This window comes from Schistocerca americana, chromosome 7 (assembly GCF_021461395.2).
Source record: "Schistocerca americana isolate TAMUIC-IGC-003095 chromosome 7, iqSchAmer2.1, whole genome shotgun sequence".
In the NCBI taxonomy this organism is placed as follows: Eukaryota; Metazoa; Arthropoda; class Insecta; order Orthoptera; family Acrididae; genus Schistocerca; species Schistocerca americana.
The window spans coordinates 491,303,292-491,447,470 of NC_060125.1; the positions used below are offsets into that span (position 1 = coordinate 491,303,292).

Genomic DNA, 144,179 nt, shown 5'->3' on the forward strand with positions numbered 1-144,179 from the left:
AATACCGCTTCAAGCGCACGCGAGCTGTGTGCTGGACATCCATTATATTGGAAGTACATCGTCATTCAGTCATGCAGTGAAACATCTTGTGGTAACATCGGTAGAATATTATGTAGGGAATAAGCATAGATTGCCATCGATAAAATGGGGGCTAATTATCCTTCCTCCCATAATGCCGCAGCATACATTAACCCGCCAAGGTCGCTGATATTTCACTTGTCGCAGCCATCGTGGATTTTCCGTTGCCCAATAGCGCATATTATGCTGGTTTACGTTACCGCTGTTAGTGACTGACGCTTCGTCGCTAAATAGAACGCGTGCAAAAAAACTGTCATCGTCCCGTAATTTCTCTTGTACCCAGTGGCAGAACGTTTTTGAGAATCCAGATTCTCGCGCAATTTGTCTGCTACTGATGGGCGGATTAGCCGCGACAGCTGCTAAAACACCTACTTGGGCATCATCATGTGTTACAGGTCGTGGTTGACGTTTCACGTGTGGCTGAACACTTCCTGTTTCCTTAAATAACGTAGCTATCCGGCCAACGGTCCAGACACTTGGATGATGTCGTCCAGGACACCGAGCAGCATACATAGAACACGCCCGTTGGGCATTTCGATCACAATAGCCATACATCAACACGATATCGACATTTTCCGCAATTGGTAAACGGTCCATTTTAACACGGGTAATGTATCACGAAGCAAATACCGTCCGCACTGGCAGAATGTTACGTGATACGACGTACTTATACGTTTGTGACTATTACAACTACATCTATCACAAAGCAAAAACAGTGGTCTAACTATAACATTCATATTTATTTACGTACTAGACGAATATGTAATAAAAATGGGGCTTCCTATTTTAAAAAAACGCAGTTGATATCCGTTTGACCTATGGCAGCGGCATCTAGCGGGCCAACCATAGCGCCATCTGGTTTACCCCTTAAAGCTAGACGAGTTTCGTTCTTTGTAGTTTTTTCGTTTGATTCTTGTTTCGTGAGATATTTGGATCAATGGACCACCCTGTATAAATTAGTTCTTTCTTGACACAGGTTTCAGGTTGACATCAAAGGAATGGAACTGAAAATTGTTTTGGATCGATTCTGGCTTTACTGTCGATGCGCCAGTATACAGGGTGTTACAAAAAGGTACGGCCAAACTTTCAGGAAACATTCCTCACACACACATAAAGAAAAGATGTTATGTGGACATGTGTCCAGAAACGCTTAATTTCCATGTTAGAGCTCATTTTAGTATCGTCAGTATGTACTGTACTTCCTCGATTCACCGCCATGATTTCATACGGGATACTCTACCTGTGCTGCTAGAACATGTGGCGTTACAAGTACGACACAACATGTGGTTCATGCACGATGGAGCTCCTGCACATTTCAGTCGAAGTGTTCGTACGCTTCTCAACAACAGATTCGGTGACTGATGGATTGGTAGAGGCGGACCAATTCCATGGCCTCCACGCTCTCCTGACCTCAACCCTCTTGACTTTCATTTATGGGGACATTTGAAAGCTCTTGTCTACGCAACCCCGGTACCAAATGTGGAGACTCTTCGTGCTCGTATTGTGGACGGTTGTGATACAATACGCCATTCTCCAGGGCTGCATCAGCGCATCAGGGATTCCACGCGACGGAGGGTGGATGCATGTATCCTCACTAACGGAGGACATTTTGAACATTTCCTGTAAGAAAGTGTTTGAAGTCACGCTGGTACGTTCTGTTGCTGTGTGTTTCTATTCCATGATTAATGTGATTTGAAGAGAAGTAATAAAATGAGCTCTAACGTGGAAAGTAAGCGTTTCTGGACACATGTCCACGTAACATATTTCCTTTCTTTGTGTGTGAGAAATGTTTCCTGAAAGTTTGGCCGTACCTTTTTGTAACACCCTGTATGTGTCTGTGAAAGAAATTATTTCAAGTCATTCCATGAACAAAATGTGTACTATTGTTTACAACAATACGATTTAAAGCTAGTACTGTGACCTCAATCATTACGTGATTTAATCTGATGTAAAATCAGAACAGCAATAGATAAAAAATAAGACGAATTGAAATGACGGGGAGTGGTAAACTGTTGTTATTGAATGTGTGTGCCGAGCATTTCATGACATTTGTATAACAAAAACTAATAGGTAACCGACGAATTCGTGGTTTTCAGTTTGACTACTATGTACAGATTGACCGTAAAAACAATTTTTGACGAATAAAATGGAGCATGTATCAGTCGAAGCAACAGAGTGATCGAAAAACCGTGTCACCTACCAGAATACTGAACAGCGTGAAATGTGGTTGTTGGTATAACCGGCAACACATTCAGTGTGCTGGGGATCCTTGTGTGTGTAATATTAATAACTATGGCACCTAAGACAGTGTAAAGATGGTACTGGAGAAAGGAATTTTACCAGAACCTCTTAACATTATGTAGACTATAAAAATTACACTGCAAGACCTCTTTGTGAAAAATTCACGTAGCCTACATAGTTCCTGGTATTCTGTTTTGCAAGGTTCTAGCGTTGTGAAGTTCACTTCCTGTATCTTGGACCCTCATTGCAAGCAATGACAGGATATATGTGCATGGAAAGAAAAGGAAAGAAAAAGTGTCTGTCATACTGAAAACATTAGTCCTTAACGAGAGTCCTGTTTCGATAATATGTAAAAGCAGAATTTCAAAGCTGTATAATTACTAACATTTTGTGAATCACATTCTCAACCCTGATGGGTTTTCTCCGTTTTGGAACGTGTGAAACGTGGTTTTAAGGAAGATATATCAATTACTGTTTAAAATGCACTAGTCGGATGGTCGATATCGTAGCAAGAAAGAGGCCGTGGTCTGCTCGGAAACGAACCTGGCATTCGGTTGGAGTGTCTTATGATAAGTCAAGGTGGGGGTTTTAACCGTTGTCTTCTGGAAATCGAGCCCAAACCATAAATGGATCACTTCTGCTCTATGTCATGTAATTTTGTGCGCTCAACTTTGTAACAACCAAACCTATACAGAGTACTTTCCATCGTTAAGTAGTGGTCGTGTTGCTCCCGTGTTGAGTTACTGTAATTATCTGTATACTGACAAGTGCTTATGCTGTAACCTACTGTCAGTTCCACTGTGATTATGGCATCAGCTGCCAGGGGACACCACACCGCTTCTTTGCGGTAATATACAATGCGCTAGCCAACATAATTTTGGTAACGCTGAAAAGACGATTCATCCCAGTAATCCAGACAACGTCCCGAGAAGATGTTACAAAATTTAAAAACCTGCCCTCATTATTTTTTACTGTAGAATGTATCCAGATTAAATTACTTACCTATCACTAACATATGTTTCTAATTTGCTTGTCGCCAAATATATTCATCTCATTGTTTTAGGCATCTTCAATGGCATAAAACAGATATTGTATTATTGCTGTCATCATCTGCTCCTCACTTTACGCAGATAAACACGCTCTTCACATAAAAGAATCGTAAATATGTATTTAGAATGATGTTATTATTATAATATGCACTTGGTGTTAATCAAATCAATTCCATGATACAGAAGAATGCTAATAATTATGACTATGTACATGAAGAATCTGAATTGACCCACCAGGGTATCCGAGAGCATTAATGCGCTGCTTCCTGGACTCGGAAGTCCCATAGTGCTCAGAGTCATTTGAACCTGGAATCGGGTAGCGCGCTGCCCCAGATCGAATGCGCTCGACGGATTAGCGACGAGGGCCGGTATGCTGGCCAGCCTGGATGTGGTTTTTAGGCGGTTTTCCACATCCTGATAGGTGAATACCGGGCTGGTCCCCACGTTCCGCCTCAGTCACACAACCCACAGATATGTGCAAACATTCTCAGTATTTCATAGCTTACACTAGACGCAGACAGCTGGGGGTACACTACTTATGTCTCATGGGGTTCAGGGTGGCGGCAGGAATGGCACCCGGCCACCCTCTGCCAGTAACACTGCCAAATCCGTCCTAACACGGCTGACCCCGCATTGAAGCGGGACAGGGGCCGAAAGAAAGAAAAAATATATGAAGGATCTGAATTCTGCTATTGTTGTGGCAATGTTTATATGTACACCACTGAAGACGGCTAAAATCATAGTTGAAGCAGCTGTAACTAAAAAAAATCTTTATCATATACATGTAGAACAATTACATTTACAAGGAAAATTCCCGGGTTCGATTCCCGGCGGGGTCAGGGATTTTCTCTGCCTCGTGATGGCTGGGTGTTGTGTTCTGTCCTTAGGTTAGTTAGGTTTAAGTAGTTCTAAGTTCTAGGGGACTGATGACCGTAGCAGTTAAGTCCCATAGTGCTCAGAGCCATTACAAGGAAAAAAGTTATTTGGGGAATCTCTCTCTTTCTCCCCCTTCTCTCTTTCTCTCTGTCCCCATCTCTTTTATTTTGTTTTCAGTGAAAAGTGAGGAAGGTCGCAATATTCAGGCAAAGAATAATAAACAATAACTAGACCACCAAGACAACATACAGATACTATTTTATGAGAAGATATAAAAATTGAAATTGGTCATTTATATCTACCTGGGTTGTACACTGCCAGCATACAGTGAAAAGTGAACATTATGTAGCCATGTGCAGTACATCATTGTCTGAAAACGTTGTTTTATACTAACGAAAACTTTATGATTGTTTTTATTATGTGCGTTCGCAATAATACTCAGCACAGTCACCCCATAATCACAAGGATCAGACAAAGACGACACGTCTCTCCATCAGTCTTAATTCGCAGTGTCCCTGCTGTACTGAGGCACAGATCTTTCCTGCTTTAATGGCACTGAAAAGGGAAACCTTTTGTAGGTGCATGTGCCAGACGTCAGCGAGCTCCCTGGCCGGACAGGAAGTCCCTGATGAGCCTGTTGACTTCCTCTGGGTTTTCCTGCTGCACGAAGTGTCCAGCCTCCTTGACGATGGCGGTGGGGACTCCTATCTGGTCCCTGGCGTGAGACAGGAAGTCGAAGGAGAGCGCGAACTCCTTCTCGCCGAAAAGGAAGAGTCCAGGGGGCAGCGGCTTTCCTCTCGGCGGTGACGGCTGGTGCCATGGCGCCTCCATAAGGGCCCGGTAGTAGTTGATGGGCGGCGTCAGCGCTCCTGAAAGTCACAGACAGTAACAGCACAGTACTGCACACAGCGTCACCGATAGGCGACGGCACGAGGATGACGTGTGTGTTCGAAGATAACTGGCCGAATCAAAAGCGATCCATACGTTCAGTGCATCCGTTAAGTAGTGGAAGATCTCATTAAAGTTCCTGATTCAACGGTCGTACTAATGCAAAAATGGCTGATATCCATGTGCCGGGGACGGAGAGGGGAGAGGGATATGAGAAACCAAATAAGAAATTCAGCACTGAGCAAGCGACTAATCTTAGGAGACAGACTGTAGAAAGGCAAATCTACTTTGTACGAGGTTCGCCCAGAAAGTAATGCACCACACTTTTTTTCTTCAACAGTTCGTTATCGAACATAGTGAGAATTACACACACGAAAGAATGCTGTTTTATCTACACGACCTATTTTTAAATGTAGTCTCCATGCCGGCCGCTGTGACCGAGCGGTTCTAGGCGCTACAGTACGGAACCGCGCTGCTGCTGCGGTCGCAGGTTCGAATCCTGCCTCGGGCATGGATGTGTGTGATGCCCTTAGGTTAGTTAGGTTTGCGTAGTTCTAAATCTAGGGGACTGATGACCTCAGATGTTAAGTCCCATAGTGCTTAGAGCCATTTGAACCATTTTTGTGATCTCCATCCCGTTCTACGGCCTTCCTCCAGCTCAAAACAAGGGCGTGTATGCCCTGTCAGTGCCAATTTTCGTCCTGGTGGCGGAGCCAGGGCTTCACTGTGTAAATCACCTCCTCATCGTTCTCAAAATGTCTTCCAGGAATGGAAAGCTTTGAAAATAGCTGCTAAGGTTGAGTGACCGTGTCAGAATTATATTAGAACAAATAAGCCCTCAGTCACAAATATTAAGTCAAATGTGACCAGTTTTCGACGCTACTATGAGCGTCGTCTTCAGAATTAAACTAACTGTTCTAAAACATATTAGGTATATAATACATTAATAAAATTAAAGTTTGTACTGACTGGAAAGAGATGCAGTACTTACAAGTCACATTTTAAAGAATCTAAGCCGGAAAGGCGACTTGTTCACTCAAGTACGAGCAGCCCTTAGCGGCTCGCCATCTTATTTACAACTATTCATGAAGTCACCTTTCCGGCTTAGATTTTTTAAAATGTGACTTGTAAGTACTGTATCTCTTTCCAGTCAGTACAAACTTTAATTTTATTAATGTATTATATACCTAATAATGTTTCAGAACAGTTAGTTTAATTCTGAAGACGACGCTCATAGTTGCATCGAAACCTGGTCAATTTTGACTTAATATTTGTGACCGAGGGCTTATTTGTTCTAATATAATTCCAGGAATGGTATCCTTCAATGGTCCAAGCAGTGCAAGTCCGAAGGCGCTAGGTCAGGGCTGTAGGGTGGACGAGGTAACGGTGTCCAACCCTGTTTCGCTACGTGTTCAGCAGTCCTCAGACTTGTATGGGGACGAGCGTTATCGTGTTGCAGCAAAACACCTCCCCGGTTACTGTGGCGCCGAAGTCGCCAGAATTGCGTATTGAGTTTTGTTAATGTGTTGGCATTTGCTTCTGAATTAATGATGCCGCCTTTTTCCATCACATCAATGAGAATCACACCTTCACAGCCCCAGAACAAGGTGATCATGACCTTACCGGTGGAAGCAATTGCTTTGAATTGTTTCTTCTGTGGGGTCGACTATCGTTTTGTTTCGGGCTCAAAATGGTAAACCCACGTTTATCACCTGTCACAATCCTGGACAAGAAGGCCTTGCTCTCAGCTTCAAAACGTTGCAAAAAATCAAGACAAATGTTTTTTCTGTGCGATATGTGAGCCACGGTTAGACACCGCGGGACCAATCTTGCACACCCTTTTGAATATCCAAGAGTGCGGATAATTGTATCCACATTTCCTTCGCTGACTGACAGATGCAGCGTCAACCGCCGAGTCGTACTGTGTCTGTCCCCGCGAATGACATCAGCTCGCTGCAACATGTCAGCTGTGGTCTCCCCGAACGCTGCAAATCGTGGCACGCCGAACCGCCTTCTGATGAAGCACCCACTGTAGGAGCATGGTCATAATGCACTCAAAACTGCACAAAACACCGTTATGACCACGTCGGAGACTTGCAGCGTATCGAGGGCATTTCGCAGGTGCCCAGCGAGTGACTGTACTTCTGTCGACAGCCGATAGTCCATAGACTTTGCACAAGCGTTTGTGAATATTTCCCAAAGTTTCATTCTCTGCGGTGAGAAATTCTATGACGACGCGTTGCTTGTAACGCACATCACCTGCAGACGCCATTTTGAAACTGTCCTGCAGCTACGCTATCTGTCGGAAGTGACGGAAACTTGGCGCGCTCACTCAGGAGACTTCAGATAATACAGGGTTATTACAAATGATTGAAGCGATTTCATAAATTCACTGTAGCTCCATTCATTGACATATGGTCACGATACACTACAGATACGTAGAAACACTCATAAAGTTTTGTTCGGCTGAAGCCGCACTTCAGGTTTCTACCGCCAGAGCGCTCGAGAGCGCAGTGAGACAAAATGGCGACAGGAGCCGAGAAAGCGTATGTCGTGCTTGAAATGCACTCGCATCAGTTATAACAGTGCAACGACACTTCAGGACGAAGTTCAACAAAGATCCACCAACTGCTAACTCCATTCGGCGATGGTATGCGCAGTTTAAAGCTTCTGGATGCCCGTGTGAGGGGAAATCAACGGGTCGGCCTGCAGTGAGCGAAGAAACGGTTGAACCCGTGCGGGCAAGTTTCATGCGTAGCCCGCGGAAGTCGACGGATAAAGCAAGCAGGGAGATAAACGTACCACAGCCGACGGTTTGGAAAATCTTACGGAAAAGGCTAAAGCAGAAGCATTTCTTAAACAGGAGATTGGAAAACCGATGGATCGGTCGTGGTGGAGATCATGATCAACAATTCATGTCATGGCCTCCACGCTCTCCCGACTTAACCCCATGCGATTTCTTTCTGTGGGGTTATGTGAAAGATTCAGTGTTTAAACCTCCTCTACCAAGAAACGTGCCAGAACTGCGAGCTCGCATCAACGATGCTTTCGAACTCATTGATTGGGACATGCTGCGCCGAGTGTGGGAGGAACTTTATTATCGGCTTGATGTCTGCCGAATCACTAAAGGGGCACATATCGAACATTTGTGAATGCCTGAAAACACTTTTTGAATTTTTGTATGTGTGTGCAAAGCATTGTGAAAATATCTCAAATAATAAAGTTATTGTAGAGCTGTGAAATCGCTTCAATCATTTGTAATAACCCTGTACATACGTAGCGTTTCGCATTCGTAGCATTGTTTACGGCTGAGGAAAAAAATGCTGTGCGTTACTTTCAGGGCAACCTTCGTAGTACATGTAGATAGATTTTGACAACGTTGACTGGAATACACTCTTTGAAATTATGAAGGTAGCATAGATAAAATACAAAGAGCAAAAAGTTATCTACAACTTTTACAGACATTTATTTATTTCTCAAGTCAAGCCCTGCTGCCTGTTATTATAGAACAGGTCGCAAATTATACAGACACCAGGTTACTGTTACATGGTTGATTTCACAGCAGCACCGTAAAGTTCGTGAGACGCCATGAGCAGAGGTTGTCCGGTAACATCGGCCGACAGTTTGGTCACAGTGTGCTCGATCTCCTTCATCAGTTTTTGGCGGGATCAAGTAGGTTAAGTTAGGATGGAATCTGTTCTATGTATGAAGTAGGTTAGGTTTCAACTGACAAAGGGTGGGAGGGCTATGAGGACGCCTCTACGCTTAGGGAAGAGTACTGCAATGCTGTTTGCTATTAAAAAGACGCTGTATGCATTTGAATGAGCTATGTATGTCTCAAAAAGAACATGGCGAGTACTTTACACAGTCCTCGGTTACTGGAATTAGCAGGCAAGATTTACAAATATACGAGAGGAAGAGAGAAAAGTTGTATGTTGTATTATACGCTCGATGTGATTCGTGGTGACCTTGAAAAACAAGATTACAAACACTTCATGTAATAGAATCACTGCCCTACTGGCATACAAGCCCAGTAAGTAGTAATAATAATTTGTAAACAATGCCCACATACCATAACCCCAAAAGATTCACTACAGTAACTTTAAGCAAAAGATACTCTAGAATTCTCATTTTAGCTAACTATTTTTTGAGGCTATAATTTATTGCGGCTTGCAATAATCCTACAATTCAGTCCATAGACTACGAACTGTATCTCTGTTATGATATTTTTGATTCTTTGGATGCCACAAACTCTTCTGTAACTTCGATTGTCAGTTTCTCACAGAGCATATTTCGTATCGTGTCAGCCGATATGACCAAAGGAAACAAACTGATGTGAATTTCAGCGATTGTCGTCCGAAGTCTGGTGCAAAGAGATTTAATAATGTTGAATTCCGAGACTAACTGTCATACCTCTGATTTTCCATATAATTATCTGGTTTACGGTATCAATTACGTCCAGTTGAAAACAAAAATGAAACATCCAATGCAGTTATATGGGAAATGGGACCTGAAAAAATTCTTTTCTAAAGATTATGTATATTTTGTTGCACTGAATACAATTTTTGCTTTCAACGATTGTACGTATCACTTAAAAGGAAGAGATGTATGTGGTAGAAGGTTTTTTTGGTGCACTGAAATACGACAAAACCTTGATGTTATGCGAATAAGAAATTGTGAGTAAAAGTGTATGGAGGTTCTCAGAAAAAATGAAAGGGCAGAGAAAGCCGGGAAAGAAACCAGACTGGCAAGAAAAATAATCTGGGCCAAATAATTATGGGTAGGGCATGTTTTATAGCGTGTATTTCAATATAATGTTATTTCGTAAATTTTTCTTTAAATGCTTTTGTGCGCGACCAGATTTACCGTGCCTTTTCTCATGTTTTACTTATCAGAATTATATAAAATTTTCAGATTAGCTCATGTTGCTGCCATATGTCATGTAGCGAACGAGTTTTGTGAGATTTGACAGCGCTAAGAGAAAAAAAAAATTGAAGGTGAGCAATATCTATTAAAAACGTGTTTCTAAAATCATAAAATCAGAATAACTTAAAGAATATTGGTAACAATTTTGTTTAATTGCGCTATGTCTACGAATTTTTCTGACTAAATCTTAAGGGCCACCGTTCTCTTGTTAATTCCTTTTAACAAAAGGTACATACAGCAATTCAAATTTCAGAAGCTTAATATTTTGCACTGAATTATTATTGTTAATTAAGTTCTTATCTTTGTAATATTTGAATGAAGTTCTACAAAAAGTTGTAAGAAAATTTGTGAGATAATTAATCCTAAATGTATTGGAACAGTCATGTTCAGAACTAGATTAATGCCCCATTAAGTGATACATTCATCACAGTATATTTTTAGCTTGTATTTCTACACACTCTTGCTAAATATATTTTGTTCCAAACTACCTATATATTTCATACGGCTTTAATTAACGTTTCTAGCGTTTTTTTCGATGTTCGTTTGTTTGTAATTTGCAAATGGATGCATGTGACAACATAATGAAATGCTTGCATACGTATATCAGGTTTTTGTTTTATTCAATCTCCTTCTCGGATTTTACTGACAAAGCGGGGCCACGCCGTTTGTATCACAGATTTACTTCAAACTTTGTACACCTTTAGTAGTCCTTTAAAACATCATAATGTGCAAGTAGTAAGGTGTACTACTCGGGCAATTCCGAGAAAATCGCAAGAGAAGTTTTACGTGTATATTGTGTAATGAATGTATCTGTGCCTAGGTGCCCGATGTCAGAGTTCATTGTGGGCAAGTGGTTAGCGTTCAAGCAACGTTAAGACGACCGTGTATGAGGCGACGATTCGTTCCCCGCTATACATTTTTGCATCACTGGTCTTATTATTTAGTTTATGTGACAATTGATAGATTATATAATTAAAGAAAACCACGTGTATTTCCCTGAAGTCTTAGGGAATTTCATGTTATTTAACTACTATTTTAATTAAATTTAATTATTACAACAAACATACACTGTTGTTGTTGTTGTTGTTGTTGTGGTCTTCAGTCCTGAGACTGGTTTGATGCAACTCTCCATGCTACTCTATCCTGTGCAAGCTTCTTCATCTCCCAGTACCTACTGCAGCCTACATCCTTCTGAATCTGCTTAGTGTATTCATCTCTTGGTCTCCCTCTACGATTTTTACCCTCCACGCTGCCCTCCAGTACTAAATTGGTGATCCCTTGATGCCGCAGAACATGGCCTACCAACCGATCCCTTCATCTAGTCAAGTTGTGCCACAAACTCCTCTTCCCCACAATTCTGTTCAATACCTCCTCATTAGTTATGTGATCTACCCATCTAATCTTCAGCATTCTTCTGTAGCACCACATTTCGAACGCTTCTATTCTCTTCTGGTCTAGACTATTTATCGTCAATGTTTCACCCCCATACAAATACTTTCAGAAACGACTTCCTGACTTAAATCCATATTCGATGTTAACAAATTTCTCTTCTTCAGAAACGCTTTCCATGCCATTGCCAGTCTACATTTTATATCCTCTCTACTTCGACCATCATCAGTTATTTTGCTCTCCAAATAGCAAAACTCCTTTACTACTTTAAGTGTCTCATTTCCTAATTTAATTCCCGCAGCATCACCCGACTTAATTCGACTGCATTCCATTATCCTCGTTTTGCTTTTGTTGATGTTCTTCTTATATCCTCCTTTCAAGACAGTGTCCATTCCGTTCAACTGCTCTTCCAAGTCCTTTTCTGTCTCTGACAGAATTACAATGTCATCGGCGAACCTCAAAGTTTTTATTCCTTCTCCTTCGATTTGTATTCCCACTCCGAATTTTTCTTTTGTTTCCTTCACTGCTTGCTCAATATACAGATTGAATAACATTGGGGATAGACTACAACCCTGTCTCACTCCCTTCCCAACCACTGCTTCCCTTTCATGCCCCTCGACTCTTATAACTGACATCTGGTTTCTGTACAAATTGTAAATAGCCTTTCGCTCCCTATATTTTACACCTGCCACCTTCAGAATTTGAAAGAGAGTATTACAGTCAACATTGTCAAAAGCTTTCTCTAAGTCTGCAAATGCTAGAAACGTAGGTTTGCCTTTCCTTAATCTTTCTTCTAAGATAAGTAGTAGGGTCAGTATTGCCTCACGTGTTCCAACATTTCTACGGAATCCAAACTGATCTTCCCCGAGGTCGGCTTCTACCAGTTTTTCCATTCGTCTTTAAAGAATTTGCGTTAGTATTTTGCAGCTGTGACTTATTAAACTGATAGTTCGGTAATTTTCACATCCGTCAACACCTGCTTTCTTTATGATTTGAATTATTATATTCTTCTTGAGAATTTCGCCTGTCTCATACATGTTGCTCACCAGATGGTAGAGTTTTGTCAGGACTGGCTCTCCCAAGGCTGTCAGTAGTTCTAATGGAAAGTTGTCTACTCCCGGGGCCTTGTTTCGACTTAGGTCTTTCAGTGCTCTGTCAAACTCTTCACGCAGTATCATATCTCCCATTTCATCTTCATCTACCTTCTCTTCCATTTCCATAATATTGTCCTCTAGAACATCGCCCCTGTATAGACTCTCTATATACTCCTTCCACCTTTCTGCTTTCCCTTCTTTGCTTAGAACTAGGTTTTCATCTTAGATCTTGATATTCATGCAAGTGGTACTCTTTTCTCGAAAGCTCCCCTATAATTTTCCCGGTTGGTCATGGTTTATGTTCTTCTGGATTATTTTGTTTGTCTATTATTTATGAACGTTTAGATAGACGAAGAATATTAAGGCAGTATCTATCTTACCGCTCATGAGATAAGTCTCTACATCCTTATATTTGTCCTCTAGCCATCGCTGCTTAGCCATTTTGCACTTCCTGTCGATCTCATTTTTGAGACGTTTGTATTCCTTTTTGCCTGCTTCACTTGTTGCATTTTTGTATTTTCTCCTTTCATCAATTAAATTCGGTATCTCTTCTGTTACCCAAGGATTTCTACTAGCCCTCGTCTTTTTACCTACTTGATCATCTGCTGCCTTCACTATTTCATTCCTCAAAGCTATCCATTCTTCTTCTACTGTATTTGTTTCCCCCATTCCAGTCAATTGTTCCCTTATGCTCTCACTGAAACTCTGTACAGCCTCTGGTTCTTTCAGTTTGTCCAGATCCCATCTCCTTAAATTTCTACCTTGTTGCAGTTTCTTCAGTTTTAATCTACAGTTAATAACCAATAGATTGTGGTCAGAATCCACATCTGCCCTGGAAATGTCTTACAATTTAAAATCTGGTTCCTAAATCTCTGTCTTACCATTATATAATCTGTCTGATACCTTTTAGTATCTCCAGGGTTCTTGCATGTATACAACCTTCTTTCATGATTCTTGAACCAAGTGTTAGCTATGATGAAGTCACGAAGCTCTCCTGTTCTGCCCATTCTGCTATTACTGTTTGTCGATCCACAGCACAAAACTCCCCGCCTCTTATATACTACTGACCATTAAAATTGCTACACCACGAAGATGACGTGCTACAGACGCGAAATTTAACCGACAGGAAGAAAATGCTGTGATATGCATATGATTAGCTTTTCAGAACATTCACACAAGGTTGGCGCCGGTGGCGACATCTACAACGTGCTGACATGAGGATAGTTTCCAACCGATTTCTCATACACAAACAGCGGTAGACCGGCGTTGCCTGGTGAAACGTTGCTGTGGTGCCACGTGTAAGGAGGAGAAATGCGTACCATCACGTTTCCGACTTTGATAAAGGTCGGATTGTGGCCTATCGCGATTGCGGTTTATCGTATAGCGACATTGCCGCTCGCGTTGGTCGACATTCAATGACTGTGGCAGAATATGGAATCCATGGGTTCAGGAGGGTAATACGGAACGCCGTGCTGGATCCCAATGGCCTAGTATCACTATCAGTCGAGGTGACAGGCATCTTATCGGCATGGCTGTAACGGATCGTGCAGGCACGTCTCGACCCCTGAGTCAACAGATGGGGACGTTTGCAAGACGACAACCATCTGCACGAACAGTTCGACGACGTTTGCAGTAGCAGGGACTATCAGCTCGGAGACCATGGCTGCGGTTACCCTTGACGCTGCATCACAGACAGGAGCGCCTGCGATTGTGTACTCAATGGCGAACCTGGGTGCAGGAATGGCAAAACGTAATTTTTTCGGATGAATCCAGGTTCTATTTACAGCATAATGATGGTCGCATCCGTGTTTGGCGACATCACAGTGAACGCACATTGGAAGCGTGTATTCGTCATCGCCATACTGGCGTATCACCCGGCGTGATGGTATGGGGTGCCATTGGTTACATGTCTCGGTCACCTCTTGTTCGCACTGACGGCACTTTGAACAGTGGACGTTACATTTCAGATGTGTTACGACCCGTGGCTCTTCCCTTCATTCGATTCCTGCGAAACTCTACATTTCAGCAGGATAATGCACGACCGCACGTTGCAGGTCCTGTACGGGCATTTCTGGATACAGAAAATGTTCGACTGCTGCCCTGGCCAGCACATTCTCCAGATCTCTCACAAATTGAAAACGTTTGGTCAATGGTGACCACGCAACTAGCTTGTCACAATACGCCAGCAGTCACTACTCTTGATGAACTGTGGTATCGTGTTAAAGCTGCATGGGCAGCTGCACCTGTACCAGCTACCCAAGCTCTGTTTGACTCAATGCCCATGCGTGTCAAGGCCGTTATTACGGCCAGAGGTGGTTGTTCTGTGTACTGATTTCTCAGGACCTATGCACCCAAATTGCGTGAAAATGTAATCACATGTCAATTCTAGTATAACATATTTGTCCAATGAATGCCCGTTTATCATCTGCATTTCTTCTTGGTGTAGCAATTTTAATGGCCAGTAGTGTATTTATAACTATCGAGAACTAAATGAAGAAACGCACAGAATTTTCCTGGATATGTATGCCTGACGTGATTTGCGAAATCCCTTATACATGCCACCTGGTAGGATAGTCGGAACTACTTTGCACCACGACTCTGCGAGCTGCGGACAGGGAGGCAGGCCTCATTTGGCAGCGTAGCGCTGAGATGCTGCTAATTTGCCAAGAACGAATGGTCTAGTTGCAAATTTTTTGATTATCAATGACTTTACACTTGTACTACATAAATGAAGGTTTGAGCGAGAATCGAACCGCCGCCTCATACACGTTCGTCTGAAGAGACTCGAACGCTATCCACCTGCCCTGCATGAATTCTAACGTCTGGCACCTACGCCCAGATACATCCGTTACATAACGAATCGTAAAACTTCTCTTGCGATTTTCTCGGAATTTCCAGAGTAGTGCACCTTACTACTTCCACGTTATGTTGTTTTAATGGCCTACTAAAGGTGTACAAAGTTTTAAGTCAGTTGTGCTCCCAAAGTTGTGGCCTTCCCTTGAGAGACAATTATGTTGCTGGGCCATTGCTCTACGGACCTGATGATCATAGTTTGACTTCTTGCATACCCCAAGAAACCCGAAAACCCAAATAAGAATCTCATGATAATTTAAAGTAGGGAACAGTGTTATCCTGACTGGTACAACAACTTTGACAATAATAGAACACCATCAAGTTTTGATGAACACCAATTTCAATCATTACTGAGTATGTCATGATATAAAGGTAGAAAGAAAGAAAGGTTATTTTTAATTAGCTATCAAACATTTCAGTAATAACTGAAAATCAGTACCACGTAAGTTAAGTCCAAAGTAATATGTCGGTCAGAGATATCATTTATTGTGAAAGAGAGTTGTAAACGCTGCGAAAAGGAAATTCAATGCGTCTACAATGCTCGATCATGGAAGTGTTAGTCGCTTGCTAACTTGCTTACTATCGCCGGCCTGGGTGGCCGAGCTGTTCTAGGCGCTGCAGTCTGGAACCGCGCGACCGCTACAATCGCAGGTTCGAATCCTGCCTCGGGCATGGATGTGTGTGATGTCCTTAGGTTAGTTTAAGTAGTTCTAAGTTCTAGGGGACTGATGACCTTAGAAGATAAGTCCCATAGTGCTCAGAGCCATTTGAACCATTTGCTTGCTATCAAGTCGAGAGAAAGCACCGTTTGTTGCACTACTACAAATGGAACGCTACGAGATTGTTTCTGTTTATTAAAAAAAAGTAATATTGTGTGATAGAGATGCGCGGACTTTGTTCTCAGTTATTCTGACTTGAGAACTTGAACTGAAGTGATCTTCTGATAGTGTACGATGAGTCAATCGAAGGGTTCAATACTTGATTAGCCTGGAGTAGGAAACATTAATACGAACACACGAAGATAATACAATTACGCTGATTGTAAAAGTTGTCGTAATTGTCACGATCACCGAATTGAAAAGAATCGTAATTGATCTGATCCATCGGTGTGCGTGTGGTGTGATGATTATAAACTAATTGCTATGAAGGAACAATAAAATTGTTCGGCAGTAATGGAAATCTCAAGTGTTGGCTCCATCAGTAATTGAACTGTGTGATAGTTGATGGTCAAAATTAATTAGCTGTACACATTTTAAATGAAAGAATGACTTGATGAACATTGAGTACTGAAAGGAGTGTTTTGCCGAAATAATATCACGATGCACGAAAGCAAGATAGCATTATAGATTATCTCTGGATTTGCGTCGTGCCTTAGTAAACAATTCTGCCTAGCAACGTAACAACTACTACTGATACTGAACCGCATATGGATTTTTCCTCGCTTCAGTGGTGAGAAACGACGCCGGTGATGAACGATTAACTCAATACTGCAATAACTAACTAACCGGGCATCGCAAATCATCATAAAACCATAACAGACAATTAAAATCAGCAGTTCCCATCGCTGAGAAGACTGTGCGGACTCACAAACGGACTTTCATACATTACGCGAGGAATAGTTTTCTTTAGAGATTTTCAGGTGCTGTTCCACGTTATCCGACGGGTACAACCATCACTGCGAGTCGCGTCTCCATTCCACCTACCGAGCTGTAGCAGTAGCGGGTCAACATCAACAGCGACAACAAAAGGGGAGAGGGGACGTCACAGTTCCAATGAGCATTAAGGGGGAAAATGTATCAAGCATTAGAAATAAAATTCTCTGTTACGCACGGTGTGGAAATAATTCTGAGTGAGCTCTTTTTTCGACATGAGTGTTTTACACGTATTGAGAACTGGCCATAACAGTGACATTCAGTTAAACTACGAGAAATTAGCCCGTCCAAAACCATGATCTGAATCCAGCCCTGTATCTTTAGGAAGAGCCTCAACGATGTTCCTCGGCAGTATTAGATTACTTCGACCTTTTCGTCTCTGAGTGGCTGTTGCACCCTATGTCCATAATTATTTGCAGGATGTGCTACAGATGTTACTCTCTACAGCTACAAACCGTTTGTAGAAAAGCTGCAAATACGGCTGAAGGTAGCACCAAATACAAGTGTGTCGAAACTAAGTGGATAATCATCAAAGAAAGAACACACTTTGATAGCGCCGGCAGTGAAACAAAAATTGCTAGGGCCGTGTGGTGGTTAGTCGATACACAGGGTGTTTCAGATAAAGTGTTTTTCTCTGTAAACTGCAATGTATAAAGTGAAAGCAATATTTATTTAAATATGTAAAAGTTAGAAATGTTACTTTTTCTGCAGAGGTATGAACACGGTTATTTAATTACTTTCGAGAGAGATACAGCACGACTTATAATATTTTTTAAACAGAACATATTTTTTTCAATCATGTAACTGATGTGTTCAAGCCAACTACGTAAAAATCAGTTTTAGTTTGAGAGCTAGAGACATTTAAACGTCGCAACAAAGATGTTTGTCGCTTCGGGACAACTTCACAACTCGCCCGTAGGTTGCTTAGGAGGTACACTAAATTGTGCATACACGAAAATGGGCAGTGGTTTGAACACCAAACTTAAATGAACAAACCGCCACAATATCCACCTGATCAGCGCCAGTTAGAGCGTTTAGAGCGTGTTGCATGTGCCCCTGTAACTTTCAACGTTTCTAGCTGCGTAACTAAAAAAGATAAAATTTTGAAATAAATTGATTTGTACATATTTGTTTTAAATACATGGGCTATGTGATAGAAAAAACATTTTATATAAAAAATTATTGCTCGTTGCTGTAACTCTTAGGAAAATAACCAAGTAAACTATGTTCTAACTTCAGCGAAATTTTTTTAAGTTTACCTATCTAAAAATACATTCATTTCCCCCATTATTTTGTTAGTCAGAGAGAAAAACCCCTTACCAGAAACTCCCTGTATATTGGGTGCCGTTTACGTAAAGCACACCATTATTCTGCAACAATTCCAATAAACATTGGAAATTTCAACAGAGAGCTGAGCTAAGAAGTAAATAAAAGTTAAATCCAACTTGTTCACTTATTACTACAATCTGATTACTTTTAAAGTGCTTGGTCATGAACCAGTGTACTGAAGTGACGTTTATAATCAACTAAAACTAATAAGTACGTAACGTAAAAAACAATTGTCTTCAGCCTACAAAATTCCAAGTAATTTTAGAAGCAAAGTGACAAAAATGTCAAGTTACCTGGCTTTCCAAAAGTATATTTATATGCTTCAATTTCTTCTTTTTTTATTGGAACCTTGGCATACATGCGAAAAAGCGTATCAAAGATGCCGAAGTCATCCAGGCGTAGAGCGAATTCAGGAAGAAACGGCAGTTGATAGAAAAACACATACCTGTAACGAAATAAGTCTTTGCTGTAGTAAAATTTTTTAATGTCATTTAATGATATTTCTGATGTTTTACATTAAATTAAACCATTAAGACTGACACCTACCAAGATTTTAAGAACTGATCCTTGTCTGAAAATACCATATTCGACCAAGCATCTGGGAAAGGAGCGTCGAGGATGATGTAGTTGTTCAGCATATGGTAGTATTTAAACACAAAAGCCCAGCCAACCACGCCTCCCCAGTCGTGTGCGACGAGGGTGAACTTTTCTCGGCCTGAAACAAAACCACAATTACATCAGTCCTGGCCGAAGTACCTTTGCCTACGAACGTGGTACATCCCACTGTGAGCTTCACGCTGCACGCGACTAGCTAGCAGAAAACTAACTGGCATCTTACCTTGCTGACGCACAGTTTGTGCTGAAACCGACCATCTGCATGACGCAGAAACCGCGTGAGGTGTCCCAGGCCTTAGCAATCTCAACACGCATGGCAGACGAGTGGGCGTCAACTCACCATCAGGTCATAAACATTCAGATTTCCCCGAGTCGACTAAGGCGAAAGTCGGAATGTTTCTCTTGATGGTGAGGGCATGACTGATATCCTGTTTTTCTGTCATCATTGTTCTGACTGGTTTGAATCGGCTCCCCAACAGTTCCTCTTGTGTCACTGGTCAATCCGAGATAGAGCTCGTTTTATAACAACCCAGTCGTCTATGAGACATTGCTCCATTATCTTCCTTGTTTCTTGCCTGGACCCAGGAATCTCTCTCTGGACGTGATACTACGACTATTACGTAACTTACATAAAGTAGAAACTATATTTTGAAATATTTTCCATTTATCTTCGGAACTTCTCTTACACTGAAGCAGGGTTATTCACATAGAGTACTTACACACCACGGTTACTAAAGAAATGACAGTAATGTTAATGAATAGCAGTAAAATGAAATTAACAGAACAAAAGTGACTGCAGTACAAGCAGAAAAAAACCACATTCGTCACGTCTGTCTTTAGCTCAGAAAGGGGCGAATAGTGCTGCTCCCAATAACGTTCGTCATTTACTCGATGGTATTGAATGGTTAACTGATGGCAAAGCTAAATTTAAAAGCAATTCCTTCTAGACAATTCCTATTCCACTGGAGAATTTTTGTACAGAACTTGTTTCCAGAGCCTTTCTTGACTCTGCAGCAGGGAGTGCGTTGCCTTGAACGCTAGAATTGTGTGCCGGATTGGGACTCGATCCCGGAACCTTTGTTTTCGCGGGCAAATTCTATACCTGCTGAGGTACTATTCACGAAGTTTACAAAGTAGAGGGTCTCGCGGAAGTAAGGCTATGGAGGCGGGTTGTGCCTGGATAGCTCATCCCCAGTAACTCCGCATCCTCCCCTCCCCTCCCCTGAAAAAAGTGTTACGGGCAGAATTAATACTAAAGAGGTAATAAATTAAAACCTCACGCCTAATACTACACGAACAGCGAAAATATAAGCGTTAAACCTTGTTTTCCTTTCGTCATTTTGCTGAGGCACATACTTGGTGGTTTACACTAGCACTACGTATACAAAGCGCAAACAGGTTGCTTGTCGTAATATACACTTGATTACAAAGCTCTGATCGTGAATGACAAAATTCGATCTTGCCGCCAGAATGAAATTGCCGGTACTTGTATTATTTGTCAAAATACATAGGATTTCGAGTACAAAACACGCTTGGGACTATCGTCATAGCTTAATGGTTCTGTAGCAATAAAAAGATATTCGCTGATTATGGGTACTACTGATAATCAAAGTACGTATATGATTTTTCTACAACATTACAAAACAAACAAGGTGCTACTGTGGATCCAGCTTACAGATTAAAGTGCACTTGACGATTTGAATAGTTCGTTTCTGTCATTTTCTCCTGATAGTGCTGCGTCTACGCTGACTGTATTATTTGCCAAAAAATTTGGCTGATTCTGAGATTAAGGTCATCTGTACATATAACGACCCTCCATGCTAGAGAATAAAATTTATTTTACAGTACAAAACATATGATGTCTTCTGCTGATAATGCTATGTCTGAATCGTTCATATCATTTGTCAACAAACTGGTCTTAGCTTGGCTAAAAAACAGATATTAAAGCCATCCATACATTATAACAGGTGCAGCAAGTCGCTCCATGCATCGCTATGCTACAGAAAAGTGTCACAAACTACTCAACAATTCACATTCAAGTGCTTGGTTTAGGGTTCACAGATGTCTCTCGACGATTCCACTCTTGAACAGCATGTGGGGAGGAAATGAACAAGTTAATCTCCGTGTGATGGCTGGTTCAAATGGCTCTGAGCACTATGCGACTTAGCTTCTGAGGTCATCAGTCGCCTAGAACTTAGAACTAATTAAACCTAACTAACCTAAGGACATCACACACATCCATGCCCGAGGCAGGATTCGAACCTGCGACCGTAGCGGTCACGCGGTTCCAGACTGAAGCGCCTTTAACCGCACGGCCACACCGGCCGGCTCACCGTGTGAGATGCTATGTCTGAATCGTTCATATCATTTGTCAACAAACTGGTCTTAGCTTGGCTAAAAAACAGATATTAAAGCCATCCATACATTATAACAGGTGCAGCAAGTCGCTCCATGCATCGCTATGTTACAGAAAAGTGTCACAAACTACTCAACAATTCACATTCAAGTGCTTGGTATAGGGTTCACAGATGTCTCTCTTATTCTATTCTCTTATTCTATTAAGGTGGCCATTTCTCCGAGTGTATGAGAGAGTAAAATATTTCTATACACAGCCGTAAGTCTGATGGTAAGCTGTAATCACGTATGCACACTAAGACCAAAGAACACATAATAATAACTGAATCTGATCTTTTTTTATTCCAACATCTCGACATAAATTAGGCAAGTTATTGGCACGAATCACTTAGAACTGAAGTGATAATTTACAGTTAATACTGATGGCACTAGCATTTAAGAGAATGGATCACTTCTATTTTTAAACACATTGCATTATATTTATTTAAGTTCAGGGTCATCTGAAAGTCCTTCATCGTCTGGTGTAATCTTCCAGTGTTATTTACTACAGACAGTAACAACGCTATAACAACCCTTTGACACAAAACTGGGGCTACGTCTACCGATTTCATCCAGTTTTATTTCGCTATGATGTATAGGGAGCTCAAGCATGAATTAGACATGTACACTTGCAGTTTTAAACAAGACAAAAGCTCGTCTTAATTGGACTAAAACTGACATCATCATTACAGAACCCCCAACACTAGGATAAAAAAAAGTGTATATCTTGCAGTACAAAACTTTGTCGTCTTCTACTAACAATGCTACGTCGAATTTGTCTGCATTTTTTGTCAAACAGCCGTTTTAGCTCGCCTACAAACCGAAAGGTAAGTGTACAAATGTAATTTAGATGTACTGCACATGAAATATGTCGAAATCCGTAGGTTATTAATAAAATTACACAAGAAAATTGTTAAAACCAATTCATCAAGTCATCCTACTGCATTTCTGTTTTGCTTGCCTTAGATACGTGCTTATACACAATAAGACAAATTACAACTGTCTACAGCAGAAGAGAAAATGGTAGATAAAGTAACTAGTTTTAGCGTATTGTTCAGCCAGAGTAAAAATGAGTGTATTAAAGAGCAAAATCCTTCTCTGCCATCCCTGATTGCTTCTAAAGTAGCTCTGCACTGTGCTGTCACCTTACAAGAAATTGTACTAATTAGTACTGGTCCGTGAATGTGACACTAATTGTAAGCAATGTATAATTATTACTATACAGTCGACAATTGACGTGAGGAATGTAGTCTTAATGGGCCTAATTAAATCTGTGCTACACGTCTAAGCCTAATGGAATTGTTTTAAGTGACAACTCTGCAGCTCAGGATTGTTTACTGACGTGATGTTCTGTAGTACCTAATTGTTTAATATTAGGTGTGTTGAAGAAAGATGAATTTTAAGAGAATTTCGCTTGACTGTAATCAAAGCCATAGTCTTCCTGTTTGCATGCAGTGCGCGACGACGATGCCGTCAGTAACAAGAGCGTTAGTTGTTCGTCGTTTCGTTGTGATACCGCATGTGCTGGCTGTCAGAATGCTGCACAATGAAGCGTCTCCGCCATCTAGAGTTACGCCGGGCGTTGTCAGACGATGTGCAGCAGTAGCGCCTGGCACAGGAGACTGCAGCGCAGTGTAAAGAAAGGTGCAGCCATCGCAGCTGCAGGCATGATGCATGCTGCAGCATCTAACACCCTCCCTACTACCCCTGGCAGTGTAGAACTTCATTCCATTCATTCCAGAAGCCAAATTATGCACACTCTTCAGTTATGTGAGACAGCATTTCCAACATCTGCTGGTTTTGGTATACAAACGGATGTCATCATTCTTGCACATGGAGAAAAATGTACAGTACTATCCTTCTTGTATGTGGCACTGTTATGATCAACTGGGAGTGTGGAGAGAAGGTCAGAAGTCATTCCTTGTACTCCCTACGCATCTAGGCAGAAGATTGGCGGGCGTCTCGATGTGGAGTCAGGTCTGGTAGCATATGGCAGACTGTTACTGCAAAAGTCTGGGGAAAACTGTCACAGCAGACATGTTTGCATGGGGTCAGGGCTGGCAGACATATGGGGAGATTATAGCAGTAACTGTCTGAGGGAGAACGTCGTGGATAAGGAGGCTGGCGGCAGATCGCAGTTGGGTTCTAAGCTCGTAAGACATGGACACAACATCTGCAATCTACAGCAGTTGGTGCGGTCTCACAAGATCATTGTAATAAAGTAATTGTAAGAACTCTTTTCATGTCTTGTGCGACCTGGAGCATATTTGTAACTTCCTGAAAGGTGTTATTTGTTAGATTGCATTAAAATGTTCTTAAATGCTTGAATTATTATACCAAGCAACATGCTACTGTTCAAAACACGTCAAAGGAGCTATCTCACAATTTTAAGCTCGGATTTTTCGAAAAATTTGCCGGTATTTTTACACTGGACTATCTCCACTGATAAATTATACAGTGCTGGGTTGGTGGATCTATACATAAACCATGGAGGTAGCCATCTTGGATTGTGAAGTCATAAAGTTCGCCATCTTGGGTTTCATCTTTCTGATCCTCTGAACTTCTACCATCCTTGGATTTATATCTTGGGACAATCTGGCAACCATGCAGCCAAGCCTCGTATCCACAACCTACAGGATCTTTTTTTTTTCTTTTTAGCAATCACACTTCTTACTCATCTGATGCGGACCATCACGAATTCTTCTCGTGTACCAATCGCTATGCCTCAGTGTAGCGCCGTGCCGAGTCGATGTGTGGTTTGAGGCGCCATGTGACGGATTGCGCGGCCCCTCCCGACGGAGGTTCGAGTCCTCCCTGGGGCATGGGGTGGGTGTCGTTCTTATCATATGTCAGTTTAAGTTAGTTTAAGTAGTGTGTAAGTCTAGGAACTGATGACCTCAACAGTTTGGTCTCTTAGGAATTCATACATTTGAACATTCAGTGTAGCACTTGCAACCTAAGTCCTCAATTATTTGATGGATGCATTCCAATTTCTGTCCCCCTCTACAGTTTTATGGTTCAAATGGCTCTGAGCACTGGTCATCAGTCCCCTAGAACTTAGAACTACTTAAACCTAACTAACCTAAGGACATCACACACATCCATGCCCGAGGCAGGATTCGAACCTGCAACCGTAACGGTCGCGCGGTTGCAGACTAAAGCGCCTAGAACCGCTCGGCCACACCGGCAGAACTACCGTTTTTATGCTCTACAACTCTCTAGTACAATGGAATAATTAACAGATGTCTTATCATATGTCCCTTCTTCTTGTCAGTGTTTTCCAAAACACTAATTTACTCCCCGATTCTGTGGAGAACATCCTTATTCCTTCCCCTTTCAGTCTACCTAATTTTAAACATTCGTCTGTAGCACCATATCTCAAATGCTTTGATCCTCTAGTGTTCCGGTTTTCCTACAGTCCATGTTGTACTACTATACAATACTGTGTTGCAAACATACATTCCCAGAAATTTTTTTCTCAAATTAAGGTCTATGTTTGATGCTAGTAGACTTCTCTAGTTCAGGAATGCCCTTTTGCCAGTGCTAATCTAAATTTCACGTCCTCCTTTCTGCGTCCATCATCGGTTATTTTACTGCCTAGGTGGCAGAATTGCTTAACTTTGTCTAATTCAAGATCCCAAATACTGGTATCAAATTTTGCACTGTTAAGGTCGCTGCTATTTCTCATTACTTTTGTATTTCTTCGATTTACTCCCGATCCATATTCTGTACACATTAGACTGTTCGTTCCAGTCGACTGTGGATAGCAATGTCATCAGTGAATCTATTCATTGATATCATCTTGAATTTTAATCGCACTCTTGAATCTTTCTTTTCTTCCCATATTTCTTTCATCGATGTATGAGTGTACGGTGAAAGCGAAAGAATACATCCCTGTCTTACACCCTTTTTAATCCGAGCACTTGCTCTTCCACTCTTACTTTTCCCTTTTGGTTCTTGTATGTGCAGTATATTATTCGCCTTTCCCTATAGCTTACCCCCCCCCCCCCCCTCCTTCTCTCAAAATTTCGATCATCTTGCATAATTTTACATTTTCGAACGAGTTTTCCAGGTCGACAATTCTTAAGAACGTGCCTGATTTTTCCTTTGTGTTCTTCGATTATCAACCACAACATCAGCTAAAGCTAAACTAATCGTCATCTAACAGATTCTCAGTTTTCTGTTCGATTCTCTTGTATGTTATTCGTGTCAGCAACTTGGATGCATGAGATGTTAAGCTGATTGTGGGATAATACTCGCACTTGTCGGTTCTTGCTATCTTCGGAATTGTGTAGATGATCTTTTAAACAACAGCCTACTCTTTATTATTACTGGATTGTGATATGAGTCTATATCTGCTACCATGTAATCTTAAAATACAAAATATGAATTCGGAATCACTGTATGATCATAACGTAATCTAACTGGATGAAACCTAACGGGTACTCCGTCCCGTATCTCCCGACCTTTTCCAAGTATATCTCATCCTCTTGTGATTCTTGACCAGAGTATTCGCTGTTATTACTTGAAATTTGTCGTAGAACTCATTTGGTCTTTCTTCTCTCTCATTTCTACCACCAAGCCCACATTCTTCCGTAGCCCTTTGTTCTTCTCCTTCCCTAACAACCGCATTCCAATTCCCCATGACTACTAGATTTTCATCTGCTTTTACGTACTGCATTACTCGTCAGTATATCCCTATACTTTTTCTCTCTCTTCTTCTTCTGCTTGCGACGCTGGCACTTATACATGTATACCTGAACTATTGTTGTCGGTGTTGGTTTTCTGTCGATTCTGATGAGAAATGCCTTATAGTATGCTGTGTATCCTTGTTTTGTGCTGGGCGATTAATGTGATAAACATTTCTGTAGACCCTTAAGATATATTGTTGTATCAATGTTATAATGAAATACGTTGAGATTTTTACTCTGCAGAGGAATGTGCGCTGATATGAAACTTCCTGGCAGATTAAAATTGTATGCCGGACCGAGACTCGAACTCGGAATCTTTGCCCGCGAAAGGCAAAGGTTCCGAATTCGAGCCTCGGTCCGGCACACAGTTTTAATCTGCCAGGAAGTTTAATTAAATACGTTGTTTGAAGCATTGTTTGGTGGTATCCTGGTAAGGCAAAGAATGAAAGACTTTTCTTACAACTAAAGACACAAGACGATGCAAAAGTAACAGAGGCAATTTGTGACGGCACAGCTTTGGAATAAAAAGCACTCCCATAGCTTACCTAGAGCTTGCACGAGGTTCCTTATATCCTCGACAAGCAGGTCGATCTTATAGTTCTGTTTACCCTCTGGCTTGTCGGAGTCTCCAAACCCTCTCATATCCATTGCAACTGTCCTGTTAGAGAAGAATACGGGGAGATTAGTCAAGAAGAAAACAACCAAAATCAAAGTTGTAGAGTAAAATTACAAAACAAAATTGATTTGGCCATTAGTTAAGTATTTCACAAAGAAAATTATATTTCTTGAGACTGTCGTATTTATATCTATTTACAACTAAATATACACACCCAAGGCCACAGTACAGTGCATAGTGGTAGATAAATAGCACTGATATTATCGACTTTCTTTTCTATTCGCATACTCTATGTGTCCTCACGTGTTTCATATTATTCTCATGATTGCTAGCCAGGTATACGACAGTGGCAGCACAATTGTCGCACAGTCTTCTTCAAACACAGGTTCACAAAATTTAGCCAGCGGGTCTTCCGGAGGACTGCGTCGTCTTTCTTTCAAGCATTTCCTCTTCGCTAATACTGATTTTACGTTATCGTCCCATTTTATATAACTTAACAGTATCACGTCTAAATACTTATACCATGTGAAGTGCTCGAGACGTTCACCACTAATCTTGTAATCAGATACAGTCGGATTCTTCCTCTTTGTTGTAGGCACTACCTTAACGGTGTCCAAATCTGATGAGAACTGCCACTGATAACTGTCGAAATTTTGTCCGAGTCTGTCTTCAGTTCCTTGCAATCGTCCAACGACTGCTTTCCTGTATGTAACACCTTCGCCAGGGAACATTTAATAGTGCCGCTGATCCTCTCTGACAAATCGTTTGTGTAATTTAAAAATTTAGAGGTCCTATTCCGTTTCCTTGAGGCGCACCCAATGCTACTTTCGTTTCCGAGGAACATTCGCTGTCCAGTGTAACGTACTGGGTTTCATTACGTAAATGTTCCTCGATCAAATGACACATTTACGAAGATATCCCATACGAGCGTATATTGGTTGGTAACGTATAGGTGTGATAAAGTGTCGAAGGCCTTCCGGAAATGTAAGAAGCCGGAATCCATCTGTTCACCTATGTCTCTCGTTTGGAAGGTGTTGTTTACCAATACAAGAAACAGTGTTACGCAAGAGTGGTTTTATCTGAACCCTTGCTGATTGCTTGAGGGTTGCCGGTTTACCTTCCAGGATTCTATAACAGACTGAAGTCTGCGATACTGTGTAATTCTGTGCGCCGATTTTTCACCCTTTTTGTAAACAGGGTGTGACTTGTCCTCTTTTCCAGTCGCAAAGAGCCGCAGAAAATTCTCAGTGATCTGGGAAGAGAGCTGTTTCTGCGACGTATTCAACGTAAAATTTTACTGGAATTCCGTCGGGGCCTTGTGCATTGTTCGCTTTAAGTGGTCTGAATGACTTTTCAATACGATTCAAATTCAGTGGAATATCTGATGCAATACGTATTAATGAGGAAATCGATAATAATGTTTGCATTTCTTACTGTCTAATCAGTCGAAACGAAGGAATTTTAGCAACAGTTATTTAGAGGTAACTTTGTGTCACGGTTAGAGTAGAGTGTCTGGCGATAAGCGCAATGGCTATTTGGGATATTTCTGTTCTGTATCATAGATAAAGACACGTGCAGCTGATCTTAAGATAATCGTGAAGTATCTCCCCACTATAGTCAGGTACGATGTACTACTGATACTATCACACACTTTTCTAAAATGGCTCTGAGCACTATGGGACTTAACAGCTATGGTCATCAGTCCCCTAGAACTTAGAACTACTTAAACCTAACTAACCTAAGGACATCACACAACACCCAGTCATCACGAGGCAGAGAAAATCCCTGACCCCGCCGGGAATCGAACCCGGGAACCCGGGCGCGGGAAGCGAGAACGCTACCGCACGACCACGAGCTGCGGACCACACTTTTCTACACTTTTGTTGTATTGAGAATAAATATTAGGGTTATTTTTAAAGGAAACTTTTACAGTAACAAGAAAATTCAATTCCTGCCCGTGCCTATAAAACCTTCTTTGATCTTGAACTGATAATACTGATAAACGTTTCCGAAATTCAAAAAGTTTTTCGTAAACGTCTCAGGAACAACTCTGCAAAAAAAATTCACCTATGGTGTCATAGTGATATTTTCACCTTACCAGTAGTCTCCCGAGAATTCCTTGATCTGATGTCTCCATGAGTACCAAAACTCTGGGTAGCCATGGACGAATAACATCAGCGGGTGCGATTTATCTCCTTTCTCGACGTAATGTATTTTCAAGTCCTGCAAAAGAAGATATTTATCAGCATAAGAGAGCATCACGGAATAAAGTAGAATTATTAAGAGTTTTACATGTCTCGATCTGGGACGCAAGTCAAAGGTATTCATAGTGGATTGTGTATTAAGTTTAGGTGGGAAACGTTTATACCAACTTGTAAGAAAGAATAGAATGCTCAATATTTGTAGCATATATGTGACACCGTCGATCACGTAATATTCATGAAGGGCGTCATTGAATCGTAATTGTCGTTGTGGATCCAGGATGATGTATTTATGTTGAATCATTTGAAGACAATGGAACCCTATTTCTAAGTACCAATATTCTTGTTACCGTAAACCGGATATACTTCGATAGATTTTCAGATTCAACTGTGATTATCGTGACTGTTTTTTTAACTTCTGTGATAGTTATGTTAGTGAACATTGGGGCTTGTGTGAAAGGATTACATACTAATTAATACAACATATTTTCTAAAATTCAGAGAAAGTAATAAAAAAATTATGGGTGGTCAAAGTTACCATAGATTTGGGGACACATTGACTGGCCTATACTTTCACCACAAGTGTCAACTACTATTCCATTTGTGATAAATATTTCAAAAAACGAATATAGTGATCTAAAAATTTGTTAAGTGCTCTATTGAGCCTCATAAAAGCTTTCACCACAATTGTCAACTATGATTCCAATTGCTGCGAATATTTCAAAAACACAATGAAACTTTGAGGACCCAGAAATAAATACATTGATTTAAAATTTTCTTAAGTTCTCTATTAAGCCCCATAAATGAAAAAAACCTAGTACAGTACATAAATCAAAGAGTATGATCCATTATCAGAATTATAAGGATAATGAAAGATACTAGTATGGAGTACCACAGACATAGCTCCAATTTTAGTTGAGCATAATACCTTCAGTTTCTTCCATCTTAAACCTAAATCCTCGTTTCAAAACATACGGTGAAATTAGAACTAAGGTTAACCATGTTGTACTTAATGAATCAACATCTGGTTCTTGTGGGCCAAACAAACTTCATCACTTGTTTCTGGAGATATTTGACATTATATGTTATATTTGAATCACAACAGCTTGCAGTTTGAGCAATATATGACTGACATTTGTTTTGCTTAGTTGTAGGCACGTTAACGCTTACAAATGAGTCTTCGTCGGTACACCGACGGTTAATGTTTGTATTCCTTAATTCCACACTCATTAGCATCAACACTATTTAATAAGCTGAGTATCTGTAATCCTGGGTAACAATGGCCAGTGGTCAAAGTAAGGTCAAAGTAACCCCAAAACAGAAAAATCACTCACATCACCACATAAATTGTAATACAGTGGCAGATATATGCATGCGAACAAATAACTAATCAGTGGTCTATTTTCAAAATTAATCTAGTAACATACGTGATATAGTTGAAAACACCGAAGGCTTTGCAGTTAAATGATATCGGTGCATTTTGCACACCCAGGTTTTAATAGACTGTTTCGTGTACAATTTTAAGTCTTAACAGGTTCGCCAACTTCAGTGCTAGAAAATCGGCACTACATGGAGCCGTGTAGCGTATACTGATGGAACTTTATCACAAATTAAACACCCAACTGAGAGTCACCAGATAGCTGTAAAACCTCTGGTGTATAAGTGGTCAAAGTGACCACGGTGGACAAAGTACACCCGGCTTACGGTACTCTTCTTTACAAATGAAAATAATTGAAATCTGCTTTCGCAGGACGGAGAGGATCAGGTTATGGTTGTGGAAAAGGACCAAAATCAGTTACTGTTAGTTGGACAAAACACACAAACTTTATTTTCCTAAAAACACTTAATCACACATGCCCTTAAAAGGATTCAAAACAATATGGCTGAAATCCCGAACACAAGCTATTAAAATTGCTTTAAGGAATACATGCGGCTGAGGCCTTTCCTAAAACAAAAAACAGTTACGTAAATACTCGGCTGATGGCCGCACACTGGATATAGAGCAAAAATTTCTTAAAAAATTAGTTTAAACAAAGAATCTTTAGAATGTGGCTGAAGGCCTTATCTAAAAAAAAATATTTCACGTAAAAGCTCGGCTGAAGGCCATATACTGAACACCGGACAACTCAAGGCTTAAGGCCTGGATAACAAAGATTTCAAATGGAACGAAATCTCCTTTTTAAAATTACTTTTAAACAAATCAATCTTGAAAGCTTAGTTTAAGTCGGCTGAAGGCCTTATTTTAAAATTAAACCAACTGAATTGATAGCCAGCTGAAGGCCTCGCACAGTACTTGAGACAAAAAAATCACCATCTAAAAACAACAGAACAGTGGTATTCAGAAGTGTTCCAAGGGTCGGCCTGAGGAGGCAGCTCTAACATAAGTTTAGGTGAGACAGGCAGCCAAGAATAAGATTAAGTAATCAGATGGCAACCCGATCCAGGGACGACTGGAGGACCGAACAACAACCTAATAAATTCGCTTCCGCCGACCAACGGCACGAAAACAGAAAATATCAGTCGAGGACGAAGATATTGGCAACACTACGTCTTCAAAATTGGCGTCTAAAAACAGCCAAGACACAATAACCATTCAAAAATATGAACAACACTAAAGGCTGTCGAACTACTCGCATCAACACGGCGAGGAAAAACACACTGCGGAACACTACGCTAATGACCTCGCTGTGGAGACATCTTCGCTGCTCTGTCCCAACCTACCGACTGTCTACCCCAGTACGCAGACAGCATTAACATAATTGCTCGGTCGAAATTACACAAGCTAGACACAGTTCCACGAGAACACTTCCACAAGAACTCGAACAATCGTAAAAGCAATCACTGTGTAACAACAAGGGCGAATGACAAGTCGACACACACAGAGAAGCCGAAGCGGTCGGCGACTGAATATACGTCGTCTGATGCGACGACCGACCGAACGATCGAGCAAGGTCGTCGCCACTCAAGTCATGTCTGGCATCAACGGTCGGGCGAGTTTTGGGCCGTCCGGACCTCACTGCAGCTCCATCCCGACTCAACTCCATGTCTGTTCGGAACTCGGAGACACGGCGACTCGGGCACACTGGCTCGGACCCAACCATGCAGAGGGAACAATTGCCTGTTGGCCATCCGTCATCTCTGCACAAGGAAGGAACCGACCCACGTCCGGCAAGACGACCAACTGACGAGGCCCAGAAACGGTAAGAAGACCAAATACACGTCGACCGATGAGACAACCGACCGAACGACCAACCAACGGTCGTTCCCGCTTCAGTCTCCTTCCGTCGGACAGTACATGTGTGTCGCCAGCGGTCGGCGAGTACCGGCTTTCCGCACCGCACTGGCGCTTCGTCCCGACTCGCCTCCCGACACACGACGGGCCGGAAATACTAGCGGCCCCTTCAAAGATAATCCGACAGTGCTCTTATCGATACGCGCTGCTCCTGCCACTCAAGGGCAGGCAAGCCAGAAAATTAGTGACGCCAGTAAATCGAATAAGAAACGAGGCGACAGTTCCGTAAAGACAAGCTGTCAAGCAAGAAACGGCATGAACACGAGCCGCGCACGGCTCGATAACTGCATCTACTGTTCTTATTCTAGGAATCCTCACAGGACTTTCGCGACGTGTACTGCAGCCTACCTAGTACAGACGTTCTTCACTTGGAAAAGGCATGACAAAGTTTCTCACTGATATTTTGAGGTTTATTTCTGCCCTTCTCCATTCTTCCTTTGTCGCATTTATGAAAAAGAGTATATTTTCAATGATGCTTTTTTTCTGAATGTGCGGTTCTGGCTTAATAAATTTACTTTGCTCCGAACCACGGAATGTGGCCTTGGTGGTCTAGTGGGTAGCGCACTAGACTCCAGTCCTGGAGGTCCCCAGTTCAATGTCGGGTCGGCGGCGGGCATTTTCCCTCGTTCCACTCCCTGCAGTACGGCCTCAGGTCCATTCAGCCTGCTATGAAAATGAATGTGGGGGATGTTTTCCTGGGGAAAACAGAGCCGGGAGAGGCACCCGCCACTGCTCCGCCTCCTAGTGCCACGGCGGATATAAGGGCTGCAGTCTGGCTGATACTCTGCTATCACACTTGCGCCACAGACCTTGCCTTTACCTTTCGGGCGACGGCACTACAGGGTGTTTCTCAAATACATGTAAAACATGAGAAGGTCGTAACAGGCAACTATCACATAGCAACCCACGCCCGCAATCTTTAACATGCGGCGTTAGGCGTCATTTAACAGCGTCGCACGCTGCCGGGAAGATAGGCAAACAAGTTGCCATCCCAGTTGACATGGTATGAAGTCTAAAGGGCACCTTCTTCAATTTCTTTGTGACATAAAGATAAATAGTGAGGTGGGGTTGATGCTTCGTAATATTTATTTGCAAACAAGAAAACTGCTCGAAATTACGCCTTCCTGCTTCAACGCACGCCGTGCATTGCCACCTGAGTGATTGTTATACTCTTTCAAACATCTGTGATGAAGTGGGGATTGCATCAGAGGCTACCATAATTCGCGCTGTCAGCTCTTCATCCGCCTCAATAGGTGTTTAATAAACAAAAGACTTCAGGTGTTCCCAGACGAAAAAATCAAGGGGCGTCAAGTCGGGGGAACGTGCAGCCTATGCCACCATATCACCGCTCCCTATCCAGTTTTCACCAAAGATCTAATCCAAATGATTTCGCATCGCATGTGTGAAGAGCGCATATGCAGCAGCATCTTGGTACCATATGCACTGTCACACATTGAGTGGAATGTGTTCCAGTAATCCTGGCAGTGTTTCCGTTAAGAAGAATAATTTTCTGTTTGGGTTCAGTCGTTCGGGGAGTATCTACGGACCAGTCAGATTACTGCCTACCAAACCAAGCCCTGGCGTTGACTGCGAGGTGTGGATTTTCCGTTGCTCGCGTTTGTTGACTGTAGCTGTTGAACATACCTACCATTGTAAAGGATATGTCATCCGTTAAAGAGGACGACGGTTCAATCCTGCGTCCGGCCATCCTGATTTAGGTTTTCCGTGATTTCCCTAAATCGCTCCAGGCAAATGCCGCGGTGGTTCCTTTGAATGGGCACGGCCGACTTCCTTCCCTAATCCGATGAGACCGATGACCTTGCTGTTTGGTCTCTTCCCCCCAAACAATCCAATCATCCGTTGAAAGTACAAAGTGCAGGAGTGGAATGGCAATGGTACAAAACCCGTCGGCAGAAGTCAATGCGACGTGGAAAATCTTCTGAGTTCAGGCTGAAGGTGATAAGCGTGCAAATCATCTTCATTTGAATGGCTCACAGCCATTGCTTCAGCAACACTCCGCGAGCTTGTTGAGGGCGCGTTTTGCAGCAGTGCCAACTCGTCCTCTTCAAACTCTGGCGTACGTACTGCACGTGGACGACCATGTCCGTCCGGTTTTCATAATTATATCACGAAAAAAATGCATCGGTTTTCGACTTAGGCCTTACATGCACATATGCCATTACGATACCTTGTCAATGGACAACTCACGCCAACTACACCTGTCTCTCTTATGGATCTGTGGATGGCAGTAAACTTGTATGGATCTGGATCTCGACAATTCGGAAAGCGCTGAACGTACAACCGTTGAGCAGCGAGGGCATTTCCATTCCGCCGCTCCGTCAGCACAGTACATGTCTGACCTTTCCTCCCAAGAAAAGTGCTCCATTTCCCGTACGCTCCGCACAGTACCAAACAAGTGTGTCTGCGTTTGTTGATACGACTGACGCAGAGCGGACCAGACTCTGCAGTGTGCACAGGTGCCGCCCTCTCTCCGACATCGTATCAAAGAGGTATTTGCACTGCCGAACATGTTCGAGTCCCAACAAATGCCGACAGAAACTCCGTGGTGTTCTCCCGCCCGCAATACCTACTACCATTTCAAGTCGGTTGGCACCACGGCCTACCTTCCCGGCGGGGCCGTGACGCTGTTAAATGACGCCTAGTGCCGAATGCTTAGGGATGCGAATATTGGTTTTATATTAATTTTAGGAACATTTTCAAGAATTAATACAGCTGCATCTTATACCATCTGCAAGAAACGATATCAGATTTTATGATGCTGTAACCAAGAGCAACTGTTTTAGCGGTACCAGTACTCTTAGCAGTGGTACTGTAAGTGTGAAGACCAATGTCTGTACAGTGGTTATAGTAACGCTGCGATTAGTATTTGAGTGAGCTGAAAAATGGTGAAATGAAATAACTGTATCGCGTCAGTTTTCGGATCCCAGCTTCTCCTTGGGCTGTCATTCAAAACATAGCTCCTCTACCGTGCTCGGTGTAATCCTGTGGTAAATGTCTGCAAAACAGCTTGTACAGATAAATTACTCACTCCCTTGAGACGCCTGGATGATAACGTGTATCCTTCGTAAGGCTTCAGTTCAGTGAGTAAGCGAGTCTACATTCACGCCATATCCAACTGAAGCCACCATTGATCATTACACACAGTAGACGTTCAAACTGGGGGAACGTTGATTGATAAACTTCACCTCATGTTCCAAATAGTCCCATTTTCTATGGGTAGGGCACGAAAACCTTGGGAAAACGATGACGAGAAAAATAAAGCGAAATTGGCAGTTTTGAACGAAATAGCGAGAAATCGTCAATTTTTGCGATATATGAAGAAATCGGCGTTTATTACGATATATCTCGGAATTTGTCAATTCCTGTGTAAAAACAGTTGTAAATCTGAGGACACTACTTTACGAATATTCGTAAATAATAGTTATTGACGGAAAAATAAACACCGAATTTGGGAAGAAAAGAACAACGACTTTGGCAAAAAGAAACACAAAATTTGGCTAAAAATACCGAATTTTAAAAAAAGGCAATACCGAATTTGGCAAAAAACAATAACAACATGGAATTAAAAAGCAGTACAGCATTTGAAAAAAAAGAACATCGAATTTGGAAAAAAAACAGCACGGAATTTGGCACAAAACAACACTGAATCTAGGAAAAGGAACACCAAATTTGACAAAAACAACACCGATTTTTGTAAAAACAAAGCCGAATTTGTGAAGAAACAGTAACTCAGAATTCGGCCAAAAATTGCAAATCAGTATCTGGCAAAAACATAGTAACTCTGCACTTGGCAAAAATAAAGGCACTCCGAATTTGGCAATAAGACTAACTGCGAATTTTGGTAAAAAAAAAAAAAAAAAAAAAAACAGTAGCTTCGATTTTGGCAGAAATCTGAACTCCGAATCTGGCAAAAAGAGCAACTCAGAAATTGTAGTAAATTCAAATTCGGCAAAAACAGTTATCTGAATTCAGCAAAAACAGTAATTCCAAACGCGGCAGAAACAGTAGCACCGAAATTGGTAAAGATATTATAACCGAATTTTGCAATGATATTAACACCAATTTTGGCAAAATTACAAGGCGTACTAGTTTGCTTCCGCCGTTTGCCGTTAGGTGGCGACAACGGTAAGTAGCGGTCGAAAGATCGCAGACGTCAGGCAATTAGCTTGGACCTCGGTCAACATAACCTCATTAAAACATTAGTCGACCTGCGTCTGCATCATAAAGTTGTTCTTGATTGAAAATGTGAGTTTACGAGCCTAATTCTTGTCATTTGCAGGAGGTGTTACTGTTTTGTTTACATATGAAAAAAACAGCGGCTGAGTCTCATAGAATGGTCTCACGAACGTATGGTAAGGACGCTATTAGTGAAAGAACGTGTCGTAAGTGGTTTCAACGCTTCATGAACAGTGATTTTAACGTCGTAGACCGGCATAGTGGTGGAAGAGAGAATGTTTTCGAAGATGCAGAATTGGAGACATTGCTGAGTGGAGACTCGCGTTAAACTCACGAAGAACTGTCACGATTAGTGGGAGTGACACAGCAAGCCTTTTCAAAACGTCTCAAGGCTGTGACCGTGATTCAGAACGAAGGAACTTCGGTCCCGTGTGAGCTGAAACCAAAGACGTTGAACGGCCTTTGTGTGTTTGTGAACAATTGCTTCAGAGGCAAAAACAGAAGGGATTTCCGCATCGCATTGTGACCGGGGACGAAAAATGAGTTCATTACGATAACCCTAAACGCAAAAAATCATGTGGATATCCCGGCCATGCTTCAACGTCGACGGCCAAACCGAATATTCACGCCTCCAAGATCATGCTCTGCATTTGGTGGTACCAGCTCGGCGTCTTCTACTAAGAGGTGTTAAAACCAAGTGAAACAATCACAGCTGCTCGTTATCGAACGCAACTAATGCGTTTGAGCAGAGCATTAAAAGACAAACGGCCGCGATACAGCGAGAGTCACGATAAAGTGATTTTGCAGCACGACAACGCTCGACCCCACGTTGCAAAAAAGGTCAAAACGTACATGGAAACGTTCAAATGGGAAGTCCTACCCCACCCGTCGTATTCTCCAGACATTGCTCCCTCTGACTATCACCTGTTTAGATCAATGGCTGACCAATACTTCCGATCTCATGAAGATGTCACAAATTGGATCGATTCGGATCGCTTCACAAGATGAACAATTTTTTCGATGCGGGATTCGTACACTGCCCAAAAGATGGGAGGAAGCAGTGGCCAGTGATGGAAAATACACTACTGGCCATTAAAATTGCTTCACCAAGAGGAAATGCAGATGATAAACGGGTATTCATTGGACAAATATATTATACTAGAACTGACATGTGTTTGCATTTACACCCAATTTGGGTGCATAGAGCCTGAGAAATCAGTACCCACATCAACCACCGCTAGCCGTAATAACGGCCTTGGTACGCCTGGGCTTTGCGTCAAACAGAGCTTGGATGGCGTGTACAAGTACAGCTGCCCATGCAGCTACAACACGATACCACATTTCATCAAGAGTAGTGACTGGCGTATTGTGACGAGCCAGTTGCTCGGCCACCATTGACCAGACGCTTTCAATTGGTGAGATATGTGGAGAATGTGCTGGCCAGGACAGCAGTCGAACATTTTCTGTATCCAGAAATGCCCGTACAGGAACTGCAAAATGCGGTCGTGCATTATCCTGCTGAAATGTAGTGTTTCGCAGAGATCGAATGAAGGATAGAGCCACGGGTCGTAACACATCTGAAATGTAACGTCCACTGTTCAAAGTGCCGTCAGTGCGAACAAGAGGTGACCGAGGCTTGTAACCAATGGCACCCCATAGCATCACGCCGGGTGATACGCCAGTTTGGCGATGACGAATACACGCTTCCAATTTACGTTCACCGATGTCGCCAAACACGAATGCGACCATCATGATGCTGTAAACAGAACCTGGATTCATACGAAAAAATGACGTTTTGCCATTCGTGAACCCAGGTTCGTCGTTGAGTACACCATCGCAGGCGCTCCTGTCTGTGATGCAGCGTCAAGGGTAACCGCAGCCACGGTCTCCGAGCTGATAGTCGATGCTGCTGCAAACGTCGTGGAACTGTTCGTGCAGATGGTTGAAGTATTGCAAACATCCCCATCTGTTAACTCGGGGATCGAGACGTGGCTGCACGATCCGTTACAGCCATGGGGATAAGATGCCTGTCACCTCGACTGATAGTGATACGAGGCCGTTGGGATCCAGCACGTCGTTCCGTATTACCCTGCTGAATCCACCGATTCCATATTCTGCTTACAGTCATTGGATCTTGACCAACGCGAGCAGCAATGTCGCGATAAGATAAACCGCAATCGCGATAGGCTACAATCCGACCGCTATCAAAGTCGGAAACGTGATGGTACGCATTTCTCCTCCTTACACGAGGCATCGCAACATCGTTTCACCAGGCAACGCCGGTCAACTGCTGTTTGTGTATGAAAAATCGGTTGCAAACTTTCCTCATGTCTGCGCCAACCTTGTGTGAATGCTCTGAAAAGCTTATCAATTGCATATCACAGCATCTTCTTCCTGCCGGTTAAATTTCGCGTCTGTAGCACGTCATCTTCGTGCTGTAGCAATTTTAATGGCCAGTAGTGTACTTTGAATTATACATGTGTAACCAATTTGTTTCATTGAAGCCTCAAATGTTGGGGAAGAAACGGCGGAAGCAAAATTGTACAGTTTGTATTAACACTTAGTTTGTCATTAAGCCTAACACCCCGACTTTGGGGATAAATTAAAATTGAATTTTGCAAGACGAAACATCAAATTTAGCAAAAAATATCACCGAATTCGGCAAAAAATATCACCAAAAGTGGCCGTAAAATAAAACTATTGTTTCCCATCCCTGTCTATGGGATTAGGGTGAGGTGATTTCGCGCGCCAGTCGAGGTGCGGTGCGATGCAACCCTGGAACCACGGCGTTCGGCCTCTTGGGAGACCAGTGTGCCCAAAGCGTTCTCATCATGAAGACATAAAATAAAGGGCATCACTTAGTCACCGAGAACGTCTAAATAAATATTCTGGTTCGTATTCGCGATACCCTGAATGAGTGTGTCCATGGTACGCAAAAGATACATCACAGTACTACCTGCGGCCTGAAGTATATGCTCTGTATACTGCGGGATAAATGATTCCCGTCACCTACTGACCAGTGCCCTTTGAAGACGTGCAGCTTTATGTACCGCCATTAGCAATATCCTTCTGCGAGGCACTCGATTCCAAAAATCCACTGCATGCAGTTCTGTTCGCGAAGTTAACTTGGAAACTGCGTGAGGCAGACATGCAACAATGACAGCAGCAGTTATTGTCGAGTTTGAAATCGATTGTCATTGATAAGGCGTGGCATTAGCTTACAGTCTCTGCCACCTACGATTTTTTTGCGACGGCTTTTTCTGTTACCCCGTGTTGGGTGGCTGTGGGTGACACGCTATTCCTTGTATGCACGTTGCAGAATCAGCGTGGATAAACCCACAAATCGTGCAACTTCATTCTCGATGTGTTCGTGAGTACGCCAATACACGGTAGCTCGTGTCAATCATTATGTCACGCTCCCATGTCGACCCATCGTAGTGTGCTGATTCAATTCAGACGACTGGCACAAACAAATCAATTTACTGCCATGACTTGTGAGCGGTGGAGAACCTCATGTCCGCCTGGTAGCAGTTCTACACTATCTGCTGCGTTCTAAAGCGACCCGTTTGTTCTTTAACCCTATGACTATCATCGGAACATATGGGCACCACGATATGTTATCAGAGTTCAGAGAACCAGTGGCGATTTGCTGCATGTTATTCCTATGTACCTGTGTGACCTCGTAACTGGAAGCCTGTTAATGGTTTGCAGAATTCTTATAATTACAGATTACGCCTGTAGTTTGTGCCGTCCTCAAGTTTCAGTTACCCATCGACTCCGTATTGTCGCATAAAATTAGTTCGCACCTATAGATAGCCAACCCAATTACTGTCAATGAACTGTAAGCACTCACTGACCTTTGCCACACTACAAAAAAATTGGTTCAAATGGATCTGAGCACTATGGGACTTAACATCTGAGGTTATCAGTCCCCTAGACTTAGAACTACTTTAACCTAACTAACCTAAGGACAACACACACATCCATGTCCGAGGCAAGATTCGAACCTGTGAGCGTAGCAGCCGCGTGGTTCCAGACAAGCGCCTAGAACCGCAAGGCCACAGCGGCCGGCTTCCACATTAGAAATGGAGCACATGTAAAGCAATATGAGTTACAGACTCGGACACATGCTCTGTCCACTGACGTATGTCTGTTTTCTTTATGTCCAGTAGTTTTAGCGCGGTCCATCTTCTGAAACCCTGGAGGTACTTACGAAGAATCCTGTATGTCCTATTCCTCCCTGTTTTGCAAAGTGGAACAGTGGGAAATATTCGTTTCGTATTGTTACTTCAGGCTGCGACACGATTAAAATAACCGTACATAACATCTTCAGGTTCGAATCCTGCCTCGGGCATGGATGTGTGTGATGTCCTTAGGTTAGTTAGGTTTAAGTAGTTCTAAGTTCTAGGGGACTGATGACCTCAGATGTTAAGTCCTATAGTGCTCAGAGACATTTGAACCAACCATTTTCCTTCTCACAATGTCTGTTGTCTGTCAAAAATTTACTCTGAATCAGCCTCTTCTATGATGGTACTTGTAACTGTGTAATACAACATTAGTACTTGAAACAAAATTCCAGTAAATATAGTGTAGAGATGCAGGGCATTTTCGAAGAAGAAATTTCAATTTAATATCAAGTTTTAACCAGTTCCGTTTACTTCAATGTTTGCGTTCTTAACGGACGGTGGACGTAAGGAACAAGGTGTTACAATCTCCAAAATTAATGTTGTCTTATTGTGAAAATATGGAGCTGCAGGGCTTTTGTTGTGTGCTATGTGTACCATCGAAAATTTATTAAATCTTTTCTTACCCTGCGAAACGTTGAAGGTCATGACGGTATTTAAGTGCTTATGTTAGCTAAAACTAAAAGTCGTTTCGCTAGGCTTGCCAACAAAAGTTTACAAGCGGGAAGCCATAATGGAGTCAGCATTGGCTTACTTACTTTGTGCACAAATATGTGATTGTTGCAAATTCGTTCACTTTGTCTTTTCGAATAATTACAGGTTACACGTGACCGCTTACTCTCCACGGCACAAGACCTGCTTTGCACGCTGTTTTTGTGTAACTGACAACCTACCTTTGTGGACACAATGACGCATTGTTAAGAAACAGTGAGTGAACTTCATTTCTACAGTAACTATCGAATATAGTTCACTCTATAAGACGAACTTTCTTGTTGCCACAAAGCTTTGTGCTAAAATTGGTGTATCAACACAACAATCGGTGAATATTTTCTTTCATTTCTATAAATACTATGTTTCTGCTTCGTTTCTCGTCTTATAGCTCAGCGCCATGTCATGGATCGCGCGGCCCCTCCCGCCGTAGGTTCGAATCCTCCCTCGGGCATGGGTGTGTGTGCTGTTCTTAGCATAAGTTAGTTTAGCTAGTGTGTAAGTCTAGTGACCGATGCCTCAGCAGTTTAGTCCCTTCGGAATTCACACACATTTTTATAGCTCAGCACAAAATATAAGACTATTGTTGGATTAATCTACGGGTAATGGTGGTTTAGTTATTCCTAAGGCTTTTCTTTTTTGTGGTTTTCATTCAGAGAAAGTGTATGAATTTCTGGATGCTTGGTCCCTTGGGGGCTTTATGTACTTTCTCGATGAAATTTCCTCTGTTATAATAACTGGTTGGGCTCCTGACAGTCATTTTCCTTTCTCGCGTATTTAGAGATTGTGAAAGTCAACAATGCTTTTAGAGACTAATATTGTTGTAGGGTACTACTAATGTACTTCGCGGAAATGAAACAGAAGCAAGTAGATTTCAATGTCCCTAGCTAGGATACAAGAGGATACAAGATGACTTGGACAGGATTTGTGATTGGTGTAAAGAATGGCAGCTAACTCTAAATATAGATAAATGTAAATTAATGAATAGGAAAAAGATCTTGTAATGTTTGAATACTCCATTAGCAGTGTAGCGCTTGACACAGTCACGTCGATTAAATATTTGGGCGTAACACTGCAGAGCGATATGAAGTGGGACAAGCATGTAATGGCAGTTGTGGGGAAGGCGGATAGTCGTCTTCGGTTCATTGGTAGAATTTTGGGAAGATGTGGTTCATCTGTAAAGGAGACCGCTTATAAAACACTAATACGACCTATCCTTGAGTAGTGCTCGAGCTTTTGGGATCCCTATTAGGTCGGGTTGAGGGAGAACATAGAAGCAATTCAGAGGCGGGCTGCTAGATTTGTTACTGGTAGGTTTGATCATCACGCGAGTGTTACGGAAATGCTTCAGGAACTCGGGTGGGAGTCTCTAGAGGAAAGGAGGCGCTCTTTTCGTGAATCGCTACTGAGGAAATTTAGAGAACCAGCATTTGAGGCTGACTGCAGTACAATTTTACTGCCGCCAACGTACATTTCGTGGAAAGACCACAATGATAAGAGAGATTAGGGCTCGTACAGAGGCATATAGGCAGTCATTTTTCCCTCGTTCTGTTTGGGAGTGGAACAGGGAGAGAAGATGCTAGTTGAGGTACGAGGTACCCTCCGCCACGCACCGTATAGTGGATTGCGGAGTATGTTTGTAGATGTAGATGTAGATGTAGATGTACCACTATTTTTATGACAAGACTCTGTCTGCGAAACACTGGTTGGTGAAAAACCATATCCATTTCTTCACTTTCATTTGTCATTAGTAATGTGTGTCTATAGCACAGATCAATAATCATTACTACCAGTAAAACTAATGTCTGCACTAATGCTAAACCGTGATAAACTCTCTGTTTAACTGGTAATGTTTTGTATTTAAAATTTACACCATTGTCCTTTCAAGCTTCTTAAATGACTACCATTCCAATTGTATACATATTTTATGGCAAATAGTTGTGAGACATAGTAAGTAAATTTTCACACTGTTCATATGTGGTCTTTAGTAGCTGAAAAATTACCTTCATCTGTTCCTCAAATTAAATTTTTTTCATTTTAGTTGATTTACAGATGATCAGCTGATACCTATACAAACTGTACTCGAAACGAGCTATGTTGGGAGAATATTTCTACAGCCGCGTAATTCCTGATATCTGTATCAGTTGACACAGATAAATGTGAGATAGCGACTCATACTTTGATATCAACTAGAGGACGTCGTCGAACTCGAGAATTCTTACATACTTAGTCACAAATGTGTGAAGTCCACCAGCGCAGAGGCTCACCTCTACTCACGCAATGCTCACACATGATGTCTGTATTGAAGCAAGAATATACCTGACTTATAGCTGGTGTTTCGCTTAGATAAATACAGATAAAAGAAAATTTAAAATATCTGATGTATCTCCTTTGTTATTAATCAGTTCCTATTGTCAGAGACCGAAAATCTAATTTCACTGTGGAATCTCGAGGTACTGACTCCGAATGAAATTTTGACGGGTATTAGCAACGTGGTCTTTGAGTATGATGTTGATTTTGTCATTCTAAATGAAAGAAAACCGGTTGACAACTTTCTTTCTAGAGACTGACTTTTTTCATTCTCTTGTTTCCATGGAAACAGGAGGAAGCCCTGTCGTCATCCGTATGGAAACCTACTTGCTTTTTCCGTTACGTGGACGACACGTTCGTCATCTGGCCACATGGTATGGATAAACTCCTTGACTTCCTCACACATCTAAACTCCATACACCCCAACATCAAATTCACTATGGAGACTGAAACGGAGGGTAAATTACCTTTCCTCGACGTCTTGGTCAAGAGAAGGGCTGACGGCACCCTAGGTCATGGGGTGTATCGGAAAACTACGCACACTGATCTGTATTTGCACGCAGACAGCTGCCACCACCCTTCACAGAGGAATGGGGTACTTAAAACTCTAGTACATAGGGCGCGCACTATCTCTGACGCAGAGAGTCTACCCCAGGAATTGGAACATCTGAGAACTGTATTTCGGAAAAATGGGTACTCAGAGTGGCAGATTCAACGTGCTCTCCGCCCAACCACTGCGGCACAACCTCTTGAGATGGATGAAGTCACGAGGGAGGAGGTAGGCACTGCATTTATTCCATACACAGGCGCACTCTCGGGGAAAATCGCTCGCATTCTGAAGAAACACCGGGTCGGAACTGTGTTTTGTCCTCCAAATAAAACTCGTGCACTGGTGGGGAGCGCCAAAGATGACCTCGGTTTGAGGAAGGCCGGCGTGTACCAGATTCCGTGTCAATGTGGCAAGTCGTATATTGGTCAGACGATGCGTACCGTCGAGGATCGATGCCGTGAACACCAGAGGCACACTCGCCTGATGTATCCGAGCAAGTCGGCGGTCGCTGAACATTGTTTGTCGGAAAATCACGCCATGGAATATGACCGCACGAGGATTCTGGTACAGACGTCGATATACTGGGACAGCGTTGTTAGAGAGGCCATCGAAATTCGCACCAATGACGACCTCATAAACCGTGACTGTGGCTATAATCTTAGCAAGGCTTGGGAACCAGCGATCGGGTTAATCAAGAGTAAATCGAGCAAACGTATAGTTGTGACGACCACGGCGGACAGAGCCATCACTCCGACGTCATCTCAGACGCCGTCGCAATCTGTTCCACCGCGCGACCGTGGCGCGGGGCGCGGACGGCGGAGGGAGCGCGCCGCGGGCGGAGGGTATTTAAATCGGCCGCCGCCGCGACCGAACCCAGTTCCCTCTGAGCAGCCATAGCGTACGGATCTCCGTGCCGGCACGTTCACAGGAGCTCAGTCCGTCAGTTCACCTGATGATGGCGACATGTATGATCGCCGAAATATTGTGCCCGTTGGACACTATAGACCGGCAGCACACCCGTGGATATTTTGACTATCAAATACGCCGGGAGAAACGCAAGAATCACAGTTCTTAAAACAATTGTCACACTCATTCTAGTCACTCTGAGATGCGATGAACCTATCTACGGAAGGGAATATGAATGGATCAGAAAATGGACAACGTGACCTATGAAAGCATACGTCTTGTGCGGTGCTTGTTTGCACTGCTACCAGCTGGTAATTATTCTGACTAGTTGTGTGACAACTGGCAAGTATTGTAACTCGAATATTTGAATGAATATCACAGCGAATTTTTCCATTCCTAATAACAACTGACGTGTAGTGGGCTAGGTTACGAAATAGCATTTCCGATAACACGAATTTCAGTCTCTTAACAGCGGATGGAAACTACAGAGCCTGGGAATGAAATGAGGCAAAATGATGACTACTAGAAAGTTTGCACTATTTATTTTCGGATCACTGTTCTCTGGCATCTAGTAAGACACTTTTCGTAATTTGAAGTGACCAGTGAATGTGCAGTGCAAATTTTAGAATTTATCCTATGCTGAGAGCGAAAAGACCGTCTGTCATCAGGAAATATGAAAGAATACGACAAGCACTGTGAATAACTTTCAACGAATATCACATTCGGGAGCAAGTTTCTTTAACCGTCAAGCAATCGAATGATCAAAAACAGCAATGTATTTGAAATATTTACAATAAAACAGTGCACTTTCTCGATAATACATAACACTTATGGTAAATTTCTTTTCTACAAGTTACAGCACACTTAGGGCGAAAGAAAGAAAAATAGTGATTCTTATAGGTACTTCTCTGGAAAATGGCCACCAAAAGAGGATATTAAAGCAAATTGTTTCAGTAGACTGATACTTAGATTTTGGGTACTGCTCTGTCGGAGTTGTTGCCCAGGCAGAAAGAAGAAAAGCACTGGAAATAAAGTTATTGTGTCTGTGGCTCAAGGCTTCTATCGCCCAATTTCACTTCTGAGAGTTTCTTGCCAATATCGCAGATTATTTATTCAAGCGGCTCCATATCTGACCACGCGGGACTGTGAGTACTCACTTCCAGAAATATCTGAAGGAATCAGCGGCAGCAGAGCCCGAAGCTCTGCACGAGAAGTAAAGGGACGCTGACTGCTATACGAAGTAACTATCGGCTGCTGCTGGAACAGTGTGTGACTTCAGCGTTCTTCAACCTTTATACAAGCGTTGTCAGCAACCGTATCTATTGCGATTATTTTCTGTTTACTTGCGTCCATAGTTGTGCAATATTTTAGAAAAGACAGAATTTACCGCCAGCACCTACATCTGTACTCTTCAAACCGCTGTAAAGTGTTATTACAGTTTCTTCCCCTTCCATTCACGTATGGAGCGCCGGAAGAATGATCCCTTAAATACCTCTGTCCTCACGATCCCTATCTGAGCCATATATCGGGGTTTGTTGGATATTCCTAGAGTCATCAATTATAGGTGGTTCTAGAAACTTTGTAAGTAGGTTTTTTCGGGATAGTTTAGGTCTGAGTCAAGAGTCTGCCTGTTCAGTTCTTTCAGGATATCTGTGACTCTCTCCCACGGGTCAAACACACCTGTGACTGTTCACTGTATACGTTCGCTATCCACTATTAGTCCTATTTGGTACGGGTCGCATACAGTTGAGCAATATTCTAGAATGTATTGCACGAATGATTTGTAGGCAGTCCCTTTCGTAGACAGATTGCATTTCCCCAGTATTCCACCAATAAACGGAAGTATACCATCTGTTTTACCTGCACTGTTATTTCAGCCTATTATGCCATTATCACGTGACAAATTACTATGAAGTGCGTCAATGTCAATGCATATGGTTCCTTTTAAGAGGACGCTTAGCTTGTGTCAGACACACTTATACACTGCATGTTTGTAAAGAAAGGCTTCTTCTTCGTTTATATAACGTAAGTAAAAAGAGATGTGGGGTGAGATATGTACAGAAAGGGATGCTAATGTTAAATTCAGTATAGCCTACAGTAAATTTGTGTCGATATTTGAGATTAGCTTTATAAAATGTTATCCAGAACGTCGATTAAAATAGGCAAGCAATGGATAACGAAAACAATTGAAATTCCATGTAAGAGGGAGAGGGAAATTTAAATAAAGGCCAGAATAAGCCAAGGTCCAACGTTACTGGCTTTCTGCAAAAAAATAATGTAATGTTTTAAGGAAATTGATTCAAATGTCCAAAATACGCACGTCCTGACGAAAAATGAATAACTGCTTCATGTGTGGATCCACAGTCCGACGCAGTTTGTAAATGATGAATTCATTAAAAAAAAACAGTAGGCTGTCAAATTCTGTTATGCAAGATGATCTATTTTGCACCGTTTATATATTATAGGACATTGCTGGACGGTTTCCGCCTGTGGCCGTTTTCAAATATATTTGTGTGGGAGCGTCAGCGATGTTTGCGTCATATTTAAAACCTGTCTAGTGCTACATGCGAACAAACACTTGTTCCCTTCCCCGCACATACGTGGAAACTCTATATATATATATGGCCTTGCTCGTCGACTGCTTATAAGCACTCACTTTATAACCCACAAATAAACAAAATACTCTTAAGAAAAATGGTTCAAATGGCTCTGAGCACTATGGGACTCAACTTCTGAGGTCATTAGTCCCCAAGAACTTAGAACTAGTTAAACCTAACTAACCTAAGGACATCACAAGCATCCATGCCCGAGGCAGGATTTGAACCTGCGACCGTAGCAGTCTTGCGGTTCCAGACTGCAGCGCCTTTAACCGCACGGCCACTTCGGCCGGCATACTCTTAAGAAGCGACTGCCAAGTTGTTGTCAAATGCATATGTTGTGTATCACAGTGTGGTTTACCGTTGAAATTCAGAGAGCGTACGTGTCTGGAAGGGTCAGTTAATCTTCTCTACACATATCTCGCCAAAAGATCTTGAAATTAAAATTTGAGCGACTCAGTTTCTCTCGGTGGCTTACTGACACTCGTTCTTCGCATGCAGCATTCGGGACTGGGACAGATAATGGTGGAAGTGACAGTGGTATGCAAAGTACCCTCCGCCATACATCATAAGGTGGCTTGCAGAGGATAAACGTAGATGGTAGAGACGTCCGAACAACGAGCATTGGTTCCCTTAGAGGAGACATCCACACGACATTGTCTTTTACCAAACCCTATCGATTCCTTCAGGGAACATGCAGTATTCGTTCTGAGTATGCTGGACAAGGAAGGCGTGGTGGGAGAACATCAGGTTTTGGGGATGCTGTGATAGAGTGATGCGCCTTCAACCAGTGTGTGTTGTGCGGTATGAGCTAAGGGCACACGCAGCATATCCGTTTGTTAGATATTTCAGCAATAAATTCTATACGTGTACCACTTTAGGTCTGAGCACTAGGACAACCCAATTTTGCGTCAAGCATGGAGTCAATGTCGCGACTTCTGGAGTGAAATTCTGCCAATGGCGTCTTTTAGGTAAGTGTGTTATTCATAGACGATGGTTATTTTAACAGAACTCAGTCACCTGGCAGGGCTGAGAGGACTCACTGAGATTGCTGTTAGATCTCTTCAGTAATGATTTTCGATGAACATTTGGGTGGGAAAAGTTGGTATTCATTTTACAGGACATGTACTTTTGACAGCACGGTTAAATTAAGTGATCATCAGTTTCCAAATGGGGCACTTATGAAGCTTCCAGGTCCCACTAGGGGAACCACGGATATCATCGGACGCCTAAGCTTTTTAGAATTTATTATATTTTTTTGAAAACTATATTGTAAAATTCTTTAAAATAAACAATACTATGAAAAAGTTGCGCAATAAACTTACAAAACTCAAGGTCATATGCATATACATTCATTAATTTTGTATATTTTTCTAATCTTTGCATTCTGGTCGTTTAAATTTGTGGAGTGTTATATCGAACACGAAACTGCAATGTATAAAAGGTTTTCGTTTCAAACTGTTTTAATTGGGTCGCAAATGGTTGTGTAGTTGAACTTGTCCGTCAGCTCACCTAGTTTGTCAAAGAAGCTGTCAACTTGTTCCTTGCTGAAACTTGCTCCTCACAGCAGACTTTTGGGTTCGGCTGTCTCCAGCCTGAAGTCTTCATATTTTTTCATAAAGTCATAATAAGTCTTTTACCTACTTTCATTTTTGTTTTATTGAACCAATGTTTTATTTCCAGTTGCTCAGTAAATTAGGTTTCAGAACTCGTAAGTTACTCAAAGGTACATACTGGCTGTCTAATTTTTAACGTGGTCATATGCTTGTTCATCACTGAATCTGCTCGGAAAAAACTTATTTCCTAAAACAGATTTGATGACAATTTCTTTATTTTCCAGTAAATCTTTAAAGTCTATTACAGCTGTTGCTTCGATATGAATATTTCTCACTCGCTTCCTTGATTCTCATTTCAAAAAGTCTGACTTTTTTTTTAGGGATTCCTTCATATTTATTTCATTCCATTTATGCCCTGTCTTTTCCAACTTCACCTTCTAAAGAAAAAAAAGTAAAAAAGGTGCTATCTTTTTTTTTTCGGTACAACCCAAAATTGCTTTGTTCGATATAATTCGAACGAACTCCTGTACTAGTGTAACATACTCTTTGTTATCAGTTCGGTTAGACGTTGTCACAGCCTACTGTATGGAGAATAATATCAGTTAATCGAAATTTATTTATTTACCCGTGTCAGTAGCTTCAACACCATAATAACAACAAAGGATGGATAAAATTTACAAATGGTAACATCTTGAAACTACAAACTATTTATGAATAAACATGTAGTATGTAATATTATAGACTTAACACTTTAGACCAAAAGGTGACAATGTGCAGCGCATTTAGGGTTGCCTTCATTAGCTCCTCAACAATGCAGGTGTTTGGGTATAGTTCGCATTTCATAAAGAGGGTCGTAGTCTGTTCTCATACAGCACCGTTTGGTCTTATAAACCGCATATATTCGTGTTGCTTCTGGCTCTTTCAACTCCGGAACATACTCTGGTCAAGGTCTCCATATGTTCCACTCCTCTGTGTGTCCTAGGGGAAGTTCTTCCCTTCTAGTCTCGGAGATGGGTTTTTTCTTGCCTCCTTTCTACTCTTGTTTGTTGCGATGATTAGTGAGATTTTCTTTTGTATGTGGGAAACTCCACATCGTTTTAAATTTGCGGCGGGCTGGTTGGCATCCAGAAAGGTGGTGTGCGATGTGCGTTCCATTTCGCTTCATATGTAAAGGGGAGCCATACAGCATGGGTAGTGTAGCTTATCAGTTAGTGTTGATCTCAAACAGCCTGTCGTGATACGGCATGTTTCATCGAGTGGTATGTCCACTTGTTTGGCATGGCTAAAGTTACACCACTCAGGACATGCATACTCCGCAGCCGAGTAGCACAAAACTTGGAGTTCTTACTGTCTTGGGTTGCGCTTGCTAGTTTGTACACATTGTTGCCTTTATAGATGCTAATGTGACACCGAAGTATTTTGGGGTTGCTGTATCGCTACGTGTAGTGTCTTTGACACCTGGTTGTTCTTCAGGTAAAAAGCACAGGTGTGAGTATTCGAGGCATTATGTTTGTGTTGGTTTTCCTTGTAGTAGACAACCAGCTGGTTCATGAGCTTCTGATTTTCGATGATATCAGAGTTAAGTGCTTGAGCTGTGAATTAAAGTCTTCTGCGTATATAAAACTTAAAATGCCTTGTGAGAGTGGCTGGTCATGGATGTAGATACTGAAAAAGAACGGAGACAGCACGCTACCCTGCGAGAGGCGCCTCTTTTGTGTTCTCCACCGACTTCATTGCCCTTGAAAATTGACAAAGAATCTTCTGTTTTAGAGGAGATCTCCAATCATTTGAGCCATGCAATAATCTTAGTGTGTACGCTTTTAAGAATAGCAGTCCTACGTTGACTGTGTCGTAAGAATTTAATAAGTCTGTAAAAACAGTCCCGGTGACATCTCTTTCCTCGATGTGTTGCGTTAATTGCAGTACATGCAATGAGCAACATATGGCTGTTCTGAAACCAGCTTGTTGTGGGATCAAATGAGACTGCCTACTTCTGACTGAGTACCAGTCTTTCGAAAATTTTATAAATATGGCTTAGTAATGAAATGTTAATTACATGTGAACAAAATAAAACACTCGAAAGTTAACTTTGTGCACGGTAAAACTCACAAGGAACTGATACATTGTTGTCTCTTCGAAGCAAAACGGTGTGCGTGGTCCTCTTCCTCCGTAGTTCACAGTACAGTGGTGTTACAGGTGCTGTCACTAGTGGTAGATTTTTGATACACTTCTTACCCGAAACCATCCGCTGTTCAGTACTACCTGACTTTTCCCTAACACTTGCTGTGTGAAAGAAGAACATGACATTTTAGTGCTGATGCAGCACAACTTTGAGGAACACTGGATAGGTGTGGCAGTGTCTGCTGCATGACCATCGCGGTCGCCTGTTTTTGTTTCTTTGATGATTGCTTTGGGAGCATTTCGAGAGTGTAGCGTGCATTTCTCCAATTCTCACTAGAGCTGTGTTGATTGTCCCAATCAGTGGTGCGTTTCGTGACGTCAAACAGGATCCTTGCGTGCTCGACACAGTTTGACACTCGTTGTTTTCGAAAGTATCCAGTATGTCTTATTTATGCACTATTCAGTCACTTCTTGGTAGAACAATTCCATATTTAAGGCTGGATAACAAGCAAACTGGTTTTGTTCCACTGATTTTTGTTTATTTCTAACTAGTTTTCAGACGCAAAGATACAATTCGCTTTCACAGAATGATGTGCACTGAATTTGTTTTTTAACTCTGTAAATTACACTTTACACGCAACGGTCAACATTAAGCACAGTGCATCGTGTATTTTAATCGTGTACTGTGTCCGCCCCGATAGCTGCGTGGTCAGCGTAACGGATTGCCGTCCTACGGGACCAGGTTCGAGTTCCGGCTGGATCAGGGATTTTCTCCTCTCAGGGACTGGGTGTTGTGCTGTCTACATCATTTCATCCCCATACGGTGCGCAGGTCGCCCAATGTGGCGTACAATGTAATAAGACCTGCACCAAGGGAGGGCCGGACCTGCCCCGCAAGGGGCCTCCCGACCAATGGAGCCAAACGCTCATTTCATTTCATCGTATACTGTGGTTAATATTGTCCTTTGCGTAAGCTGTAATTGACAATGTAAAACAAGTTTGCTGCACAACTTAAATGACTGGTGCCCAATTGGACAGTTCTCAACCAATGTCACGATCTCACAAACTATAACACATCGCCAAATAACCTGTAATATTGTGTAGTTTTTTATCTATTGCGTTTAATATTGTTATTGCGCAAAGTGCAATTTACAACGTTAAAAAACAAGTTTGGTGTACATCATTCTGTAGAAGTGGATTGTATTTTTGCTTATAATGTTTGGTTATGGGTACCTAAGACCTAGAGCCCTTTGCGGAGGATAGTCAGATGTTTCCTGAGGATGGTCCAGAAAACCGAAAACCAGTTAGAAATAAACAAAAATTAGTAAACGAAAAATAGTTCACTTGTTATTCAACCTTAAGCATCCAATATGTAACAAGACTTAGAACAGACATTTTAACACCTATTGTAAATTTTTTGGAGCATCGCTTTAAAATGTAGTTTTCTATATAAGTGTTGCTACCCAGTCTAAGGGTTGTCTCATATACGCAATGCATAAAGGACGAAAAGAGGATGTAGTCACTGAAAAAAGAAAAACTGATTCTCTGCGCTTGACCTGCAGTCCCAAAAGCCTGAGATGCTCAATTATTAAATTGTATTGATTGGCGACTCCATGGCGTGTTGTGTGCACCACGACAAAATAGTGGATAGAAATGGAAGGAAAAGCAGTATTGGCCGCATTTTGTTGTTTTATTGTCAGCAACATCGATTTTCGGTCACTTAGTGACCATCCTCAGTGCTGTAATATACAGTTAAAATTGGTAGGCACTGGTATCAAGCTATAACCACAAGCATAAAGCGATCACAAAACACAAGTCATCGCACATAAACATAAGTTTATGTGATCGCTCTAAGCTTGTGGTTATAGCTTGATACCAGTACCTACCAATTTTAATTGTATATTACAGCACTGAAGATGGTCACTAAGCAACCGACAATCGATTTTGCTGACAATAAAACAACAAAATACGACCAATGCTGACTTTCCTTCCAATTCTATGAATTATCAAATATTCCAGATTCGTAAATGGATTACTCTTGACATTAGCCAATAATTTTAAAAAGGTGGAAATAATAAACATGATTATTTACGCCCTCAGACTAACGAAAATTCTGTTTAAACTCGGGAGAAGTATTGCACAACATTCATGTACATGTATAACAGTCTAATCTGAAGAGCAGATTTTAAAAGACAGTGAGGGTAGGAAAATAAAGTACAGGGTTTTTAAAAATAGGTGTCACATATTCCTACAAGAGGTAATCAAAACTAGAAGTAAAGTTCCTATAATGATAATCCGAAAATCAGTAAGTAAACTGTTGAGATATGAGCCAATCTGTCCTCTCATTGCCATCTGTCTGCTACGTAGACGTATACAACATGTTACGAATTATTACATATGCGTTCCTCGAATCCTGACGAATTCTTCAGAATTTCTTCGCAGTGTATCACACACTTTTTCAAATTCACCTGGCTCAAAGTCGGATTGCGCTACATATGTTGGTCACACGCTACTGTAACGTTTCATATTGTCGGTGGGTTGGGCGTACGCCAATGTCTTTAAATGCTCCCATAGCGAGAAATCAACGGATTCGTGTCCTGTGAACGGCGAGGCCATTCTACCGGGCCTCCTCGATCAATCTGTTGCACAGGAAACGTTGCGGTGAGGTAGTGTCGCAAGATCCGTAGAAAAAAAGAGTGGTATCCTGTGGTGCATAAGCCACAGTCCTTGTCTTCCTGCAAGAGGAACGTTCTCCAGAAGCGCTGGCAATTCATCGCACAGTAACCGGCGATACACAGCACCCCTTAATCTTTTTGCTAAAGTACATGGCCCTGTGAGTCTATCGCCGGTAATTCCTGTCCATGCATTGATACTGAAGTGATCGTTATGACTCACCTACACGACTGCTCCAAGATTTGCACCTGCCCGTATTGTGGTAACTGACTATGCCATCTATTATGACGGCTTACACTACCGAATACTACACATTACTCGTCATATGTAAAACAGTCCACATCTCAACAGGTACAATTTTAGGAACTTTTCGAGCGGTCAAAGGCGCTGCAGTCATGGACTGTGCGGCTGGTCCCGGCGGAGGTTCGAGTCCTCCCTCGGGCATGGTTGTGTGTGTTTGTCCTTAGGATAATTTAGGCTAAGTAGTGTGTAAGCTTAGTGACTGATGACCCTAGCAGTTAAGTCCCATAAGATTTCACACACATTTCTAAAAAGAAAGAAAGAAAAGAAAAAGAAACTTTTCTCCTAGTTTTGACTAAATATTACCTCCTCTAGGAATATGTGGCACTCCTTTTTAACATGCATGTGTTCCACTGCAGAGCATGGAAGACAGGATGACTTGCCTGTAAGGCTTACGGACATGACTGAAGTTTATGCAGTTTCTGTGGCATCCATTCTGTGCATACCGTGACATATGACAGAAAGCTGCCTTTTAAAGCGTACTTCAACCTCATTTCCTCGAAGGGCCGCTACCGATAACGTAGGAACTGAATCTATTAACAGCGAACTTTGGACTGCTTATCGTTACGGGTAACTCACTGCTCACCAAAGTGCTCTTCAGACCTAGTTCAGAAGCCCAGTTCTGTAAGCTTTTCTTTATGATGACATTTGCTTGAATAACACCTTTGGACTCTGGTTTAGCAGGTACAGCATATCCTGCCAAGACTTATAAAACTTTTTCACTCTGCAGCGGTGTGTGCTCTGATACGAAACTTCCTGGCAGATTGAAACTGTGTGCCGGACCAGGACTCGAAGCCGGGAGCTTTACTTTTCGCTAACAGTTACTCTACCAATATGAAAAAAGAAAGTGGATTTGTCAGACAGTTTACTGTCATGAAAAAGAGACAAAAAAGTTAAATCTATGTAAGTTCTTATAACACTGCTTACCATATGATGCTGTATGTACAAAAGTCAGATGACTTAGAGAGAACGGATGATGAAAAAGATTTTTTCATAGTTTTATAAGTAAAGTAGGCCAACATCCGATGTAAAAGAATATATTAAATAATGAACAAAGAAAAAAAGTAAACGTTAGAAATAAGGAACTTCATTTGTGTTTAATGAATATCACAGGAGTCATGTTTCGGTCCTAAATATTTTTTGTTTCTCTAAAAAAGTTCTACTGCTGCCTTAATAAAATCTATGCGAGAAGCATACACCATCTACGACCGTCATAACTTAGCGAAAGTTCTTTCCGAAAAACCGAGAAAATTGTGGCTATATTTGTTTATTTGCTATTTTCTTTTAGTCTGTTATCTAGATACAAGAACAGACAAAATGTTGCACATGAATTGGCGTGAATATAGCACATAATATTTTAACGTAACTTCAAATGTGTTAGTGTACCTAAGCGTTATGTTATTATGTTTAAGGGAAAAATCTACATAAAATACCTACATAAAAACAGAAAAAAATCCCTAAGCGGGTCTAAGGCTTCCATGCAGTCATTTTCTGACCAGTCTGGTGTTGGAATAGCTAAAGGAAAGCCGAAGTTTTAAATTTCGCGTTTACGAAATCGTTAACGCAAGAGAATCACACAAACACACCGTCGTTTGGCCGTCGCACAGACTCCCATGTGGAGGTTATAGTAAAAAGCATCGCTGGCATAAAGAAACAACTCAAAGAGTTGAAAGCAAATAAGTCGCCTGGTCCTGATGGACTCCCAATTCGGTTTTGCAAAGAATGCAGTACGGTACTATCACCCTACTTGGCTTTCATTTATCGCGAATCTCTCGCCAATCGCGAAGTCCAGAGTTCTGGAAAAAGTGCAGGTGACTCCTGTACGAAAGAAAGGTAAAAGAACGTAGCAGCAAAATTACAGACAAATATCCTTAACATCGATTTGCTACACAATTCTTGAATATAGTTTCAGTTGGAATGTAATAAATTTCCTTGAGGCGAAAAGTTTCTGGCTGCGAGTCAGCGCGTTTTAGAAAGCATCACTCGTGCGAAACTCAACGTGCCCTTTTCTCACATGATGTCCTGCGAGCCATGGATGAAGGGCAGCAGGCAAATTCCATATTCTTAGACTTCCGAAAAGCACTTGACACTGTTCCCCACATGCCTGCAGCTCGTGGTCGTGCGGTAGCGTTCTCGCTTCCCACGCCCGGGTTCCCGGGTTCGATTCCCGGCGGGGTCAGGGATTTTCTCTGCCTCGTGATGGCTGGGTGTTGTGTGATGTCCTTAGGTTAGTTAGGTTTAAGTAGTTCTAAGTTCTAGGGGACTGATGACCATAGATGTTAAGTCTCATAGTGCTCAGAACCATTTGAACCACTGTTCCCCACTGCATACTGCTAACGAAGGTACGGGCAAAAGGAATAGGTTGCCAGATATGTGCGTGGCTCGAAGACTTCTTAAGTAACTGAACCCAGTACGTTGTCTTCGATTGCGAGTGTTCATCAGAGGCAAGGGTAACGTCAGGAGTGCTGCAGGGAAGTCTGATAGGACCGGTGTTACATTCTACAAACATAAATGATCTGGCGGATGATGATGATGCTGTGGTGTACGGGTAGGTGTCGAAGTTAACTGGCTGTAGGAAGATACAAGATGACTCAGCAAAATTTCTAGTTGGCGTGATGAATGGCAGTGTGGATGTGTTGTGTTGTAGTGCAAAGTGACTTAGCGAAAGATGGCACGTAATTTGTCTCTGTCGGATCCATGATGGGAGCGAAAGTGTCTTCATATGATATACTGCTTCACACCCTAACTAGAAATTCTTCTTTCTAATGGAGATATCAAACTGATATAAATAAAAAAAAGTTACGTGTTTTCCTGTGCAGCGCACAGATTTTCATGTTCTGTAATAATTTACGTAGGTATTGGGTGTGATGAAAAAGCACAAGTGGTGCAGTGCTTTATTACTTAAATCATTATCGATACGTTTTCTTGCTTTCAAAAACATCATGTCTGATGGATGAAATTAAGACAGCAAACTGTTTGAGACAGTTAAACAGTTTTGCTGAACCTAGCGTTAATTTGGTTCTACATATATTGAAGAAGAGGTAAATCTCCATTTAAAGCATTAAATTTTGTAGATCCACGGAAAGATTTTGACGGTAGGAGGAATAAAAGGAGTGGAAGGTTATATGAAACCTGAACGCTTACAGCAGCAATAGGAGTCGAAGTACATGAAAGCGAAGCAGTAGATGAAAGAGGATGGAGGCAGGTTTGGTATCCTCAGTGTTATTCAGGCTGTGCATTAATCAAGCAGAAAAACAAACCAAGGAGAAATGTAAAAAGGGAGTTAAATGTAGCGGAGAATACATTAAAAGTTTGGGGTTTGCCAATGACAATGTAATTTTGTCAGAGACGGCAAAGGACTTGCAAGGACAGTTGAACGGAATGGATGATAACCAGGGAAGAGATGATATGATAAACTTTAACAAAAGTAAAATAAGAATGATGGATGTAGTCGAATTAAATCAGGCGATGCTGAAGGAATTAGATTAGGAAATATGACACTAAAAGTAGTAGATGAGTTTTGCTATTTGAGCAGCAAGATAACTGATGATGCTAGAAGTAGAGGGGGTATAAAGTGCAGACCGGCAGTAACAAGAAAGGCATTTTTGAAAAGAAAAAGGTAAATTTATTAATATCGAAGATAAATGTAAGTGTAAGGAAATATTTTCTCTAGCTACTAATCTGGAACGTACGGAAGTGAAACGTGGACAATAAACACTACAGACACGAAGAGAACAGAAGCTTTTGAAAAGTAGTGATACACAAGAATGTTGCTGATTGGATGAGTGATGAAATAACTTATGAGAGGGTACTGAATGGCATGGGAGAAAGAAAGAAAAAATTATGGCAGAACTTGGATAAAAGAAAGGATCAGTTGATAGGACACGTCCTGAAGCATCAAGGACTGTCGGTTTCGTAATAGAGGGTGTAAGGTGCCAGGACATGGGCACTTACACGTTAGCTTACCAATATTAGTATTAATAATAAAGGGACTGGTAAGGGCATCAGATCATGACTCTATTGAATTATGATAAATATGTGGCACTCTCGAGCAGTACTTCCTGCATGTCTGCAGGATTGAGCCACTAACTTAAAGCGTTGGTGAAAAGTGTCGGAAGTTGAGAACTGTGGAATGTAAAGTCTGCAGATGGCCGTAGCTCGCCGGGCCGCCGTGGGCGGCAGGTAGCGTTCACCGGAAACGTGGGACAATACGGCGCTTTTGGGAGTAGCCCGGCATCCGGAGCCACCTGTGCTGGGCAACACGTGGCGAAGACGGGAATTTCGTTTGCCTAGAGCGTTATGACCTACTCGATCGTTGGGTAGGTCTCAGTGGAGAGATTTCGGCGATGATAGAGCGTTCGACATTGGCCGAAACTGAGTATCTTCCGCCGGCCGCGGTGGCCGTGCGGTTCTGGCGCTGCAGTCCGGAACCGCGGGACTGCTACGGTCGCAGGTTCGAATCCTGCCTCGTACATGGGTGTGTGTGATGTCCTTAGGTTAGTTAGGTTTAAGTAGTTCTAAGTTCTAGGGGACTTACGACCTAAGATGTTGAGTCCCATAGTGCTCAGAGCCATTTGAACCATTTTTGAGTATCTTCCGCCGCGTTTTCGTACGCGTGGGAGGCGAGAGAATTGTGGAAGGACTTCGCCTTCAGCCATCGAGCAGTACGGACTTGGAGATGGCGTCTTGGCCATCGTCTTCGAAGGGAGATATACGGTCTGTATCGCAGCATTGCACCAACGCGTGTTCCGTGCAGAGTTCTGCGGTTAGAACTCTTTGTATGCTCAGAAGCGAGATTTTCACCAACGCCTAACCACTTCCAACAACTTGCCCAATGTTCTCGATCTAGAAGTTATCCTTGCTAGGTGCCGAGTATTTATCAACGCAGCTTCCGGTAATAGGGGCGCGTAATTGCAAATTGTTAATATACAATTCTCAGGAGTGTGTGGGTGGGCAAAGAGATTCACACTTTTTTTTGTAAATTTTGTCAGTTGTGGGGAATATCAAATTAAAATGCCAATATTACGATCGAATTATCGACTTCATTGTAGCTAGTATTTACCCTGTCCCAGTAAGCTTTAAATGTACTCTAGTCACTGCGCAGCTTACCTGGACGCGAAGGAAAGAAGGTTTGCAGTCTTCTACGTCAGCGACGGACAGATAAGCTTACAAGGGAAGCATATGGGCGGACGGGGGCGGGGGGAGGGGAGGGGGGAGCTGAAGTTGTAGAGGGAGACAAAGGCTTGAATACAGCAAGCAGGTTCAAATGAGTGTAGGTTGTAGCAGTTATGGAGAGATGAAGAAGGAAGGGAGATTGCGATTTAGTCCCGTCGAAAACAAGGTTATTAGAGACGAGGCACAAGCTTGGATTGTTTTGTTAGAGAGCAGGAAATTAGCTGTGTGCTTTCAAAGGCATACCAGCTTTTCCCTGAAAGTGATTTGGGGAATTCACGGAAATCCTAAATCTGGACTACCAGATGTGGATTTGAACCGTCGTCCTCCCGAACGTCGTGGTGAATAGGCTTACACAGGGTACATTAGAGTGGAGAGCTGCATCAAACCAGTCTTCGGACGGAAGACAACGTTCCACAGATGGTGCATGAATTAAATCACAGCCAGTGTGTTTAGTTTTACGCTACAGTCTTATGCAATGCTTATGCAACAGTGATTATGTTCTCTGGAATTTCTTACTACTATGATTACAAATAGTCTCCCGTGATAAAGTTTTGAGAAACCTTGCGACGGTCTTGTAATGCACGGCTCTTAATTGAATTGACTCTCTTCAGATTAGACTTAGATCTACACTCAACACTTCATTGACGAAAAGAATTATAAGCAACGCATTGTATGCACTTGTTGCAATCTCTCTATGAGGATTTGAACCCTGTAAGTTTTCTCCGTTTCAAAATATATTCGTTACCGGATGAGCTACTAGCATACCTACAGGTTGGTCAGAAACAGACTGAAAAGATTATAAGGGTGCTACAGGGTAGATAGTGCTGAGAAATCATTGTTAAGAAAACTATTCGATACGTTGCGCCGCTTCCGAGTTAATTAGCCCTGACATTAGTCGATCAGGACGTTACACGCGCAAATTCAAGCAGCTCGCCATTGTCGGTGACGCCAAAGGTGTTGTTCGTTTGGTTTTCTAAAACCGAACAGCAGAGCGATACAAAAATTAGACATAGGACGGTAGTAAGGCTCGAATCGAAGCCAAAGGCTGAGCAGTCTCGTACTATGAGAACAACTGACCCTTGCTACCTGTATCTCCGGCGGTCCGCTTGAATTTGCGAGCGCATCGGCCTGATTGGCTATCTTTACTACTAATTAATTCGGAAACGGTACAATGTATCGAATTTATTTCTTAACAACTGTCTCTCAGCACAACGTACCCTGCAGCAGCCTTACGAGCTTTTCACATTGTTTCTGTTTATACAGTGTGTCCCAGGAGGAACGGTCTGTATTCACGGATATGACAGGAACGATCATTCGAAGCAAAAAATGTTTAGAAAACATTGGCTCTAAAATGCATACCTTAAGAGCTATGAACACTTCTCTATCTTCGCTACTGTGAAACACGTCTCTTATACAGAAAAAGTTCTAGGAGCTCTTAACGTATGCATTTTTGAGACCGTGTTTAGTATACTTTTTTGCTCCGTATGAGCATTCTTGTTATATAGCTGAATATGGACCATTCCTCTTGGGACATACTATGTTTAAGTTACTGCCATCATCATAAGAAATCAGTACTCACAATTAAACATTGTAGTCATTCTTAAATTCCATAGCTATGCGTACCAAGTATAACAGTCTGCAAACTTTTGTGGTGCTTTATTTGCCTTGCCCTCAACTGGCATAAGCAGAATGCTGCGACAGCGACCCTGAACTAGTCTTCTGTCCATGAAAAGCGAAGATGCAATACCTTCTTTCAGTTTTTTTTTTGTAAAAACGGTTTATTATGATGTAGTAGTATATCGTTCCCCTTCGCTCTGTCAAGAAGCATGGGACTTCATTTACAGCAGTATATTCCAAAAGCTTATTTTTTATCAAACATCACAGAACTTGGCTTATATGAAACATTTAATCATCTACTACCATTGCATTTCGTCGTCGCAGCTAACAGCATAATGCTATGGAGGCATAATTTATTTCCTCCACACTGCAGACGTCTACACTACAGAACATCCTTCCTCTACTTCTCATATTCCGTCTAAAGTTGTTCAGAAGAGCCGCCGGCCGCGGTGGCCGAGCGGTTCTAGGCGCTTCAGTCCGGAACCGCGCGACTGCTACGGTCGCAGGTTCGAATCCTTCCTTGGGCATGGATGTGTGTGATGTCCTTAGGTTAGTTAGGTTTAAGATGTTATAGGGGACTGATGACCTCGGATGTTAAGTCCCATAGTGCCCAGAGACATTTGAACCATTTGTTCAGAAGAGCCGAGTATATTTTATCTATTTGTACTGACTCTCCTCTCTTTTCCTTTACAGTTGGTGCTGTTGATTCCTATCTCTGCCATGAGAAGTGATTCGTCAGAGGTATTACACAGTATTGCATAACTTGAAAGTATCAGAAGTTTTCGTTGTGGTAAACAGTGTAAAAAATGGTTCAAATGGCTCTGAGCACTATGGGACTTAACATCTGGGGTCATCAGTCCCCTAAAACTTAGAACTACTTAAACCTAACTAACCTAAGGACATCACACACATCCATGCCCGAGGCAGGATTCGAACCTGCGACCGTAGCAGTCGCGCGGTTCCGGACTGTGCGCCTAGAACCGCTAGACCACCGCGGCCGGCGTAAACAGTGTACGTATCTGTTATTTGGTCAGCAAGGAGGAAGACTGTTTCGATGCACCGATTTAAATCTGGAATCTCTCTGCACTTCCTCTTAGAATGAATGGGTGTGGCATTGGCAAAGATGATCAGCCCATCTGTGTGAAAACATCAAATTTGTCAGTCCTCTTGTTGCTTTCTGAAAGGAAAGGAACATGTGCTGGCATCAGGCTCCGTTCTCTCTATTTCTTTCACTCCACAAAATTCCAAATCAACACGAGGACAGCGCCACATTAGATAATGTCTTTTCGTGGCCATATGATAGGAATCGGCACTTATCGCTTCATAACATTTCGTCGAGATAACAGCATATCACATGTATATCTTGTCCATGACAGCAATGTGGAATTCCTATATCGTCTCCAATGATCATAACTGACAGAGACAGTGCATTAATTAAGAAACTGGACTTTTATTCACAGTAGTAACAGAAGTAAATGTATATTTGGTTATCCATAGTTTCGTGAGAAGATTTCAAGCTAATGTTGTGATAGTTCATAAAGAAAAGCTGCAGCCAGTTTTTTCATTCATCCTGGTCGAACTGAGTTTGTGCTTCGTATATAGTGACTTCGCTGTCTAGCGACTGCCAAACCCTAACCCGAAGGCATATCATGCTTCCATGAGGCGTATAAGTTGATTTTACTTCGTGTAGCGCTAGAACAATTTACAGTGGCGCCGATTTTTGGAGAATACGGAGGATATCCTTAACATGCCATCATCATTTAGGTATTCTGTGCATTGTCAATGACACTGAACTCGCTAGCTCAGATGATTTCTTCAGTAAGCAGCAAACTCAATCGAGACGAGAATGCCTTCATGAGCAGTTGTCTTGGCCGTTGGGGAAAAATCTGAGCTGTGTGGTCATGATCCATGAAAGTCTTTTGTTCGTGATGTTTTCATCCAGATCTGCGTTGGGCATCATCGTAGGTGCTCCTTATTTGGATGAGTGTGGTCAGTTTGCAAAACGGCAGAAACATGAGTACCTCTGAAGATGTCCAACACAGCTCTGAACAAGACGTCAGGAGCAAAAAAGTTTCATAGACCACGACCATACTGTCCAGAAGTTCCATTAGCAGTAGTGGTCAACCGCTGGTCTCTTAATTAGGAGTGTTGCGGTTACGCTTTCTATCATTGCTTGGTTCACTTTGTCCATTTATGCTTGTTTGTCTTTTTTGACATCATCAGCAAAATGCTGTTGTGTAGCCTTTCTCCTTTTCTCTTTTCCTATATTTGGAGCTAGTGTCAAATGTTCAGCAGCCACTAGATTGACTGGATGTTAAATTATAACTCTCGTCCCTCCTCCTTTGTCTGACCATTGCACTCCATTTTTCATATTGCACTCCATTTTTCATATTCTGTGTTTTGATTGTCTCCAATTCATGGATGCGACCACATATCTGTCAAGATAATGCTTTGAGCTTCCGCCCATCCGAGTTTATCAAGTGATAATTGATTGGCATGAGAATTTTTATCAAATAGTTCAAATGATTGTAAAGAAGAAGAAAGCTGCAATTTGGCGTACCTTCAGTTGAGCATAGCGATGCTCCCCGAGGGCGGGGTCGCTGAGCACAGCAGGCGGCGTCGGCCGCTTGGCCACCCTCCAGAAGAAGTTGGTGGGGTTCTTCAGCCAGCGCCAGAGGTTGCGCGCCAGGAAGTGCGCGCCGTACACGCAGGCGATGAGCAAGGTGGCTACCCTGGTCAGCAGCGTGACGAAGTCCATCGCGGCGACTGAGGAAGACGGCGCAACGGGCCCTAGTGCCGGCTGTTATTGCCGCTCGGCGCAGTGGCAGCTGACACACGCGGCGCGTCGGGCTGCGCTCGGCCAAGGTCGCGCGCCTCAGCCAATGGCGAGCCGGCGGCCCATGACGTAGCAGCGCGCCGAGGAGCAAAGGTAACAGCGAGCGGACGTGTTCGCCTCTGCCGCACACAGGAGATTAGTGACCGTGCACATTTTGTGGCTGGTTATGCTGACGAAACTTTTATTGTGTGGTGAAATGTCTTTAACGGGAGAAGCGGAATGTCGCAATCTATCCTCTTTCAGACACGCGCTTCCACTCGCAAACTTCGCAAGCCGTCGTGCGTTACATTGCGGAGAGCACAGAGCATCTCGTGGTTTCAGTGCTGGGGAAGGCTACGAATCTGTTATCAGTGTGGTCAACTATCAAGTGCCGCCGAGTTCTACCGACTTCCTAGTCTTCTGTCCACTTACGGCTCAAAACACATGTGTTTGGCAGTCGTATCTTACGTACACGTAACGAAAACCTTCAAAATGCACCTCAGTAAGCTGGAAAGACTAGACCAGTGGTTCGCAACCTGGGGAAATTACCCCTTGAGGGGTAAAATGAAATTTTCTGAGGGGTGAAAGCTAAACTATTCGATTCTGTTTCAATCACGGAACTAAATTATTTTCAAAAAATCATTACTATTATCACAATTTAATACTCTAATACTGTTTATTAATAAGTTATCAATAATTACTTATTCTCAATTAGTAGCATTAATGAGATGGAACTTACAGGTTCCTCTCACAGTCCACTCACTACGCACACGTTTTTTGTCGTACATCACTGGCGATAAAAGTGATACATATACATAAAAAATGCTAAATATCACAAGAAAATGTCTTCTCCAAGTTGTAGACAGTGCCTACAGAAGTCCACAAATTGCTACATTACTCGCTTCGAAACAGATAAATCAATTAATTGACGGCACAACACAGCAGTAACTACACAAGCAGTAACTACATAATTGCTGAACAGAGTATTAGTATTATTATTTTATTATTACGATTGCTATTAGTGGCTCTGGTCAGACACAAAGAATTAACAGCCTGAAGTCCTCCAATTTTTGTCAGTTCAGAGGTAAGGGGTGCAGCAATCAAGTGATTTACGAACAGTAAGTAAAGTTCTCGCACTTTAATCTGGTTGCGGCAGTGGAGAAGAGTAATGGAGGTGAAGTATGTGTTGTAACAAGTGTCTACCATCACTGTTGATAGTTAACTTTTTTACCTGAAGAGGAGCACTTGCGATGCACCACTAATTCCTTCATCAGTCATTCCAAAACACACGTACACATACACAAACTAAATACCATTCCTCTTTCATCATTTTAAAAATAAAAGTATTCCAAGAAAAGTCTTTCATTCTACTGTTTAGTTAGATGCTAAGGTTGGTGATAATTTGGGGGAATTGGGGGGAGGGCAATAGATGCTGGAGGGGGTAGGCAGGGGTACTAGCTAACGTCTAATTGCGCTCAGGGGTAATTTTGTAAGAAACGTTGGGAACCACTGGACAAAACTATTTGAGGAAAATAACGCAGCTATTACAAAATGAAATGCACTATGTAAAAAAGAAAATGATGTCTTTATTTGAATCTTTTTGCCGTGAACGACAAAGAGAAACAAAGAAAACTGGTAGTACAGTTTTCCTAAAAGAGATGTTATTTTCGAAAATTTTAGAGCCTACAAATTTCAATAACAATTCGAAATCTGAAGCTTTCGTTAGGGAAATAATTATGTAATAGCCCATGTTCGAATTGAGCTTTCAGGTCACTCAGTAATTTTGTCCCACCTACTGCTCTCTGCTTTTTAAAAGAGAGGTCGCCCACCAGCGTCGTTATCTGGTCGCTAGTGCATCTGCGTTCGGCTTCCTAACCACAACAAACGGAGCTAACGCCTGATCTGAAAGGCCGGCCGGAGTGGCCGAGCGGTTCTATACGCTACAGTTTGGAGCCGCGCGACCGCTACGGTAGCAGGTTCGAATCCTGCCTCGGGCATGGATGTGTGTGATGTCCTTAGATTAGTTAGGTTTAGGTAGTTCTAAGTTCTAGGGGACTGATGACCTCGGAAGTTAAGTCCCATAGTGCTCAAAGCCATTTGAACCATTTTGATCTGAAAGCTGAATTCGAATATGGGATACTACATAATTTTCTTCCTAACTAAAGCTACAGATTTCGAATTGTTATTGAATTTTAGAAGCACTAAAGTTTCCAAACTTTTAGGAGATCTGTTCCTGCTGTAGAAAGTTAGTAGTCGCTCCAAGTTTTATTTCTCTTTGTCATTCACGGCGAAAAGATGCGAATAAAGACACCATTTCTTTCTCACATGCTCCGTACCACTTTCTAATAGCTGAGATATTTCCCTCTAAGAGTCTAGTCTTTCAGTTTGTTCTTATACTCAGTGTGTTTGACTGACAGGTTTTGCTTTTTAATTTAACAGCCAACTAATGCACTTCAAACTGTAAATTCCAGAGTTTCTAATGACGCTCCTGTTAAATCAAATAGCGAAACCAGTCAATAAAACATTGAAAGGTCTCTGTTGGATTCCTTTCATGTTTAATTTCTTAAATCTGATGTCATTTACGGCATAAATTCCTCTTCTAAATTTACTGTGGCGTTTCTGGCGATCTGGGAGGAGACTGAGTAGTGGAACGTGTTACTTTTACACATAAACAAGAACGATCTGTCACACTACTACACTTTAAAACACAGTTTATATGTAATTCATGTCACACAGTCTCATACGGAACCTACATCCGCTTTCTTTTATATACTGTATACGCTAAGATACTGTCATCCCCCTTCTCTTCTGTGTGAGAGGATGAATGAGCAAATGTATTTCTAGTTGCATGCTTGAGGGTAGCAGACAAGCCTGTCTGCTAAAGAACAGTAGGACCAATGTCGGAACAGGTAGCTACGCTTTCTAAAAGCAGAGAGGTTTCCATTCTTAGTATGGTCCTGTCTGTCCCTTGTCATGTTGGTATAGGAAGCTGCCCCTCTGGCCACTTCCGTTTGTATTTGTGAGGCACCCCTCAGGTAGGAACCACGGCAGTCTGTCCGCGGCAAGCGTCTGAAGTGGTAAGATCTCCGGCTAAGCGCGTGTCTGCTAAGTCCGTAGGACAATGGATTTCTTAAGTTCAGCCTAACTGAAAATTTAATCACTTTTATTTCAGGTTTAGCTCTAAAATATCTAATGTTATCTTAAATTGCAGCGCAGTGTAATTCTCGTGTGAAGTTCAGATTATTTTCCGGTAGTTGCTTTGTCACTACTTTGTGAGTAAAGTGGAACCACGTGTTGATCAGTAACTCTAACTAAGATCAATCTTAAATGCGAATGCTTGTGTGATTATAACGTCTCGTCTTGACAATATTTTTCAATATAGCAACTTTTCTTTATGTTCAACCCACGTGGGGTGTACTTTGCGAGACCAGTACCACGTGCTTATATAACTGTTTGACCCATCAGGTTAATAGTAAGACGTTAGTAACCAGTTCGAGGTTTTTCTTTTGTCAATTGCTTTTCGATCTAATTTATTTTAATTATCAAAATTATTGTGGAGTTATACGCTTTGTGTAAACCAAGTTGACCACGTGAAGCATGTGGTGTAATCATCAAAGTAGCCCTCAGCTATTCTTTTTGGGAAGATTTCACAGAGAGTTAGTATGAATTTAGTATACCAGTGTGTGGTAATTACATGACGGACAGGATTGTGCTACGAACGTAATTTCTTTGGGTGAAAATTGAATCGGTTGGTTGTGGTTAATTTCCTCTTGCATATGTTTCAACGTTCTTCGTGTGTTATTTTATGAATGCAGTGTTGTATGCAGTCTCCCAATCTTGGCTCCATATTTGATGTGTTCCGTAAGATTACAATCTCACATTTTCACAGTCCTAAATAAGGCACCAGCTTAGTTATGAATCGAGTTTAATATGCTGAAATTTCAATGATCAATCTTAAAATAAATTTCCAAATATAAACTGATTTCTTTCTTTTTATTTAAATTCTCTTTTATATATATATATTACCGGTTGTTGTATGACTATTAAAAGATTATAATTAATGTTAGTCTGTTTGGGAATTTGGTAAACCTAGACTAGATACCTGGTGAAACAGTTGCACAGTAATGCACGGTTAACTTCCCCAGACAGCTCACAGCTTTTAACCCGCTTTTATTGTCTATCAGTACCGCTTTCATAGCAAAATAAAGCAACAACCTTACAACATGTTAAGTGCGACTTGTGGCTGTCCTCAAATGCTTAAATACACATCCTTTGTAGAGACATAACAAATCGCTATTGAACTAACGAACGTATGACCTGGCGTTCACACGGAGACGGATCCCTACGTCAAGGAACACCCGACACTCTGTTGTTACCGCAGACCGAACCGCAATCAAGGCTAACCGCTTCATTGGCTCCGATTTGCTGTCCGTACGCACTAAGAATATCTCGACCAATGAAACTGGTGGCTGTCGTTCGTTGGCCTTGTGTGTACGCGCCCTTATCAAGTGAAGGCCGTTATCATGCAAGGAATTTGTTACAACTGAAAGTAGCGACACATGTTTTGTAGCTTTATTTCACTTCGTGAAATTCTCGCTAGGTGGTGGCACTTATTTTACCGTATTCTACCGCAATCTAGAGAGACATTGAGAAACTAAGAAAGTAAGAACTAAGAAAGTAAGAAAACTAAGAAAAGACAGATTTACAAATGCTAGAAACAAAAACAAAAAAGACAAAAAATATACCTTTATTACTACCAAAACAATAAAATTAAGCTTTCATTGATGATACACCAAAGCATAGTAACAGATGAAGAGACAGGGATTCGAGCTTGACGGTTGCAGCAGAACGTGAAACTCACGTGGAAGTTGGAGTGACTCTTCCAGGCTCAGTTAACTGAGGCTTCTGGAAGCCCTTAATAGTTGTACTCCGTGGAAGCCACGCTTCCAAAACCCTGGTACAAGCAGCTGAGCAGCGTTTCAGTACGCAACATTAGGACTGGCTATTATGTTTGGAAAACATCACTTGATACCAACAGTTCTAAAACCTTTATCATTGTGTAAATCTGCGTGGAAAATATTCGAAAGGTTTCCCGACAATTTAAATTCTGCAGAACGTGACAGCAAAAACATACCAATATTAGCCGCTCCATCTCACATTGCATCTGCCGTAAAAAGAGAAGAAAAATATTTGCCTCTGGCAGGCAGGACCCGTGCTTTGGGGTCATTTCTGTGTGGAGGAGGGGGGGGGGGCACTTTAAGGACAGGAGGAAAAAAGGAAGTGGAGAGAGGAATAGTGAGGGAGGAGGTGGGAGAGGAAGAAGAACAAGAAAGATTGGCGGAGACTAAAGTAGGGAGGGGGGGGGGGGGAGATGTATAAAGGATAATCATGGGGAGACGGATTGGACTGTGTTGGGCAACGGTTGCATACGATCTGGTACAGAGGCGCTTATTTCTTGCCTCAGGATATTATACGGGGGCAGTCTCGTTGTTCCAAGTAAGCCAACGCAACGAAGGCGTAGACAGAATATGATATTTCAGTTTGTTACGCCCTTGTATTGATCGGTAATGTATCACTGGAAGAGGAATACCGTTATTATTTCAAACAATGAGTTGTTCCATCTTTTATTTGGCTGGTTCAAATGGCTCTGAGCACTATGGGACTCGAACTGCTGAGGTCATTAGTCCCCTAGAACTTAGAACTAGTTAAACCTAACTAACCTAAGGACATCACAAACATCCATGCCCGAGGCAGGATTCGAACCTGCGACCGTAGCGGTCCTGCGGTTCCAGACTGCAGCGCCTTTAACCGCACGGCCACTTCGGCCCATCTTTTATTTGTGTCACATAAAAATAATTATTGAGTTTAGTATCATTTACCTCATTGCAAAGTCGTGTTGTTCCTATTAATCGAATAAACACGCTAAACAGCGGTGAAGACTGAGGAGATGTCGTCAGATGGAAGGGGAGGGGGAGGTGTGGCGCAAATTCGAAGTTCGCCCCGAGCGCCAGTTACCCTTATTACGCCAGAGACTCCGTGTTTCTGTTATCGCTTCAAGGGAAGTTCACACTTGTTAGTAATTTAATCAGGTGACCAGTAGTTTAGTAAATTAACTCGTGTGGGCAACGTTATTAGGTCAAGTAGTTTAGTAAAATGGTTTACTGAGAGCATTCCAGCAATCTGGAAAATATCCCACGAGTTCCACATCTACATCTGCATATATACTCTGGAAGCCACTGTACGGTGCAAGGCGGAGGCTACATCGTTCCAATATTATCGATTTATTTTTTTTCTATTTCATCGAGAATTCAGCGAGTGAATAATGACTTTCTATGTGCCTCTATAGACGCCTTAATCTCTCTTATGCTCAAGATCGCTACCACTGCCCTAATGATAAATACAGGCCTTAGCGCAGAAATGTCGGGAACACAATCAGCTGTTTGAGAGAGTCGGTGGATTGTGCAGAGCAAAAAAAAAAAAAAAAAAAATGGCTCTGAGCACTATGGGACTCAACCGCTGAGGTCATTAGTCCCCTAGAACTTAGAACTAGTTAAACCTAACTAACCTAAGGACATCACAAACATCCATGCCCGAGGCAGGATTCGAACCTGCGACCGTAGCGGTCTTGCGGTTCCAGACTGCAGCGCCTTTAACCGCACGGCCACTTCGGCCGGCTGTGCAGAGCAGTGTGTGTTTCTACGAAGCTTCATCTTCTTTTCTATTGGTATAATGCACAGAAGCTGTTGTGTGCTTGGCTGTAAACCTAATTATTACGAAGAAAATACGTGCCTGTTTTTCCATTTCCTTCTGATGAAGGAAAGAGGAAGATGTGGATAAATAATTCAGAGAGAAAGTCTGGTAGTTACAAATAACACAGGAATTTGCATCTTACATTTTCCTGTAGCTCAAATTATTCGGGAAATCAGAGCATCTCGAACTGATGATAAGTAGTTATTATTATTATTATTTATATTTTATGGTCGTCATTGGACCACTTTTCTCAGTTATACAAAGGTTTGTACAGGATGTTGTTATTCAGTAACACAACACAGTTCAATAATAATTCAATAAGATGATTCATTAGTGAAGTGGTTATATAGGGATTTTTGCTCTTCTGTCTGCCCAATACTTCTTCATTCTTCCAGATATTTTCTTTCTTTCTCTGTCTGAGATCACTCTTCCTGTAGTTCTTTCATTGGTCTTCGTTTGTAACCTCGTTTGTGTGACTTGCAGTATCGTGGTTTTCTCTGTTTTGTTTTTTAAGTCATCTACTGTAATTTGGAGTTCTGTTATATCTTCCTTGCTTTGTTCAAAAATGTTCAAATGTGTGTGAAATCTTATGGGACTTTACTGCTAAGGTCATCAGTCCCTAAGCTTACAAACTACTTAACCTAAATTATCCTAAGGACAAACACACACCCATGCCCGAAGGAGGACTCGAACCTCCACCGGGACCAGCCGCACAGTCCATGACTGCAGCGCCTTAGACCGTCCTTACTTTCTGTGATCCATTTAATGTTGCTCTTGCTATTCCACAATTTATCCATTTTCCCTTTCTAATTCTGTTTCCTCGCGTTCTCATCAGAAATTCAAAGAATGAGATACGTTTCTTCCTGATCATGCTCATTACTGGTTACGGTGATAGACAGTCACCTTGTCTTAGGCCTGCTTTTATAAGGAATGGTTCAGAAACTTCTCCTCTGAACTTCACTTTCGATTTGGTGTTGGTTAGAGTGAGTGCTGTTAATTTAATTCGTTTTGGATGGAGTGCCTCATTTCTTAAAATTTTTAGTACCGAAGGTCATGCAGACAGTCACATGCCTTCTTAAAATCTACAAATGTTATTGAGAGAGGGTTGTTTTGTTTCAAGTAGTATGTCATAATAAGTTTTAATGATCTGCTCAGTACAGCTTCTCCATCGTCTGAAACCTCCCTTGTGATTCTTAATAGCTTACAAAATATTTTACTAGGGACAAGAAGCACTTAAGTATTTGTTCTCTTTGGTGACGTCAGGAAGGGCATCCAGCCACCAGCTGTCACTAACATTACCGAAAACCGTATAACGATGCCGACTCGGTGGGGAAACGATAGAAGATAAGGAGGAAGAAGAGTCGATGATGTAGTATACTGTCGAGCAGCTTTCGGAAACCTAGGAAGATTGCCTGTTCAAATGAACGAAGCAAACAAGTTATTTAACACGAGTAACTCTTTTTTTCTGAATATGTGCCCTACAGAAGCTTGTTTTCTTACGGTAAGTTCGTAAAGTGTGAACTTAGAATAAGGGCTAAGTTTCTACACGAGACGAAAATCAGCCCAACTCGCCTAGAACCTACCAGGTATGTAGTCTGGACTCGATGTTCTACAGCCTGTGCATGGAGCAAGCAGTAAACCAAAGAGAAATTTCGTAATGGTATTACGGTTCTAAGAGAAGACAAAAAGGGCTTTTAGGTCTGCCGACGACATTGTAATTCTGCCAGAAATGACAAAGGACTCGGCAGAGCAGTTGAATGAAACAGGTAGCGTCTTGAAAAGAGGTTATAAGATAGTAGTGGGGTCACCATCCCAATTTTGACATCAAATTGATATGCAAATTTGAAACGTCCCCTTTGAACAATTCTTACATGACTGTGCTTAACCTGACACACAATATTTTTAGCGCAACGCAATCTGACTTTCAAAACTCCCTACTAAAGAATGGCCCTGACAAACATTAAACTATACCTTTCACAAATCACTTACCTCACAAAAATCTTCGCTGCTCAAGCTACTGCAATACAGCGAGCGCCACTACTGCCAGCTAAATAAAAGATTCAAACTACTGAAGGCACTAACTACTGATAGGGATAGTTAGCAAATGAAAGATATTAATAGAGAACAAACAATGTATTTACCTTGATATCATCATAAATCATAATATATATATCAGTTCATGACAAATTACAAACCTCCGCCATCTCTCTCCCCACATCCACCACTGCTGGCGGCTCACCTCCAACTGCGCAACGCTACGCGCTGTTCACATCCAGCTGCCGCTGCCCAACACTACAATGGCAGACAACAATGCAAACTAGCCACAGACTGCACACAGCACAGCCAGTGATTTTCATACAGAGGTGGCGTTACCAATAAAAAAACCTAAACAGCCTACTTACATAGCCCCCATGCTCCCCACAAAAAATTTTACAAAATATTTTTGGGCAGTGGCCAATACATATTTGTTAAAATTTTTCACCATCGTAATTACAATAACAAAGAAATCAAATGCACACACTTATTGATACAATGCCGGTCAAAAGCTAAAATTTTTTTCACAGTCCATAAAGATAGACCTGATCGTTCATCAAGGTAAAATAGTAGTGTTTCCCTCAAAGTCTGAGCAGTAGAAGAAAATGCACACGGAAGTAGTGGATTTCCATGCAGTCTTGAAGAAGTAGCGTTGTCCTTCCAACGGAAAGACAGTGCTGACTCTTGACATGCTGACAGATAATGCGCCACAACAGAGCAAACCCACAGCAGAGTCAGTCGAAGTTTTGAAGAATATTGGTGGGTCATCAAAGGTGCAGACCCACTGTAGTCCTTGTAGAGATGGCCAGCAGCCCGCTCCATTTCCCTATTCACAATTACCAAACTACTACTTTGAACATCAGTTAATTCATTACTCTGCGGCGCTAACACACTGCCTTCGTCTTCACTGTCATTTCTCAGTTTACTTTGGAGCCTAGTATTACGTTTTTCACACGCCATTATTGTCACAGTATTTCACACGACAACACAGAAAAACACAATTTGAAGATCAAAAATAAGAGAACACATTAACATAGCACTGAAAATAATATCTAGTTAATTGCAAGCGCAGCTGCGAAATACTTGCTGCAAATCTACATGCATGCCACAACTGTTTTACTATACAACAATGAAAGACTGCAACTACAAAGGAAATTCTCTCTACAATTACGCGCTAGCAATAAACAAAATCTACACTAAATACACAAGCTACAAGAAAAAATCAGAAGATTCCAGTGAGGTATCCTGGCAGGGTCGCCATATGAAACGTCCCCTTTGAACAATTCTTACATGACTGTGCTTAACCTGACACACAATATTTTTAGCGCAACGCAATCTGACTTTCAAAACTCCCTACTAAAGAATGGCCCTGACAAACATTAAACTATACCTTTCACAAATCACATACCTCACAAAAATCTTCGCTGCTCAAGCTACTGCAATACAGCGAGCGCCACTACTGCCAGCTAAATAAAAGATTCAAACTACTGAAGGCACTAACTACTGATAGGGATAGTTAGCAAATGAAAGATATTAATAGAGAACAAACAATGTATTTACCTTGATATCATCATAAATCATAATATATATATCAGTTCATGACAAATTACAAACCTCCGCCATCTCTCTCCCCACATCCACCACTGCTGGCGGCTCACCTCCAACTGCGCAACGCTACGCGCTGTTCACATCCAGCTGCCGCTGCCCAACACTACAATGGCAGACAACAATGCAAACTAGCCACAGACTGCACACAGCACAGCCAGTGATTTTCATACAGAGGTGGCGTTACCAATAAAAAAACCTAAACAGCCTACTTACAAATTGATTAAATTGATCAATTAATCATCCTTAACCCCCTACCCTGCATGACGTCATGTGTCTTTTTCAGCCTGCACGAGTTCCTCAGGCCCCACCTTCCTCCTTCTCCAACCTACCTATCGACTGGAATTTCGAATTTTGGCGGTAATTTGGAATTTTGGTGGAAATTTCGAATTTTGGCAGGAATTTCCGATTTTGATGGGAATTTCTTTGTCCCAGGGCTGTGCTGGCGTCCCAACCCACCTCCCACCCAGGAACTGGAGGGAAATTATAATTGGCTGTACCCTTTCCAGGACTCGAACCCTGGTTCTCATGAAGGAGAGCCCAATTGAACCCCCCATAACACAATTATACCACCAGTGGTGCTTGACATTGGCAGTAGCCAATAGGAACGCAGCATCTGATCACAATGGGGATATAAGGTGGACGCAGCAACTCTGCAGCCTCAGCTGCAGTCAGTCACTCAGAATGAAGTGCCAGTCGAAATCGTCCAGCGCCGTCTAGCCACTGCAGAAACAGAACAGGAAGAAGCCACAGAAGAGTAAGTACCCCCTGCTTAATGTCTGTGTTTAATGAAGTGTGAGTGGCTTTCTACTTTTATCATCGCTTGTAACCGTTTTTCTTCTCTGCCCATCAGCGGATGCGACCTCTTCTAGCTTGATGGTGTCTGTAGCAGCGACATGTCCCCCCTCGGGTCCCGCAGCAGTGGCACCATCCTGCGGTCATGTCGCGCATCTAGTCAGCTTGATGGAAGCAGGACAATCAGTTGTTATTGTTTGTTGAAGACACCCAGCCAGCCCCTGAATCGCTGAAGTGCAGCGGGGCTTCTGATCAGCATGACGCAGGTCGGTACTGACCATCTAACGCGCCATCGGAGAATATTCCAGTGATACTGCATGGACAAAGTGTGGATGTAGTGGATGAGAAGATACCAATTAAGCCCTGTGCACCACTATTCTTCTCTTCAGTGTATAATTTAACAGCTAGTGGTTCGATACGTTTACATATTGGCATAGAAGCAACCAGAGACAGAGAATGGCGTGTTGTGATAGAGATCGAGAATGCAGCTAAAAGTGTTGAAGTGCAGTTTACGGAGGTGAATGGGATGAACTGTGTAGTGCAAAAGCGTATATCAAGCAGCGGTTGACCGCCGAGTATCATCCGAGCCGTCCTCCTCCGGACATTTACTGAGCTGTTCTAACTCTATTCATTACAACCGTGTACAATGGGTCTGCACTCCACGTGAAATCAGGTGACACATCCATTTATCTACAGCACTCCACCGTTCAAAACTTTTTCAATCTACCGATGGTGCAATCCATTGTGTTGGAAAGAATGAATAGATTGGAGGCCTTGTGTTAAAGCTGTGTATAGAGACATTGCAGAGTATCTAAGTACGAACAGCGTGCATTTACATGACAACAGCGGGTCAGTATGGTGCCGGCGAAAACTAATGCACGGCCAATAAGTTTGAGAGAAATACATACTGAATTCTGCGCTTACAAGAAGGCTTTATCTTCTGTATTTTGTACTGGCGTTAAGATAAAGAAAGAACCAGTTGATGTAATGCATCCTGTGTATGATTACTGAATTAAAAAAGTATAAAACCACGCATGTGTTTTTTATTTATTACCTCTTATTATATTGCAAGTACTAAAGCTATTGCCCGAGTACTTTCACTGGAAACATGTAACAGCAGGAAATTTGTCATTCAACTAAATTCTCCGTAAAAGCCCATTGCACGCCAGTACCTGAAACGGTCGGTATCATGGAAGGGAATAGTGTTAATTATTTCTATAAAAACCTTTTGCACGCCAGTACCTGGCGTCGTAGGTGTCATGTCAGGGTGGGTGAAGCATCAAGACTTTGTTATAAGCGACTGGAGCTGTGGCGGTGCTCAAGAAGACCGGAAGAAGAAGAATGGCGTACTACTTCCCGACAAAATACCTGCGATAATTGTAAGTCCAACCAACTGCGGAAAGACAAATATTCTCATGTCGTCGCTAACACATCCGGATGGAGTCCGCTTTGAGCATGTACGTGTATTTTCAAAAACACTTTCAGCCCAAATACCAACTATCACATGGGATACTGCTGGGTGTAGATGGTGTGACATACACGACATTCAGTGAGAGCAGTGATATCCCTCCACCAAAAAAGTAAAGCCAAACACAGTGTTCATATTTGAAAATGTTGCTGTGAAAAACCAAGATCAAATCTGGCAATATTTCTGTTTCGGTCCCCATATGGCTGTTAATGTATTTTATCTGAGTCAGACATAATCCAGGATCCCAAACCAGCTAGTGAGGGATAATGCAAACCTAATTATAACATTCAAACATGACAATCTGAATTTAAAACACATTTACCAGGCTCATGAAGGAACCGACAGTTCATTCAATGATTCTGTAGATAAAAAAAAGAAAACTGAACGATGGCCGGTATAGAAGTAACTTTCAGGAGTTCCTATGTATATATAATCATGCAAATAGGTGAGTACATCAGTATACGCATCACCATAGACAAATTCGCACGCACGCCGGGAGCTCTGTTTCATAGGATGGGTGTGCACAGACAAAACATTCGCTTATATGTGGACGCGAAAATTCAAACTCTCGAATATAAAGTTGGAGGCGTACGAAAGGAACTAGAGACGTATTGTCAACCCCTTCTGAGACTGAACAATACACTGACTGATAGAGCTAATGCAATCGAGAGGCGGCCACTGTGGACGAGCGGTTCTAGGCGATTCAGTCCGGAACCGCGCTGCTGCTACGGTCGCAAGTTAGAATCCTGCCTCGGGCATGGCTCAAATGGCTCTGAACACTATGGGACTTAACAGCTGAGGTCATCAGTCCCCTAGAACCTAGAACTACCCAAACCCAACTAACCTAAGGACATCACACACATCCATGCCCGAGGCAGGATTCGAACCTGCGACCGTAGCAGTTGCGCGTATCCGGACTGAAGCGCCTAGAACCGCTCTGTCACCGCGGTCGGCGCCTCGGGCATGGATGTGTGATGTCCTTAGGTTAATTAGGTGACCTCAGATGTTAAGTCCCATAATGCTTAAGAGCCATTTGCAATCGATAAGAAAGTAAACGGCTTAACTGAAGGGGGAATAGCTATTCTTGAGAATGGGACATTGTACGTTGGGTTAACGCAATTGGAAAGAAAACAGGCAGCTTAACTGAAGGGAAAATAGCTGTTACTGAGAAGGGGGAGCAGCATAAGAAGAAGAAGAGCGGATATATAAAACCTCACGCTGCACAGAAGTCCGATTAGTATACACCGAGATGTCGACTAAGCATCAAGTCATCGAGGCTTGGAGGGCGGTTCGCGAGAAGTTACTGTTGCTGACGTTAGGGAATTTGAAGAGGCAGCAGACACTGCGAGAAACCCTTAAACCAGTTACTGAATCTTTCGATGAACTCTCAAAGAAATTCCGCAACGACGACGATGACGTTATTGCCAATGTTTTAACCATCACAGTGACGTTAGGGCAGACAAAACATTCGGCGTCAGTTGTGAGAAACCATACATGTTGAACACACAGCCTTTAACTTTGAAAAAACAATAAAGATCGGCGATAAATAGTTTCAAAGAACATCCGATCTACTGAATCTTATTTTCCTAAGACTCACAGAAACTGTAAATTATTCGCCTAAAGATCTGGAAATGTATCGTGAAATACTGCTTTTAACTGACTTCCATAAGAACGCACAAAGTCGAAGCAATGTGAAATACAAATCCATTATAAAACCTATTTTAGATGGTGAAAAAATAGCAGTGGTGATGGTATTGGCATTCAGCATAAAAGAGTGAGCAATCGACTCCTGCAGTATACAGGGTGGTCCATTGATAATGACCGGGCCAAATTTCTCACGAAATAAGCGTCAAACGAAAAAACTACAAAGAACGAAACTCGTCTGTAAGTAGGCTGTTTAGGTTTTTTTATTGGTAACGCCACCTCTGTATGAAAATCGCTGGCTGTGCTGTGTGCAGTCTGTGGCTGCTTTGCATTGTTGTAATACTCGCCATTGTAGTGTTAGGCAGCTGGCTGTGAACAGCGCGTAGCGTTGCGCAGTTGGAGGTGAGACGCCAGCAGTGGTGGATGTGGGGAGAGAGATGGCGGAGTTTTGAAATTTGTCATGAACTGCTATATTTATATATGATGATATCAAGGTAAATACATTGTTTGTTCTCTATTAATATCTTTCATTTGCTAACTATCCCTATCAGTAGTTAGTGCCTTCAGTAGTTTGAATCTTTTATTTAGCTGGCAGTAGTGGCGCTCGCTGTATTGCAGTAGCTTGAGCAGCGAAGATTTTTGTGAGGTAAGTGATTTGTGAAACGTATAGGTTAATGTTAGTCAGGGCCATTCTTTCGTAGGGATTTTTTGAAAGTCAGATTGCGTTGCGCTAAAAAATATTGTGTGTCAGGTTAAGCACAGTCACGTAAAATTGTTCAAAGGGGACGTTTCATATGTCGACCCTTAGCCGAGGATACCTCACTGGAATCTTCTGATTTTGTTTTCCTGTAGTTTGTGTAATTGGTGTAGCTATTGTTTATTGGTAGCGCGTAATCATAGAGAGAATTTCCTTTGTAGTTGTAGTTTTTCATTGTTGTACAGTAAAACAGTTGTGGCATGCATGTAGATTTGCACCAAGTATTTCGCAGCTGCGCTGGCAATTAAGTAGACATTATTTCCATTGCTATGTTATTTTATTTTGCTCTTCAAATTGTGCTTTTCTGTGTTATCGTGTGAAATATTGTGACAATTATGGCGTGTGAAAAACGTAATACTAGGCTCCAAAGTAAACTGAGAAATGACAGTGAAGACGAAGGCAGTGTGTTAGCGCCGCAGAGTAATGAATTAACTAATGTTCAAAGTAGTAATTTGGTAATTGCGCATAGGGAAATGGAGCGGGCGGCAAACAGTGGTGTAGACAGTGAAACAGGTAGTGAACAGGGAAGCGTTATCGATCGATCGGTCGGCAATAGCTCGCCTCAGGAAGCCGAAATGACACGACACGATCTCGCAAATACTGTAGATTCAGGTTTTGGATCCTCACCGTTTTCTCAAATGAGTCAAGACACATTTTCCGCTTGTCAAAATGTGAATGTTGCCGGTGCAACTTCACTGCCGAAAAGCACTGAGGAACATGTTTCAGACACCAGTGCATTGTTATTACAATTAATGCAACAAATGGGACAAAAGCTTGAAAAGTTAGACACAATGGAACAACACCAGAGACAAACACAGCAACAGTTAGACACAGTGGAACAAAATCTCAAAAAGTTAGACACAGTGGAACAAAATCTTAAAAAGTTAGACACAATGGAACAAAATCAGAGACAAACACAGCAACAGTTAGACACACTGGAACAAAATCAGAGACAAACACAGCAACAGCTTCAAAAGTTAGACTCATTGGAACAAACTCTTGAACAAACGCGTGAAGATTTAACTACTGAGTTACATAACATTGAATCGAAATGTCAAAAAGTCTGTAATGACGTAAAAACTCAAATTTGTGAGCATTTTCAACCTATTTTTTCGCGGCATGAAAAGGCATTACAGAATCACGAAGCAGCCATAAAAGAACTGCAAATTATTGTTCATGAAAATCATGAGACCTTGCAAGCTAAATTTGACTCAGTTGCATCTACCGATTCGGTTACGCAACTTGCAAAAACTCAGGAAAACTTAAAGAACACAGTAGATTCGATTTCAACACAAATGGACACTCTGAAACTTGGTTCAGAAAAACACATTGAGGAAATGTGTTCACTATCGGAGAAAGTAGCCGAACTTTCGGATCAGTTCACTAACTTATCTACGAAGGTAGATGATTATCTGAACGACACAAAACCGGTAGTCTTTAATGACACAGAAGAGTGCGAACAAATTAGGAAATTCAAACAAAATTAGAATCAAATTAATACGCAACACCAAAGAGAAATCCGGGATGTACAAGATCAGCTGACTCAGGTAATACAAGAATTACGTATTTCAGAGGCCACTCGCGCTCCAATACGGGAAGAGGGACTTAGAAATACGGAACAACCACAAAATAACAACACAGGACACTTCGGAAGTTATGAAAGAAATTGGCAAGGTGCACCGAATTTTGAAATGGAACCCCCGAAACGACGTAACAATGACCGATATGCGACTCGCCGACATGATGACTTTGACTATAAGCTGTTCATTACTACACGTAAATTCAAAACATTTAAGAATTCTGGCAACGACATTCATCCACAAGCATGGCTCCATCAATTCTCTCATTGTTTTCCTCCCAACTGGTCATTAGAACACAGATTAGAATTTATGTGTGGCTACTTGGAGAATGAACCAGCTGTAAGAATGCGATCGGTCATTCACGATTGCCACAGTGAAGGAGAATTTTACCATGCCTTCCTCTCAGGATATTGGTCTCAGGCCACACAAGACCGAGTAAAACAAAGCATCATAATGATGAAACGTTTCGAACAATCTGAATTTTCCAGTCTTATGAAATATTTTGAAGACATGTTGCACAAGAATCAGTACCTGTCAAACCATACAGCCCCTCAGAACTTATCCGCATTTGCTTAATCAAATTGCCTGAACATTTACGACACATTATTTTGGCAGGACGTTGCAAAGACGACATTGAAGCTTTTCAGGGACTGTTACAAGAATTGGAAATTGACACTGACAATCGCGGAATGCGGAAACAGGAACACAACAATTACAGGTCACATCCGTCACAATTCCTTGATAATAACTGGACGCGACAAGGCTATTCTCACAACGCAAATCGTGACCAAAACAGACACCACCCGTATGACAACCGTTGGCAGAGTAGTAATAATTACAAGGAAAGATCACCTCTCCGCGGTAATGACTATTACAGAGACAATCAGAGAAACAGACAATATGGGAACCAAAACAATTATTATTACGGGAGACAGAATAACTTTAGACGCAACGGTCCAGCGCGCAGTTACGATTCAGGGAGAAATTCTCCACCACTTAACCGACAAGAAAGAAACTACAGGAACTACCGACATGACGACAGACGATGTGATCGTAACGACAGACCTGAATTGCATCAGAACTGGCGGGATTCAAACAGAGCAGGGCCTTCTCGTCAGAGTGAATTTGTAGAAGTTAGGTCTCCAAATCCCAATAACGGCGCTCGCCAACAAAGAGACAAACAATGACTCGCACAGCAGGCAGCCGCGTGCGCCCGCTGGCTCCGAGAAAAATAACATAAGACGCTAGCCTTGAGAAAAATTTTAGCATTCTTTACCGACGTATACCGCATGACAATCGCATTCGAGTTCAAACTCTGAGTACTATGAAGAGTAAAGGAATTCACCACACTTCACATATAAAACCGTTTATTGAAAGATAATCTGCTTTTTAACTTAGTCTTTGCCATAAAATTTTTCGCTTCACATTACTAATATGCTTTGTCAGACTTAGAATCTGTTAACATACAACAATGTTTGAAGTTAAATATCCAATCAAGAACCAAGAGAACTTACTTAAACAGAAATGACGAATGCATTGTTATAGTGAACAGACGTCACAGTGTTATTGTGTGTGTACATTCTTGCTTGTTAGTTGCACGATTATGGAACGACTATAAGGCTTACATACTTAGAACATTTACCAGTACTGCTAATGAGATTTTAATGCAACATTTTGGTTTACTTGAAAATATATTCTGGATTTAAAGTACTTTCAGTGAGATACCAGATGGCACAGTGGTTAGTTTATGTGACAGCTACACGATTTTATCACGACGCTACTAATGAGTGACAATTTACAATGTTGCTTTCGCAGTGTTTCTGTTTTATATCTGCACAGTTTTTCTGAATTCTTCTGGAAAGTAAAACATGTTTTAGTAGTAACTTTTGTGGTACAGCAACAATGAGATTGTCTTTTCCGTAGCACAACAATACGTTACAGCACAGTACTTTCTTCATCACGGCAATAAGCGTAATAACTAAGATATCTATACATAAAGCATTTCACTTTTGTTTATCATGAGATAAGTACATTGACTTCTGCAGAACTTGGCTTTCGGAGGACGATAAGTACGACACTTCCACAGAATTATCTTACAGCAAGACGCACATTTAGCGCTACAGGACACGCATTTGAGAGATTTTGTACTTAAGCCATTTATTTTTCAAGATTTTTGAATTACAAAGAAAGTTTTCCGTGATATATTTCATTCTATTGCTGTAATCTGTAACACCTGAGGGTATAATTACATTAATCCTCAGGGGGGTATACGCCTACTTTGTGTACCATGTGTTTGGCAACCACAAGGAACCCTAGCTAATATGGTATTTGCTTATACAACTTTACACATCGGTACCATATTTCTCTAACACACAAATTACACAGCTATCTGATCATGTAACTGAGAGATAAACTTTTTTTATTACATCAGTGACAGATGTTTACGCAATTACACAGTTGGATAACTTCACACTTATGAAATTGTATTTTGTCTGTACTTTGTGAAATGCTCATATTTTTTTGGAACCATTGTGATACTATGAGAGCTTTGAATGATGTATTTGGTATGGATTCATGATTTTTAAAGTACGTTTGAGGCAGATGGCACTTTTGACATGAGCAGAGAATTTTTTTAATTATTGGAGGAAGCTACGACGATTTTGAGATTTGACTGAGGTGTTATGATGTTATTTTTACGACGACGATGTGTATTATGCTGCTGAGGTATGTTTACGATTAATAGGCTGAGGCTATATGAGTTATTTGATTATGCTTCATATTTATAATGACGAAATATTGACGAGTGTCGATGGATACGTATATGTGTAATAAGGTAAGGAGTAATGAATAGTGGGTAGGGACTCTTGACTTGTGAAAAAGGATGTTGGAAACCAAGAATCGTACTTTAAGAGTTATGAAATGTGTGTAAATGCGTGAATGTATCACAATGCCGGCGAAAATTTTTTGGACAACGTTATATTCATAGGATTTTCTTTCTACAGATTTGCAACGCTAATTCTTGACCTGTGAAATATTTTTATGTGAGACTGTCACTGTAGCGGAAACTGGTGTCGTAAATATTTTCGTAAGAAAGTTAAGTGACCACCTGCACGTAATGCGTCTTGGGCACGCAGCTGTGTCAAACACCTGGAGAACAAGACATTAGGGTGTGCCTTTCCGGAAGCACAGGTAGAAAAAAAAAGAAAAAAGGCAGGCCTTTACCCTCGCCATTGGCATTCCTTTAGAGAAAATATTGCAAATGCGACACCCTCATTACTTCCATTAACCTTGCTATTGACATTCCTTTGTAGAAAGCATCGCAAATATTACACGCTCATTACCTGAAAACATATGATTACTCGTACTTTGTACTAATTACTGCAATGCTTATAAATTGATGGGAAATATTCGTACATCTGTACACCTGATTATGACAAGTGTCTTTCTATGAGAGTTGAGAGCTACTGACTTACGAAATGCCACATGACTATTGAATGATATTTTTATGCTTTGCTTTTTGTAGTTGCTTATTTCACTTGATATCTGGTTTCCAGCTGTGTTGCAGCATTGCTTTTATAAAATAAAATGCATTTGCTAATGTGAACACTTTCTGTCAACAGATCTATTAAATAATTATTTTATGATCCACATTCTTTAAAAAAGGAGCACTTGGAAAGGAAAAAACAATAAGAAGGAACTAGTAACAGTAACACATAATTTTCTTTTCAAGTACATGGTAATATTTCTTTTTACAATCAGTTGTTGTGGTGCACCACTTTAATTACATAGATATTAAGATGTGAATATACATTTCCCTTATCTGCATTGTTGTTTTTACTGTAATATTTTTTCTGCTTGAGCTTTGTCATGTATAGATATAAGTTTTATATTTTTTATATTTGCTGCTGCTGTTTGCCAGGCATAGTGCTACTGAATTTTAAATTGTGTTACTCTGTTAAGCTAATTATACTACTGACTTATTTTTCTTGCTACTGTACATTGGCTCATGTTAGTTGTAATGTTGCATTGCTTGGTAATTTATATTTACTGTAGCTTGCTTTGCAATTTTCCATTTTTTTGCATTGCTGTTTGTGTTAATTTGTTATGTGCTGCTGCATTGCCTCGTCCCTTAGTTTAGTATCTGAGCTCAGTAGATTTAAGTTAGCTTAAGAGGAGACTATATAAGAAACTAACTATTATAAATTTATAAGAAATGCATTGAGAAGCTATCAGAAAATGGTCTGGCAAAATAAAAAGGATACTGTACAGTGGAGAAAAACTATTATTGACAGAGGATGTGAACAGAATACAGAAAGCAGAGAGAAAAACTATTTTTGACAGAGGATGTGAACGAAATACAGAAGGCAGGCTTAGATAGGACTTTTGGGAATAATGATGAATGAAGGGAGATCTCCAAGAAGCAAAGAAAGTTTTGTTTGCAAAATACTGCAATGAAACAAACCCTGTCCTTTCCTTTTGTGTTATCCCACTATGTGTTTGGGTACCCTTGTGTATATATGTTCTTCCTGTCTTTATATGTTTACCTCATCAGACTTTTGTTGTAGAATTTTTCTCATACTCAGCTACATGAACTATGATGAGGAATACTGTTATCCTCAAATATAATTTGCGTTAATAATATGTTATTTACTTTGTAAAGATGTTAGACATTATTAATTCTGTTTTGTTTTAATGCTCATGTGTAAAGTTATTCTGATCTTTTATGTATTTACTTATGTCATAATTCCTTTAACACTGATGTATATGTTTATTTCTATTCTTTTGTAAAGCCCCTATTACTACAAACGTTATCTGTATTGTTATGTTTTTAATGATGTATTTTGTACCTTTGTTATTGTATTCTTATGTTATAAAATTGTCACCAGTTCATGATATTATTAACTTGTAAGTTACATTTCACTGCACACGTTTCTGTTGGTCATAGTATATGGACAATATGTGAGAAGTAGGGACTGATAGTGTTTGCACGTGTGTTAATGATTCAGCAAGGGACTGGATAACAGCATTGCTGGTTCTAAGGACAATTTCAAAAACTTTGTGAGTGCACAAGTGGTGGTTTATGGACTTGCTATATTATCCGCAAGACTCTTCAACGGTGATTGTGCACCTGCACAGTCACAACAGATGGCTGCTGGCTATCTCTCCAAGGACTGCAGTGGGTCTGCATCTTTGATGACCCACCAGTACCATTATCTCTACAAGGACTACAGTGGGTCTGCATCTTTGATGACCCACCATGCCATTATTTCTACAAGGACTGCAGTGGGTCTGCACCTCTGGTGGCCCACCAATACCGTAATCTCTACCAGGACTACAGTGGGTCTGCTCTGTGATGACCTACCTACCAATACTCTTCAAAATTTCGACTGACTCTGCTGTGGGTTTGCTCTGTTGTGGCCCATTACCTGTCTGCATGTCGAGAGTCAGCACTGTCTTTCCATTGGAAGGACAACACTACTTCTTCAAGACTGCATGGAAATCCACTACTTCCGTGTGCATTTTCTTTTACTGCTCAGACTTTGAGAAAAACACTGCTATTCTCCTGTTATGTACGATTAGGACTGTCTTTATGGACTGTGAGAAAATTTTAGCTTTTGACCAACATTGTATCAATAAGTGTGTGCATTTGATTTCTTTGTTATTGTAATTATGAAAAAAATTTATCAAATCTGTATTGGCCACTGCCCAATCCAAATTGTAAAATTTTTTGTGGGGAGCATGGGGGCTATGTAAGTAGGCTGTTTAGGTTTTTTTATTGGTAACGCCACCTCTGTATGAAAATCACTGGCTGTGCTGTGTGCAGTCTGTGGCTGCTTTGCATTGTTGTAATACTCGCCATTGTAGTGTTAGGCAGCTGGCTGTGAACAGCGCGTAGCGTTGCGCAGTTGGAGGTGAGACGTCAGCAGTGGTGGATGTGGGGAGAGAGATGGCGGAGTTTTGAAATTTGTCATGAACTGCTATATTTATATATGATGATATCAAGGTAAATACATTGTTTGTTCTCTATTAATATCTTTCATTTGCTAACTATCCCTATCAGTAGTTAGAGCCTTCAGTAGTTTGAATCTTTTATTTAGCTGGCAGTAGTGGCGCTCGCTTTATTGCAGTAGCTTGAGCAGCGAAGATTTTTGTGAGGTAAGTGATTTGTGAAACGTATAGGTTAATGTTAGTCAGGGCCATTCTTTCGTAGGGATTTTTTGAAAGTCAGATTGCGTTGCGCTAAAAAATATTGTGTGTCAGGTTAAGCACAGTCACGTAAAATTGTTCAAAGGGGACTACTGCTTTTAACTGACTTCCATAAGAATGCACATAGTCGAAGCAATGTGAAATACAAATCCATTATAAAACCTATTTTAGATGGTGAAAAAATAGCAGTGGTGATGGTATTGGCATTCAGCATAAAAGAGTGAGCAATCGACTCCTGCAGTATACAGGGTGGTCCATTGATAATGACCGGGCCAAATTTCTCACGAAATAAGCGTCAAACGAAAAAACTACAAAGAACGAAACTCGTCTAGCTTGAAGGGGGAACCAGATGGCGCTATGGTTGGCCCGCTAGATGGTGCTGCCCTAGGTCAAATGGATATCAACTGCGTTTTTAAAAATAGGAACCCCCATTTTTTATTACATATTCGTGTAGTACGTAAAGAAATGTTTTAGTTGGACTACTTCTTTCGCTTTGTGATAGATGGCGCTGTAATAGTCACAAACGTATAAGTGCGCGGTATCACGTAACATTCCACCAGTGCGGACGGTGTGCGAGAAACCCTTAAACCAGTTACTGAATCTTTCGATGAACTCTCAAAGAAATTCCGCAACGACGACGATGACGTTATTGCCAATGTTTTAACCATCACAGTGACGTTAGGGCAGACAAAACATTCGGCGTCAGTTGTGAGAAACCATACATGTTGAACACACAGCCTTTAACTTTGAAAAAACAATAAAGATCGGCGATAAATAGTTTCAAAGAACATCCGATCTACTGAATCTTATTTTTCTAAGACTCACAGAAACTGTAAATTATTCGCCTAAAGATCTGGAAATGTATAATGAAATACTGCTTTTAACTGACTTCCATAAGAATGCACAAAGTCGAAGCAATGTGAAATACAAATCCATTATAAAACCTATTTTAGATGGTGAAAAAATAGCAGTGGTGATGGTATTGGCATTCAGCATAAAAGAGTGAGCAATCGACTCCTGCAGTATACAGGGTGGTCCATTGATAATGACCGGGCCAAATTTCTCACGAAATAAGCGTCAAACGAAAAAACTACAAAGAACGAAACTCGTCTAGCTTGAAGGGGGAACCAGATGGCGCTATGGTTGGCCCGCTAGATGGTGCTGCCCTAGGTGAGATGGATATCAACTGCGTTTTTAAAAATAGGAACCCCCATTTTTTATTAACTGAATCTTATTTTCCTAAGACTCACAGAAACTGTAAATTATTCGCCTAAAGATCTGGAAATGTATCGTGAAATACTGCTTTTAACTGACTTCCATAAGAATGCACAAAGTCGAAGCAATGTGAAATACAAATCCATTATAAAACCTATTTTAGATGGTGAAAAAATAGCAGTGGTGATGGTATTGGCATTCAGCATAAAAGAGTGAGCAATCGACTCCTGCAGTATACAGGGTGGTCCATTGATAATGACCGGGCCAAATTTCTCACGAAATAAGCGTCAAACGAAAAAACTACAAAGAACGAAACTCGTCTAGCTTGAAGGGGGAACCAGACGGCGCTATGGTTGGCCCGCTAGATGGTGCTGCCCTAGGTCAAATGGATATCAACTGCGTTTTTAAAAATAGGAACCCCCATTTTTTATTACATATTCGTGTAGTACGTAAAGAAATGTTTTAGTTGGACTACTTCTTTCGCTTTGTGATAGATGGCGCTGTAATAGTCACAAACGTATAAGTGCGCGGTATCACGTAACATTCCACCAGTGCGGACGGTATTTGCTTCGTGATACATTACCCGTGTTAAAATGGACCATTTACCAATTGCGGAAAAGGTCGATATCGTATTGACGTATGGCTATAGTGATCAAAATGCCGAACGGGGGTGTGCTATGTATGCTGCTCGTTATCCTGGACATCATCGAAGTATCCGGACTATTCGATGATAGTTATTTAAGGAAACAGGAAGTGTTCAGCCACATGTGATACGTCAACCACGACCTGCAACAAATGATGATGCCCAAGTAGGTGTTTTAGCTGCTGTCACGGCTAATCCGCACATCAGTAGCAGACAAATTGCGCGAGAATCAGGAATCTCAAAAACGTCGATGTTGAGAATGCTACATCAACATCTATTGCACCCGTACCATATTTCTATGCACCAGGAATTGCTTGGCGACGACTTTGAACGTCGTGTACAGTTCTGCCACTGGGCACAAGAGAAATTACGGCACGATGACAGATTTTTTGCACGCGCTCTATTTAACGACGAAGCGTCATTCACCAACAGCGGTAACGTAAACCGACATAATCTGCACTATTGGGCAACGGAAAATCCACGATGGCTGCGACATGTAGACCATCAGCGGGGGGTGGGGGGGGGTGGGGGGGGGGTGAATGTATGGTGCGGCATTATGGGAGGAAGGATAATTGGCCCCCATTTTACCGATGGCAATCTAAATGGTGCAGTGTATGCTGATTTCCTATGTAATGTTCTACCGATGTTACTACAAAATGTTTCACTGCATGACAGAATGGCGATGTACTTCCGAACATGATGGATGTCCGGCACATGCCTCGCGTGCGGTTGAAGCTGTATTGAATAGCATATTTCAAGACAGGTGGATTGGTCGTCGAAGCACCATACCATGGCCCGAACGTTCACCGGATCTGACGTCCCCGGATTTCTTTCTGTGGGGAAAGTTGAAGGATGTTTGCTATCGTGGTCCACCGAAAACGCCTGACAACATGCGTCCGCGCATTGTCAATGCATATGTGAACATTACGTAAGGCGAATTACTCGCTATTGAGAGGAATGTCGTCACACGTATTACCAAATGCATATAGGTTGACGGACATCATTTTGAGCATTTATTGGATTAATGTGGTATCTACAGGTAATCACACTGTAACAGCATGCTTTCTCAGAAGTGATAAGTTCACAAAGGTACATGTATCACATTGGAACAACCGAAATAAAATGTTCCAACATACCTACGTTCTGTATTTTAATTTAAAAAACCTACCTGTTACCAACTGTTCGTCTAAAATTGTGAGCCATATGTTTGTGACTATTACAGCGCCATCTATCACAAAGCGAAAAAAGTGGTTCAACTGAAACATTCATATTTTGTACGTACTACACGAATATGTAATAAAAACGCTGGTTGCTATTTTAAAAAAAACGCAGTTGATATCCGCTTGACCTATGGCAGCGCCATCTAGCGGGCCAACCATAGCGCCATCTGGTTTCCCCCTTCAAGCTGGACAAGTTTCGTTCTTTGTAGTTTTTTCGTTTGACGCTTATTTCGTGAGATATTTGGCCCGGTCACGATCAATGGACCACCCTGTATATATTACGACGACCCCATTGAGCTATTAGACCCACTACGACTGCTCTTGGCATCAGCTGACGCTGGTAATACAGCCGATTCGAATAAAGTTGTTTCAATGATTCCTGAGCTTAGAGAGAGAGGGGAATCATCGAATAAGTATGTAGACTGTACTTCGAGAATGGCACAAGTCAGCACACAAGACATACCCTAGAAGATATGTTATGATTAAAGGTTTGGACAACCTGTGGCAGGCGGATCTTGTCGACATGAGGAAATATTCATATGTGAATAACAGATTCAAATATGTCTCAATGGTCATTGATACTTGTTCTAAATATGCCTGGCCACTACACGTGAAAGCCTAAACTCCGCGCGGGGTAGCCGCGCGGTCTACGGCGTCTTGTCAAGGTTCACACGGCTCACCCCATCGGAGGTTCGAATCCTCCCTCGGGCATGGGTATGTGTGTTGTCAGCAGCGTAAGTTAGTTTAAGTTAGGTCCCATAAGACCTTACCACAAATTACCAAAGAATGCGAAAACGGGTAAGTAAGTCGCGCATGTGTTTGATGGACGTTCACCTACCTGAAGACGAGTATCGTGGAATGTCTGAATAGAACACTGAAAACCCATATGTGGATGCAATTCAGTTTTCGTGGCTCACACAGATGGATGATTTCCTCCCGCAAATAATTGCACAGTATAATAGAACCCAACATCGCACAATAAAAGTGAGACCAATCGATGTTCCTGATAATAGACTTCTAGATACATTATACTAACGTATTAAAATGTTAGATCCGCGCAAACAGTTATTTAATGTAGGTGATTCAGTACGCATTTCAAAGCACAAGACAGCATTTGAGAAGTCGTATATGCCAAACTTGTCAACCGAGATATTCACAGTTTCCAAATTGCTGAGAACGAATCCTAGAAGCCGGCCGCGGTGGTCTAGCGGTTCTAGGCGCTCAGTCCGGAACCGCGGGAGTGCTACGGTCGCAAGTTCGAATCCTGCCTCGGGCATGGATGTGTGTGATGTCCTTAGATTAGCTAGGTTTAAGTAGTTCTAAGTTCTAGGGGACTGATGACCGCAGATGTTAAGTCCCGTAGTACTCAGAGCCATTTGAACCATTTTTGAACGAATCCTAGAACCTACCTTTTAAAGGACAGCAGTGGTACTGAAATTGTAGAATGCTCTTACACACAAGATTTACAGAAGAGCCTAGAACCGGATGTGTATGTATTTCGTAGAGAGGGTAATACGGTGTCGAAGGAATAGAGCGTTGATTAAATGGCTTGGTTTTCCCGCATCACAAAACATCTGGATCAACGCTACGGTTTGTTATGTAACAGGGAGTGGTGACCGCAAGCACCTCAGTAGCATAACATGCATGATAGGAGACGTATTAGAGGAGGACGCGGTATTCTCGACAAACTACCAGTCGATTTACACATTTCTGGATATAAGTACTGTGGATCTAATCGACGATTAAGTATGCATGTAACACGGCTTCGCTTATGCTGCAAATAAAGATCGTCACACCGACGATCAATTTGTGCTGATGAAGCTGTGGTATTTCGTACGAGAAACGATATTGGTATAGGACAACACATTGCAGTACCCGCAGTTGATAAAACTATGATTGGTTATGTTGGGCGTGGTTGTAAAGAAGTTTAGCTCAAATTATGAGCGCTGCATTTAGAGCGCTAAGAAAGAAAAAAATGGTTCAAATGGCTCTGAGCACTATGGGACTTAACTGCTGAGGTCATCAGTCCCCTAGAACTTAGAACTACTTAAACCTAACTAACCTAAGGACATCACACACATCCATGCCCGAGGCAGGATTCGAACCTGCGACCGTAGCGGTCACGCGGTTCCAAACTGACGCGCTTAGAACCGCACGGCCGCTAAGAAAGAAGATGAACTACAAAGGGTGCATGTAACACGGCTTCGCTTATGCTGCAAATAAAGATCGTCACACCGACGATCAATTTGTGCTGATAAAGCTGTGGCAATACGTACGAGAAACGATATTGGTATAGGTCAATACATTGCAGTACCCGCAGTTGATAAAACTATGATTGGTTATGTTGGGCGTGGTTGTAAAGAAGTTTAGATCAAATTGTGAGCGCTGCATTTAGAGCGCTAAGATGGAAAATGAACTACAAAGGGTGCATGAAATTCTGTAGCCTGTGTCCTGACGGCGTTGTATGCAGCTAAAAGCGTCCTGAAGCAGAAAGGAGTGAGAAAAAAAGATAGATTAAACCACCAGGTTTCTACCAATATCCAAGACGTCTGGTGGAATTATTTATTTCCTCATTCCCGCCTTAGCCGGTCTCTCAGCGGTGGGTTCACTGGCTTGGGGTTGCTTCGGTTATTGCAAGGACAATCAAGAATGCAAAAAGCTCTCAGGAGCAACTGCAGGAGGCACGGAGACATAACTGCATGATGGAAGCAGTAGCCATCGAAAAATCGCTATACTTGAAACCCTACAAGAAAGGACTGGGTCTCTTCACAAAAAGGAAAGAAAAAAAAAAAGCCCCCTAGTAGTCGTACCAGACATGGCGCTTACAAATACAGGTCTGTTTAGCTTTGTTACAAAGAAATTCAACATGCCGAGGTGTGTTTATGCGGAATACATCACAGAAGACCATGTAGAAAGCAGGAGAATGCGGAAATGTGAATCTGGATGCAGCAGGAGGAGAGGCATATGTTAAAAAAAGAAATACAAATAACGTCTACTATTTCAACTCATTCGGCAACCTGCAACACCTAGAAGAATTACAACGATACTTCACAGGCAGAGGACATGTGTTCTACAATTTTCGACGCTACCAGGACTTGAATACATTCCTGTGTGGTCATCAATGATATATGATGATGAGGTCCCATACTCCGAGGAGCGTAAGGGACGATGCGGGAGACCCGCACTGCTGTACTAGGCAAGATCCTAGAGGAGATGGTTTGCCATTGCCTTCCTCCTAACGTAATGGGGATGAATGATGATGATGAAGTCGACACAATAACACACAGTCATCTCGAAGCAGGAAAAATCCCTGACCCCGCCGGGAATCGAAACCGGGACCCCGTGCGCGCGAAGCGAGAAAGCTACCTCGAGACCACGAGCTGCGGAAAATGATATATAAGACCGGGTATTAAGCACCCATTCACCAGTCGATATTTAGATGCAATGTCGTAGACTCTGACATTAAAAGAACAGTCATCTGTACTACGTACGAATTACTTCCCACCAATTGATTTAAGTGTTGGAGATTGGAGCATCGCGTTGATGGGACTGGAAACATACAACACCATCCCAAATATCAAAGAGGCTAACAACAAACTGCATCTGGAAGTTAATGGTAAAAACCAAATTGTAGAAACTGAACCTGGTGCATATGATATTGACGATTTAAACGAAGTTTTAAAACTGTCTGGAAAAGGGTTTGAGCTCTGTGGAAACATCAGTACATCTAAACTTGAAATAAGGACGGTGAATGCATCAACTGACTTTAAGCAGAACGATAGAATAAGCGCACTATTGGGTTTCACAAAGGGACAGGTTTTGAAGACAGATCCCAATAAATTTTGCAAACCTGATCAGACAGTGCATATCTCCCTGTCAGTACAATCCGTGTTGAGTGTAACATTACAGCGGACTCATACCTCAACTATAGATTGGTTCATTCAATTTACGAATTTTTCCCATCAGTTGGAACACTCCTACCACCGCTTTATACCTTCCAGTGTCAGTTCAAATACTGGACTATCTGGAGCTGCGTATTGTGGATCAGAATAACCAACTTGTTGACTTTCGTGGTGAGGAAATCATCGTACGACTACATCTACGACAAGATGGGCGTAAGGTACAAAACCAACGCACACAGTGCACCGCACAGAACTTGGCAGCAGAACCACAAGGTGATAACATGTGCGAACTAAGAGTTTATATATACGAAGACAGTAATTTGTTCTCGAAAGAACAGTTACTGTTGATGACCGTGCAGCTTATCCCTGTAATAAATGATGACTAACTGACAACCTCAGCTGCCGACAGGTGTTGTTGATATACCTCGATGTGGACAGCTGAAAATGTGTGCCCCGACCGGGACTCGAACCTGGGATCTCCTGCTTACATGGCAGACGCTCTATCCATCTGAGCCACCGAGGACACAGATGAATAGCGCGACTGCAGGGACTTATCCCTTGCACGCTTCCCGTGAGACTCACATTCGCAACTGTTCACAATTCTACATGTATTGTACCTTATAGACATTTGCTCACCCACTCATTACTCGCGCACGCTTTGGCGATTCCCGTAAGAGTTTGGGCAACCTGTGCGCATTCGCACAGACGAAGGTCAATGGCTGGGTAGCCTTTAACTATATATACGAAGACAGTAATTTGTTCTCGAAAGAACAGTTACTGTTGATGACCGTGCAGCTTTTCCCTGTAATAAATGGTGACTGACAACCTCAGCTGCTGACAGATGTTGTTGATATACCTCGATGTGGACAGCTGAAAATGTGTGCCCCGACCGGGACTCGAACCCGGATCTCCTGCTTACATGGCAAACGCGCTATCCATCTGAGCCACCGAGGACACAGATGAATAGCGCGACTGCAGGGACTTATCCCTTGCACGCTTCCCGTGAGACTCACATTCCCAACTGTTCACAATTCTACATTGTACTTTCTCTTACGGGAATCGCCAAAGCGTGCGCGAGTAATAAGTGGGTGGGCAAATGTCTATAAGGCACAATACATGTAGAATTGTGAACAGTTTGGAATGTGAGTCTCACGGGAAGCGTGCAAGGGATAAGTCCCTGCAGTCGCGCTATTCATCTGTGTCCAAGGTGGCTCAGATGAATAGAGTGTCTGCCATGTAAGCAGGAGATCCCGGGTTCGGGTCCCGGTCGGGGCACACATTTTCAGCTGTCCACATCGAGGTATATCAACAACACCTGTCGGCAGCTGAGGTTGTCAGTTAGTCATCATTTATTAACTAAGAGTTTCTTAAGTCAGTAGGCCTGAAACCTCGAAATGACGTCGTCGCTCAGTGTATCTCAGCCAGTGGAAAATGATGAGCGAATCATACGCCAGGAATACTTCTCGCATAAACCTTACGCTTCAACGGAATTTAACGAGAACGATGAAATTAGGATTGTAATCCAGCACCAAGACGCTTTAACTCTTCCGTGCAAGAGTTTCATGTATTTGGATGCATCCTTTAAGATAAAGTAATGTTTTGGAATTCCTGTTTCAGGAAATGAGTTATGAACTAAAGGGGGTAGAGATTGATCTTACACGTACTGTTGCCATAGCATCATCGCCCCTTAAAAAATATATCTCATCACCACCCTCGGATTTGAATGGCTTAGAAAATGCAGGATGGTTGACAGACGAGCCTGTGGACAGAGCAGCAGAAGAAAACCGCCGATTTACTGTTTGCATACCTCTAAAAATGCTTATGGGATACTTTGAGGACATGCAGCGAATTATTATGAATGCTAAGAGAGCTTATTCTGGTACGGAGCGCGACGGATAGCAACTCATACATTCAAGGAGCTCAAGAAGAGAATCAGATCATCATGAATAAAATTATATGGAAAATGCCGCACATCACTGAAACAGACAAGGAGTGTTTGAAGCTTTTAAAACTTCTGAATACCGGTACATGTCTACCATTAACTTTCCGCTCATGGGAGGTTTTTGAGTACCCGGTGCTACCGACAGCGAGCAGATAAACATGGGCTATTAAAACCTCAGTGCAGCTGGAAACACACAAGATTCATCATATTTGCATTCCAGAGTAATAGAAGTGGGAATTTAGCAAATGATTCCACAGTATTTGACAACTGTAATTTAACTAATGCCAGAGACTACTCGAATCCGAATTCTATCCGTATGACAGTTTACTGCTATAGTGGGATCAGAATGTATATAGTCTAGAATTTGACACATACGCAATGTTCCGTGCGTCTTTCTATGAAGGTGTTGAAGAGGAAGGATGCATCATCATCAGTTATCTGCTATATTAGCAGGTCCTTTGCCTCTCCATTTTCTGCGATCCATTGCTTCCTTCTTAAGGCACTGTATGTTGTACCGTTCATCATGTCATCCAGTATCTGGAGTCTCTTCCTTCCTCGCTTCCTTTTCCCTTCTACATAACCTTCTAAAGCTGTTTTTATCAGTCCGTCATTCTTTCTTAATATATGTCATCTAATGCCTACTCCACTGAAATTCGAGGAGCTGGCACCAATCATCGTGATAGAGTCATCTAAGTAGAATGAGATAATTAAATCCGGACCAACAGATGTACGAATCGAATTTGAATTCTTATCAAATTTCCCAGAACACACTGCAGCATATCCTCTCGTTCTACGTGACCACGTGATTACTGCTGTGTAAATGACCAAGTGCTGTGACATGCATAGAACATTTCACAATGACAACTTGCAGTGTGAACGTCGTCGCCGACATTCAAGGTCTCTGTGGTGATGAGCGTAGGCAATTCACGTTGAAAGATGTTGCACTCATAGCACACTGAAGATGCTGGTACAATAGAGACATTCTCGGCAAGAATTGCTTCACCGAGGCCTTTCAGGGATGTGCACTGTGCTAAAACACGGAAGAGTGCAAAATGGTTAACACTTTTCTTTCATGGACTCCACTGGGCCGATCCTGGTATACCTTATAAAGGAATGATGAGGTCACTTCGAATATTCGATCATCCCGAGATCATCATCTACGTCAAAGGCGAGGAGAAGATCACATGGATGCAGCGAATCTTTAAGTTTGCATCTATTCAAGACCTGGAATTTAACGGGTGTCCTTCTGTCCATAAGCTCAAGACGAAGAAGATTTGTGAAACTAGTGTTGTGTCTGCTTATGGAAATGTAAAATTGTTTTTAAGTTGAATTAATGAAAATATACCAAGTTTTTACCACACCTTCTGTGTTTTTCTTTCTTTCTACCTACGTAGCTTCTGCTTAGATAGTATGTACCTTTGCCCAGATCCTATGTTTGTGGCTTTCTTCAAGCACAGGAGATATAATTTCAGCCATGTTTGCTATATGTCTTTGGAAGCGGACACATCCACGCACCACCTGTTCCCAAAAACCTATACATGCAGCATGATAGACGATATACCATGCAATCATTACATATATTTTGTTTTCCTCCATCTTAAACATCACCTTCCTCATGTTTTAAACTAATATCTTGTACATCTTGTATAATCTTTATATAATTTTGTATGGGTAGGATTTTGCGAAATACCAACAAAGACGTATTGTAACGAATAACAATTTTTTATTCAGACATAAATACTCACAGTAGTAATACAGTTTTACAATCATAAATCTTGTTCTTTTTACAATACACGAAGTAATACTGCTTTTAAATTCACAATTCTTGTTAGTGTTCGAAATTTTTTTTTATTTTTAGTTCTTGGATATTAAAAATAATAGTACTGATTGAAATTTTTTTGTACTTTAGATTGCAGTACTGTTTACAGATATTGCAGAGGTATAGTCTCTCTTACACTATTACTAGTGAAATTCCACCCAAACAGAAGACTTAATTTACACTTTTAACTGGGTGGTTACAAACATTTGTCACCTCAAGCAGCTGAAATAATTTAATAATACACTAAAGCTGATCGCTCATCCCAAACAGATGCGCTAAAATGAACTGAGTGGAACTCACACTTAAAACTATTATGACTTGGATAGCTAACGGTAGGTGAAACATAAAAACTAGTCTATTTACAGATGCACTCATACAATCACACACACAAACACACATGAAGTGCAAATGCGAGACATAAAGCAAACTATTTCTTATCTTCATTTACGATTTTTTAACTTTTTTGATGATTTTGGTTCAAATTTTTTAATCTTTTGCATAAATACAACGCGCATTTTTAATTTTTAAAATAATTTTTATAATTTTTTTCCAGCACACACTGCTTATACAGGGCGTCCCAGCTAACTTGTCCACCCAAAATATCTCTGGAACAATAACATCTATTGGAAAACGACTTTCACCGGTATCAATGTAGGGCTGGGGCCCATGAATGTACATATTTGTAAACATTCTAAAACTAAAGTATATGTGTTTTTTAACACAAACTTACGTTTTTTAAATGGACCTCCTATATTTTTTCTCCAGCAATCCATAGCATGACAAAGCACATACACAATGGCGTTGATTGCATCGCAATATTCCCATTACATCCCGAGATATTGAGACGCGAAGTTGACGCTTGAAACACCCGACATGCGCTGCTAGCGCACGTCCTGAGGCTCAGGCGTAAACCCCATGCTGCCCGTAATCGCGATGTGATTGACATGTGTAATCACACCTCCGTACTCATCAAGAGGTCCGAAACGAATAATAGGGTCTGCTGCCATTAACTCTCATAAGCACATAATGGTTTCCCTCTTGCACGTTTTACGTATCTACGTACACAATATGAACCAGTACCGATCGGTGTACACCCGTCAGGTTGTCTTATTTATCCTCCACACCCAAAATAAGGTTTATGTAATGCGTTATGACCCATTGTGCCTGTCGCGCAGGGCCTGGCTCTTCCTAGTCAAGTGTCCAACGTAGTTCCCACTACTGCCACAGTTACCACTTCGCCTTGTTTATGATTTGTGACTCATGCAATCTCCTGTACTCCACCACCCTCCGAGCATCCCATTTGTTGTTGCTTTGGCGTGCAGTACACCGCTTGCCAGTGTAGTCGTGCATCAGAGTAATCTAGTGACGGCACGGAGGTACTACACATTGTGAATAAACATTGTGTTGTGGAACTTATACTGTACAGTATAATGTACACACATGAAGATATGGTAGAAATGCTGCTGATGTATGGAGAATGTACGTTGACGGGAAATACGTTATGAGATTGCTTGTTTGTTGATAGTACTGTCAGCGAACATTATGATTATTAAGTTAATATGTCTGTTTTCTACCCTACTCTACATACCTGTACTGTACCCTGTTGTAGGTGGACGAAATGCTGTTCAGGCAGAACGACTGTACAGAAGACGATTCCCTGACAAGCCATCGCCTTCGCGCCGGATGTTTGGTCGTCTCACATTTCGTCTACGTGAAACGGGAAGCTTAAATCCAAGACCTCGACATCGTCCTAGAACACGCACAGATGAACGTGCTGAAGCTGCTGTGCTCGCTACCATAGCTGTGAATCCTCAAATCAGCACGCGTCAAATTGAACGTGAAGTTGGTGTGTCGAAATCAAGTGCACAGCGTATTCTTAAACGTCATAAATGTCATCCTTACCATGTTCATTTACACCAGGATGTTCATGGAAATGACTTCCGCAATAGGGTAACATTTTGTCGGTGGGCTCAGCAAAAACTTCTGACTAATCCAACTTTTTTTGCAGATGTTCTCTTTACCGACGAGGCATCATTCTCCAACAAAGAAATTGTCAATATGAGGAATATGCATTATTGGTCCGCAGACAATCCAAAATGACTCCGTCAGGTAGAGCATCAACGTCCGTGGAAAGTTAATGTTTGGTGTGGGATTATTGGAGGTACCATTATCGGACCTTTCTTTATAAATGGCATCCAAAATGGCAGACAATACTCCAGATTTATACGACACAATCTTCCTGTTCTCTTGGACACCGTACCTCTGAACCGGAGAATGGTCATGTGGTATCAGCATGACGGATGCCCTGCACATAACGCCTTACGAGCACGACGACTTCTGAACCGTAAGTTCCCTGGTAGGTGGATTGGACGAGGTGGCCCAGTTAGGTGGCCTGCCCGATCTCCGGACCTTACACCGCTGGATTATTTTCTTTGGGGAGCAGTGAAGGATGCTGTTTACCAACATGAACCAACAACACCAGAGGACATGAAGCAACGCATTATTGATGCTTGTACAGCCATCAAAGAGGAAACAGTAGCACGAAGTAGGGCATCCTTCATCCGCAGAGTGACCCTATGTATGCAAGCCAATGGGCATCACTTTGAGCATGAAACGTGAACGCTGTGTTTAGTATGTAGTGCTGGTATCACAGTGGAAGTTTCTACAAAGGGCCATTTTACCCAGTGATGTTAAGGAACATTTGTTTGCAACAATTTGTCATTTAACGCATTAGATAATTATGTGATAATAAAACTAATTGGTTAAACATGTTTACATTCATCTTCTGTGTCCTACCTGAACTTCCCGTAATCAAAACATTTTTACCTAAACAACGGTAAAACTTTTAGTCCACTTGCTTGTTTCACTAAAACCATCAACATGAATTTTACTATTACGAGTGAATGATTAACTGTCACTTGCGCTAGATCTACAGTAAAGTAAAGTTTTAACGTTGAACGGCATTACCTTTTTAGTAACGGATTAACGATAAGCGAAGTTAACTTTGTGACTAACGTTGTGGTACACAGATATGTTACAGAACCGCATCACCCCTAGCCTATGGGATAAATACCTGCTGGAATGTACGATGTTAATGTAGGATGGCAGCAGACCGTATTAATCGTTTCGGACCTCTTGATAAGTATGGAAGTGTGATTACGCATGTCAATCACATCGCGATTACGGGCAGCATGGGGCTCACGCCTGAGCCTCAGGACGTGCGCTAGCAGCGCATGTCGGGTGTTTCAAGCGTCAACTTCGCGTCTTAATATCTCGGGATGTAATGAGAATATTGCGATGCAATCAACGCCATTGTGTATGTGCTTTGTCATGCTATGGATTGCTGAAGAAAAAATATAGGAGGTCCATTTAAAAAAACGTAAGTTTGTGTTAAAAAACACATATGCTTTCGTTTTAGAATGTTTCCAGATATGTACATTCATGGGCCCCAGACCTACATTGATACCGGTGAAAGTCGTTTTCCAATAGCTGCTATTGTTCCAGAGATATTTTGGGTGGACAAGTTAGCAATCAACTTTCGTTTCACTTGTTGACCATTTTCCCGTTGTTGCTAACGGAGTTGTCGCATTTTTTTGGTGTTTATTATTGTATTTTTTGTATTTGGTTGTTTCTTGATTCTGGATCTCGTGTACTGTTGTCGTAGTTTCGGACTGCATACTGCTTTGCTAATTTTTTTGACTTCATTGTATTGTACTGCGTATATCTTGTTAGATAATACGGTTGTCCACGTGTTCCACGGATAATTAAAGTTTGTTGTTGATAGAAAATTTGGATGATAACGAGAAGTAGGACACGGAAACAAGTAGACTGGAGCGGGAAAGTAAACTGTACGTCATGGAGGAAGAGCGCAATGAAACGTGGAGGCACGGTTTGAACGTAGGGAGGAGTTACTATTGAACATATGTTTTTTATTCCAGTCTCTGATCACAATATCAATTCTTTAGACGATGACCGGTTTCAGTCCGTAATGACCATCCTCAGATCTTTTTTACAGCGTGTCCTAAAGTGATAAGGCCATAATGGCATCGTCAAAACATATAAATATAATCACCACAGCATCGTCACATGGATCTAAAATAAGGTGTAGAATAGGCCACATCGTCCACATAGTGATTATTGCAACTGGCTACGAGTAGGACATGGTGTAAAAAAGATCTGAGGATGGTCATTACGGACTGAATCCAGTCATCTTCTAAAGAATTGCTATTGTGATCAGAGACTGGAATAAAAAAACATTTGACAGTATTGGATCACTGTTTGTGTACGCGATTATGTCGCAGTTTGTGTTTCTATTGAACGGTGTTAGCAACAACGATGTCGTGCAGCAAGGAAATCAGGGAGACGAAAGCGATATGGCTTTTCTTGATGGGACAGACAGTGTCAGATCGCGTGTGATAGAAGATGTGAGCGTACCACAACATATCGAAGCAAAGGTGATTATTAGAAATCTGGACAGAGAAGACAGAGAGGTATCAGAACGCAATGACGCGGAAGCAACACCGCAGAAATCAAGTATCAGTTCGGTCGATCACAATACTGAGGAAAAGAAAAGGACTTTAGTATGGAGGCAGTTTTAATGGGAATGGAGAAGAAAATGGATGGACTCAAGGGAATGGAGGCTGGAGTAAAAGAAATGGAGGGGAAAATAAATAACCTAAAAGGAATGGAGGAGAAAATTAATGAGTTAGTACGAATAATAACGAGACAAAGACGAACATCAAAAATATCGGTGCCCAGGTAGGTCAGATGCGAGAGGGACACAAGTCGTGGGCAAATAAACTCCAGGGAAACCTACGTAAAATAAACAACAAAGCAATCAAAACTTTAAATATTGCACATGATGCTAACAAGACGGCAGAGCGTGCCAGAGCAGTAGCAAATTCCGCGAGGAGTGGCAGCTGAAGCATTGAAAACGAGTAAACGCAAAGAACTGCAAGGACGAGAGGCAGTGATCAATTTGAAGCGTGGAAAAGCGGAGCAGCGCATCGAGACGAAAATACGTGAAGCCACGGATCTTCATGCGACAGCGGTCAGGGACAAATTAGAGTCTGAACTGCGCAAATTAGGGACTGATGAAGACGTGACAACTACAACTCCAGTGAGCGAGACTGAAGAGTCCGGACTCTTCTTTCGTTCCAATCTCAACAGGAAGCTATCAACACGCCTATGGAGAAGAAATTGAAGGAGGCGCTAAGGAAACAACTTCAAATAGGGCCAAGCGTGAACGTAATAGAACCGGAAACAACTTTTGACGGGAAGGATAACAGCATACCGTTAGCAGCTAGCAGAGGACATGGTGGGATGATCGTTACATTTTCTCGAAGTCGTGGAGGCAGCGCAAATAAGGGGACGTCGAACGAGGACTCCAAAGAACTGATATTTTCCGTAGGACAGAAGTTGTCCACGAAACGTCACTTGATTTTCAACTCTTCTTACAAGTCCGAAAATTCGAAATTTTCCGAGATGAGAGTAATTTTACTCACCCACGCACTTGGATATCGCAATCTGACCTCTCTTTAACTCCAAATTGGCCTTTAAAATACAAATTAGACTTTATTTGCGGACACTTACAAGGGTCACATGCGAAGAAAATGCTTGGAATATCAGCGACGTGTAGAAGTTACCAGGACTTCAAGGACAGTTTCCTAAATTTCTACTGGTCCAAGCAGACGCAAGAGGGCACGAAGTGCGAGATGATTGTTGGAAAAGATTTCGAGAGTTCAGGCTACAAATGCCCAGTCAAGTTCCTTGATGCAATGATTGGCAAGAACCAGGATCTTGACGTACCATGCTCTACGGGTGAAATCAAACCTCACTGTTACACAAAACCTTCGTCAGAATATCAACAGGTATTAGCCTGCAGGTGTAATGTGGAGCTCAGTACGTTCCGTAACACCCTTTACGAATTAGAGTACGCATTCCGAGCAAAGAACATCAGGGAACACAAAAGGAACTCTGAGAGATACGTCGCAGGCCCTATGTCGCGTTGACAACATAAAAATTATAATAATAGGAACGGAAATTACGAAATGGAAAGCCTTACGGAAACTGTTCACAGTTGGGAAGTTGAACAACGAAGACACTGGAATGGGAACCGCAATAGTTACGTATTAAGCAGCAGAGGCTGAAATGGAAGGAGGAATGAAGGCTACGGACCACAAAACAACATATGGCGAAACCATGGACCCGGTTTCATTGACAATGGAAGATATGAACGAATGAACAACCGAGGAAACCTAAATGGAGGTCAGGCTGAGAAAATTGAGGTTCGGGGATCGAACCAAGGACGAGGGGCACGAGGAAATGACAACCAACGTCAATGACTAGTTGAAAATGCGTAAGAAGCACAAAACGCATCTGAAACTGAACTCGGACCAAGTCTCATCAACGGTATCAGGTACGACGATCTTGAAGAAACTTTGCTGGAAGTTTGCTATTCTGAACAAGTCACAGGTAGTTGAATGGTCGGTGACAGCCGAACGTAAGCACAGTGGCATAAGTTTTGTTCCATCAGAATAGTGTTTAAGATAACAATCATTTATTTAGATTTTTTTGTGATTCACTATGGTAATTAGCATAGGAACTTCTCCCATTACTGCTAATCGTAAGTGTTAGGCATTGTTAGAAATTCAGTGTACAAATATTTCTTCGTAACGTTAATCAAGTTTATAGATGTACAGATGGTCATCCCAGAGCTGACTAATTACAGTTGTTGAGAGTAGAAACGTGTACGACTGATACAAGTGAATATTATTGGTTAAAACAGTTGTTTATATTATTAGGGTTAAAATATAAATTTCCGATTTCACTACGAAACCTAGTTGCTTATTTGAGTCCCATTTCGTGTGAATTAATATGTTCTCATAGCAGTTTTGCAATTTGCACGGAACGACAGAATCAGATGTCACAACAACGATAGAATTTTATGTCTTCTAGTCCGAAACAAGTGCACGAGTATTGGGGAGGGAATTCGTCTCGTAACATCTTGGAGTTCAGCTGCAATCAAATGTCTTCTGTTTATTGTGTGTGCATTGCAGTAAACGCCCTTGTGCTATCCGAAATACAATTCGTAGCACAGTGTGTGAGAGGGGCATTGGTGAGATTAGTTTGCGAGAGCCATGGAGGTTTTTTGCAGGATGGTCGTGTGTTGTCCACGCGAGAGGTGTGTTGACTTTCTTGTGTGTTTTCCTCGTGGTTTGTGAGCATTGCCCAGCACAGTGTGTCTTAGCTGTGGGCTGATTATTGTCATTGCCAGTGGCGCGATGCATTTATGGTGTGTTTTTCGTCTAGGGATGTCGCCTTTGGTGCGATGTTTCTCGCGAATGGGATATTTTATTCGAGTGAGGCTACACAGATAAGCTATCACGTCTTATGTGACTGTTGTTCACTGTGGTTGTTCGCTTGTGATATTCGCATGTGGTCTTCTGCACAATTGTGCTATGATATTCGTGTGGGCTATCGTGAGTGTATCGCAAGCACCTGAATGGTAGATCTTGGACGATAGTTTGTACTATGTGGCGTGAGCACGGAATGTGCGAGTGACTTTGGTATGTTTCTGCAGAGCGAGCGAGGCACACCATCAGTTTGTGAGAAAGAGAAACGCAGAAGAAATGTAGCTTTGCAGTGAAATGTCGCTAATATCTTGTGCCTTTTTTTATGTATGCTTCAGCAGCTGGAGTGGAAAATTTGTACACCAAACTGGGAAATTTTAGTGTCAGTTTCAGCAAAAAAGAGAATTTAGCAGCAGTTGTTTTGTCCACATAGCACAGAGAACAGACTGGTGACGTTGGCACTCATCGAGATTCGCGCGATACAACAGCGTAAGTATCACCATAACGACTACGTAATGGGGGAAGTAATCTCTAATACCTTCAATAGTTCACATATCTTTTATAGTAGTTGCGTTGCATGAAGTTTTAGACTTAGATGGTGTGAGAGTGACTAAAGTGAATGTGAAGTCTAAGCTGGCTTAGTACTTTGAGTTGCATGAAAGGTTCTCGGAAATTAACACTACACTATCTTACATTACAACATCATGATCTCACCAGTACTTAAGCTTATAAAGATTTAGACACAGAATAAATATTTAGACACAGAAAAGCGCAGATTCGGACGTGCCACTGTGTGCCAGGAGCTGTCAACAACGGCTGGAGCCCTGGCGGCAGCAAGCGCTTTCGCCTCCGTTTCTGGCTTCCGAGGTCCCGTGGGACCTACCGCTGAATAGAAGAGTGAGCATCGCCAAAGGGGCGAAGCTGCGGAGCGCTGAATGGAGGTACTTATGTCTCTGGAGACACGGGACGACGAAGATGGCAATGGCAGGTGGTGATTCACCTCAAACCTGTTTCCATATGCTGCCCGTCTCATCCAATAAACGTCTTCGACAACGGCAACACATTGCTGACTTTAAGAACTTTCAGCATTGCAGCGCGTTCGCCTCGATTGCACAAACTACCTGGTGCTTACCTAGGTTTCAGCGTGGGTAACCAAGCCTTCTTCAGAACAAATATAAAACAGCTTGCCTAAATAGGCATAGTCAAAGGCTAAAATAACACCTACAGCGGCAAGACCCCATAAAAGATTTTTACAAATACGCGGTTCATATGTACCAAGTCAATAATATTACTTATCTCAGCCCTGTGTGTGCTGCCTCGCCCCAGCCAACGTACGATGGTCACAGGCTCTCCACCGAACTCAGGCACCGCAGGCTGCTCACATGCGCGGCTAACGAAATCACTGCGCATGCGCGCGGCCAAGAAACGCTCTTCTTATGCATGGGAGCGGGATTGCAAAGTTAACACGGGTCGGGACCTAACTGATTGCCAAAAGTTGTCGCACAAATAGCAAACTGAGCAAATGATAAAAGCGATGATGTGGGAATTAAGACGTATTTAATAGCAACGCGCGACAAACTTTGTGCACGGATGGTAATTCTTCACATTAAGTTGCATGACGTGGAAGTTGGTTGATGCACGTGCACGATGTTGATTGATCACGGATGGTAACGACGTCACCCCCCCCCCCCCCCCCCCCCCCATTTTGGTGCGTTTTCCCTCCTACTGTGTTGAGGGTTTGGTTAGCCAAGAAGAACACCATTTGTATTTTCTTATTGCTGCGCGCTTTTAGGAGATATTTTATGTATCTCCGTTGGCTTCTATGTAATTATAAAATCATGGAGCCAAGGTATGTTATAAATCTTTAATGTCTTCTGATTACGGCCTGGTCGGGCGCTTAGTATTATGGTGATGTAGCGACTATGGTTGTTTCTGCTGCAGATATTATTAATGCGATTTTATTCGTGAACAATAACGTCCTTAGCATAGCTATCTTTTTTAGTTTAGTTGTAATTTCTACATAATTCTAGGGCCTCCATATTAGCTTGTGGCTGATTTACCATCCGAGCACAAAGTTTGCCGTGCGTTGCTATTAAATATGTCTTAATTCCCGCATCATCGCTTTTATCATTTGCTCAATTTGCTATTTGTGCGACAACTTTTGGCAATCAGTTAGGTCCCGACCCGTGTTAACTTTGTAATCCCGCTCCCATGCATAAGAAGAGCGTTTCCCGGCCGCGCGCATGCGCAGTGATTTCTATAGCCGCGCATGTGAGCAGCCTACGGTGCCGCAGTTCGGTGGAGAGCCTGTGACCATCGTACGTTGGCTGGGTCGAGGCAGCGCACACAGGGTTGAGATAAGTAATATTATTGACTTGGTACATATGTACCATGTATTTGTAAAATTTTTTTGTGGGGTCTTGCCGCTGTAGTTGTTGATTTTAGCCTTTGACTATGCCTATTTAGGCAAGCTGTTTTATATTTGTTCTGAAGACGGCGTGGTTACCCACGCTGAAACCTAGGTAAGCACCAGGTAGTTTGTGCAATCGAGGCGGATTTTTCATAATTATTTACACTGCTGACGTCATCCAGGACAATCATTAATCAAGACGCCAGTGATTGCTGCCCATATACAAGGAGGAAATCCTGCCACACCAATGCTGCTGCCTGTACTCTACATGCTGAGTAAAAGTGGTAACCCATTTTGGTAAACTCATCCCCCATAACTGCCACATCTGAACTATTACATGACATGTGTAATGCTGTGTCTATTTGTGTGACAACTATAAATTAAAAAAAAAGGGGTCCCTGAAGACCTTTAAGTAGGGAACTATAGGAAGTATTTGTTGTTTTCAATTAATTCGTTTTATATGTGACTTACTGTTTCCATTTCTACAAGATTACATGTATTTTTTTGTGTTTTCTTCCCAAGTTTTATTTTCTCTGAATGAACTCATGTATGTTGTTTTGTTGTGTTGACACATCTTTGTACTAATCGAACAGACTGGCACATGTTAAAGAAATAAGCTAAACAGATGACACATGCCACATGAACACTAAGATTCTTTTGTATTGGGTGAATGTGAAAACATTTGTGATCGATGTTCTGTCAAGGAATGAATGCAGCCATGTGTATAATTGAACAGGGGTAGTTATTTTCAATGGGGCAGAGAATCCTCAAGACAACAATATTATATTCTGGTTAGGGAAATAACTTCCTCTGGCCCCAATTTCAGGATGATTGAGTAGATAAATGTCTGCATGACCGTATAACCGTTTAGTAATTGTCATCTAAGTCTGGGTGTACAAGAATATGACCCAATGGTACATCCATCACATTTCTGTTTCTCATTTTAATTTTGTAGGCATGCACCAGAGAGTGTATGTATGACACCTGGTTGAATGTAGTAAAGACAGGGTATAACATTGTGCTGGGATTGGTGGTGAACAAAGATTGATTCATGTTTTGCTTCTTTGATAACGACCCAACTAAACGGTCACAATTTATTCTGTTCCATGTCACACTAACCAAATTTAAAGTGTGACACTCCCCAAGAATAAATCTGAGAGGAACACGGAGGTTGTGAGAGACTGCAGGGCACTCTCTCTTTTGATACACTGTCATGTTGCTTAATGTTCATAGGCAACGTGATCTTTATTACTTGGTTCCTATATTTCTTACGATCTGACTTCATTTATATGATGAAATGGTTGGCAGTAGTTAATGCTCTTGCTTGTGTGCTCTAGTGAAGGCATAGTCGTAGGCTTTACCTGCATTCGAAGGAAGGAGGTGCCGAGTTAATTGACGGCAGTAAAAGTGTATGGCAGTTGAGGGCTGAGAAGAGCTTTTTTTTTGTGGAACCTTGTGAAAATGTTTGCCGACAGCCAAGTCCCTGTCTCGTTATGCAGACACATTATGTGGCGCCGGTTGGTCGACGAGCACGTCCAGGTAGGCTGACTAGCGCCGAGGAGTTGCTGCAGCTATGAGAAGAGCATTGTATATCTGATGACCAGCAGTAAAGCAGAGGATGGCCCCTTGTTAGGTAGAAAGCGGATGAGACAGATGTGAGCTTCTGCGAATTTCCGTCGGACAGGGCAGTGGCATCCAGGTGTCCAGACTCTGCTACAAAACATATTTGTGAAGGCAAAAGACTTTTAGCAAGTTTATGGCCGTTATTTGGAAAGTTTGAAATGCACGCAACAGGAGATACAGCGATCTTTTTATGGAGGGCTGTGATTTAATCCAAGTCATGCTTTTAGCAAAGACACGGTGTAAACGCTTGGGAAAGAGGGTGCGAAGCTGAATCTTTTTTACTTTTCTCCCAATAAATTTTTAAATTCGCTGGTTGGTCAAATCTGTGTATGTAGAGCAAGGGGGTGGCCTCCCAGCTTCGAATGCCAGGCTCCAGCTCCTGATTGGCTTGTGCTGAAGTGGGTGTTGTCTAAGCATGCAAATGTGATACGCTACCGAGCTGTGGAGGTAAGCTGTACAGAAAGAAAAGATCTCACTCTTGTAATGGTGCTTCGCTAGTAAAGAATGGCAGGTCTTTACCTAGATGGTGAGACTTATGTCTTTTGCTAGTGTGCCACTTAGAGCCTGTGCCTGTCACCATCTGAGCCATCAGGGGTACGGCTTCTTGCATCATGTACACAACGAGTTATGCATGGGTGTACTTATTTGTTTTGAGTCAGCTGTCTAATCGTTTGACATATTCCGTCATGCATAGTCATGTCATGGAGTCCAATTGGTTTGGCAGACCAGCAAACAGGATCACTTGCACACTGGAATCGACCGGAGTTTCAGAGGCTTATAGGGAAGTATCTATGTTCTAAATCAGCTGAACACAAGACTGCGTGCTTGTATATTTCCGGGTGTGCACCATTACTAACACATTGCCTGTGTCTGTAACTGCAGTTGGCGAGTGTCGTGCTGTGCCGCCCTCACTTGCTGAAGGGTAAAGTTTTCGCTGCTATGACGTAGGGCTCCAATACAAGCTTCTCAGCACCCTGTTGTTTGCAACCACATTTTTCTTTATGGAATAGTAAAGTATAGATGCTTGATAGTAGTGAAGTTTTTGGGTCATACCACGGATTCATATTTATGAAATCAGATAAAGCGATTAGTTCAGGTTAGTGTGGTGTGTTGATCCCCAGTTGATCACTTTGTTGACCATAGACCACACGTTTTTGAAAGCGTTTCTCAAATAAAAATGTTTGTGTGGCATTTCTTTACCCTTATTTTGTCATGTGATGTTGAGAATGAATAGATCTACTGTTATTTAGACCACAAATTCTCCCAGTGTTCTGATTAACATTGCCCTTGCCACTTTATTGAAGTCTTGAATCCAACTGAAAGAGTCCAAAACTTGCAGTAGCACAACTTTTTCCTCCTGCTGGATACTTTCAGCTTCCAGATGGCGTTTAGTTCCATCAACATTTTGGGAATAAATGCTACTGTTGCTGTTGTGGTCTTCAGTCCTGAGACTGGTCTGATGCAGCTCTCCATACTACCCTATCCTGTGCAAGCTTTTTCATCTCTTAGTACTTACTGAATCTGCTTAGTGTATTCATCTCTTAGTGTCTCCCTCTGCGATTTTTACCCTCCACGCTGCCCTCCAATGCTAAATTTGTGTTCCCTTGATGCCTCAAAACATGTCCTACCAACCGATCCCTTCTTCAAGTTGTGCCACAAACTCCTCTTCTCCCCAATTCTATTCAATACCTCCTCATTAGTTACGCGATATACCCATCTAATCTTCAGCATTTTTCTGTAGCACCACATTTCGAAATCTTCTATTCTCTTCTTGTCCAAACTATTTATCGTCCATGTTTCACTTCCATACATGGCTACAATCCATACAAATACTTTCAGAAACGACTTCCTGACACTTAAATCTATACTCGATGTTAAAAAATTTCTCTTCTTCAGAAACGCTTTCCTTGCCGTTGCCAGTCTACAGTTTATATCTTCTCTACTTCGACCACCATCAGTTATTTTGCTCCCCAAATAGCAAAACTCCTTTACTACTTTAAGTGTCTATTTCCTAATCTAATTCCCACAGCATCACCCAACTTAATTCGACTACATTCCATTATCCTCGTTTTGCTTTTGTTGATGTTCATCTTATATCCTCCTTTCAAGACACTGTCCATTCCGTTCAACTGCTCTTCCAAGTCCTTTGCTGTCTCTGACAGAATTACAGTGTCATCAGCGAACCTCAAAAATGGCTCTGAGCACTATGGGACTCAACTGCTGAGGTCATTAGTCCCCTAGAACTTAGAACTAGTTAAACCTAACTAACCTAAGGACATCACAAACATCCATGCCCGAGGCAGGATTCGAACCTGCGACCGTAGCGGTCTTGCGGTTCCAGACTGCAGCGCCTTTAACCGCACGGCCAGCGAACCTCAAAGTTTTTATTTCTTCTCCATGGGTTTTAATACCTACTCCGAATTTTTCTTTTGTTTCCTTCACTGCTTGCTCAATATACAGATTGAATAACATCGGGGAGAGGCTACAACCCTGTCTCACTCCCTTCCCAACCACTGCTTCGCTTTCATGTCCCTCGACTCTTATAACTGCAATCTGGTTTCTGTACAAATTGTAAATAGCCTTTCGCTCCCTGTATTTTACCCTTGCCACCTTTATAATTTGAAAGAGAGTATTGCAGTCAACATTGTCAAAAGCTTTCTCTAAGTCTAAAAATGCTAGAAACGTAGGTTTGCCTTTCCTTAATCTAGATTCTAAGATAAGTCGTAGGGTCAGTATTGCAAAACCTGTTCCAACATTTCTACGGAATTCAAACTGATATTCCCCAGGTCGGCTTCTACCAGTTTTTCTATTCGTCTGTAAAGAATTCGTGTTAGTATTTTGCAGCTGTGACTTATTAAACTGATAGTTCGGTAATTTTCACATCTGTCAACACCTACTTTCTTTGGGATTGGATTTATTATATTTTTCTTGAAGTCTGAGGGTATTTGACCTGTCTCATACATCTTGCTCGCCAGATGGTAGAGTTTTGTCAGGACTGGCTCTCCCAAGGCCATCAGTAGTTCTAATGGAATGTTGTCTACTCTCGGGGCCTTGTTTCGACTCAGGTCTTTCAGTGCTCTGTCAAACTCTTCACGCAGTATCGTATATCCCATTTCATCTTGATCTACATCCTCTTCCATTTCCATAATATTGTCCTCAAGTACATCGACATTGTATAGACCCTCTATATACTCCTTCCACCTTTCTGCTTTCCCTTCTTTGCTTAGAACTGGGTTTCCATCTGAGCTCTTGATATTCATACAAGTGGTTCTCTTTTCTCCAAAGGTCTGTTTAATTTTCCTGTAGGCAGTATCGATCTTACCCCTAGTGAGATAAGCCTCTACAACCTTGCATTTGTCCTCTAGCCATCCCTGCTTAGCGATTTTGCACTCCCTGTCGAGCTCAGTTTTGAGACGTCTGTATTCCTTTTTGCCTGCTTTATTTACTGCATTTTTATATTTTCTCCTTTCAACAATTAAATTCAATATTTCCTCTGTTACTAGCCCTCGTCTTTTTACCTACTTGATCCTTTGCTGTCTTCACTACTTCATCTCTCAGAGCTACCCATTCTTCTTCTACTGTACTTCTTTCCCCCATTCGTGTCAATTGTTCCCTTATGCTCTCCCTGAAACTCAGTACAACCTCTTGTTTAGTCAGTTTCTCGAGGTCCCATCTTCTTAAATTCCCACCTTTTTGCTGTTTCTTCAGTTTTAATCTACAGTTCACAACCAATAGAATGTGGTCAGAGTCCACATCTGCCCCTGGAAATGTCTTACAATTTAGTACTTGGTTCCTAAATCTCTGTCTTACCATTATATAATCTATCTGATACCTTTTAGTATCTCCAGGATTCTTCCATGTATACAACCTTCTTTCATGATTCTTGAACCAAGTGTTAGCTACGATTAAGTTATGCTCTGTGCAAAATTCTACCAGGCGGTTTCCTGTTTCAATTCTTAGCCCCAATCCATATTCACTATTATGTTTCCTTCTCTCCCTTTTCCTACTCTCGAATTCCAGTCACCCATGACTATTAAATTTTCCTCTCCCTTCACTACCTGAATAATTTCTCTTATCTCTTCATACATTTCATCAATTTCTTCATCATATGCAGAGCTAGTTGGCATATAAACATGTACTACTGTAGTAGGCGTGGGCTTCGTGTCTATCTTGGCCACAATAATGCGTTCACTATGCTGTTTGTAGTAGCTTACCCGCACTCCTATTTTTTTTATTCATTATTAAACCTACTCCTGCATTACCCCTATTTGATTCTGTATGCTATAATAGAAGAAAAAAGATATTATAACCACTTGTTATGAAAATGTATCTCGAAAAATCTGAATACTTTGGTATGAAATTTTATAACTGTCGCAATTTGTACTCATAATTATTTTTATGAACACTTACATGGCAACTGACTCATATTTGGCCGTTTCCCACCACTACTACCACTGGCATATTGTTGGCTGACCGTTTCATGTTGCAGGAATCACACTGACACAACTAGGAGCTGTCAAAGAGTGATGATGATTGTGGTGAGGGTTGGGCTTAATATAGCTTCAGACTCCATACTCTATTTTGTAGAGGACCAATAGGAACTCAGAGTGAGATACCAGCAAGTTATAACTTATGTTCGTTTTTTTTTTAGAAAAACACTCTTTGTTTGTTCTGTAGGGAAGATAGCTTGATATTTCTGACATCAGCTGCACCCTTCAAAATACATGTTGGTGTTAGTCAGGGTATAGCTGTCGTGTGAGGATGTTAACCTTGTTTTTTTTATTTTGGGTCATGCAGTTGCTGTGGGAGGGAAAAAATAATGTGAAACAAGTAGAGGTCCCTTTCCGAAAACATTCTTTGTTTGTCAGAAAATGGATGGAAAATTGTACACACCAGCCATTTTTATAAAAGTACCGTATGTTTAGTCTGAGAAAGACATTTACAAGGGGCAGTCTCCCTCCCTGCCATTGACACCTTGCGCACAAAATAGCGCAATTAGGCTAGGAGTATATGACCGGAAATCACGTGACCGGAAGTGCAGTCATCTTGGGTCTTTAGAGTATAAAGGAAGACTTGTCAGCAGCAATTGATCAGTCTCCCGCAGTAGTTGAAAGTGTCCACATGGATTCCTCCCAAGTGCTGAACACCCCTCAGCTATTAGGGAGGAGGACAAGCCCAAAGGATAAACGCTTCGGTTTGTGGTTATTAAAACAGAACCAGGGTATTCTGGCTACTGATATTGGCAACATAAATTACACCAAAAATAGTTCACTAGTTAACGAGAAGAATGTGAATGTGCTTACAGCTATTACAGAACCGTCTTGCGATAATATTATGGTGATTTAATTCTGTGACCAAGTGGACTGTCAAGAACAGTTAGAAAGAGGACGGTATGTAATGTTGAAGAAGGAGATTGCATGGGGCTTAATTAAAAAGAAAGGACTAATATTAATGAATAAATGCAATAATTTTAGTAGCTGTGTGACCGGTTACGAAGTCTCGGAACCGGTTGGCCCTGACTAGTATTAGCACGCAATCTGACTGTATAAAATAAAAATAAATTTCCATTAACACAATTGATAATTAAGTCCCCTGCAACTATAAAAACTACGAAACAACACAGCACAAGTGTAACTGTTCTGTGTGTGGTAGTGTGACTCAATGTACATGCATCTGGCTCGGTTCTTTCTCAATTCGACAAAATATTTTAAACACCATTTACAATGAACTAATTGAAAAACCAGAAATACTATAATCGCACGTAGAAACCAGAGTTACAAGTCTAATAAATGAACATGAGCCACATGCTTTGTTGACTGTACCTGTGAGCAAGAGGGATTGTCATTAAAGAAAACCAATACCTTTTTACCTCGTTATATATTGATGAAAATATTCCATTACATCAGCTTCATAAATCAAAAGCCCATCTCCTTTCTCAAATATATTCACATCCTCTGAACTACTACTGCCCAGTGGAGGCGGTGGAATAATAGCCTTTGGCGCAATGTCTGGCGCTGTGACTCAGTGTAGCCACCTTTCAAGATGTGTGGCTCATTTAACTATTATCTACGTAGTAAATTCTCCAATTTCGTCACTGCAAGATACGGTGTCAATGTGAAGCTGCCTTTTCTCCTACATGGGAACAACGGTGTCACAGCAAGAGGGATACGGGAAAAAACCGGTAAGGAAGCGTCGGAAACTATTTCGAAGAAATATAAAAATCCTGTAGTTATACCATATAAAGTAGAGTTATCAGACGTTAAAATGGATTTTCTAATGGAAGAGTTCTCTGGAATATTACAATACCTACGTGAAGACGCCTATTACCTTTTGGATTTGGACATAACGCAAGATTTCACCAGAAGTTTTAACAAAATGGAGATGTGCGACTGCTTAATATCAACCCAGGACTTCTGCATGGAAGGAGATTACCAGGGCAGCAGCAGTGTGACTCTGGACAACGATAAGACAGTTGTAATAGACTGTCTAACGTGGGTAATCTCCAACTGTAGAGTAAATATATATATAATAAATTTATATGTCAGATCACAAGTCCAGGAGTGAACAAAGATATTGGTAACCACACTATAGATTTTATAAAGAGTACAGACATCCGACTATGAGAAACTTTTAGGTCTTTCTTGGCTAAACAGCATGGCATTACCAGGTTGGAGGCTACAATATACAACTACAGAATGGATCCTGCATTCGACCGTGTGCACGACTTTATACATGTATTAGACACCAATAAACAGTATTTACAATGTGCTCCGGTTTACCCTGTGCCACTTGCTCCCATGTGGCGTCAATTAACGGATAACGTAAAGAATAACTGTTATGTTGGGTTTAATAGCGTTCTGCAGTTTGTGTACTGGGGTAATAAGAATACCTGAAAATAGACAGGTGTACAAGTAAGGCTTCCAGATACTCCAGACAGAGGAAAGCTAATCAGCTATGTTCTGTCTGCATACAGTTTTAATTATCTACATGTAAACTATGTGGAGACTCTTAACTCTGACTCGAATAAAGGCAATATAAGTATTATACAGAAGTGTTATGTTAAAACAGGAGAAACTTATTTTCCTCAGTCTAGAACACTGTTCTCCACAGCTGAATTAGGACTGGTTGACACGAGCAACGTTATTCCACAAGTCCTAAGAAAAAGAATAAATGTATCAAACAGACTTCAACGATTTCCCATTAGAGAAATTATACCTTTAAGTGCAGATAATGTGTTATGTGCACGGAAAAGAAAACTGGAAACACAAGAGACCGAAGTATAGAAAAGAAAGCTAGAGTATACAGAGAAGACAACTGATATAAAGGAAGAATATACGCTGCAAATTGAAAAGTAAGAGGCTATAGCGGATGTGCAGGCCACGTTTACATATGGCTTTAAACACAGTGTATGGAGAAATATAGCTACGACTGGGGAATACAAGATAATAGCGTTTACTGTAAAGAGTAGTGGTAAGTGGTCATATGTTGGAATACTGGCCGAAAACGACGGACTGGAGCATGTTCACTATGTTAAAGGACACAGGAAAAATCTGTTTATCAAACTCCATTCCTCCTTAGAGCTGCTTAAAAAGGATGGATACATTGTATCGAAATGTGGTGGGCTCAATGTCATACACTTAGCAACAGAACAGCCGTTTTCAGAGCTTAAAACCAACGGAATAACAACCTTTAATGGCAATTAGTTTGCAAAAGTTGTAAGCTTAAAGTTCTACAACGAAATACCGCACGAATGTGCAGCAGGAGGACTTGCAGCTTACACCCAGGAGAATGTGGAGTGTTACAACAGTGTCATGCAGGAAATAAGAGGAAATGTTAAAGTCCCCAAATGCTCTCATCTAGATCAGCCAGAAGAAACAGAACTATTTACTAAAGCCATAAAAGAGGTAGTTTACAGGAAAAAAAATTAGATATATACTGGAGTTCGGAAACATACCTTCTCTGAATTTGTCAGATTACTGGCGGGAGAAAGAAAAAGATGATTCAGATGTGGCTTTAAGTTATAAGTTAAAAATTAAATAGGACATTATTAAAGCTACACCTACCAAAAATAAGGCAGGAGTTGTTTTTTGTACATAAATGTAGATGCAAAGTTAATAAAGATTTGTTATCAGAAAATTAGCTTGTCTTATTCGCTAACCTACAAAACTTCGTAATACATTTCCTATATACAGTGATACATGTACATGTATTTTGGTTGTGGAAAGTGGGTAGTTGGATGACCTTGAAAAGTAGTTGAAACTAGGTAGTTGAAAGTATAGTGACCTCCTTTTCGTACCTATATGAGTGTTTGTGCACAGCATTATCTCAGCTGTTTAAGTGTTGTGAGTGTGTTTGCAGATTATGTAAGGCGTCCAGATTTTATAGATTTTACATGAGCTCAGTCCATAACGACAGTACGATACAGTACGAAATCCTCAGAAAACTATATTATCAACAAAAAGAAATTGCAGTAATATCATGTTCCGAAAACTAACAAAACAATATCTTCCAATATAAGGACAGGGCCATGCATAATAAGTTAAAGTGGAACACATTTTGAAGGCGAACTGAGCAGGTGGATAATGGTATTGGAAAACACCACTTAACAAGAGAACGCCAAGCTTCAGCACAGAAAGGGATAAGGTCAGAACAACACATTATTCCTTTTAACGTAAATACGGCCGGGACCGAGGGTAAGTGGCAGCATGGCTTTAACAGGGTTAGTGATGACCTGGCAAGAGAAATAAATATTCACCTCAAATGAGATGTCAGTTGGCTGAAGCCATACTGGGTGAAGCAAACGCGACATTGTGGGGAGATCTCCATTATATAAAAGCATTTTGAGAACTAAAACTTTCTATATCTCTTTCATCTTGTGGTGGACTACACAAGTGTGTGGAAAATAGAGAGGGCATTCAGAGCTTTGCATCTGCGAAGTTTGGACGATATGCTTCACATATCGTGGCGAAAGATAGCAAAGAATTAGTTAATTATTCCTGTCGAAATTTTTGTGTGCAATGAAATTGAGCACATTGCTCCAACCCTTAGCGAGTGTGCAGTAGTCATTATTTCGACTAGGGAAACATTAACATTCTATGGAATGCAGGAAAATTGAGACTGAGTGAATTCAGCCAAGGCCGGCGTAGGGAATTAGCGTTTCAGATCCAGTACAGAGACAACGCCGTTGCAGATCCCGATTGGTAAAGTACCATCGCGCATTAGGCCACAGTAAATGTTGAGTCGAGATTTTGCTCACTCCAACGTGTGTACGCTCTGACCATTGAATATCAAAAGCTAGGATACTAAATTAGCCTCACATTGAGTATATGATATTTTTTCATGGTTTAAAAGGTAAAATTATTCTCCACCAACTTAGTTCACTGACCAGCTACGATATCGTAGAAGTAAATTTAATAGATGAAAATTTTTGATCACTCTTGCCTGTGATAACATTTTCATTTGTAGAGATAATGATTTAATAATCGCCAATTCAATATTTCCAAGAGTTAAATATTTTGGTATTGAGCGTTGAAAGTAATTGAACATGAGTGTTGTGTATCACTTGACCCCTTAAAGCACAGTTAATAAATTGTATGTAGAATGAAAAGGGTAACAGCTGTTTTGTATTTCTAGAATAGATCCCAAATTTTCACTTTTATTAATTCATGAATTCTAGTTACGTGACAGTAGCATTTATAATTAATTTGTTGCAACCTACACCTAATATTAGCTACCTTACAGAGCCAGATTCATATTTATATAGAATGACTGTTTAACACTCTGGTCTTGAGAAGTCACTTCAGATGTTTTATGCATTTGTACGCTTATCTTACAAATCTCGACGTCTTCAAGGATGCGAAATTACAGTATTCTGATGGATTGAGGGTTTGATACGTACAAAATACATAATCCTCCCAAACAATAAGCTGACGCAAATTGGAAAAAATGTAAATGTAAATGTGACTCAACTGTGTAGGAAGTGTAGACAGAATTGTATTCATGTATTTCTTATTTTCTGGCGCAATACGTCGTTGAACTGGGTTGTGTTGAGTTCTGTCTCAACTCCAGTACTATAAAATACAAAGGACACGAGTTGAATAGAGGACCGTGGATAATATTTTGGGGTAGAATCAAGGATTATTATCAGATGTTAACGCGTAGTCCGGTTCGAAAATTGCGAACAGCAACGCTTAGAAGAACGCTCAAAAATGGCAGAAATTAATAGATTAAGACTAAGAGAAGTCATGGAAGATCTTGATAGGATCGAGTCGGACATCCGACAGGTAGATCAGCGTGAACAACACAAGACAGAATACGTAGAAATACGGAATGAGACCGAAAATGCAACACATGATGTTCAATATGGTCCAAAGAATGGAGATGAGAACGGGGTTGCTAATGAATCAGACGCTGAGTCTGTAGGTAGTGATTTACAACATATTGAACCAAACGTAATCATATTGAGTCAGGCTTGCAGTTGCATGAAAGAATGAGTCTTAGTTCTCCTACACTAGGTTCGGAAGTGAAGGAAACGGTTCACGAAAAACGAGATAGGGAATGTTTGCATCAGATGGCAACTTTCTAAAACGATGTAGATGATAACGCCAACATGTTTGGAATGTTGCAACAATCTCAGGAATCAGACAGGCGTATAGAAGCGCGCATAACACAAAGGCTAAAACAGTTAGTTGGGCGCATAACATTGAGACTGAAAGAAACTAACAAGGAAACACAAAAAAACGAGTGATAATATTCAAGGCCAGTTAGATAAATTACCAACTGAAGCTAAGGAAGCACAAATCACGCTTCAAATGCTCGTTACAGGGTACAAACAATTGAGAACAGACATTGCCCTGTCCAAACAGACATGATTACGTTACGTGAAGTTAAGCAACAAAGTGTCAATAAAAAGTTTAAACAACAGGTCGGCGCTTTTACCATGAAAGCGAGGACGAAAGCGAAACATGTTACTGCTGAGACGACGTATCACATAAGAACGACCAAAGCAGCATTAAAGAAACTCGATGCTCGTATTTTAAAAATACAGGAAGAAAACGAACATCAGTTTCAACGGCTGAAAAAATGGTTCAAATGGCTCTAAGCACAATGGGACTTAAGAGCGGAGGTCATCAGTCCCCTAGAACTTAGAAGTACTTAAACCTAACTAACTTAAGGACAGCACACACATCCATGTTCATCGGCTGAAATCGGAGATTTTACGTTCGATTGAAAGTCGGGAGTCGCAGACGACGACAGAATCCACTTTAGTGTCGGCAGATACTTCTGTGAATACTGCAAAATCAACAGTTGCCGATAATACGACAGAAAGGGTACCCGAAATTAAGTGTGACGTAAGACGGAAAGGCACATGTGGATCTTAGTCGCCGGCCGAAGTGGCCGCGCGGTTCTGGCGCTGCAGTCTGGAACCGCGAGACTGCTACGGTCGCAGGTTCGAATCCTGCCTCGGGCATGGATGTGTGTGATGTCCTTAGGTTAGTTAGGTTTAACTAGTTCTAAGTTCTAGGGGACTAATGACCTCAGCAGTTGAGTCCCATAGTGCTCAGAGCCATTTTTTTTGGATCTTAGTCCGAAACCGCAAACTGAGAACGGGAAATTAGTCCAAACCAGCGTGTGACAGAACATCACGGTTACCGTAGGGAACAGTGTGGATTGCGACCACTTGTTAAAGAAACAATAACAGGTCAATCGGGAATACAGGAGTGTGTTTTGCAGCAAGGTTCAGAACGTCAAACACAAAGCGTGACACACGCTGATCAAACCATAGAGGCGCGTTACGCAACTCCACAACCTGTAGGACGAATATCGACGGGTTACAGTACGGCGTCTAACGAGCCAGAATTGCTTACGTGTCAGATACAGAGCCGGAAGCAGGCGTTATGCACGCATATTGCGCAGTGAGATCTGCAAGTGACTCTACGGCACAAATGACACAGAATGATCCAAGTTACACACGTTTGCTTAGATTTGATGCAATCCTAGGACAGAATTCCTTCTTCAAAACCCAGAAGTTACATTACAGAGAGAAGCGAGAGGTTTTGATGATAACCACTTTCTTACAGTGCGGAAATACCAGCACTATAAGGAAGATGCAAATATTCTCCATCCCTGCACATTTATTGAACAGTTTAAAGTAGGAATACCGACACATTGGACATTGAAACATAAGTCAGATTTCATTTGTGCACATATGAAGGGAAGTGTTACTGAAACTATACAGAAGATAGCGGAAACTTGCGATTCGTATGATTCGTTCGGAGCTGCCTTTATAGAAACATTTTGGTCACCTGAGGCTCAGATGAGAATAAAATATGGATTATTACAAAATATCTCATTCGAAAATTCGCGTGAGAAAACCGCAGTTAAATTCTTTGAGAATATGGATAAAGGGAACCAATACTTGGATAACCCATATAACGACGGAGAATTGATTCAAATATGCAAAACGAAACTACCAATGAAGAATCAGCAAGCCTTGATAGGACAGTGGGGACGATAATGTAGAAACTTTCAAAGGTGTTTTGAGAGATGTAGAATTCATGTGTGAAAACGACGTTCAAAGACGTGGCGATTCAGGACAGAATAATTTTGAAAGAACACGTAATAGTAAAGAGAATAATAACAATGGTATCAATGGTAGGACGGTACTGGGATTGAATTCTGGACGCAATGGGAATAATTACAGAAATGAGTGTTGTGGAAACACTAGACCACAGTGTAATGGATATGGTTTTAATAATGGTTGGAACAGGCGGAATATATATGAAAATAGGAATGGAAACTGGAGAATTCGGGATAACCGATAGACTAATTTTAATCAGCGATCGCCACATCTATGGAGAGAACGCAGATGGGGAGGTGGTACGAGAACGCAGCCATAGGCAAATACTTATGGTAATTACTGGAGAAACGAACCACAGACTGAGGTTGAATTACGACCACCAAATCCTGGAAAGCGTGAGGATTGACTGACGTTAGGTACTGCAGGATTTCAAGCAGATAATACACTTTCTGCAGAAATGTATGACAAGGCGACCGCAGCAATAAATAGGTTAAGGTGTGATGTACAAGAATCGGAACTGGGAACAACAACGACAGAAAGATCATCAAAGGTATCCGTACACATACTACGAATAGGGAGGAAGTCACAACTGAAGTGTTGGGACGAGATAGAGTGGATTGACACTGACGATGAGGATGAACTCCGAGCATTACCTAGTTGTGAACCAGTTGATTATGACGAAGCATTATTGTATGTGGTGCAGATGTTTGGTTCTGCACAAACGAAAAATAATTTTCAGCAGGATAATACAAATCCTACTGTAACCGGGAACGCTACGATTGATCAAGACGATAGGATTAACCGACAAAATACGGCTAATATAGGTCGTAGAAAAAATCGGGAAGTACGGATAAGTACATCTGATCAAAAGTTCGACACGCTACTACAAGATCAACTAAAATCCTTCCACAAAACTTTGGAAGAAAAGCAGAAAGAGTCTGAGGTATTGTGGATAGAGGGAATCGAACAAAATCGGGCTCACGGGATTAGCTGAGCGGTCTCAGGCGCTGCAGTCATGGACTGAGTGGCTGATCCCTGTGGAGGTTCGAGTCCTCCCTCGGGCATGGGTGTGTGTGTTTGTCCTTGGGATAATTTAGGTTAAGTAGTGTTTAAGCTTAGGGACTGATGACCTTAGCAGTTAAGTCCCATAAGATTTCGCACACATTTGAACACTTTTTTTTTTTTGGACAAAATCGGGGAGAACAAGTCGATAATGGAGAGAAAAACAACAGGGCAAATATTTAGTCTGGATCGGAAAATGAACCAGATAATTAAGTACGTGAACAGTCTGCTAAATCAGATTCAAAGGTATACAATTTTGGCACATATGAGGACATAGTACGGCAGTATTACCTAGACTGTGTAATCATCACACAAGACACAGAAAACAGCGTCGTTATAAATGACGACACAGCTGAAAATTTGAATCTGAAACTCTCAGTGGCAGAAAATAAATACGATAACGAGTTGAATCATGGTGCGATTACAGACACAATTAATGTAGAATCTGACAAATCCCCAGAATCTAAGTGTGAAGTTCTGTCACACTTAAAGAATACCTGTCAGGCTCTAAAATCCAAATTAAACACTATCACGCGGATGTGTGACGAGGACACAAACTCAAAGGAAGTAGTAAAGTGTGAAAATGAGGATTTGAAATCTAGAGTGGTTACGGTATAAGCTGAGCTAGAAGCAGCGAGACTAAAGTTGGACAATTTAAAAAAAGGAAATACTTCGCCCCAACCTCTCGATGAAGACCATCAAATGTTGATGGAAAATGTCGCAACTATGGATGCCCATAAACAACCAGCTGTGATAGAACAAACACTCATACATAGGTATTGAGGACATATTAATGGAGGAAGTCGAAGGCGAGCGTACTTCAGAGATAAGTCCGATATATCGTGTAACAGTCAAGGGTATTGTCGTTAAGACAATTGTAGATAGTGGGAGTGAATTTTAAGGCAGTATCAGAGCCGTTAATCAATCGTTGCAATAGTGACAATGACATATTAGTGTTAAAAAGACGAATGTTCAAAGTACTCGGACCAATTATGGGGCGTTCGTCGAACGTAAAAAGGCAGACAAGAGTTGCATTTGACTGCCAGAGTCATGTAATAGAAACGAGTTTTGTCATAGTACCAAAGATGTCAATCGATATGTTTACTGGAGCTGACTTCCTCAATATGGATATGGGCTGAGGAAGTGTCACTTTAGGAGAAATCACCTTAAAATTCGAGGAAAACCTGAGACATGAAGAATTGTGTGGAAATTATACACAGTTAAAAATGCACGTAGATGGAGATATTTCTTGTCAGGATAATCCACGATATCTAAGGACGAACGAATCAGGGCATAATGGATTTGGGAATACTCGAAGACGTTTACATAGAGATCGAGAAAAAAATACGAAGTCTAGAGGGTTAACAGATCAGCAAAGGTTGGAATTAGATGGAATATTACGCAGGGATGCGATTGTATTCGAACCGAAACCTGGAGCAATTAAAGATTTACAATATAGGTTCCAGGTTAAGGACCATAAGCCTTTTAGAGTAGCTCCATATAACATGCATTGAGTTACCGACGAGCTGTATTCTTGGAGTTAAATAAGATGGAACAAGATGGTGTTATTGAACAGGCACCGTCAACTTACAACAGCCAATTACGTGTTGTGGAAAAGAAGGATGGAACGATGTGTTTGGTGTTAGATTCAAGACAAATTAACACAATCATAGTTCCAGAAACACCAAGAGACTAGAAGATTTGCTCCAAAAATTAAAAAAAAAATTGGTTAAAATGGCTCTGAGCACTATGGGACTTAACATCTGTGGTCATCAGTCCCCTAGAACTTAGAACTACTTAAACCTAACTAACCTAAGGACATCACACACACATCCATGCCCGAGGAAGGATTCGAACCTGCGACCGTAGCGGTCACGCGATTCCAGACTGAAGCGCCTAGAACCGCACGGCCACAGCAGCCGGCCAAAAGTTTTCATAATGTAAAAGTATTCTCATCACTCGATTTATGAAGTAGCTTTTGGCAAAATGAAGTAGCTCCAGAATGCAGGAAATTTACTGCATTTACTGCCTTTGGAACGAGTTATAGGTTTAAAAGAGTCCCCTTCCGATTGAACATTTCATCCACAGCTTTTAGTCGAGCTCTAGGAAGTATTTTACCTAAGGAGTTACAGGAGCGATTGACACGTTAAGTGTATGAGACCCTCATAGCAGATTCATCGTGGGAGAAATATAACGAAATTTTGGATACTTTACTGAAAACACTGATACAACTTGGACGGTAAACTTGGAAAAACCCAAATTTGGAACACAACACATAAACTTCCTCGGACATGTCCTATCTGCACAGGGAATAAAACCGAATCCATAAAAATTAGAGGCAATAAGAAATTTTGAAACACCAGATAATAGGAATACACTCAGAGGATTCCTTGGATTATTAACCTTTTTAAAAAGATTCATCTGTATTGACACTCTACCTACACCCAGATAAGGCAGTTTAACTGGTAAAAAACACTCCATGGATATGGGGTGTTACTGCAGAACAAGAGTTTCAGAAGTTGAAAAATGCGTTAGCGGAAGCATCGATATGTCACACCCTAATCTTACGCAAGATTTTTTTATGGCAACAGACTGCGCCAAGACTGGGGTTCAATACTACGAACAAGATGGACAGATAACGCATAAAACCATTGCATTTGCGAGTCGGATCTTATCAAAAAGCGAGAGAAATTATTCCATTACAGAGTTGGAAGTTTTAGCGGTAGTCTGGGGTTTCCGAATGTTTAGATATTTTCTATTCGGGAGGAAAACTATTGCATATAAAGATCATAAAGCTCTTGAGTTTTTACTCACAGCAAAGTTGACACATGCTAGGCTAGTAAGATGGATTTTAATCTTACAAGAGTATGATTTCTGTGTAAAACATATCCCAGGACCGGCAAACTCCTTGGCACATTTTCTTTCACGGTGCCTACTTGGTACAACCGCAAGTAACACGAAGTTTGGTGGAGATGAAGACCAAATTGGTATATATTATATAAGAGGAGTCCATTTTGAAAACTATATAACAACAGCTTTCTTAAACATTTCAAACGAACAGAACAAATATCCAGAAGTGTTAAGCATCAAAAATAAGTGGAAAGACAAGAACTCGGTTGACATTTGTCAGCATTATTTGCTGAAGAATGATGTGCTGTTCTACAGACGAGACTCAAGTACAAGTTTATGGACAGTATGTGTTCCTGATGAACTCGTAAACAAGTATATATGGTACATTCACTTAAGTAATGGGCACTCTGGGGCGAAGAAATGTTTTATGAAACTTAAAGAGATCACACACTTCCCCAACATGAAAAGACGTATTCGACAAGTACTCAAAACGTGTAAGGTTAGCCATACACGTTACATTTCACACTAGACCACCATTATCACCCATAATAGCGATAAAACTAAAACATCTAGCAGCAACAGATTTTATGGGACAATCACGGACAAGGAATGGGAACACGTTTATCTTTGTAGTTTTAGACTTAACATCAAAGAATGTCACTTTGGCCCATTTGAAACGTGTAACTGGTGTTACGATCAGTAAGGCACTACAACGTGATTTCCTCAAGCAGTTAGGGCACGTAGAAAGGTTGATTTCAGTTAATGGGCACCAATATAGATCTAGACCTTGGTTGGCAACTTTAAAAAGACGTAAAATTAAACCCATCTTCATATCCAGGCACAAACCAACCGCCAATTGTGCAGAACGAACGATGAAGGATACTGGGACATGGTGTCATCTGTACTGTAGTTTACGACATACCACATGGGATGCCAATTTGCATCATTTACAGACTATTATTTACGAAATGCCGCACAGAACTACACGTTTACCACCAGTCACAGATCTCCATTATATAAAAGCATTTTTAGAACTAAAAATTACTAGATATTTCTCATCTCGCGGTGGACTGCACAAGTGTGTGGAAAATAGCGAGGGCGTTGAAAGCTTTGCATCTGTGAAGTGTGGACGATATGCTTCACATATCGTGCCAACAGATAGCAAAGAGGTAGTTAATTATTCCTGCGGGAATTTTTGTGGACAATGAAATTGTGCACGTTGCTCCAACCCTTAACTAGTTTACAACAGCCATTATTTCGTCTAGGGAAACATTAACGTTCTATGGAACGCAGAAAAGTTGAGACTGAGTGAGTTCATTCAAGGCCAGAGTGGGGAATTAGCGTTTCAGATCCAGCACGGAGACAACGCCATTGCGGATCCTTATTGGTAAAGTATCATGGCGCAATAGGCCACAGTAAATGCTGAGTCTGAAAAATATGCAGTAAATTCTGATATTAACCTACCCTCGTACTGAGTACATGAGAGTTTTTTCATGGTTTAAAAGGTAAAATTATACTCCACCAATTTAGTGCACTGACCAGCTACAGTATCGTAGAAGTAAATTTAATAGAGGAAAATGTTTGATCATTATTGCCTGTGATGACATTTTCATTTGTAGAGATAATGATTTAATAATTGTCAGTTCAGTATGTACAAGAGTTAAATATTTTGGTATTGAGTGTTGAAAGTAATTGAATATGATTGTTGCGTATCACTTGACGCCTGAAAGCACAGTTAATAAATTATATGTAGAATGAAAAGGGGAACAGCTGTTTTGTCTTCCTCTTTCTTTCACTTTTATTAATTCATGCATTCTAGTCACATGACAGCAACATTTATAATTGATTTGTTATGATCCGCACCTAATATTAGCTACCTTACAGGGCCAGATTCATATTTATATAGAATGACTGTTCAACACCCTTGGCTTGAGAAGACAGTTTAGATGTTTTGTTCATTTGCGCACATAACTTACAAGTGTAATACATGCATTATATTCACAATTTTATGCATAGTGAAGGTGTCTGCACATCAGAATTCTGCATTATTTTGTGAACATGTCTGTAGGCTCAGCAATGCATTGTTTCGGTAATTTACGAGTTGTTTTTCGTGACTGTGCATCAGTGTGCTGCATTATTTCGGTGATTTCCAGTAGTTTCCAGGTCTGTAAACTGCATGTTGTGGCCCCAAGCACGCCAGGGCTAGTGTTTTTTATCAATGTAATAAATAACCTATGTGTAATCTGTCCCTAAGTAAATTGTTTCAAAAATAAATAAAATACACTCCTCCCTCTCTCCAGCAGCCTAGAACAGGCTGAGTCCTTTTCCCGCCAGTTTACCCTCTAGACCACCGGGAGGGGTGGGGGGGGGAGGCGGGGGGGGGGGGGGGGGGAAGGTGTGAGGAGGGGGGCCACACATGCAGCTGGGAGACCACGTGGCGTCATCTGGGGTTGGGGGGTGATTAATTGATCAATTTAATTAATTTGCATATCAACTTGATATCAAAAGTGTGCTCGATCCCACTACTCTACGACTGATGATTGTTGTGAGCACATTCTTCCCGATGATCAGTGACAGATTTGGGAGCATCTCATGTGACCCATCCACTGAATAGGAAAACCAGTATGTCGAGAATGAAAATAGATATCATTCCATTCCCAACTTTAAATGCAATTTCGGTATGTTGAGTACATTTCATACCCTATAATATATGACCTAAAATGAACTGCAGCAGAAATCCGCTAATTCAGCAGGTAAACAATGAATGACCCAAGACCAGTCTTTGATGGTTTGTCGGAGGTTTGCTGCTACCATTAGAGAGATAAAAAGTGTAGGATACTATTTTAGAGAACACATGAAAAAACTTTATTGCATACATCCTTTAATGTAACTTTAAGATTTTATGTTAAGTTAGGGAGAGTACAGAATTATACTCTTCACTAGTACTGCGTGTGTTTTATACTACAGTTCATACAGTATTTCTATATTTTATTAATTTGAAATAAAGCCTAAAGTCATTTTGCTTTTTTGTGTCTGATTTTTTCTTCAAATTTCCTTATAGTACACAAATTTACAAGTTCTGCAATGTTGTATGATCTGCTGCTTCCAAGGAATCTATAAATGTACCAACAGCGACAATAGCTTCATTCCAGGTAAGTGGAGATGTTGAGTTTGTTGCATCAGCCCCTTCTTCTTAATCAGATTCGATATCTAGTGGTTGAAGTCCTTGTTGTGGCCTTATCATACTTTCTGTTATTGGTTTGTCCGATATTTCTTCGACTACAAGTCTTTTATTGCCAGTGCCTGTCCAGTCTAAACAAATTTCTCATCTCATTTTGAGCAACACTTAGGAGTTTAAGAAAGAATCTCTGCAAAAACGTTGAAATTTTGAAAAACTTCCTGTTCCATTGGTTGAATCAGGGAAGTAATTTTGCTAGAAGATACGTAGCGGGTATATTCCCTGAAATCAATTCAGACACTGGATGGTGGGGCTGTTCAGTTATCTAGTAACAGTCAACCTCGCTCTCTTCAGGCAGACCGAGGTTTTCTTAAGTTGCCTCCCACAGATTGTACGGAATTATGGAAAACCAGTCCTTAAACAAACCTCAAGTCATCCACGCATTAGAATGAACTCCATTAATAAATGGGAAAATTAAAATACCTTCAAAAGCCTTTCGATTTTTCTACTCGCCAGTAACATAAGGAGTCAACTTGAGTCATTTGAACACAATAAAACTGTCAACTGATCCTTGCTTTTGTTAAAACCTTTTGACATACTTTTCATCTTTATCTGCCGAAGCTGAACTAGGGAGAATGTCAGAAGTTTGAAAGTGGTAGGAAACCTAAAAATCTGAAAAGGCATATGCAAAGGCTCAATCTAACTGTGGTGAAGGTAGTGAAATGAAATGGAAGCAAGATAGGGATTTCTACTCAGACGAATAAGGTAGGAGCCGACGGTGTAACGGGAGAAGTATTCGTTGTCAATAGGAAAGTAGGGCAGAGAGTGGGTATCATGAAAAGCTCCGTGATAGGGTTGTCAGGTTCGACACCAAACCATCGCCGACGACGATGATTCAGGTATACAATATAACACCGCATCCACCAGTTCAGGAGATATGATAATACTGAACGGGTAAGTGAGCATGTAAAGTGAGATGAAAATCTAGTAGTCATAGGGGATTGGAACGCAGTTGTAGAAGAGATTGCTTAAGGGAGAATATGGACTTCGCAGTAGGAATCAGAGAGGAGAAAGCCTAATCGAGTTGTGCAATACATTTTAGATGGGCGACAGCGAATATACTGTTCAAGAATCACTAGAGGAGGAGGTATACTTGGAAAGGACTCGGAGACACGGGAAGGTTACATCTGGATTATACCATGGTCAGACAGAGTTTCCGAAACCAGATACTGGATTGAAAGGCTACTCAGGTGCAGATATAGACTCAGACCACAATTTAGTATGGTGAAGAACAGATTGAAGTTTAAGAGAATCTTCTGAAGGAATCAGGATGCAGCGATGTGGCGTACCGAAGTACTAACGAATGACGAGAAGCTTTTGAAGTTAGCTAAGGATGTGGATACTGCAATAAGGGACACCATAGTAGTTAGTTGAGTTGAAGAGGACTGAACATCTCTAAAAAAAGGCAATTACGGATTCTGGACAGACAAACAAATGTACAAGGAAATGACCTGCAAAGAAACTTTAGATAACAGAAGAAATACTTCAGCTGATTGACGAAAGAAGAGGTACAATAATGTTCAGGGGAAGACAGGAACACAGAAATAAAAATTCTGTAGGAATGAAATAAATAGCAAGTTCGTGGAAGCCAAGGCGAAATGGCTACAGGAAAGATGTGAAGAAATAGAAAAAGAAATGATTCTTGGGAAGACTGACTCGGCATACATAAAAGTCAAAACAGCCTATGCTGAAATTAAAAGCGAGGGTGGTAAAAATTGAAGGTTCAATGGGATTCCAACGTTAAACGCAAAAAAGAGGGCGTATGGGTAGAAAGAGTACACTGAAGGCCACTATGAGGGGTTGGCGTTGTCTGATGACGTATTAGAAGAAAGGGATTCAGTTTCATAGTCAAAACTGAAAATAGCTCCGGAAGAATTGAGACCAAGTCGGGCAGAAAAGATAGATAACATTCTATCGGAATTTCTAAAATCATTGAGGGAAGTGGCAACCAAACTACTATTCACGATGATGCGTAGCATCTATGCGAATGGCGTCGTATAATTATACAATTATACATTCAGGAAGAATATCATCCACACAATTCCGAAGACAGAAAGGGCAGGTAAGTGCTAGAGATATCGCATATACAGCTCAACAGGCCATACATCCAAGCTGCTGACAAGAATAACATACAAAAGAATGGAAAGAAAATTGAGGATCTGTTAGGTGCTCACCAGTTAGGAAAGGTAAAGGCAGCGGAGAGGCAGTTCTGGCGTTGCGCTTGATAAGAAGAAAGACCGAAGGAAAATCGAGACTCACCCATACGATTTGTTGACCTAAAAAATCGTTCGACAATATAAAATGGTGCAAAATGTTCGAAATTCTGAGAAAAATAGGAATAAGCTATAGAGAAAGATAGTCGGTATACAAAATGCACAAGAACGAAGAGGTAGGAATAAGGTTGGAACGCCAGGAACATACTATTGGGTTTAAAAATAGTGTAATATAGGGAAGAAGTCTTTTGCCCCTACTGTTCAATCTATACGTCAAGGAAGCGTTGGCGGAAAAAAGGAAGGTTGAAGAGTCGGATTGAATTCAGGCTTAAAGGACACCAGTGATAAGATTCGCTAATGACATTTCCATCCTCAGTAAAAGTAAAGAAGAATTACAGGATTTGTTGAATGGAATGAACAGTCTAAAGTGTATAGAATATTGAAAGAGAATAGACCGAAGAAAGGCAAAAGTAATGAGAAGTAGTAGAAACTTAACGTCAAAATTGGTGATCACGAAGTAAAGAAAGTAAAGGAAATCTGTTACCTTGGAAGCAAAATAACCAATGACGGACGAACCAAGGATGACAAAGAAGCAGGCTTGCACAAGCAAAGGGGGCGTTACTGATCAACATAAATCTGATGGTATCAAAAACAGACCTTAATTTGAGGAAGAAATTTCTGAGAACGTGCGCTTAGAGTACAGAACTGTATGGTAATTAATCACAGACAGTGGGAAAACCGCAACAAAAGAGAATCAATGCGTTTGGTGGTACGGAAGAGTGTTGTACATGAAGTAGACTGGTAAGATAAACAGTGAGGAGGTTCTGCGCAGACTCGGCGAAGGAAGGAACACATGCAAAAGTCTGACAGAAGGGGCATGCTGATAGGTACTAGACTCAGTTGTAGAGTGTGAAAACTGTAGAATAAGACAGAGATTGGAATACATTCAATAACTAATTGGGGGTGTCTGGGTTAGCACAGTAAAGGAATTCGTGGTGAGCCCCAGCAAGCCAGTCAGAAAACTGATTACTCAAATAAAACATGATCAATTTAGTCCCGTGTACTGCAAGACCACGAGGCAAAACCAGCCGCATAACTGCATTCCCGCTTCGAGGAAAACCGACACGTTTTCCCCCTGGCAACAGGTTTTCCATTACACCGCGACAACAACGGTACGCATGTAACCCGCAGTGCTGGTGGCAATAGCTTGTTCATGGTGTCACCAGAGTAGTTGGTGTCGTGTTTCACTGTTTGTGTCATCAACGCGGAAACACGACGTATTTTACATACGAGATGAGCTTCGTTGTTCTGGTTCCCTTTTGTCTGTTTTTCTGAAATGGTCCCGGGTGCATACGCTGACGGTGTGCTGTAATGTCACATACTTTGAGAGAAATCGGAGCAACAAGGTGTAACCACATACTATGCCATATTAAACGCTCCAAACTCGGTAACACTTGACCATCAAAAGCTGAAATTTACTGCACAGGATGAATCTGAAGTCGACGTGAAGCTGTAATACGGAATGTACATGCCTTACCTGAGCCCCAGTAGGCTCTGGACCTAGCTCATAGTCCTAATACCGAGATGGATTTCTTACGGTTGTAAACAGCGCTGTTACTTTCTGGTGTTCAGTCATTCTAGTCAAGGTACTTCAAGTGTAGGTTATATCAAAAACTATATTAGAATACACTCGAAATATACGTTCAATACCATTTATTTCCGTTTGCCCTGAACAATAATTTTTTTCCTACCACTGAAACTCTCTGGTTGATGTAGCCACTACTGTCACAGTCTCTGGATCAGTTCCTTCAGTAGACCACCGGTAATAGATTGATGGACAACGTCGAGCCTATAGAAGACGTAAACATGTGACTTGGCGCCACCAGCGGACCACATGAAGCAGAAACTTGCTGATTCAATTTGACGTAATGTAGTCATATTTTTAATAAAATTTACTTCTTCCTTCTAACGACAAATGTTTTAATGAGTTTGTGTGTTTCTCTTTCATTTTAGTTGTAAACGTTTTTGTATGTAACGTATTCGTTGTATCATTACTTTACAGTCTGTGCATCTGAGAAGCAAACGTTCAGTAGTAGGTTTTAAATTCATGGTGAAACGATATCAATGACTAGATTCGTGACGACATTACTATCCTCAGTGAAACTGAGGAAGAATTGCATGACCTGTTGAAGGGATTGGGCAGACTAATGAGCACAGAATGTGCAACGAGAGTATGCCGGAAAACGGCAAAAGTAACGAGAAGTGGCAGAAATGAGTTAGCTATAAACTTATTATCAGATTTTACAATCATGAAGTAGATGAAGGAATATGGCTACCTTGGAAGAAAAATTACGCATGAGGGACAAAGCAGGAAGGATGTAAGAAGCGGACTAAGACAGGAAATCTGCTAATATCAAACATAGGACACAAATGGGGGAAGAAATTTCTGAAAAAGAACGTCTGGTGCAATACTTCATGTGGTTGTGAATCATGAACTGCCGGAAATCTGGAATGTAAAGAATCGAAGCCTTTAGGATATGGTGCTACAGAAGAATGTTGAAAATTAGGTGGACTGATGATGTAAGAGGAGAGTAATATATGGAAAAGATTGACAAGATGAAAGCACACGTGTTAAGGCGTCAGAGAATAATTTACATGATACTAGAGGGTTTTCATTTTTCGGACCAAGAATGGAGCTCAGCAAGGCAGAGCACTGTTCAAAATATTGTTCATCACTGTCGCGACGCGGAGTAGCCGCGCGGTTTCTGGGCGCCTTGTCACGGTCCGCGTCGTTCCTCCCCGTCGGAGGTTCGAGTCCTCCCTCGGGCAGGGTGTGTGTGTTGTCCATAGAGTCAGTTTAAGTTAGAATAAGTAGTGCGTAAGCTTAGGGACCGATGACCTCAGCAGTATGGTCTCATAAGACCTTACCACAAATTTTCAAATTTCATCACAGTTATCGGTGATATAACAAAAACAAAAAAAAAACAAAAAATCATTAAGCAAATTCTTAGTGAAATTAATGCAGTTACATTTGCTGATGACATAATCCTGGGTGAAACCGAACAGGAAGTTCAGACTCAATGTGTGGAAATCTCAGTTACAGGAATGCAGCTGCCACATCAGCGAAACCAAGACAGTGGGGATGGCAGTCATCAGAGATGGTCATCCCGCGAGTGTGAAACTCGGAGACCACCAGTTAGAGTGTGTGGACAGTTTTCCGCACCTAGGAAGTATAGTACGCTGGGATAGCTTGATTAGACAAAACATAAACAACAGAGAGCAAAGGGGGTCTGATTTCTACCAGCTAGTGATAACCAGTATACGGAGGGGCAGCCGGCCGAAGTGGCCGTGCGGTTAAAGGCGCTGCAGTCTGGAACCGCAAGACCGCTACGGTCGCAGGTTCGAATCCTGCCTCGGGCATGGATATTTGTGATGTCCTTAGGTTAGTTAGGTTTAACTAGTTCTAAGTTCTAGGGGACTAATGACCTCGGCAGTTGAGTCCCATAGTGCTCAGAGCCAATTGAACCATTTGAACGCAGGGACATGATTACATGAACAGCAAAATCAGTGATTTTCAACAGCTGCTTCTTACCAGTGTTGACGTCTGATATCGAAACGCGCACAATCGTAAGGAGAGCATCATCGAAACTTCTGGCGTCAGAAATGAAATTTCTTAAGTCCATCAACAAGAAGAACAAGATGGAAACTTATTTCTGAAATTTAATTTAAGTGTAATGGGTATAGATATACTACATAAAGTGATATTTGTCAGTTTGTGCCCTGCCGAATCTCGAAACCAGATTTTCCGCTCAGTGTGAGCAATTGTCTTACCACTTAGGCTATCCGAGCACGCTTCCCAGACCGACGTAAGTTTCTGTTGACAAACACCCATCTATTTCTTCTCACAGATTATTAATTCATTCACATACACTTGCACATTTCGTGATTCCCACGCTGATTTTTGGAATCAACACAACGAGAAGACATAGCGTATCACTGTCACTTTGGTGGCGAACTAAAATTTTAAATAATGAAATTTATTCCTGAAATTCAGCTTAACTGTAATAACCCATGAGAATAAATAGATAGATGTGTAAAGTGACATATGGAAGATTAGGTCGGTCGGACAGCCTAAGAGGTAAGGTGAATGCTCGTGATTAGGGGAAATGGGGGTTCGAGTTACCATCAGGCACAAATTTTCATATGTCGCTTTATGATGTAGTTCTACACCTGTTACAGTGAAGTTGAATTTCAGGAACAAATTTTAATATTTGAAACTGTAGTTCATCACTTGATATCCCTTTCAGACCAGATCAGCATATGGAGACTGCAGCGGCATAGGCGTGTAATGAGCACGGAGCTTACAAGAACAGCCTGAATAAATGTGTTCAAACTAATCATAAAGCTGATGACAAGAAAAGGAAACCTTATGGTAATGTCTTTCAAACAGTTTTCTGATTTGAAGCTGCACATAGTGACTGATAACTATTACCCATTTGTAAAAGCTTCTACGATCTGTGACACTGAAATATATAAAACTTTAAAAATTTCTGAAGCATTAAAACAATGGATAATAAATTTTCACTAATATTAAGAACAGGCAGTGTTACTTACGTACTATTAACTACTTATTCAGGAGCACCAATACTTAAATTTAATTCAATGCTGTAAGGTATGGAGTATTTACAATGGAAATAACAGATTTTAATGTCAGGTCTGTGTTGCTCTAAAAAATGATATGAAGCCCAGTTAAGAAATGAAAACTATCAGAATGCATCACAAGTGAGCCAAAAATTTGGTGGCCAAAATAGCTCTTTGTAAACGATGCAGATGTTTGTACAGTCGCTTAGACCAGAAGGGGAAAGGGGCCCGCACATCTAAAACACCAACGGTCCGTCAAATAAACTAAGTCCACAAATCACATCCCTGAGTTTTACTTGTGTATGTGTGTGGGTGGTTGTTAATAAAGGTTTTGCTTCAGTTCAGAGCGAATAAAGAAAGAATGTCTTCCTTCCTGCGATTCATCTGGGAATATTAATTGTTTTCATAGTCCACTGCATTTATAACTTGTGTTTAAAGCAAAAATAACATGGAGGGAGGTACCAGCTCATGATTAAGCGGCATAACATATATCTTGTTCGAGCTGATCAGGAGACAAACACTGAATCCACAAGATACTTTTCCAAGAAGACTCATGACCTTCAGATGCATCATAAATTTGTCTCTGATCATTTAAGAGATAGTTCTTTACATTTGGTGAGACGTTGTATTCCGTTTGCTTTCTTACTGTTGTGTTGGTTTTCCAACAATTTGTGACCTGTCACATTCTAGTGTACTTAATATTAGATTACGAAAGGTGTAGTGCTTAAGTGACGTTGTTCGCGGAAATGAACCTTAGGCTGACTGGAATAGATTTAATAGAATCGATGTCCAATTTTCAGTTCACCCAGAATTCGTTATTCTGGGTTGGGAGTCCAGTGCCGACGTTTTTCTAGGCCTTGCTGATGTTTTATATGCGATGCGGTAGCGGCCTCTGTTGTGCAAAGAGTGTTAATTGTGTATGTGCAGCATGAGGCAGATATTGGGCCTCTGGCTTCCAGAGGTTGCGGATTCCACACACACTATCACTACACGACACACAAACTTTTAATGTGGCAATGATTTTGGCTCTGTCAGTTTTTCACGTCGTACTGCAATACATTTGGAGTAACGCTGTTATTGATGTCAGCAGGGGACATTTCGTTTCAGCGAATCTCTTAATAGAGAAGCTGTGTCATCATGCTGATTTGCGCAACCGCAGAATATATTCCTGGTGTCCTCCTCTTCCTTAGGCGCATACAGCAGTGATGGTGGAAGCCCAATGTGCTGTAGATATTCCCTGCAGCATCTGTTATTGAACCGCAATTGTTCAGCTTGCGACGCTAACGGCTACTGCCGAGTAATTGCCATTTCAAATGGCATCCCACACGAGCAAACCAGTTGTTTATTTATGTGTTGTTACTCGTGCCTTAGATATCTGCGTTAATCACGGCTTTGCTTAAAAACAACAGCTCGATGTAGCTATAGGATCTAACCGCGCACGTCCACATTCAGACTAGAGATGGGGGATCCGCTCCTGAACTAATTCATAGAGTTGAATCTTTCAAAGGAGTGAACAATCAGTGATTCAGAAAAAAAGAACGGTAGTTCCAAACGTTTCCCACAGCAGAGAGAGAGAGAGAGGAGAGAGAGAGAGAGAGAGAGAGAGAGTCGGAGCAGACCAGTGGGGCCTCTGCTGGTCAGAGCACACTGCACGCCACACAACACAGCCAGCGCCGGCCTCTACCCTGCTTCTGCCTTGGCTGCCTGCATTGTGCAGTGCCCCATTGGATTTTGTGTTTCACATACGCCGTGCCCTCTCTGTGCTTCCTCTGCCGCGTGCAGTGTCTGGCGCACCTTAGCATAGCACTCCGTCGGCGATCGTTTCAGTCGCATGTCCTGCCCTCTGGGCAGTTGATGCGAGCAACAGGACACAGAGCCTCCTAGCAGAGAACATAAGAACTACTTGCAACAACCTGCTCGCAAGAGAACGGACGATTTGTCTCCTAGCGGGTGAGTGGTGGCAGTTCACCGCTCCCCCCACCCTCGGAACTCGCCCGCTCAACGCTCACCCCACCGTTCTCGACTCTAGCCAGAGTGTTGAGCAAAGCAACTCAGGTGTCACTCTGGTCTCTGCGGTTTTAGCTCACGCAGTAATACAGCTCGCGTCTCGACCTGCTTGACTCAGCGCCTCTGCATCGGAGTTCGTCTCTACTGGATATTGTTCTTCGTAGTAATACCGTTATGTATATTACATAATTATGTTATGTATACATCATTTGTTTTTATTTTATTTTTATTTGTTTAAACTGATCAGATTATGTTCCTGACGGCTCCTCTTACTATAGGATTTTTTATTATGGTCGCTCGAATTTACACTTTAATTACGAGCAAACCGATAAACGTATAGCAAAAGTGATACACCAATATTTTCCTTGTTTTATTCTGTGGAAGGCTATATGCAGCACTTTGGTCTTACAGTCAAATTTATATATTTTTTTCTTATTTTAGTACTGATTTTGCGATTTTAGGCGTCTTCGGAAGGAAATATTCACTTTAAAAATATATGGCTTGCGATGTATTTGTACGAGGTTAATGAAATTTTAATACATTATAGCCAAATATATTGTTAATGTAAATCTCAAGTTACAACATTTTACAATCACCCAAAAAAACCACGATAGTGCAAAATAAATCAATAATCAAAAACTTTGTCATATCGTGGAAATTTCAATAAACAATACAAAATTCTTACTCATTATCTGTGTTACTTCAAAATAGGATCAAATAAGATCAAAATACAGGTATAGTACTGGAATAATCCAAGTTTAAAGGGCAATGTGCCTTCCATTTATTTTCTGTTGTGAATGAGTGGTGAGTCATGAAAAAGAGCTAGTTCATTTCAGGGAGTGAACAGTTCTGATCCGATCTCTGAAAAGAACAGTTTTGCCCATCTCTAATTCAGACCCTGCAGCTAACTAGCTGCAAATGATAACCTGTAACTGCAGTCAAACTATGTACTGGCTAGAATTCTGAGTTGAATAAAGTTTAATCAAGAAAGGACATCTCAAATAAACGGGAAGTGGTGCTAGGATATTCAGTTAAAATACAGATAAGAAAATATCCTTATTAAATACAGTGAAGTTAAATTGAAAGCGTTACGAGAATGGGAGTAAACTAAACAAACTAATTTGTAATCAAAGACAAGCGAAAACTAAGTCCATTTCGTGATCATAATATCGAAATATTCATCAGCTCAAAACAGTCCACAGCTCAACAGGATGTTTCATAAACTGACACATGCAATACAAAGAATAGTAAAATTGTAAATGTAGGCTTCCGCGGCGGTTGTCACAGTCAATAAAATTCTTCTAGGTTTGAGGCAGCATTGTCATCTGTAAAATTCCGACGTTTCGGCTACTGTTGCAAGGCGCTTTCTTCAGGGTGTATTCCTAACTGCAGTTGCCGAAACGTCGGAATTTTACAGATGACAATGGAGCCTCAAACCCAGAAGAATTTTATTGACAATAGTAAAATTGTCTGTCCCCAGTTCTGTAATACACACGGATAAAGTTAGGGTCCTACTCTAGAGCACTTTCAGACCTCTCGAAATATAAAGTCCCTTCAGAAGTTAAAAGTATGGTAGCTGTCGTTCACCGCCCAGAACCAAAAATCCCCCTAATCAAATACCACTCGTTATCGCAGTCTTGCTTAAAAGTGTCCAGAATCGCCCCCTTGAGCTCTCACTCGAAAAGTTCCAGTCTCCTCGTGACTCCCGTTAGCGTCCCGTTAGTTTCTGTTTTTCCATTGGCTGATGGCCGTCTACACCAGACCACAGCTCGTGGTCGTGTGGTAGCGTTCTCGCTTCCCACGCCCGGGGGTCGATTCCCGGCGGGGTCAGGGATTTTCTCTGCCTCGTGATGACTGGGTGTTGTGTGATGTCCTTAGGTTAGTTAGGTTTAAGTAGTTCTAAGTTCTAGGGGACTGATGACCATAGATGTTAAGTCCCATAGTGCTCAGAGCCATTTGAACCATCGTCCCTACCAGAAATCGTAGACATGACTATTTCTGGGACTAAACTAATATATTACAACATTGTTTGAATAAAGAACTGTTATAAATATTCGGTCACACTCAGATCATCCACAATAATTACAAATAAAGGTTTGTCCATAAATAGGTAAGCTAATATTCTTGCACAAATGCGTTCGCGTTAAATGAACAGGAATTGTTATTTATGCCTTCTTGACAGAAGGTCTTTGTTCTCTTCTCAGTGTGGTTCCCGCTAACATATGCAACCCACCGTTTATAAATTAGCACAGTTTTTAATAGCACTTGCAATCGACAATGAATAAAGTTCCTGGCGAAACAGTAAACTGTTCACTAAATAAATTCACAAGTATGACAAAATATGAGGTATTCATGCTGTAATCATTTAGTGTGTATGTTAGAAGAATACGTTGTTCTGATAAATGTTTGCATAATAAAATGTTATAAAAGATATCATAAGTCAATGTATAAAATATAAACAGATGCGTAGCTTTCAGAGATTATAGCCATAGTGCAATGCTGTGATCTGAGATATCGTATGTTGAATTGCATGAAGTGTTTAAAAGTTATCCGTGGAAATATTTATTCGCCGTGAAATACATTGAAGTACTGAAGAAACTGGCACAGGAATGTGTATTCAAGGACAGAGATATGTTAACAGGGAAAATATGGCGCTGCGGTCGGCAACGCCTACATAAGACAACAAGTGTCCGGCGCAGTTGTTGGATCGGCTACTGCTGATACAGTGGCAGGTTATCAAGGTTTAAGTGAGATTGAACGCGATGTTGCAGTTGGCACACGAGCGATGGGACACAGCACCTCCGAGGTAGCGATGAAGTGGGGATTTTCCAGTGCGACCACTTCACGAGCGTACCGTGAATATCAGGAATCCGGTAAACCACCAAATGTCCGACCTTCGCTGCGTCTGGAAAAAGATCCTACAAGAACGGGACCAACGACGACTGAAGATGATCGTTCAGCGTGACAGATGTGCAACGCTTTTGCAAACTGCTGCAGATTTCAATGCTGGACCATCAACAAGTGTCCGTGTGCTAACCAGTCAACGAAACATTATCAATATGGGCTTTCGAAGCCTAAGGGCGTACCCCTGATGACTGCACGACACAAAGCTTTACGCCTCGCCTGGGCCGGTCAACACCGACGCTTGATGTTGATGACTGGAAACATGTTGCCTGGTCGGACAAGTCTCGTTTCAAATTGTACCGAGCATAAGAATATGTTCGGGTATGGACCCTGCATGTCAGTAGGGGACTGTTCAAGCTGATAGAAGCTCTGTAACGGTGTGGAGCTTGTGCAGTTTGAAGTGGGACACAACTGCAGATAGACGACGTGCTAAATTGTAGGAGCTGCTCACTAATTTCCAAAATCCGATCTTCGTCGAGGATGTAGAGCATATATTATTAGCACCAATTTTCATATCGCACAATGATCACCATTCAAAGATAAGGGAAATTAGAGCTTGTATTGAGGCGTGAGGCGTTCAGACAGTCGTTTTTCCCTCGTGAGTGGAACAGAGGGGGGGGGGGGGGGGAGGGGGGGAATATGACTTTGGCGCGAATAGTGCCCTCCGCCACACACCGCTTGGTGGCTAGCGGAGTATATATGTAGATATGTAGATGCAGAGTGATATGGGATCCCTGATAGTCTAGACACGACTCTGACAGGTCAAACGTACGTAAGCATCCTGTCTGACCACCTACATCCGTTCATGTACATTGTGCATTCCGACGGACTTGGGCAATTTCAGCAGCACAATGCGGCACCCTACACGTCCAGAACTGCTACAGAGTGGCTCCAGGAACACTCCTCTGAATTTAAGCTCTTCGGCCGTCCATAACACTCCCTCATACATGAACATTATTGAGCATATCTGGGATGCCTTCCAACGTGCTGTTCAGAAGAGATCTCCTCCCCCTCGTACTCTTACTGATTTGTTGACAGACCTGCAGGATTCATGGTATCAGTTCGCTCCAGCACTACTTCAAACATTAGTCGAGTCCAGCCACGTCGTGTTGCGCCACTTCTGCGTGCTCGCGGGGGCCCTTCACGATATTAGGCAGCGGTACCAGTTACTTTGGCTCTGCAGTGTATTAACTTCTATAGCTTTAAAGACATTGAAATATTGTTGTGCGATGGAATGGGCCCCGTTTTTCTGAGATGGCAGATGGCAGATGTATTCAAATTGGCTTTAATACTTGACTGAAAATTTTTATAGATTCTCGAAGAGCTGTGAGAATCCATCTTTCAGCTAGTGTGACGCTCCGCCATTTTTAGTGCATCTTCTGCACAGAGACTACGCTAGCAACAGCGATTCAAATTCCCACCTTTGGGATTTACCTGTTTCCAGCCTCGCTGCTCGTCTCTGCACCTACCCGGCCAGTACCGGTTGCTGTGGCTTGCCCAGCAGCGGCGCATTGGCTAGGGCGGTCGCGCTGCTTCCTGAGCCCCGGGCCCCCACAAGAACATTTACTTTACCTCCTACCAACTCAACGTGGCCAAAACGGTCGCCCACATACGCGTAACGTTACAAACTATAGTTTCGAAGCAATATTACCATGTAAGTGACGCACTAGTAGCGAATGGCAAGTCTGGGGAATTCCTGCCATTCTTGACCCAACACTTCTATGGCTAAAGCACTGACTCTACCAATTGGTAGCTGACAGTCCACAGTGATTAATTTCTTCTTTGTGAATGACTTCTTCACCAAAACATATTCTATTCAGTTTCCCTTAATGCCACAAAATATCGTTATCTAGATGAGGGTGACATTCTATCGAAGGTATTGGAATTATTTAGTTATGCCTATTTGTCGTGTTCTCCTGTATAAGCGATGAGATGAATTTTAATAATTCGACATTAATTCCAGCTGCTTATAAGCACACTAAACACTGTGTGAAAATCGACTCAGCTATTAGAATTGTAGGGTGTAAGGTAAATCCAACTCCTTCCATGAAAACCCTGACATGATAGCAAAACCGGCAGTATGTCACATAGCTCCGAATAAATCCTGACGTTAAAGTAATATGATCAACGAGTGAGCAAATGGAATACCACAGACTAACACAAGAACGCCTAAATGCATGTCATACCTTCCCACCGTGAAACAGATGCAGTTCTGAGGGAAGAAACGAGAACAGAAGCCGAGAGCAGAACCGTGTTAAGCTAGAAGGCCCTACGATAAGGGACGGACACCCACATTGCCGGCTGACCGCCAAAACCACCCCCCCCCCCCCCCAGCCCATGTTAAAAGATAGAGCCCTCCAGAAGAACAGTATAGATCTTACGATAACACTAAAAGGGCCACACCAGCTGCAAGTTTTAGCTTGAGATTTTTTCGCGTCTCTGTTACGTTGCAAACGTTAAAATCATTGCTCCACAACGAAAAGTATAACGTTTCTCATTGGATAGACAGAATTTTGTAGGCGGAGCTTAAGGTTAACATTGAGACCCTGATTTGTCAGTTGAAAACACAGCCAGGTAGCTTTTTTTTTAACCAACTTCGGTAAATTATAGTAAGGAGAAGATAGGAGAGAGTTGCTTCCGAGACAGCAAGGTGCGTGGAGCTGAGCCGCCTGCCGCCCCCTGACGCTGCCTAAACACGACAAGGTAATGAACGCACGCGATGCCGCATTTTTGAGCGCATAAGGCTTCATTCAGAACTGCAAAAGTCTCATCTGTTACATCCCCTTTTTACGTAATACTAGTGTCGATCGTCAATTAAATCTCATAGTGTTCACATTTGCTACTTGAAGTAAAAATCTGAAACGCGATGATTTTTCTGTTCTTTAATTATTGAGAAGCCACATCAGCCACTGTAATTTACGACAAGTTAAATAAGTAATTAAAGATAATTGAGGGTCACTGTAGACCATTTTGATAGTTTTCTCTTTTGTGAAACTTAATTTAAACTTAATTATAGATGTGATATGGCATAGGTCATCCTTCGATACATTGTAGAACTTGGAAACCCATTCAGGGAATACTCGTTCACATTTTTTTTGAGCACAGTTGGTTTTTATCATCCTGTATTAAAATATTTCCTTTCATCAATAGCGCAATTTATAAACAATGTTTTGTGAGTAGAATAACATTTCCAGTGGCAAACTTAACTGCTTTTTCGACGTTATTTTACCAGCTAACTAAAAGTAGAGAAGCCTTGAACCCCTTCCACTAAATTTAGTTAGTTTTAAGATTCTTTTATAGGGAGTGCAGTGGAGGAGGAGGAGGATATTAGTGTTTAACGTCCCGTCAACAACGAGGTCATTAGAGACGGAGCGCAAGCTCGGGTGAGGGAACGATGGGGAAGGAAATCGGCCGTGCCATTTCAAAGGAACCATCCTGGCATTTGCCTGAATCGATTTAGGGAAATCACGGAAAACCTAAATCAGGATGGCCGGAGACGGGATTGAACCGTCGTCTTCCCGAATGCGAGTTCAGTGTGCGAGTGCAGTGGAGCTGACGCTGAAATATTTAAGTATTTGATTATATCATCGCTAGTCTCACTGAACTCTTCTGAACTCTACATGTCATGTGTGGTCTGGCGTCTCCTTACCATCAACAGGTCCCAGGTTCAAACTAGTCAATTCCCTAAAAAACACGCTCAGAGCGTCGTTGCGCGAAAGTGGTAGGGAGATCCGACTTGGAACAAACAGACAATACGCAGAATGTTAGAGAATAATAAAGTCTGGTGGAAGCAAAAATTTTCCTTTGTTTTTGGTAATAAGCTCAT

General features: G+C 41.6%; 1 protein-coding gene across 1 annotated transcript; it reads right to left on the minus strand.

Annotated features, from left to right (window-relative positions):
- Positions 1–4,490: 4,490 nt before the first annotated feature.
- On the minus strand, positions 4,491–63,890 carry LOC124622289 (epoxide hydrolase 4-like). The gene is made up of 6 exons (XM_047147959.1): positions 63,638–63,890; positions 28,790–28,914; positions 26,621–26,733; positions 18,922–19,090; positions 18,669–18,820; positions 4,491–5,113 (listed from the first exon to the last, which is right to left on the minus strand). The coding sequence occupies exons 1-6, from the start codon at positions 63,833–63,835 to the stop codon at positions 4,839–4,841; spliced, it is 1,032 nt and encodes a 343-aa protein (XP_047003915.1). The 5' UTR covers positions 63,836–63,890; the 3' UTR covers positions 4,491–4,838.
- Positions 63,891–144,179: the final 80,289 nt, after the last annotated feature.

Bases quoted from the DNA above. Each gene is read 5' to 3' on its own strand.
- LOC124622289 (XM_047147959.1), bottom strand. From the start codon at position 63,835: ATGGACTTCGTCACGCTGCTGACCAGGGTAGCCACCTTGCTCATCGCC. The intron at 19,091-26,620 runs GTAAGCTATGGG...GTTTTGTTTCAG, and splicing joins GAACCTCGTGCAAGCTCTAG to GCCGAGAAAAGTTCACCCTC. The intron at 5,114-18,668 runs GTAACTTGACAT...TGTGACTTTCAG, and splicing joins ATATACTTTTGGAAAGCCAG to GAGCGCTGACGCCGCCCATC.